The sequence below is a fragment of the Oenanthe melanoleuca genome, chromosome 1A (assembly GCF_029582105.1).
Source record: "Oenanthe melanoleuca isolate GR-GAL-2019-014 chromosome 1A, OMel1.0, whole genome shotgun sequence".
Classification (NCBI taxonomy): domain Eukaryota; kingdom Metazoa; phylum Chordata; class Aves; order Passeriformes; family Muscicapidae; genus Oenanthe; species Oenanthe melanoleuca.
In genome coordinates this window covers 45,875,015-46,019,193 of record NC_079334.1, presented here as the reverse complement: position 1 = coordinate 46,019,193, position 144,179 = coordinate 45,875,015, and the positions used below count along the sequence as shown (strand labels likewise).

Sequence of the window (144,179 nt, the reverse complement as noted above, 5' to 3'; positions counted from 1 at the left end):
CTCAAGAGATAGGACAGAACACAGGCATTGATTCTATACTGCTTGCTGCTACAACTGCAATGGCCAACTTTCTACAAAACCGTTTCTTGCAAATGATGATTCCATATGTAAATACGGACGTGCAATAATCATCTTCAAAACCATAGTTCAATAAAATCACTTATGGAGAGTCTCTTTACCCAAGTGATGCCCCCTGATTTGCAATTGACCCTGTACTCTGTTGGAGGGCTGCACCTCACCTGCTGCTCACAAAAAACTCCTTTTCCCAGCATGCTGCTGCACTTCACTGCTGTATTTTTCAAGTGTTTTATATTGTTCTGATGGAATTAACAGAGGGACTGGCTTGAGATCTTCAGGTGAAATGTGTGATAGAAATGCAAATAAACTACTAGCTTACTATTTGATGCAGAGACAGCTATATAGCCCTACTTAGACATTACATTTACTTTCCATGCCTATCAGTATGCACTCAGAGATTGATAGATGATGGTTTCATAATTCTTAAATACTTTTTTGATATCCTAAACCTATAGAGCCTTCAGACATTTTCTTCAGGATATCTGGAGTACTTTGCTACTTAAAATAAAAAGAGCTTCAATTGGCAGGGTTTTAAATCCAAACATTTAAGGCATTGATTTTACTTAGTTTTTCTAAAGTAACTCCTTTAGGAAATTGAGTGCTACATTGCTAATTTTAACTTTATTCATTTTAAAGTGCTCCAGGATACTAGCACAAAGGGCACTGTAAAAATTGCATTGTGCTGTATTAGGTTTGAATAGGATGAGTTAAAGAACTGTTTGAGACTTTGAATTTCCAGAATGTAGTTATTACAATGCTTATAATACTAAAGGCTTCTTATGTGTGCGTTTTATATTTGGGTTTTTTTTAATAATCATTACTTCTAAGAAATATAAACTATACATAGTCTGTAACTAACACTTTATTATATTTTTTCCTACTGCAATAGATCTGTGCAAGAGGATTTTATAGAACAGTTATTCACACCTACATAAATGCAATTTAAAATGTAAATGTTCATTATTAAATTACAATGGAAATTCACTTTTTAAAATGCAATTAATTTTTACAATATTTCTAGTCTTGATTAACCTGCAACAGGATTTTTCTTGTGCAATACAATAAATATGCTCACCTTGTATAAATATGAATACAGCATGCAAAAATCTATCTGAATATCATGTAGTAAGTGGTTGTGTATTCTGAATAAACAGTGCAAAATTAAGCCATTTGTAATGTATTTTGAATTTTTGAACATTTTTCCAAAAGAAATTTGGAGGTTTATGACTTACAGTAGCTCAGTTAAATATACAATAAAAATGCAACAAAGATTGTACTCTTTTTGTTTGGTTATTATATAAGTTTAACCTGAACTCTTTCATTGATTTCAGTAAAAACTGGTTCAGAATACTTTAACTTTTAGAAGAATAATGTAATTTCACAGGTGTATCTTTCCCATAATAATTCACTAATAAAAGAGATTACAGTGTGAAAATGTAAATGATGATGATAAAAAGAGATTCTCTTTTTTCCCAGCTATTCATCCCAATATCAAGTATAATCTAGCATTCCCTGGAAGAGACAAATATCTAACACAAGAAAGCATAGAATTATTCTAAAGGAAATGAGCAAAATTTGAAAAATACTATGAGCAGAGAGAGGAAAATGAAAAAAATATCCAAACAGATAAAAATTGGCTTTGGAAGAATAAATAGAACATTCCTTAATGTTCTGTTTCACTGCTCTTTCAAGACCAGTGGAAAATATTGCTCACAGATACAGAATTTTTTTTTTCCTTCTTCTCAACACTGGATAATTTGTGAAGGAATAACTTAGTGTAGAAAAAACAAGGAAGATGAACTTAAGCAATGTTTTAATAGATATACCACCAAACTTCAGCAGGTCATTGGGGAGACAGATCGATGGAATGGATGTTATCACTAACATCAAAAAGAATAGATCTATCACAGAAAAAACACCCCAAACTATTTAAAAATTTAAAGCATTATCTATGGAATTTTTATTCAAAGGCTTTTTTGAACAATTGTGTTTGCTTGCACAATTCTTTGACAATAGAAAGTTCCCACAAACCCTATTCTCATGGTCAAATTACTATATGAAATTTTTAAATTTCATGTGTAATTAGATTTGATACATACTTCAGTTCTGTTTAAAAATATATATGCATTAGTAATTATAAGTTAAAGAAAAAGAACAATATTGCTGCCATCCAACAGAAAAAAAACCAAAACCAAAACCAATGTCAGAAAATGATACACATTTTTGCTTTTATGTTCTCTATATTAAAATGTTTATCACAATAAATCATGTTATACTCAGTGTATCTTGTGTTATCTGCCTGACTCACATCCAGAAGAGACTAAAATCCACATTTACTTTCTCACTGGTGTCCATATCTCTTGGAGCATGTCTTTTGTGTACTTCCAGTGTGTCTTTCATTCTGATGCTGCAGATCTGCCTTTTTCCTTCCTCCCTGGGGCCAATGGAAGTTGTGAGTTCATCACTACCCATCACTACTGTAAAATAATATGATTAATCTAAAATAACCTAACGTAATAAGCTATTTATTTTTCCAGTGGTGAAATCTGCAGTGGGTTAGAGAAGAAAACTGTTTCACACTTATTTTAAAAGCTGTATAATGGCTGCTATCTTATTTAGAAAATGGAATCTTACATACAGGTGGGAAATGTTGTTCATCCCCATGGAGAAAAAATTTCATTAAAATATTCTAGTTGTCCAATGAAAAGTCAAGACTTTGTCTATAAAGTAGACAATAAAGTTATTTTTAAAATGTTTTGCTTTTTCCATCAAATGAGTTTTAAGTAAGCATATTCAGTTTTATTTCTATCAGTTGATTTGATTGAATAATATATTTAAACAAAACAATCAATGTTTAAAATAAAATTATTTTTGTTGGCTGAATTCAGCCTTTTTTCATGTCATAATCGGGCCTAAAGTTTCATTCATTGTGGTTGTTTTGGATAACTCAAACCATTTTTCCCTTTGGGACTGAGAAAAAAAGGTAGAATACTGGAACAAAGTCACTGAAATGTATTTGCAGTCAGAATTAGTCAGAAAATTTATCTCATGGAAAATATCAAATAGGAAAGAAAATATAAGAAGTGGAAATATTTTCATATGGAAATCCTGCCATATTGTCTGCCAAGATTTGTCCCCCAAGTCTCCTTTGCCAGAGGAGTGTTGCATGACCAAGACATTATACATACAGCAGTAGCCTTTCTTAGTAATCTGACTGAAGAAAATCCCCAGAAGATGTAATGTAGCTCAGCAATCCAGCTATCCATTTATTAGCAGAGAGACAGGGAAGATGACCTACCACCCTTCTAATCTCTGCACTAAAAGCACTAGAATAGCAGCCTTCCAGCCTCCTGACACGTGGGTCTTATACTCTTTTTTAATACAACAGCCAGATGTCTTCCATGAAAAAAGAAATGGGTTTAGGTCACAAACCCAGCTGGCCATTGGAAAAAAGAAAAACAAATAGTGAAATATAACTTCTCACACTCCTTTGACCCAAGACTCTCTTCACAGTTAGTGGGAGCAGCAGTCACCTCTGAGCCACAGTTCCTCCAAAACAGGTCAGATAAATTTTACCTAAAATGCCTCTTTCTCTCCATGGGCTCCCAAAATTGTTGGGGTGACTCATTCAGATATAGATCTACAACACTAGCTGAGATTAGTCCTTAGGTCTTCAGTCTTCAGTCACATACTGTTCTAGTGGAAGGAGAGAAAAGAAAGGGAAAAAAGGCTTCACTTGAATTAGGAAATTACTTTTACTAGTTCTTCTAAGCTCTTTTGTCCAGGATTTGATGCTATTTCACAGATCTCTTTCAGAAGTCTTTTACACCATTTCCTGAAGTGTGGTGAAGCAGAAATTTTCAGTTCCAAACCTCTGTACTTCCAAATAGTTCCCACAAAATTTCAGCAATCAAAGCTTCACTAATATTTTGTAAAAGGAAGCAAAACATCTTTGTTCTGAATAGCGTTATTGGTTCAGCCTCCATATTCAGCTCAGTGAAGTAAACAATAAAATTATGAAGGTACATTTTGATATATTTCTGCAATTCTCATTAATTTAACTGTATTGATATTTTTGAATTAATGCTTTCAAGAAATACTAGTTTTGTGGTCTGTATTCACATCTCAAGTGTAACATTTTAAATTTATATGGACTTCTTTGAAGTCAGTGGACTCATTCCAGTATAAGTGACAACAAAGTCTGCTCTGTGGCCAAGACTTTCTCCCAGGACTCCATCTGTAATTGTACTTTATGGCATATTACACTGGAGGATAAAAATTTGCTGCAAAAATACAGTTTTGAACTTTGATTTTTTTTACTTCAACTGCTAGCTTAATGAAAGAATTTAAGCATGTTTTGCCAGCAAAGTATATTTAAAAAGAGATTAATTAATCAAGAATAAAGAGCATAATGAGTACATTTATTTTAAATCCTTTCAACACCCCTAAACAGCTATTCTTACACTTATAATATTAAAATAGAAAACAACTATGATTATCTGGAGAGATCACTCAACTCATCCTCTAGGCCAAAAGAGAGGCCAGCATTTAGGATGCTAACCAGGATATAAAACATAGCTTTCTTTTTGCCTATCACAGCATGAGGGTATCGAGAAAGTGATATTTCCAATATTGTTCAGGAGTACAGGAGCCTAGATATATAAAGGTAAACGAAATACTAGTTCCCTCAATGTTTCTATAGTCTAGTTCCAGTTGGCAATTGTCTACATCTCTGCATAAGGCCTGACCTAATGTCCATTGAAACTGATGTGGATTACTTTACCATTAAATTTCATGAACTTAGGAGAAAGCCCCTATTCAGGCCCCTACATGGAAAAATTACAAGCACAACTGCAAACATGCAATGTTTCAAACAAATTTGACTATTTCAAACTTTTTTCTGGAAGTTTGATCCACAAACACAAATCACATTGTTAGAAGAAAATCTCTCCTGCTAAATTGAAGCATCATTTTTAAAATCAGAATATATTAATAAAATCACTAATGAAGAGCATTTTATACTCTTTTCACATATTTTTGCTGCAGATCATGCACCTGAATAACTTGGAGTTTCTTCAAGCAGCTCTAATAACAGCTCTTAACAAAGCAACAAAGACACACATGAAAAATTTAGATATCTAGAGAGAACCTTTAAAAAACACTAAAGCTCTGTTTTACTTCTTGTTTCTTGAACAGCAACCTTTTACCATTCTGAGTATTTGCTGTACAATGGAGATGTTAATAGTTACCCTCAGACTGTACCTTATCTTTTAATGTAAACCTCTTAGGCAGTGCATTCACGTTTCATGTCCTTTCACAGTGCAGCTCACTTAGAGACAAAAGCAAGAGGAATTTGTTTCAGTTGAACTATTCCTTTTTAAGAGACACTTTCCACCTCCCTTGCAGAAACTGCCAAAAGGAAAATCAAGGATTGATATTAACTTTTTTTTTTTCCTCAAGATCTGAAAAACCTATAAGGTCATGGGGATTTTTTTAAAACTTATTTGTTATTGACTAGAGTGTCATTAAAGAATTTGCTAGTTGATGGGCTGTCAGCTATGAGACAATCCTACACCTCTAATCTTCTAATTGTAGCCTTTTAAGATGCTATCATCAAATCTTAAATTTGTCCAGTTGGAAACTCTTTCCAAGTTTTACACTTTTCCAACCAGTGCTAATGAATTTGTTTTGCTACAAGAACAACAAAAGACTAATTATGTTGACCATATATTAGTCTCAGGCTGGGCATTCTTGACAAAGTGCTGGACTTCTATTTGCTTACATATTCAAATCTAATGTTATTATTGAGGCATATGAATAGGAAGTGTTCTGTTCAGATATTTTAAATATCTTACTAAAAATTACAATAGTAAATTTTTATAAGCTTTTCTACTTTCATATGTATGTTGATTATAGATAATAAAATTGAAGTCTCATCCAATCACAATTTAACCAACTAAGAAATGTACACTTTTGCTTTTTATGTTACACAGAACATAACAGAAAAATATGTATTACCTAAAGAATGTAAAAATTATTATGACCTTGTAATAAAAAATATCATTCTAAGCAGAGGTGTACCCAGTCACTAATTCAAAAGTTATTATGAGGGAACTTATTTCACCAAAAATTCATGATGAACCTTTTTTCTATCACTTTCCTTTGCAGAAATGCTGGAAATCATATCCATCTTTCTACTGTATTTGCAGACCCTGCACAAAATCTCCACACTGAGGGACTGCTGGTGTTCATGGAGCCTGAAGTTCAACAATTTTTCTTGTCTCTAAATGGAGAAGTGAAGTAAAGGTTATCTCCAACATACATCTTAGCACTAGGTAAGCACAGAGTAGAAAAACCTCTGTATCAACACCCAGAATGGTGCTACAGCTGTTTTCATCCTATATTCTCTAAGGCTCCAACAGAGTGACCTGTCTCCAGCCCCTTTTGATAACAAGATCTGGTTTCCTGGCTAAAAACTGCAACAAGGTCATAGCTCACGAAAGGACTCTAGTATTTCTTGTATTAAAACATGCCACATAAATGTACAAAAGTTTTAAAATTACTAAGCAACAGGAGGAGCAGAAACAGAATATACTGTAAGTAAGTAATACAGTATGTTTCAATAATTTCTTTTAAGATTTGCAACCAGATCATGCAAGATGTATTTAATCAGTGTAAATATTATCATTTGGTATTTTCTATATATCTTCTGAACCGGGGTGCTGGTTTTTTCTCCATCAGAGGTCTGTACTGAGCACTACTGTCAACATTCCCACCATGAAAAATATGACCAAAACTGGTTCATAATATCTGAGACATACACATGGGACACGGCTGCTTTTGGGAGACTTTATCTTAATACTGGCATTGGACATAAGCCTTGATTTAAGTTCCCAGGCAATGGATCTATTAAAGCTATATTACTAAGGTTCACACTGCCCCTGAAAGCTTTATTAAATGATTATTTCATAGCATGGAGGGAAATGTATTGAAAATTAATATGCAGCATCAGCCAGTCATGGCTCATAGCTGAGATATCCTCTTTGTATCCAAAAGTAGAAATTTCCAAATAAGACTCTAATTAGCTTTACTTTTCTAATCTACTTTTCTAATCTTTTTTAGGGCTACAGTGAGTGTGAGAAATGGCCTTTTCTAGACCTGATTCCATTTCTCTTCTGCCTTTGGAGCCCAATTTAATGTTGCCCTCTGGGAGTGCCCCTCTGCTTCTGCAGAGGATAGAAGGAGCCCAGCTGCCTCACTTTAACAGCTGAAAGGAAACAACATGGACCCCAACTTATATAAAATTAGCAAGATTTGATGTATTCATCCAACCCATGGGATTCTGACAGACTCAAAGAAGCATCTTGAATATTTACAGAATTCAGTGCATTAGGCCATTCTTTTTGTAGAAAACATCCTGAGACAACTAATGCCAAGTTAAATCATGCCCACATGTACTTCTTCAAAAGGATTTTTCAGAAACAGCTAATTAGCTAAACTTCTACACTGTTGCCACACTCAGAATATATGTAATTTCCTCTATAAAAACACAATTGCATGTTTTATGAAAGTGATTTTTAATGAATAGTTAAGACCGCTAAATAATTTAAAAATACAATTTAAACCTAACAAAGTTTGTCATTTTACATTATTAAACTGCTAAGAAATATATTAATTTGAACCACGCAGTTCTGAAGTTATGAACAGTTAAGGCAATGGGCAGGTTCTCTTGTTGACTTCAATTAATTTGGAAGGTGAGTGTCAGGAAAAGCCCAGGCAGGCAGGCAGCCCCTGCCCTGCGAGCACCAGGTGGCAGCCCAGTGATGACTGACAGGTCTTCCTCTTCTGTTCCCAGGCCAAAACCTTTCCTTGCTGCAGTACTTGTCTGCCAAACCCTGTTCTGAGAGTCTCCCGTGCTTTCCCACATGCTAAATAACATACATTCACCCTGGGATCCAAGGACAGAGAATAATGTTTTTCATAAACTTGCCCACGCTGCCTTACTGATGATGAAACGACAGGGAATTACTTAAAGTGTATTTCCACAAACCAAGTTCTGAATTTTGCTGGTCAGACAGACCACACTAGTACACCCCAAAATTTAAACAACCTATGTACAGGAAATGTGAGGCATATAAATTTTTTATCTACTAGAGCATGATGTTTGTCACAGCATGTGCAGCGAAGATAATTTCAAATCTCTCTTACTCAAAATAAAAAAAATGTAAAAAATAAAATCTTTACAAAATTAACACTGAAAAATGATGCAAAGTTTGGATTACATAAACAGATAGCTGTAATTGCTAAGAATGAAACTATAATAATAATTTAAGTCATTTCAATATTTGTTGAGTTGGTCATCCTCCTAAAATGCTGCAAAAACTGTCTTATGAGGACATAAACTTTGAGATAAACACAAAGAAACCTTTACCACAGCTGTGAAATGGATCTCTCTGCACATTTCACTGCCATATTTCACCTATCTGTTTTCAGGGACCTACTGTTTTTACTAGTTTAATTACAGTTTATCATTTGATATCAACAAACTCAAATACTATTCAATGACATTCAAATAGATTTTTTTAAAAAAACCTGAAATATCTGTACAAAAAAAAAGAAATTAAAATCATATATTCTAGAAAATATCATTAGTGATGACCAAAGAATAGGAATCTGACAAACTGCACTAGCTAACATCAATGAGCCACAGGTAAAACAGAGTAATCCTGCCCTTCTCAAGTATTTTTTTACTCTTCTATCCTGAAGTGCTACAATTTCTGAGTAATAATAGCATGGTTTTATTCCACAGAGCCAGTTCTTTTGAGCATTCTGAGCAGGATCTGCTGACTTCAGTAAGGAAGAAAAAGGAAGTTTTAATGCTTTTTAATGCAGCTAGACCTGCAAAACCATCACAGCTGAGAAAGATGGATTCTCTTCCTTCCTGCTCATCTTCAATAGAATTCTTTAAAATGATGATGAAAAATGCCTAGCTGACATAGGTCATTAAATGTGGAAGTTCCCAGGCATGAACTGGGCAAACGAGGCAGGAATCTGTGCCTGCAAACAGGCTTGCAGGACAGGGGCCTCATAAATGGCTTGGAAGCAACACATATTTTCTCTGAATCAAACATGCACAGAAAACCAGCTCATATTCCCAAAGCCACTGAAGGGTAATTGCAGGACTTTTCCAATCAGAATCCCACGGGCTCTGAAGCAGCTGAGGTAACCACATATCAAGTCTTTTAAGTACAGCTCTAGCCCAGGCTTGATGTCCAGGCTGTTCCCCACCATCTCCAAACCATCCTGCTCCCATACAATCCAGAATGCTGCTCCTCTTAGTACCAAAGGCAGAGAACTGCTGGCAGAATGCTTTTCCCAAAGGTATGTTGATATGGGAACTGACTTTTTCTGTCAATCTGTCCCAGTCCTGAGCTCCTAGTCATCAATATGTGACAAAGTCTGCTTTTCTCTTGGGTCATCCTCAGCATAAATCTGAGCTTCATTTAGAGGGATTGATTTTTGTTACAAACTATTTTCTCTTATAGTTGCCTTCAAGTTCTATCCATAGTACAAATTGAGACAATGACTCTGTTAACACTAACGTGGCAAGTAGTGCATAATCTAGGCATCTACTGAGACTTCTTCATCAATCAGAAACAAACATTTTTCTAACCACACATGAAACACTTGATTTGCTGTGTCTTTTATAATATGAACTATTTGCCTGTCAACTAAAAAAGCTTTAATTGATTTTCAGATTTCAAGCACCATTACAAAGAGCTATTTTTATTTTACTGCACTGATTCCTACTTTATTGTTTCCTTTTATGTTAGTCTGTTGAGGTTTACTTATATGAGGTATTTTCTTCTTAACCATATTATATTGAAATGCCAACTAGTACTAGGGAGCTTTCCATAGTTCTTTTGAAATTTAGAAATAGCGTGGCTCTTACATGATACTTTCATAATGTTGCCAATCTTCTGATAAATTGTTCACATCAGATATTTAGCCCCAATGCCTAATGCTTGAGAATCTACACTGATTCTCTTCACGTTTTGCCTCTGCATTTCAAGATTTATGAATATTAAGTTGTGCTTGCCCCAAAGCAAAAGTATACTCACTAAGATATTTGCTGAGATCAGGAGTCTCTCTGCCCCATTTTTAAAACAAAGGCATTAATAAAGAAGCACTATAAAATGTATGACACTGGAAAAATAAGGAAAATTCAGTATTTTTAATAAACTGAGAAAAAATCTTCTAGTTCAAAGCCCCCTATCTGAGCTACCCTAAATAATGCAAAAGAGTAACAATTTATGGCACTTGCACGGAATTATTTCTGCCAAGTGTAAATATACCCTCATTTCTCAAACTATTATTATTATTTTCAAAAACAATGGTCACCTAGGGTAAGAAATATAATTATCTGTATTTTTAACCCTTAGAAACACATGGGCAGATACTATATACAGCATCTATGTAGGTCAATTAGACCCAGTGGCAATGGTTGCATCATTACCCAGCACACACATCATTACTTTGTGTACCAAGCACAAAAGTTATGGACATATTCAGAGGGTGCATGCATACATATTCCAATATGCACATCTTTCACAAGGACTAACACAACTTCAGGATTTAAATGCATACATAAACATTTGAACTTTAAAAGATTCCTGAAATATCTTTTTTTTTATTATATTTCCTAAATTCTATTCCAAATGCTCTCAGCTGCCTTTGAGATTTGATCTATTTTTACGTGTGCATGAAAATAAGGAACTTATTTAAAGCAAGCTGAAGTTGGTCCATGTTAAAATGAAAAAAAAAATCACAGAAGAAATATGAATGAAGAGGTTTACAGGGCTACAAACAGGTGGAATAAACGTGCTGTGGTGAAAACATCCTATTGAGATAAATGCTGAAGCAAACTAATGGAGGCTTGGTTTCTAAACTGTGACTACACAATACTACTTCTGCCCCTCTGTTTGTAATTACATTGCTTTCAGTTTTATATATTAAACAGTTCCCCAGCTGCTCTTTAGAAAATAATAAATTGGTTAATTCTAAGAGCAACCACATATGGTTAGGATAATTCAAGAGAGACAACTGAGTAAAGCAATTCATCTCTTTTTCTTTTTTTTCTTACACAATCTTTTTATTCAACTGAAAATAGAGCTCATTGTGTTTATTACAGCAGATATTCTTACTGAAGTCAACAACATATGGGTATTCACAGCAGGTTCTTTATAAGTCATTATTGAAATATCTTATTGCAATTATTTTTCAGCAATTTCCTCCCATTGTTATTCTACATATTACAATATATCAAGCACAAAACAAGAAGTGTGTATCTGTCAGTATAGCTTCTATTGGATTATAAATGAAGATGAATATAAGTTGCATTGTCAATTAAGAAACTCAAAAAAACAAGGCACCCCTTGAATGCTCACTCTGCGCCAGGGCCATCACCTCCCCACCAGCATCAGGGCTGAAACTCGACCACTTCAGGATAATTCTCTCACTCAGCATACCAGCAGAAAGAAGAAATTTCCCTGGCTTCAAGAAGTAGTGTTAGAGAATTTTTTTTCCCTTTACTGGCAATTGCTATGTAGGACATTATATGGATTCCCAGATAGCATTAATGGTTCTGTTTTCTGCATGCCTCAGGCCACAGGGCTGTGATTACTTTTAATCAGTTTCAAGACTCCCCACCCTCAGCTGTGCTTTGGTTATCTTCAGACTGGATCAGTACTTTGTAGCCTACCTACCATAACACTTGGAAGTTTCCCTGAGGCTTTCAGGCTATGCAGAATGCAGCCAAAATGAAAGTTTAGGTCCCTTTCCTTCCCCTTCCTCTCCCTACAGGAACTTTTCTGGCTGTTCCCAGTTTCCCATCACTAGTCCCAAGTACTACATAACAAGCAGAATTCCCACCTTTTATTTCCTCTAAGGTTTTATGCAATACCATAAAACAAAACCAAAACCAAACTGAACAAAAGCAAAAACAGAAGGAAAATAAAAATATAATAGGTAAAATAAAATTTGCCTGGAAGCTTATTTATATCACTCTTAAATTCCTTCTTATTACATGTGCAAATACACATAAATTCACTTCACACATATTCCTCATAAAAAATCGTCACAAAATCATCACTCTGTGTTGTAGGAAATACACTTTACAAGTCAACAACATCCAAAACCCAGTCTAATGAGTGTAATGGGGAGACAGTGTGTGGTACTTGCCCATAAACACACTGAAAGAGATTCTGTCACCCACACACACACTTGTTCCTCACTCATCAGCCTTCTTCATTTCAGTTAAACTTATAAATTAAGAGTAATTGACTTCTACCAATATAACAAGCATGCTTCCTGTTTCATATGATCCCTAAGAGAACAGTCCCTGCACAGGGATGCCAAAACTTGACACAAGTGCTTAAAGAGGGTGAATATTATTGAAAACAGTAAAGTAATTTTATCATATGCTATCTATCAGCAGTGTAACAAACATTAATTTTTCTATCATTGTAGTAAAATCATGTCAGTGTAGGGGGTGGGGAAAAAACGGGAAGATGTAGTGACAGTCCTCTGTGAATATCCAATTCTTATTATACAGAAAAAGCAGGGAAGGGTGGAGGAAATTTATCATAAAAATCACCAGTAAATAATATATTAATTATCGAAAGGGGCTCAGCCAAGCACTCCAACAATTTATATAGGACATCATACAAAATAGTGCAGCCATTCAGAAAACCGAGGCAGATGAGATTAGGTCTGTGCAGATTGTGTCACTGACATGCAGCTTTCTAGACAGCCAAGTGAACATGCTACTAGACAAGCAAGAGAACATATTACACAAGGACCTACACAAACTACAAAACGATCAAAGACTGCTTCAATATCATAATGTAAAATTGTAATGGGAATGCAGACAGGATGATAAAAAGAAGCAAATCTCTTTGAAATGTGAATCAAGAGGAAAAAAAAATGACAGGCTCATAACATTTTCAGATGAGGGTTTAAGACTAAGGCACTTTCTACAAGAGCAACACAGAAAGTGAACACTAACACATGCAGCTGCTAAAACAACAAGATTAGCATATTTTTTACAAGCTGTATAACTCCACTTTTAGAGAACTCTGCTAATTTCAGAAAGGGAGATTGCCCAGGACAGGGAAATTGAAGGTCTAGTTAAATGGAAAGCAGTGCTGCTAAATAAAGTCGAGTGTTTTTCAACCTTCAGTACTTAAACTATTATCTCCTATAAAATAACCAGACTGGCCTTCACTGATTTCCTAGCAGTAATTCCAAAATGAAATGCAGCAAAAAAGCATTCTCTTTAGGTCCTTTTGTGATGACAGCTATAAACTCAAATTTAGCCAGAAGGAAGTTTGCATTTGCAAAACCATGGGCTGCAGTACTACCAGTATTTAAAGGCTGCCACTTGTAGCTCTGACTGTGAGAAACCTAATGCAAGACTAAGACTCCAGCTACAGGAAACCATGTGTTTTTATTTACTGTTGACTACAACACTTCACTTTACTCATTGTTGAAATATGGGTTGCCAGAAGAACAGGTTTGTCCTTCAACTGGAAAAGTACCCAAGTTCCAGTTAACTTCACTCTGAAAGACTGGCTGACTGGCCGTGTTGTGATGAAAAGAATAAGGGCTGAAGGTCTGTACAAAGACAAGAGACTGTCATAAACAGCCATGAAAAAGACAGGCTTAAACTTAGTAAAATAAAGTTGAAAGAACAAAAAATAAATAAAGACAATTGAGATAAAAGGCACAGCAAAGTCACACTGGAAAAAGCAAACCCTGAATCACTGTTGTACCATCTATGGGAAAACATGCTTTTCAAATTATGGGGAAAGTTGCACTTGGCTGCCCCAAGTACAAGGGTTGTGATTGTCTGGTTTCAAAATAGCACAAATATTTTTGTTAAAATCACCAGTAAAATAAAGGGAGAATTTTGACAATTTGACAGTTTTTGATGGATTCTTAATTTTGCTACCTCTTATAGTTATTCCATAACATAAATCTCCATCTTGAGGCATAACAAAATACCAGGCAGCAGGATAAAAACGCTTTTCAAAGTACAGTCAATTTGGTCCTACCAAATTGAGACAGTCTAATATACAAGCACAACACTATAGAAAAAGAAACAGCAAAAAAAAAAAAAAAAGTTGCAGGTTCAGATTAAAGTTCTAAAAATTTCATGATAATTAAGAAACACTTGTTATTAACCAGAAAACAAAGCAATCAATTTATAATCAAGCTTATAGGGACAGACCTGCAAACAGATGTAGGAGCATAAGCTGCTTCTGCAAGGTCTTTTGTGGCCTCAAGCACAGATTCAAATACTTCAGGATGAGCATAGGTTACTTTTCAAGATGAAATATTGTGATAAGCTCTTTGAATATCTCTTTCTTTCATTGCTAGTGAACACTGGCTCAAGCCCAAAGTAGCTACAACAAGAAATCAAAGCAACACAAAAAATAAATATTAGCAAGCTTGCATACCAGGGAAGCTGAAAAGGGAGGAAGATAAGCAGCAGTGGATTTTCTCTCAGTGCCAGCTGGTAGGATGCATGCTCAAGCCCCCTGAGGAGGCAGGTTGTCTGGCCCACAGGAGCTCCAGTACCCACAGCTGCGATTTGAGGCAGGGAGCAAACTCTAAAAAACTTAAATCAAGAGGACAAATTCAATGATTCATAGTATCAATGACTGAAAAATAAATTAAACAGTCCACAACTGGATACTTATTTAAAAATTTAATTTTTTTGGTTTTTTTTCCCAGCGAGAAGAGCAATTTACTCCTGCTATGTATTGCTTTCTACTAAGGGTGGTGGTTTGGCAGTGTGTGCAGGGAGGGGGAGGAAAGAAAAGGTGTTCCAGGTTTTAAAATACATGTTTATGAACAAACATGTGGCTTTGATTTTCAAGCCTTTTTGTTTATTCATTCTGACCTTATGCAATCCTGAGCAAAGTAATGTCCACACAACTAGGAGAATGCTGCATTTAGAAGGGGGGCAAGTTTTGTTGCCTTGACAGGTCAAGGTGGAGGGCTTTTTGGATGCTTGTGGGACCTTCACTTTTCTTCATTTTGAGCTTAAAAGAAAGGTAAATGTTAATAATTCTTCCTTTCTTTTGAATCCTTAGGAATGTTTTACTGCAGTATAGCTACTATTGTGAATGATTCCTTTACATAGCTCCACAAGCAACCCCCATACAAGGAACAGAAGAGCAAGTTAAGAAAATGATAAGAGAACTGCCTAGGGAAGACAGCACTGCACTGTACATTACAAAGATCAGAGGCAGCCCAGAAGCAGAATTAGAAAAAAACCCTCTCTTCACAACTTTCATCACAATGCAGAAATTCTCAGAAATCTCAAATACCATCATTGTCATTTCTGAAATCAAGAAAGCTGGAGGAAAAAAAAATGCAGGAGGGACCTGATAAAAGTGCAAGTTAACGAGTCACTTTTGTGGAAGGTTTTACTGAGACATTTGACCTTAAATGACAGATATTGTAGATTTTTAAGTCAAGTCAAAAGACTATCTGTCCGTGAATCCAAACCACTTTCATATCTGGTGAAGAAAGATACTACAAATGAAAGTTTCCTTTGCTTCTTTGGAAGGAGTTCACTGAAACAACAAAACAAGCAAAAATGCTTTCAGCCCAAGTAAACAAACAGAAATTATGTAAGGAAGAGTTCTGAGGAGAAGATTCTTCCTAATATGTTGATCATGGCAGGGTAGTACACATTAGGTGAAAGAACTAAAGAATCTGTTCCAAATATAGAATGTGACAGGAAACAACCCTGAAGTTTGCACATACACAGCAATATTAATCCCATTTCATTTGATATCCCTTCTCATTGACTGGCAGCCTCAGTTCATAGAAGTACTTACAGAACATATTTTTGGGATGTATTTACATATAATATCTATGTCTATGACTGTTAGGGAGAACACCAAGAATAGAAAGCAAATGACTGTTTTTTATAAATAGAAATAAAATTTCAGAAAAATCATGTTAGTGCTTTTAATAACTAACTGTAAGAAAACTGGAACAAATAAGAAATTTTCACAACAACAGACAGAAATTAGAAATATTCATGATCATTTAGTGGACTAAATGACTTGGAAGTCCTTTCAGAAAAGCTGAGACACAGAGATCCATGCTGAGCTTTATCCTACTCTACATGAATTATAGATCAATAAACTAAGATACACAGAGGCTTATTATTTTGTAATATTTACAACACTTCTCTGAGAAGCATGCTGTGAATTTATCATGTTCAAGAGGCATCTGGATCTGGCACTGGGTGCTGATGCTCAGTGGTTTAGGGGTGGATGGTTAGACTGGACGATCCTAGAGGCCTCTTCCAGCCTTGATGATTCTATGGGTTTGTGCAGTTTGCTTCTCAGCACAAGAAGAAAGAAGAGGCCCCAGCTAGTGCAAACATTGCTAATGAAATTAAGATAAGTCTTTGTGCTGATGCTTGGTGTATCGCTACAATTTGTGTAGTATCTTGCATTATCTTTTAAACATCAGCTACTGTAATAAGCAGTTCACAGAATCACAGACTTTTTAGATTGAAAAAGACTTTGAGATCATCAGATCCATCCTATGACTCAACACCACATTAACTAGACCATGGCACTGAGTGCCATAGCCAATCTTTCCCTGAACACCTCTAGGGATGGTGGGCAGCTCATTCCAATGCTCAGTCACCATTTCTGTGGAGGCTTTCTTCCCAACATCCAATCTAAAACTTCCCTGGCACAGTGTAAGACCAAGCCCTCTTGTCTTATCACTTGTTTGGCAGAAAAGGCCAATCCCCACACGGAAACAACCTTCTTTCGTATGACAATCTTTGTTTTCCTGAATTTTTCTTTAAAATTATTTTTGCTACAGCTTTTTAAGGAAGCATTAATCTCTGTGTTCCAATGACTGAAAATTAAAGTTCTGTTCTCAGGCATCCAGCTATTTGTCTGTCACCCCAAATCTGGATAGTTGTAGATCATACAGTAAAAGATTAGTGATCTCTGTTAAAGATATTCTAATATAGAGTAGTTCATAAGCATTAATACATATGGATTTGTTTTTCTACATCAAATAATCTGACATAATTCTAATTGTGATATTCTGATATTTTGTTTATTTGATGAAGGAAAAATAACCCCAAACCAAACATGAATTACTGTGTGTCTAAGTTGGGAATTAGAAGTTCTACAGGAAGGATGATGTAGTCTACATCTATGCCAGCTGGGAAGCACACATTAGCATAAATTTTTCTCTTTCCTGGATGGCTAGATTTGCAATGCTACTACCAACCAGAGAAGTCCAACTTGCACATGCTTACATGCAATATTCCCTTGGTGCAGTCTCCACTAATCTTCTAAGTGTTGTATGTGATTCCTTCTGTGTGCAAAAGCTACAGGGCAAACAGCAATCAATGTGTAATTTGACTTGATGCCCTTTGAGTTTCCCAGTACTCTGAAACAGGCAAAATCACTTAGAGCAGATGATTCAATTTGTCAGGCAGCACTGTGGGTAATGTGCATCGGCCTTAATTCAGCTGTTGCAGAAGAGGGTGTCTTGTCAGCCCGTCAGCATATTGGGCTGGTAATTCACAGGAGCAAGGCAGAGTAGGATGTGAACCATGAGCAATCCAAGCAAGAATATTTAGTTAGAGAGGAACTCATGTGCATGAGCAAATATTAACATTTATAGTCACATAGCAATACATTTTTATAGACATAAATACAGTGATTGTAGCTGTTGAAAGGAAAGTTCACAGACAGGTGCTTTCCCATATATCTCACCAAAACTCATTGAAGGAACAAAGAAATCTCCCTTTGGCTGTTTTTGAACATGTTCTCCAGTTTTTCAGGCCATCACCTCTCAGGAGGTTTTTGTTTTTGTTTCACATTGGTTATAGATATTTTTGCTCTCGAAATGTTTGGCTCCATCTGCCCCAGAACTCTGAAGCACAATTCTGAGAAGGGAAAGGTAAAAGGGAAATGCAGGTTCCTCCATTTAATATGGGTTTCAGTGGTGAAGTTTTTTTCCATATATATCAGCAAAGACAGAAGGATCCCTTGCTACACTTCTGCCAGACCTTTATACACAGCGTTTGAAATCCTGTAACAACAGAAAATGGTAACAGAGCAAACAATGCCTGTCTGTTTTTAAGTATATTAATCTCAAGAAATAATAATTCAAACTAATTGTATCTACATATGAACAATCAGTTCTGCTGCCTAGGGTTTAAAAGCCCATTAAAGAAGACTATGTAATGATATGATACCCTTGATTCCAGGATTTTGGTGAAGGTTATAGTAATTTTCATACAGGCAGGCAGACAGTAGGCTTATGCAGATGCAGATTTATAATTCCCTTTCATAAATAATGATTTTATAAAATATAAAAATATGGTGTTTGAGAATATCCCAGGATCATATCTTAGCTTCTATTAGAAATATGCTAGAATATCTTTGCCCTCTATTGAAAATACAAAAAGATCTAATCTGAAAAAAAAGTGAGATAACCTACAATTATTTAAATCACATAAGACACTGAAGAATCTTTTATCAAAGATGCAGAAGTACTTACCTTTCCTAAAAGACTATTTCTTTAAATGTCAGGATCCTAGAGAATTACCATTAAACCTCCAGAGAGCACATACTTTTCCTTATTGCCTCTTCTATTGTTTATCTGAGCTCAAATTTGGCCCAAATCATTCAGAAACAAGATTTCAACAACAATATTAACCCAAGCAGGGCTGGGTAGAGTGTTTCATACATGATTAGTAAAAAATCAAGCATCTGAAATACAATCACCACAGAGCATATCACAAACAAGTGTGACCTTCCCATTTTAATTTTAACAGAAGGCCTCAAAAATCCTTTACAGTTTTGTGCACATTGCCTGCCCTTTTTGCAGCAGTGTCCTGGCTGGGATGCTGATAACCTACGCAGGGCACCTACAGTCAACACGGCTTTGCCTTTCTCTACCCTGATTAAGTAAGTAATGCTCGCTTCCCAGGAATCCCCCACGGACCTGCAGCATTCCTGTGTGCCCAGCCATAACAGCAGTAATGACTGGGTTCTGAGAGAATTTGAAAACCTTCCTCAACACACTTATTTCTTTTTTTCAACCTCTATTCAAAGCCATACTTCGGCATTGCTATGTAATTTTTGACAGGGTTACAGTAAATTCTTCATGCTAAACTGAAATGTTTCTGGCAGATGTCTACTCTGCAGCAATCAAGCTATGTGTACAGTAAAATGTGGCAACCACAAAAATACTTCTAGTTGTAAAAATTACACATATAATACTTTATTAATGCTAACTTGGAGCATAATTATGCAGTATATTTGTTAATTGGGAAATATTTATTTCAAAAGCTTGCTTTGCATATAACATAGCTTGTTGTATGGATAATTTTTTTTTAAATTTAGTCTTGAGTCAAAAAGTATTATTGGTAAAAAGGGAATAAACAAGAAAATATGTTAATAACAACAGAGTTTCTTTTTCAATCATTCAGTCTTTTATTTCTTGACAAATTATTTTTTCAGGCATTTCTAGTTTTCTTCCTCAAGACTTCCTTGGAACAATGGATTTAGAAAGCTGTTTGTGGGGGGGGGGGGGGAGAGGGAGAACATTGAATCATTAAAGGGGAATACCACAACTTTTCCAAAAGTAAACATTACAAAACAGGAGACAAATAAGTAGGATTTATTTTGAAAGTAATTTAAACTATTCATATATATGAGAGTCAAGTTTAAACCATGCAAAAGAGATAGTTCCATGACTAGACACACTAATTTCCAAACTAATTGTGTGATTTCAGTTGCTCAACTTGATTTCCAGGCATTTAAAAAAAAATGTGAACTTCCACTGCAGCTTTTTCTGCTATTAAACATTTTTAGTAAGTCTCCCTTCTTTCAGGATTCCCTGACAGCTTACAGGAGCTGACCAAATTCTGTCAGTGTCCTCTCACTGGGGTAAGAATAAGATCAGTTTCCTTTGATTTTCTTTGGTTTTTTAAAATTGCTCTCACTTTTCATTTCATTTAAACAGGACCACAAGGCTTAAAACTCCTTAGAAGAGAATAAGAAAATGGATAAACATACATGCAAGTATATGCATCACAGTGGATTATTAAACCCTTTTCTCTCTGGAAAACAGGAAAAGGGTAAAATTCGTTTGGTCATTGGGGAAATCCCCATGTCACATAGTACAGTTTTACAAACTACTAATGATTTCCATAGGGGTCAATTTTCATTTTATCATTTGACTCCCTTAAGAATAACACGGGACCAAGGAAGCCTAAGGGAAATAAATAAATAAATAAACCTAATGGTACAGTTTGCAAACTAAATTTCTCCTGGAGTAGGGGAATGCAAAATTACAGCTGAATCAATGTAACACAGCATTTTATTAACCTCTCACTAAGGAGCAGGGAAGTGAAATATGCAGTAAAGTCTCCACACACGTCTGACCTCTCCACCTGCTCTATAATTTCCTGCATTGCAAGGTGTGGAAGGATAGTGTACAAAGAACAGTCAGTACCCACTTCCTTTTCTCAGCCCAGAGGAACTGGGCCTTCTAGCTCTGTATTTTTGCTTTTTTAACGTTTCAGAATAGATTTGTAATGATTATGATGAGCCTACTGGCAGCTCACAACACATGAATCCCATTGGTCCCTTGTTTAATACACTGGAATGCATTTTGTCTTGTGAGTTTTCCATGAACTTCTATATCATATATGAACTTCCACTCTTTATTTCACTATGAGTGAACTATTTATCTTAACACTCCTGCTTATCTTCCTTTCACAGCCCATTTTATTAACTTTTTTATATTAAGCAAATTCACTTTTTATCTATGATGTTTGTTTTACAGGTAATTCATCCAATTTAAGGTATTTTCTTAGGGACTTCAATTTCATTTTGCCCTTGAAATTAACATCTAATGTGTTTTACATTTTTGAAATAGAAATTAATCTTTATTTGAATTATTAGTCCAGAACTATAACCTACATTCACCATATTTGAATGCTGGTATGGAAATCGTCTGTGACCACATATTATCCTGGACAACTACTGTGATGGAGGACATACATATTTGTGTTGTGGAGATCATGCAGTGGTAAAAAAAGTATTTTTTTTACTTTAATGTTTGACAAAAGTAAGAATTCTACAAACCCCATTCACACAGGGTAATCTATTCCTGCCACTAGACAAGTTCATGAGGTAGTACTGTGTCACTTCATCTGACTTCTCTAAGATGAAAGGAAATAAAATTCTGTCCAGTTCAGCATTTCTTGACTACATTTTTTCTCTGTATATGCTATATACATATATATATATATATATATATATATATATTCATATACACACAGTCTTTTAATGGTACACTTATGAGATGATGAGAAAAGCACCAGTTCTGGACCAAGACTATCAGGAGGTGAGTAAACAAATTCTTGATTTGATGGTTTATTCAACTCATTACTATCTTCACAACTACATTAGGGTAAGAAATTGGACATCCATTTTTGTTTGGCTTTAGAGTTCTTTCTGTATCTCTCTGACAGAATAGGAAAAGCTTCAAAGCACTGGAATTTTATCTGTGAAGATACCAGTACAGCGTGATGGTCACAGCTTCTGTCTTCTGCTGGATAAACTTGAGTAGAATAAGCTCTGAAATTCTCTCTTTTAAAAGTGATTTTATCTCTAAGTAATTTCTGATGTTCTGTTTTGAACTCTTTTGCAAAACATGAAGGGCTGAAAGTGTGTTCTGAAACTGATTTCCTTAGCAAACTCACTCTTCCTTGCTTCCAGTCACTGCACTACCCATGGAAATTTTGAAAGGTCATCATGAAAGGCTGCAGGATTTCAGCCGAAACTCATTGTTCAGTACCTTCATCATCATCTTCAAGTACTTTCAAAGTGTTTGAAATTATTTTTTTTTATATTAAGTAAATTCTGAAAATGTCCTTTCCTTTTTATAGCATGGAAAAACATTTTCTGAGAAGAGATCCATCCTACCAGGTTCAGATTGCTCTAAATAAGAACCTTGCAATGATCTGTATATAATTTACTGTTCCATCACTCCTCAGTAGCTTTTTTTTTTCCTTCATTAATATGTATTAAGCATCAAAGAAGCAATGAGACCCAACAGAACTGGACAGGAAGTTTCAGTGAAAACAACAGAAGATGCTGGACAAAGTGCCCAAAAGAATGGCAATAAGCTGAAAGCTGAGATGGAGTGAAAATACAGAAGTAACAAATGTAGATAAGCTTTAATGACATGGTCGATTCATTTTCTCAGTTTGTTTGCTAATACAACACTTGCAGGTCTCCATCCTGGAAATTTTTAAAAGTGTTCTGCAAATCCCATGAAAATATTTCAAGGGATTATGTAGATTATCATAATGCTGATTCTTTGGACTGTTTCTTTTGCAGGAGTTTAAGTGCAAGTGAAATGCTGTCAATTTTCATGCCACAGAAATCCATGCACATTATAGACATGAATGTATCTCTTACCTTAATACACAATCCAACATCTGTGTTTCTTATTAGCAGAAAAAAATTCTTTCATGAGTTGTTCCCTCAGTCTTATCATAGTTTAAAATGAGAAGCACAGCTCATAGAGTTTATAATGCCTGAAATGAATGTTGCACTGAAAAGAACATGTTGGGACTAGATTTCTTTAGATTAGGCAAGAGAAACTGGGCAGGAGTACACAAACTATATTAAAGGTTAATATATGAAAGGTTATGACAAGAGAATGGTGACTGTTCTACACATCCACGGGGAATAGAACATGGATATATCAGTTTTATTTGCAGAAATGAAAATAAGATTAAATGGGATGTAAGGAAAAAAGCTTTCTGTCTGTTAAGACTCTACTGTAGCACAAGTGAGAACTATCTCTAGTGTTCAAACTCCCTTCATCAGAGGTTTCCAAGAACATGTTTTCAGACACTGTTACAGCTAAGACTGCTGAACTGGAAGTTTCTAGAAGTTTCATCCAATCATGTAATTCTGTGTTTCCACAACACTTGTATGTACATTTTAGGATTAATATCTTTCAGTATTAGTCTTACTTATACAAGTGATAATGCAAAGTAATGTCCAGAAAAGTTGGAAGTTATTATTACTCAGCAACACAATAAATTTTCGTCCCTTCCAAACAATACATAAGGTAGGAGTTCAGTATGAAATAACCTTTTTTCATTTACATGTACAATAAAAATATTATGGTTCAGCTTTCAGACATTATAGAAATTACTATCAGCTTTAAAAGCATGTGATACAAGTAAAAATACTATTTTAACACCAAAAAAACTATTTTCACCACAGATTTTGTAACAAGACTTGCATATGCAATACATGGAACAATTTAAAAATCATTTTGATGCATTATGAATCACCTGTAAAAGAATAAGTAAGTGAGGACATTCTCAATTTCGGTAAATATTTATAGAGCCAAACAATATGAAGTATATGTAACAATCAAATTTCTAGTGAAAATGTGTGCAAGAAGGTTTATTTTGAAAGGAAAATTCCTACTCCCAGTGTCATACCCAATTAAATTCTCCAGGTAATGACCCCATTTGCATAGAGAGCTGAACCCACAAGTGGGAATTTTAATGGGCACAGCACCTGAGTACATTAATTGAGAGTGACACTACTTGAACTAGTTTTGTGCTTACCCCACTGAAAATTCTACTCATATTATTTTTAATGTCAAGCTACAAGTCAAATTTCAAGATGATGGATTTGTTCTTTTTTAAGCATTGAATTTGAATAAAAGGCGGCTTTAATTCTGTTATGCATTGCATAGCTTTAACTAATACGTAGTTCTGATTCTCACCATTGCTTCATTTTTTCAGTGATTGGAATTTAATTTTACTCATTAATTGGCAAATAATTAGATAGAAAATAATGCCTTCTGCAGCTAAATTACTTCTGAATTGCTGTTTAATGTACTTTAACCAGAATATGTGCTACAGTTAAGCTGACATAATAGTTTACTAAAATGTAATTGTGTAAATATGTCTAATTACTCTTTCTGAAGAAACAAGAGTGAATATAAAATTTCAGTCATGGATACCTTAATTTTCTTAAACTTAACCCCGTGAAAGCTTGGTAGTTACAAAATAGATTACTGAGGCAGAGACAGCAATTGTCAAGAGTAGTGGGATCCTTGTAACACATTTCCTTTTATCCTTCACACACTACTTCTAATGACCTTGAAGTTATTGTGGATTCTAAACCACTGCTGTTAGTCTACATTAAATATGTAATCAAGGTGTCTCCTCCTCACATGAAGAAACAGACAAATGCTGTTGCATTTCCTAGGCAGGAAAGAAATACCGCATGTTCAATATAATATATTTATTCTTCCCAGCTTGTTTTTAATTAGTCCTCAGTAACTGAAGGTAGCTCAGAATCAAAAAACTAGCAAATATGTGTGTATATATAATTATATATATGCTACTCTAAAATGTGCTAATTTGAAACTTACATGCTAGTCTTACTCTTGTAAGAAGAACTATTTGGAAGATTGTCAGTTTGCAAAATTTTGCAGAATCCATCTTGATAGAACTTCTGGTGCTTTATTTGAACAAGAAAGACATAATCAATACATTTTCATTTTCAAATATTTCAACACTATTGCGCTTCAGTTATTTAGGTTCTAAGTCCAAAGTTCCAAAGACATCACTTTTACAAGTCTCTTTGACTAGAAGCTACATAGAAAAGATGAAGAAACAACTTATAATGCAACATGTATCTTGGTATTGTGCCAGACTTCCATAATGAAGACCCTTTCAATTCGCTTTGAACCAAAATTTAAAGGCAAAACAAAACCAAACATACTACCTTGCAAAAAAACCTAAGGAAACAAAGGTAGGCACTGTGAATCTGGTGTCTAAAAAAGTAGGATTGTAACATGAAACATATTGGAGTACAGCATATTCACAGCGTGGTCACTTTGTGCAACTTGGAGATGAGACAAATTTCTGAATCCTAGATCACTGATTGAAGAGGAATTGTGTAGTGCTTGGGCACCAATTACATACCCTACTGAGATGATATAAAGAGCCTCAATTAGAGTGGAGTATTTTGTCAGTTAAAATAGCATACGCATACCAGAATAAAAATCAGTAAGGCACTATGACATGTATTAAAGGTATTATACAGTCTTTCATCTTACATTCCATTTTTATGAGTACTGAATGGTAATGTACTAACAATTGTTATAATATGTGTACATAAAATAAGAAAACAAGAAAGTAAGCAGTGTTTTATTAAGGGCGCTGAACTGATAGGAGAATTGGAATTGTTCAGCCTGGAAAAAAGAGCTTTTGGGTGGCCTAACTGCAGCCATATAGTTACCTGAAGGGAGCCTAAAAGGAAAATGGAGAGAAACTATTTACAAGGTCATGTCAATGATAGGACGAGGAAGAACAGGCTTTAAAAGAGGTTTAGATCAGATATTGAGAAGCAATTCCCAATGTGACAGTGATGTGGCACTAGAAGAGGTTGTCAGAGAAGTTGTGGATGCCCCACTGCTGGAAGGGTTTAAGGCCAGGTTGGGTGTGATGCCTGGAAAGGCTGGCCTGGAACAGAGACTAGACAAAGCAAAAGGAGCAAAATAGGTATTTATGGAAAGGATACACTTTGGGCTGTGCAAAAGCCCAGCCGGGGCTACACCCAAGTCAAATCCACGACGGATCACAGTCACGAGTTTTTACACTTTTATAAGTTTTGGTTCATCTATTTATTGGGGTCAATTATCCCACCACAGCCACAGGTAATAAAGTTTCAAATCCCTGGCTTGCCCCCTTTCCTTTGCATTTGTTTTTACTCTTTAGGTCACAGGTGTCCTTGATTCTCTAGATAGGAAGGGATTGTTTTGTCTAACTACCCAGTGAACTTACCAACACCTAATATGAAGTTTCAGAGTTACCCTTTAAGCAGCAGAGAATCTAAAAAGTATAAAAGCCAAAACCCAAGGCATCAGATGGGGCTCTGAGCAACCTGATCTAGTTGAAGTTGTCCCTGCCCTTGGAAAGTGGGTTGGAATCATACGATGCTTAAGGTCTCTCCCAACCCAAGCCATTCTATGAACCTATAATTAAAAACCATAAACATTAGGAACATCTAATCAAATTAAACATCTGCCTGTTTTGCAGAATGACAATTCAGAGAATCTTCTCTTTCCAACTATAGTTGAAATAGCCCATCATAGTAAAGATTTCTAAAGGAGAGAAAACCCATCCTTTTATGACATTAACACCAAATCACTGTTAAATAGCATACGCAAGTGTTTAAGGGTAGGCTAAACGTTTTACAAGCAATCAGCTTCATGTTCAAGTGCACTGAGCACACTCAACAAGTACATCTTGGAAGTGAGTGCAGTGCATTATTTTTACAGAAATTCTTTCAATGTTAAAATTGAGTTAAGGTCTCCCTGCTCTGTTTGGAAGGGCTAAGGGCTGGCAAAAGGTTTGGAAGGTAAGGAACAAACAAGAATAATGTATGTAGGATTCTAGAGCTACCGCTGTCATCATCAACACAAATGTGGAATTTTCCAGTACATGGTGTATGCACGCACAGACTAAGACAAGACACTTGGGAGATATTTCTCTAATGTTTAACTTAAGTTTGGGGCCAAGACTAAGATTTCAGATGCACCATTCATTCTATGATCTGTTGCCTCTCAGAAAGTTAGAAGACAAGAGGGAATAAAAGCTTTATCATGGAGATACATCAATACAACTGGCACTGCTCTCCAAGAACACACATCAAATATTGCAACCATAAGGATAATATGAAAAAAAGGCCTAAGTGTGTGATGAGCTCAGAAAAGTTTCTCATTTAGAATATTATAAAATCAGTTGATTCATCTAAGTCAACACATAGTCAACACTAAGTTCTCAACTAAGAACTAAGACTGAAAGAGAGCCACTATTCAATCCAAAAGCTCCTGAATGTTGCTGATCATTCTTCACAGGAACCATTTTTTTCTAGAAATCTTATGTATTATGTATACTGGCTAAACCAACTAAAATAGGTGTCAAATGATGCTGTTATATGCTATAAATGATGCTAAATTATATCTATGTGTTTATCAGTTCTTTTACTGAAGCAATTATGTTGGTGCACAGTCTCAATACAAGGCTTCATGACACAGAAACACAATTTCTGACAGTTTTATCATCTTTCCTCTGTAATGGCCAGAGAAGCAATTTGTTTTACCCTCTACAGGGATATAGATGTAGAAAAATTAGGGCAAAAGACTGCAGACATGCCGTTTCTGCAGTTTTAAAGTAGTATAAGGATGTTCACAACTACCTTAAGCCAACATGAAAAAAAAATCATAAGTACTAAGAGCTGATTACCCTCTTGGTTCAGCTTGTTTTTAGTAAATGGAAAACTTGCTGTGGATGTATTAAAATAACTCTCATTTTCATAAACTTTAATCATTACTGGAATTTCATCTAATTAATTCAATTTCATCAAGGAATGAATTTTCGCTCTTAATGACAAACTTTTTTACTGCTGGAGGTTCATGCAGGCACATCTAGTGCCTGAGTTGGCTGAAATTCACCTGTAAGATTTCACCCTCTGTGCAAGTCACCCAAAGGCTAACACATTTAGGAATGGTTAAAGCAGAAGAAAAAAAAAAAAAAAAGAAAGAAAAGAGATGACATTATTCTTCAAAGGAGTAACAAGGCAAGACTAAAAGGTGATATCCAAAAGTTTCAAAATAAAGATCTTTATTTCAAAATAGTGTTTGCAAGTAGCACATCCAATTGATATAAAATACAAACAGCATGTTTTTCAAATGGGCCAGTTTGCAGAACTATAAACTGAAACACTGTACAAGTTCACAAGAACTATTATAAAATAGACAATTAAGTTCTAAGGTTTTCATTTTATTTAAATTCTATTTTCACATTTGACTTCTAATTTTGCTCTTTTTTTATTATACAAGGTGCTTATAAGATTATAGAGTAAAAATTACAAAACACAATTTAAGGATATAAATATAGAAAGGAATTCCTTAAACTACATGCTAATATTCTCTGCTACAAAGATATATTTTTCAAAAGTGCTAATATCTCTATGACAAACAGTAGCAGATTACATGTAAATGTCAAACAAAATACACAATTTTTTATTTTTTCAATTGTAATACTTTGATACTTATAATCATTATGAGGTTAATAACACTATTTTCATTCCTAGTATCTCAAAAATAAAGTGGGAAAAGACATATCTGTGTGTGTATGTCCATGTATGTGAGAAAAAGTATATACACATATGCATGAACAAAGTTCTTATAATTATTGTTTTCATAATTTCAGTAAATCAAAAACCCACTAAGTTCCAGTAAGTAGAAACAAGGGTTTGTGCAGGGCAAATCCTATAGATAACTTTTACAGAAAAGAACTTCCTAGATTGGTAATTTCTAATTTTTTTTAAACCATATCAACAGGTGGTAAAAGTAATTTTTAGTAAGATCTAGCATTCACTAAAAGCATGATACACAAATGTGCATTTTCCAAGCACAGAACTGGAAGTGCTCCAGCAGAGCATGGATATTGGGGCAGGACAAGAGACTGGAAGTCCCCTTCCCTGACAAGAAGCAGCCATAATTCACCTCTCTGTGACCAGAAGGACATGAGGAAAGACAGCTCATGGTGCTGTCTAGCCCCAGAGAACATGTTCCCACAACCATGGTGTCAACCACAGACCTGCAATGGACAAAGTACTGTCTAGAGTTTTTCCAAGGTGCATTGAGTCCCAATGCTCACTGTGATGCCCCCAATTTCCCCAGAGGCATTATGCCTTACAAAGACAAAATGCCTCCAGGCAATGCCACTCAACCAAGGCACCTCTTCCCCCTTCCCAATGTGGTTCAGCCTTTTAGGAGTCATAATTGAGCCCCATGAGCCTGATTCTGAGCACTGGGAATTTATCAGTTTAACTATATTATTCCTTATTAGCCTGCCTATTACCATAATATTTTTGTGCTCTTTAACTGGAATTTAACCAATAGAAAATTCTGACATGAATGGAAATGCGATTAATTTATGCAATAAAGATCAGAATCTGGCGCAATATATGGGGGAAAAAAAACAAAATAAGAATAATACTTGTAGCAACTATCAAAAACAGATTAGGAAACCCTCTGAGGGTGATTCTGCATTGCATCAGAATACACCACAGTGTTGCATATGCTGAGGCAAAACGTAACCCTTCCCAGCTCCCTAGTAAAGTTAAGGATTTGGCTTCAGTGATAACTTGCAGTAGTAGGCACTACTAGTCAGTGTTCACAAGAAGAAGCTTTGGTTAATGTCAGACCATTTGTCGACTTAGTTCACACTCCTGTGATCTTCAACTTGTCACATTTGTATAAATTGAATTCACTATAGTAGAAATAGACATTTATGGCCAATTCTCTCATCACACATGCTATTGGCTATTGAAGATTCTCTACAAATCTACACTCTACAAATGGAATATCTGGAGTGTAAACAGGAAGGTTTGTGAGATCAAGATGTGTGGGTGGTTTACACAGGAAAGTTTGTGAGCTACAGATATGGAGGGGACAAATTACCGGATGGTAAAGAAAATGGATATTTTGATTCCCTAAATCTGAGAATGCCATAAACCTCTTTATGTGTTCCACAATCACGATTACAAAAGAGAGATATTTCTTGGAATGTCTTAAAGGCATAATAGAGAATATACATTTAGGTCCAACAGTTTCTAACTGTATTTTTTAAACATTTTAAATACCAATCCTTTTATTTTTAAAGCATATATTTTTTAAATTATCTTTTTTTACACAATTATTTAAAAATAAAATTTAGAATATATCAGACAATAAACATTTTTTTCACTTGTTTTTTTAAATTTAATGGCAGGATTCCTCGATCAAGTCAGTTCTAATTTTTTTTCATACCCTGTTTAAATTCTGCTACTCTCAGTAGATCTTTCTTACACTGTAAAGAAATAAATACTAAGTTATGTGACACTGGTCCCAAAGCCATAAACACTGACCAGGCCACTTAATGTACTGGTTTAGATTCTTGAATTAACTTCTAATAATTTTCCTCTTATAGCCAATTTTTGAAGTATTGTTAGTCTATTAGTTTGTTACTCTAAGGATATATTTAATGTCTACACAGATTTCCAAAGCCTCTTTATAAGATGAAGCATTTCAAATAATAATAGTACTGAACTAAAATGATAAGGTCTCTATTCTGTCTTGATTGATGACAAATAAATCCTGGTACTCTTCTAGTCCAGGGCAAAACTTATATTTGACTTAAGATTGTCAGATAAGCTCAGCAATGGAAAGCACCAGGAATTGCTCTCTAATCAATGAGATATTCAAAACAAAAGACATATTGCCAACATGACCACTGTAGCAAAACCAACGGTAGAATTCTGATGCTGGCTTTTGAATTAAGTTTAAAACAGTAGAGCAAAGTTGCTTTCAACCCAAAGAGAGAGAAATACAGATATTTTTATTTTCGGAATGCCTGTAAAGGCATGGAGGCATTTGAGTGTTTAAACATTAAAGTAGGTAAAGGCAAATACTTAAGGCTTTGCCTTGCAGTCTGCTCTCTGACCAAAACCTATCACTCAATTCAAATGGCAATTTTGCCTTCATATGGCCTGCAGTATCAGGCCTATAATCCACTTTCAATAAACTCTTCCATTTGCAAAGCCAAAAGGAAGCTGGAATGTAGCTTTGGTTTCACATACAAAACTATACAATTTGTGTTAGAATACAGATTTAAGGACTGCTATTTAAAAAAATATTTCTATAAAGGGATTAACAGTGCAAGTGTAAAAATCTTACCTTGTCTTTCTTCAAATAGATTTAAAGAAAAGCTCTCCAGTTTTATAGAGAATAAAATAGAAAGGGTTAAATATTTCAGGATGGGAAGCAGATCCCACAGCACTCCATGCAGATCTCCAAGCAGTCTGCGGATTCACAGCACGCGTCCATTATGCCACAGTCCATGTCGCACGGGCAGTTACAGTCATCGCCCACCTCGTCCCCGCAGCAGCAGCAGCAGGCGTCCGACGGGCAGATGCCACAGGAGGCTTGTCCCAGCACAATGTTACAGAGCGTGAGGAATTCACAGAACAAGCAGGCCAGGATACAGTGAACACAGCAATCTTCAAATGGAATAGTTCAGTAGCGCCACGAACAAACAAAACAGAAAAAAAAAAAAAAGGAGAAAAGAGAAAATCGTTAATATGCCATTCTAAATCCAGATACATCACAATGTCTAACAAGTAACTGAATGAAAATGGTTTGAAGTAGACATAATCTACTACAAAAAAAAAGAGCTTCCCTTCTTCATGGTCACTTCTGCAGCTCAACTCATCTCCAACTCCGTGCAAGTTTTCTGTCACCACTTCACTTCATACAAATCCCAAGGACTAAACTGTTCAGAGGTGCTTAAATCAATCTCCTTAGTCATTTATTATGTAAAATAATCATATCTATTATCTTCAGTTATACTTTCTTACACAAACTGATTAAAAAAAAAAAAACAAACAACTAATGAAACTATATAAAATTATTTCCAGCCCTTCCCAGTTCATCTTGCCCTTCTGAAACGGTTTTGTTTGCTTGATATATGTGAAGAAAAGTAAGAGTTCCCTAAACATTGTTGCTTTCTTTATCATTTTTTGCACACATTAAAACCAGCTTAACAGCATGTTATATACATTTCTTACTTTCAACAATATGTAAAATATTCAGTCAAAATACAGTTTTATCTATTGTTTTCAACACAAATCGACTGTCAATTCTTTTAATGTACTGCTTCAATCTTCAAGAGTTCTTAACTACATCTGAACAAAAATATCCAGCTTTTAGAAGTCCTACTAAATTATATAGATAATTAAGGTGTCCCACAAACTGCCTGCAAAAAATATGGCACCTGAAAAGTAAATATATGGAATAGCTTCAAATAATAATACATCCATGAGACATGACAGGAAAAGAAGGATTGGAACTAAACATGCACCAGTGAAAAGGAAACTGCAGGAATGAGAGATATACTCAATGTTACATAATATGTATAAATTCATACATATAAACATATTTAATTTGTAAGAAGCACTGAATAGTCACTCAGAAACAAAACAAAAACTTAAAAAAACAAAATGCGTTCAGGATGGAGAAATACTTTTCTTTCCTGGTCTCAGCTTTTTTTTCTTTTTACTGCCTGCAATCTTTGAACTCTTTAGCCACAGACAGGTGAACATCGGGGAAAATATCCTGCAGAACTTCACCCTGTCTCTTGCCCCTACAGTCTATCACAAGTATCCTCTATGAGAACATGTTAGGAACAACAGGATATTGAGCTGTATGGATGACTGGTCTGAGCACCTACAGACATTATGTTTTATAGACATCATGTTCTTACAGTTCACAGGCTGAAGACTGCTGTCATAGGGGAAAATGTGCAATTACTTGCAACAGTAATACTACCCTAAGGCCTTCTAACCAAATTTATAAATGAAAAAAATGGTGCAGTAGCCATGACAAGTATGTTGATTGATTCCAAATACCTCTAACATTGCCAAAACTCTGACTGCATGATAGTGCAGCAATGACTTAGACAAGCAGGCATGAACACTTATAGCAATGCAGCAACAGAGACTCAGACCAGCCAAATCTGACCCAAGAGGCAAAGGAACTACTTGAACCCTTAGCCCACTCCTACTTATTACACTACTCAGATGCAAACTTAACTTGGACATTTCTCTGTTGCAATGTGGCCACAGCCATAATGTACCACTGAACCATTATGCCCAAAAGGAAAAAATGGAAATTTCAGAAAAAGTAAGAAGAGGGGGAAAAACCCAAAACCCTAATCTTAAAATATCCCTACTACTGTGCAGGAAGAAAAGCAGAGAAAACTACAGGTGCATTTAATGTGCTTTAAAGAAAATTGTTTCTTGTAGTAAAAGGCTTCTATTCCCAAAGACACAATGTCACCAAATAAATGACCTTCATAGAAAACACAGAAGATATGTGAAAAAAAGCTGCAGAGTATCAGTTCACTGAAGAGGACCAAAGCCAGACTGATAGCGATTAATTAGCTGGTTGTCATGGAGATGGTGTTAAATATGCTCAGGTAAAATCTCCTTTCAGATTTTCTTTTAATATGAAGGAAAAAGATAAAGAAGTCAGGAGGTCTATCTAAGAAACCTTCATATTTGAGGAACTAAGATTTTAGTATATTGCATTTTTAAAGGACAGCATGAAGAAGCTAATACAACAAATGTTGTCCTGCTTTTTTTCTTTTTTTTTAGTACACCATAATGAAACTTTGTGTGTATGTATATTGTAAATAAGATGTACAAAAAATCTTGCCTGCTTCATGCAGGGATATGTAAAATTGCAAGGAAAGAAATACACATTCACAGACACTATAATAAATTTCTATAGATGGGCAAGGAACAGAGTTCATAGGTTAAAAAACAGAGACTGTATTCAGAAAGCATTTTCTGGACCCATAAAAGAACTTTTCCCTCCTAATCTAAGCAACTCACCAAATAAAGACTTACAAGAAGAGGCCGTGTTGATTCAAATAAAGGTATTTCACAGGTAAAACCTATGAGAAATGGTCCAAGGCACAGTAAGAAATTTTGGCCATTGGTATTATTACAGAAACTCTGTAGAAGGTCTTTTTTCCATCTCTTCTTCACTGACTGAAACACTAAAAGGATTTATTTACCTACTCTTTATTTTTATTTCCTTCTCCCCAGCTGGCAAGTCTAATATTTGATTAAAAAAACCTTTATATAGCAATTTTACTTAACCTCCACAAACAATTAACAGAAAGTAGAGATACCCTTTAGTGCTCTCCTCATTCTTGCAATGACTCATTTGTACAACGAACATAAACTTTGATCCACATTTCAAGGACAAACCTGAAATAATCATGCTTTTATGTTCTTCATGTTATTGACTTTTAATAGCTATCCAGGTAGCAATTATTTAACACATGACAAAGCATGCTGTTACCTAGTCCTATATAACTTGCTGAATTCAGAATCATGACTCTAAAGGGCTGTAATACAGTTGGATAAAATGGGTGAAAGAATAAATTCTTACATGTATGGCTTCTTATCTACAGATGCAATTATAGGAAAAGATACAGTTACATGGTATTTTTGTAGTAATAACAAAGCTACATGCCACACAAAACTCATCCTTCTCTAGTATCTACATTCCTACAGCAACCTACCAGTTCCACAGAAAACATTATACAGCTAAAACCGACTGCTGTTATGATCAGTGGAGTGCAGCCATGAAGATGCTATACAAAGCTTGCCTCAAAAGAGATGACCACAGGTTTTTCATTACCATGTTGGAGACCACTGCAATATATTTCATTGTTTGCAAGGCACTCTGGTAATTTTTTCCTCCTTATAAGACCGAGGAGATTATTTTAAGTTACACATTATTCTAAATTTCAAAACTTTTTACTACTTTAAGAATAAAGACTATATCGAACTTCCACTCTTTAACCTTACTCCATCAAAATCAGATTTTTTTTCCAGGTGATTGAGGAGTAGAGCGCTTTAATCCAACTAGAAGGAAACATATTTTATGTATTCGTAAACTTGGTGATTTCAATGTCTGACAAGGTGTTTTCTGGAAACTTTTCTAATAAGGAAATTATACAGTAATACCAGTTATGACACTGGTGCCAGCTTAAAATTATCTATTTCTTTAAGCTCTTTTTTGTTTGTTTGAGAATTAGAGGGTCTCATTCTTCTTCGATAGTAATACAATCAAGAAGTAGGGGCACATCTTTATTGTGGACAGAACTCCATTGGCCTTGACATCCGTGTGCTGTTGATAGTAAGTTAACTCTGAAGTTTCTTGAGGCTTAAGTTTTCCTTAAACCAATTTCCCTCTCTGTGGGAGTATTTAAGTTTCGTCACAAATCAGGTAAATCATCAAAAAATATAAACTTTTTCTTAGGACTTCTACACTACACCACACCACTCTCAAATTTCCACTGTTTTTCAATTCTTTTATAACACTTTTCTTTAATTGAGAAATGCTGCACTAGAGACTGTCACTATATAGAAGTGAGGATGTGGGGTGTGAGCACTGTCTAGAGGCATACTTAAAAAAAATAAAAATCCAGACCAGTACATCTTAGTTCTTTTACCAAATGCTTCTGATTTCATCAAAACACTCTATCATATTTGTAGACTAGATCCAAGCTTGCATAAGCTATGCTAAATGACACAAATTACAAGGCTTGATCTGTAGGCAGTGCTTATACATTTTATTAGACCAACTCGTGTTTGGGAGAAAAAGGTGAGCTTTCAGATAATCAAGCTTCTCTTCAATTATTCTTTCATTTTGTCTGGGATGAAAGTTAGACCTGAAGTTAAAAGGGTCATCCCATCCGACATTTTTTAAAGCCAATGTAAGTGAAGGTATTTCCTTAACCCTTTGGCACATCCCCAAAAGGAACAGATTTGCTAGGGAGCTTCATCAAAACTGTTAAACCATGCCAAGGCAAATAGAACCCCACCAACACGTTCAAGTTTTTGCTGCTTTATATCATACACACACACACACCCACCCAACCATGTGCTGATTCCACGGGTGGATACAGTACATGTAACTGGGTTTTAAATGTTACCAGACACAATATCCAGACAAGAAATGGGCCTAAGATCCCTTCAAACTATTTACACACTGTTATAAAAGCCCAGAAGGCTCCAATTCTAACCTACCCCAGTTATAACAGTTACACTCATTTAAGGAAAAGAAACCATATCAACAATAAAACTATTTTAATGTTTGTCCATGTCTTTAAACATCTGCAGGTGCACACCACTTTTTTACTTCTAACTCTTCTGCATACAGATATTACCATGGTACCCATTTTCTTTCAAATACTGAAATATACATTTATTTTGTTTCAATTTCCCTTGCATCATCTCCTCTTAATTTTTATGAAAAGATGCAGCTCTACTTAAAAAACAGATTTTTAAGAGAACTATCAACCATCAAAACCATACAGGAAATGCAAAAGGTGAACTGAAAAATGCAGAGAGAAATGCATGTGCAGGCTGCTGTGTGCTGCTTTTGTAAGGTTTGACACCAACCTGTCACAAACTGACTCAAAAAGCTTTCATACCAAGCAGACAGGTCACATATGATAAAAGTTCTTCATGTCTACAGTGGTAAATAAGCTCACTTACAGGATGGTGACCTTGGTAAGCTTCTTACTAACTATATTCACCAAGTTCAGACAACTCAAAACAAATCTCCAGGCACTCTGCTGTCTCACGGAGAGAATCAAAAAGGGCAAACCCACAATCAAAGTGACAGCTGAGGTCTTCAGCAGGGTTTGCTGCGGCCCCCGCAGAGCCCTGAACAGAAGCCCCAGCAGGTGCTACAGGCGTCCCGCAGTCTGTCAGGGGCTGGCAGGAACACACAGCACCAGTGGCTGAGAGCCACAGCCAGAGCAGCACAGCAGCCAGACACCTCCCAGCACAAGGCTCCTAAAGGGCTGCACGGGCCAGGAGCAGAATTCCCGAGCAGCAGCAGCAGCACACACCAGCACACCTCCCACCGCTCCTGCATCGGGGCTCACAGGCAGCCTCTGCACCCACCGCCTTCCTCTTGAGAAAAATCACCTCACCCAGGAAGGCGCTCACAGGAAAATAAGAAAAGGCAGAAAGAATCAACTGACATGTCGTACAGAGCATGGTTATTTCTAGATAAAAGTGACATTTATTTAGACGGGGAAAGCACAGTTACAAAGTCTAGTGTACGTGTTATTTCACCATTTAAAGTAAAAAAACTATTATCTCTATTGAACAAGAAAATTAAAATGTTGCCTGAACAGGCAAATCACACTGAATACATGGAAACTTTCATCAAAGCTTATATGCTAAGCTCTCAATACAGATATAAACTCAGGAGTAAAATGATCCATTTCAAACACACAGACATACTAAGAAATCTGCTAATTTCCAATACCTAAGACTTCTGTAGAATATGAAGCCTCCATTGCCACTGCTCACCACTGCAAATACTGAGACAAGTTCAGTGCTAGCTAGACTAGGTCCTTATAAAAGAGATGCTTTTGGAAGACCCTTTTTCTGTACAGGCCCTGTTTTCCACCAAGTCTTGACAAAAAACATGTAAATTACCATTCAAGAGTTCTGTGCAAAAAAAAACCCAATATAAACCATACTGAAAATACATCACTCTTCAAAATGCATTATTGAAAATACACATTTGACCATATGATCATATTATTTGCCCACTGCCTGATTGACAACTGTGTTCTGGTATAACCTTGTCTAACAACACCTGTTTATCAATTCATGCTCAGACAAAAATCCACCTTGAACTAATTTCTAAAACATACCAAGTAAAATTTCAGCTGAAGTAGAGAGATTGCAGCATACTAACAAGTAGCTGCCTAAATAATACTTAATGCTATGGGATGGATTTCAGAAATGTATATATGTTCCAAAAAAAAAAAGCCAGGTTGAGAGATGGCCAACAGATATTTCTAGAGTGTTAGGCTACTGACGTAGACTTAATGAATTTTGGTAAATAATACCAATCACATGAACTGAATGGTATATAAAAGAAAACTTACTGCTGCTCTGGTGTCCCTCAAGAGGAAAAAAACCTAACACAATCCTATTTCAAATCATGCACACTAAAGGAAAGTTTCCCGGAAATAATTTTTTCCGATATAAAGTTATATAAACCAAAGTAAAACACTCCTACTTCAAATAGAATCTGCTAGGATGCTACGACAACTACTCATTACTTTCCATGTATATGTACCTAGTGGCTCTTAAGACCTTGGCTTAAGACAAAGGCTATTTGTTGGACTTGCTTTGTCTTCAGTTAAGCCATCAGTATCACTTGGGATATACTAATAAATTAATGTAGTCAGCAGCATGAGTTAAACAGTGTCCACCATGCTTTGATTCAAAATCTAGAACAGATGAAGCTGCATTATACTGAAAAGAAGGGGGAGGGGGAAAGGGATGTCTCATTCAAATGCACCCTGAAATGCTGAATTTTAAGCACTGGATTTAAAAAGAAACACCCACACTTTGGATGAAATAATTCATTGCGTCTCTAAGCTCAGCCCCACAAGAAGCACAGTCTAGAAAGCTGAGGAAGGTTCAGGCTTTGCTTCTGGGAAAGCATGAATAGTAACTTGAATGTGGTGGCAAGTTTGCACTGATTGTCTTTCCCCAGAGTCTCACCCCATGCTGCAGGCCTTCCTTATCTAGCTCACTGCTGCATCTAGCCTTATTACACTTCCTAAAGACCTCTCCTGAAAGAAACTCATTGCAAAGAAGATGCCTTCTAGTGCCTTTCTGATTTAGAGAGCCTGGGAAGGAAGGAATAGAGTATCCACTGTCCATACAGGAGGCAGGCTCATGATCTGTTCAGCATAGTTTAACAATCTGCTGTTTCCAAATGAATACAGCAATTGTCTATGCTCAAAGCCTTTTGAGTGAAGTACCACATTAAACTCAAATTATCGAGTCACTAGAGTTGTGGGAACTTCCCTGCCAAACACAGTAACTTCCGAGATCACAACAACTTGACCAAAAGTGAGCGCTTCATGTCAAGAATGAATTAAAAGACTGCCTTCCTTTTTACTCATTTACAATTGCTTTTTCATGTTTCCAAGGTGTTTTTCTCCACTGCTCATAACTAACAGGTGCAAAATAGCAAAAATTCTCTTTGCTAGTGGCCTACCAACCAGAATTTTGGAAGAGCTCTGACACCTCTGGCATCAATAATTCAAAATATTATTAAAATTCCTTTGAGCTAATTTTTTTTTATTCCAAATATTCACTGAAACCTATCCAGTCCCTTTGAAAAATCTTTAGAACTGAAAGTGTTTAAAAACTCCTTTTCAGGAGTGACACTCCAACTATTTCATAATTCCTTTGGTTTTTTGCAGTGTAAGTTATGGAGCTGAGTAAGATTTCTTCAGGGACAATACAGATTAATAATAGATGTGGAGGAAAAGCAGAACTGGTGAGTGCACTCACGCCCTCCTAAGTTTCACTGGATGTGCAAGTGTTCCTAACCAGCATATTCTGGAATGCTGACATGACCACATATACTACAGACTTATTTTAAAAAGGAGTCTTTAAGGCTTTTATACTACTGCTACCAAAATGTCTGTTACATTTTGAAGCATTTCCTACACAAATTCAGCTCCCAAAGCTCACAAGATGCAACCCAGAGTATACGTGGAGTTTCCAGCTGGAACAATTAATAAAAGAGTTCTTAACTGGTGGGGTGATTTTTGAGGGGTGGCAGACTGGGAGGTTTCACAGCTTGTGTTACGACTGCCTAGTACTGTGGAGACCAACAGGAGCAGTACCAATTTTCACAGGAAGACGTGCTAAAGTAATATTGAACTTCACTTAGCTTTCTAGTATACACACTGAAATCTGCAGTATATGAGGCAGCATGCTACATTTCAAATAAGAATGTGTTCCAGTGCAGGAGGGGAGGCAAGCCTGTCATGTTTCTTGATTCTATCCTGCTTCAAGCTCTTCTAGGCTTTCTGTTCTGTCAACAGATACAATATTCTAGAGCAAAGTATCAGACCTGGGCAAACTGCATTACAACCAAGTGTGGTGCTCCAGAAATATTCACATCTTGTCTTTTAAGAAGAATCAAAAAGAATGCAGCTTTTGGGAGGAATTAAGAAAAAAATGAAAAATATTTTCTCTTTCCTATAGTTTGAACTCAGATTGAGAGCCAGAATTTTCTCTTCTCTTCCTTCTGAGGACATAATCTATTCATTTTCTCTGGCCACTTTCTTTCAGTTAATTCAGTCTCCTGACTGACAACAGACCAAAACTCTCAAGGAGGAAGACAAGGCAGATGAAGCAAAAATACAGGGTGTGTATTTTCAAATTTAAAATACAAACAAGGCTAGCAATTAGATTATAAAATCCAAAGTATTACCTAAGGAATAGCAAAATTAAAGTGAATAGAAATATCTGAAAGTGTAAAAGCTTACGTTATTTCTTTCTAATAAACTTTCTGGATGCTATAAACTAAGCAGGTGAGTTAATTCAGGTGATTTATTACTCACAGAAAAAAATAAATACAGTTTGTCTTTTTCTGCATAAGACCATTTTAAAAACTGCCTAGAAGTTATATTATTACACTATATGTATATGTGCCTGAATACAAACACACACCTTCAAGTAAATTCAAACCCAGCAACTCTTCAGCAGTAAACCACTGGCTTATGAGGTTAACATGGTACAAGTTAAAGCAAAGCCAAGTAGTTAAGCAATGTCACAAATAATTTTCAATACCTTTGTATCTTGTCCATCTTCCTGTAAGCTGTGTCAATAGCCTCTACAGAAATGTCATTGAATCAGAAGAGGCAACTGCTCGTAAATATGCCTCTTTGTACAAAAATATTCATTATACAAAGAAGAATAGCTGCAGAATTTAGGTTCAAATTAAATTGTGCATACAGTTTTGAAAGAATGGCTACGTCATCATCAGTCACAGAATAATCTTCTGGCTTAGTATAATTAGATGCATTTATCAAGCATGTATATGCACATATATACATATATCCCTGATTTAAACACAATTACAAGTTCTTTAAACAAGTAACTGGGCTAATTATATCAGGTTTTTGTAATGTGGTCTTCTAGAAGTAGTCATAAGGGGTTAACATGACTTGTAGTAATAACACAATTATTTTTAGCTTTTTTTCCCCTTACATAGTGAGCTCTTCTTTGTTTTAATTTAGATATTTCCAGTTACTGTTACCAGACTTTCTGACTGCGCATCTTCTAAAAAATTGGGATGATAGAACAAATAAAGTATATATTGATACTTCCAGAAAGGCAACAGCTTGATAAGAATACTACTTATAGTCTATAGTTCTGTCATGTAGCCCCATAGGGTACCTTACTGAAAAGCTGAAGAAGCTGTCAGAAGGCTTGCACATGTGTGCTAGCAGATGTGTTTACACAAATATAAAACATGTCTGTCAGAGAACTGTAAAGCAAAATAAATTTCAAAACCAGAATATCACTTTTAAAAACAAATATTCCCTTATGGGCATATTCCAATACCAGGCATACTTTAATCATTGCATGATAAAAACCTGTTCTTCGCTTGGATTGAGTAACAGAAAACTTAGAGCTGTAGACATTTGCAGAATGGGAGAAGCTACTCAGAGCACACATCCAAGTTCTCACATTCAAAAGGAGAACATTACAATGCCAGATGTACAGTGCTGACTATATTTAACTTTAGCAATTTGGTGACGTGTGAAATTGAGTGTGAGAATAGGACTATCCTGTATTTCTGTGCTTTGAAAGAATGCAAGTTCTACAATGTGACAACACTATTTAATTATCTATATTCTAATCAGACATGCCTTTAATGATAATGATACTTCTTCTGTATATAAAATTATTGTATGATGGCAGTTTCAGGCAACTAGCACAACTGTGTTAAGATATTAAAATCAGACATTAGAATTTAAAGCTAAATCTGAAGATACCATTAATTTTCTCCTCAATCACTCAGTAATTTGAGATAATTATATTCAGTTATTAAACAGAAAAAACAACTCCCAACAACTGTTTTTATAATTTTAGAAGAAAAATAGAAACGTTTTCCATAATTAATTGTATTGGGGAATGAATAGGGCAGGCACTGCCTCTGAAACAACACCTTGGTTTTTTCTTCAGAGGCCTGAAATTTGTTTCAGTCACATGAACAGATCTAAGATTCTGAAGATATAGGCTATTCAAAGTGCACTAAGGAGAACCATATAAGGATATTTCATGTAACAGAATAGGGAATACAGGAAGTATGAAGTGGTGATTTTGGAAAGAAACGTTAGAGGACTAAAAGTGCGACAGAAAAGTAACAGAAGATTCTTGAAGGTACACATATACATAAACAATAAATACTATAAACATATTATAGTATAAATAAACAATAGCAAGGGGGACCAGCCCATGGAAGAGTCTGACTGAAGCTGTTCCTGATGTTCCTACACAGATTCACTGATTTTGACTGAAGTAGTTGAAGCCAAAAGGAGTTACTCCACTGACATCAGTAGGCTTCATTCAGGCTGCTACATGTGGTGGCTCTCATCCCTCATCCTTTCATCTAGGCTGAGAATCCTCCCCATTTCACTGAACACTACTGTCTCCCATCTTTCTAAGAATCTGTGTCTGTCCCCTCCCTCTAGAGGCGTTTTTGTAACCAGTCACATCTGTGCCTGCCTCAGACCAATGAAATTTCTAGCATCTCTACACTCTTCTTTTTAAGAGCAGCAGCAAAGTCCATTGAGTGCATTAGTGCTAATGGGAAGGCAGTGGAATGAGAAGCACAGGAACTCTGGAAACATGAGTGTAAATTCAAGCAGAGTGAGCACAGAGACACAGCTAAAACATCAGAGAAATTATTTACTTTTGCTTATTTAAGCTATGCAGAAGTATGAAGGTTTTTTGTGCACATTATCTACATCCCAAATATAGCATAAGGCACACTGAACACTGGAGCACAGGTCATTGTTTTATTATCTAGTGTTCAGACCTCACAGCTAGTCAGGATATTGGCTAACAGAACATTTCAAAATCAAAGTCTACCCTCACAGAGCCTGCCATTACTGGATTTAAATATTTACTATGCTTTGAACTAGTAGCACTTTAATGTTTTTTCTTCTGGTGCATGTGTGAAAATGTTGACAGGAGTTTCTCTCAGTTCAGGATACTAAGTACAGAGACTAAAACATTATCAGATCATGTTGACCAAACATTTGAAAGCAAGAACTCTTCCATTCCTTCCCTTTCCTTCAAATACTTAATATTTTCCTTTGGGAAAGAAGCTTGTCTTTTATCTTAATAACTTCTATTTGCTTCTGGAGCATGAGTCAAATTCTTCAATTATTTTCAGTTGATTGTATAATTTTTACTGAGGTTTGGTTTGACTTTATTCAGTTTGGTTTTTTTAAAAAGAATATCAGCTTACCTTCTGGTGAAGTACCTTGCTTTTGAGAAAACACAGAGCTTATTTTACTCTTCTTGCTGCTATTGCTGTTGACAGACAAGGTGGACTGAATTTTTCTGTGCATTTTTTCTGAAACGGGAGACGAAAGCTTTCTGTTGTCTGCAGGCATATGCTTGACCCCATTGTGAATTCCACTTCCATTACTCAGACCCACATGGCCGTTTTGGATTCTGCCACTTTCTTCCTCACTCCTTTCCAGTGCTGAAGTATTTGGCTGAGGCAAACGTTGAGGTTGTGCTTAAAGTACAAGAAAGAAAGGGTTAATTTAAATTATAAATTGGTAACCGAACACTTTAGGCTAGACTGGGAATGCAACTTTCCTTCCTGTTATTAATCTAAAAACAGAGCGATAAGCTAACATTCCTGAATCGACAATAAAGCAAATAGCATCTCTAGATTAAAAATAATTATTAGGTATTCCAAAAGCACCTCACGTCTGCATGAGGCCTAGATTCCCCATTTGGAAGTGCAAGGAAAGGCTTGCATGGATGGCTCTGTAAAGTACACAGAGAGAATAATGCAAGCAATTTGAAGAAAGGGAAAAAACAAAGACTGGGAACAAATACAGCAAAACTGAGATAAAGTTGTACTGAGGCAATCAACTGAATAATGTGTGAAATACATCCCAATGAAAAAAAAATATGGGAGTAAAATACAGAGCACAGCGATGGGCTAGGATGCAGGCTGGCCAAGCTGCTGCCTTCAGAAAACCAGCGGAGTGCCACGGAAGGGGCTCCCTGACACCCAGCGTCACACAGCAGCGCATTGCAGGAGACAAACATCGGGGAACGCACAGGTCTGAGCTCAAACTCGAGATTGATGGAAAGGACAAAACCAAGCACAGCCCGCCGTGGAGAGGAAACCAAACTGGGATTCAAACACCACAGAGCGGCGGCAACACAAATCCCACCCAACGCGTTCTCCAAATCACAACCACAGCACAGAAACGGCTGCAAGGAAAAAGAAAGCAAAAGAAAGAAAAAGAAAGAAAAAGAAAGAAAAAGAAAAAAAAAGAAAAAAAAAAAGAAAAAAGGAAGAAAAAGAACGAAAGAATGAGAAAGAAAATAAAAGAGTGAAAGAATGAGAAAAAAAAAAGAAAGAAAAGACAAAAAGAAAGAAGAAACGAGAAAGAAAGAAAAAGACTGAAAGAACGAGGGAAAGAGAAAGACCAAAAAGGAGGAGTGCAAAATGAACGAGGGAACGAGAAAGAGAAAAAAGAACGAGTGCAAAAAGAACGAGGGAACGAGAAAGACCAAAAAGAACGAGTGCAAAATGAACGAGGGAACGAGAAAGAGAAAAAAGAACGAGTGCAAAATGAACGAGGGAACGAGAAAGAGAAAAAAGAACGAGTGCAAAAAGAACGAGTGAACGAGAAAGACCAAAAAGGAGGAGTGCAAAATGAACGAGGGAACGAGAAAGAGAAAAAAGAACGAGTGCAAAATGAACGAGGGAACGAGAAAGACCAAAAAGGAGGAGTGCAAAAAGAACGAGGGAACGAGAAAAAGAAAAAAGGATGAGTGCAAAATGAACGAGGGAACGAGAAAGGCCAAAAAGGACGAGTGCAAAATGAACGAGGGAACGAGAAAGGCCAAAAAGGACGAGTGCAAAAGGAACGAGGGAACGAGAAAGAGAAAAAAGAACGAGTGCAAAAAGAACGAGGGAACGAGAAAGACCAAAAAGAACGAGTGCAAAATGAACGAGGGAACGACGAGTGCAAAATGAACGAGGGAACGAGAAAGAGAAAAAAGAACGAGTGCAAAATGAACGAGGGAACAAGGAAGGCCAAAAAGGACGAGTGCAAAATGAACGAGGGAAAGAGAAAGGGAAAAAAGAACGAGTGCAAAAAGAACGAGGGAACGAGAAAGAGAAAAAAGAACGAGTGCAAAATGAACGAGGGAACGAGAAAGACCAAAAAGGAGGAGTGCAAAATGAACGAGGGAACGAGAAAGAGAAAAAAGAACGAGTGCAAAATGAACGAGGGAACGAGGAAGGCCAAAAAGAACGAGTGCAAAAAGAACGAGGGAACGAGAAAGGACGAGTGCAAAATGAACGAGGGAACGAGAAAGAGAAAAAAGAACGAGTGCAAAATGAACGAGGGAACGAGGAAGGCCAAAAAGGAGGAGTGCAAAATGAACGAGGGAACGAGAAAGGGAAAAAAGAACAAGTGCAAAAAGAACGAGGGAACGAGAAAGAGAAAAAAGAACGAGTGCAAAATGAACGAGGGAACGAGAAAGAGAAAAAAGAACGAGTGCAAAATGAACGAGGGAACGAGGAAGGCCAAAAAGGACGAGTGCAAAATGAACGAGGGAACGAGAAAGACCAAAAAGGAGGAGTGCAAAAGGAACGAGGGAACGAGAAAGAGAAAAAAGGAGGAGTGCAAAATGAACGAGGGAACGAGAAAGGCCAAAAAGGACGAGTGCAAAAGGAACGAGGGAACGAGAAAGAGAAAAAAGAACGAGTGCAAAAAGAACGAGGGAACGAGAAAGACCAAAAAGGAGGAGTGCAAAAGAGAACGAGGGAACGAGAAAGAGAAAAAAGAACGAGTGCAAAAAGAACGAGGGAACGAGAAAGACCAAAAAGGAGGAGTGCAAAAGGAACGAGGGAACGAGAAAGAGAAAAAAGAACGAGTGAAAAAAGAACGAGGGAACGAGAAAGACCAAAAAGAACGAGTGCAAAATGAACGAGGGAACGAGAAAGACCAAAAAGGAGGAGTGCAAAATGAACGAGGGAACGAGAAAGAGAAAAAAGGAGGAGTGCAAAATGAACGAGGGAACGAGGAAGGCCAAAAAGAACGAGTGCAAAATGAACGAGGGAACGAGAAAGGGAAAAAAGAACGAGTGCAAAAAGAACGAGGGAACGAGAAAGACCAAAAAGGAGGAGTGCAAAATGAACGAGGGAACGAGAAAGGGAAAAAAGAACGAGTGCAAAATGAACGAGGGAACGAGAAAAAGAAAAAAGAACGAGTGCAAAAAGAACGAGGGAACGAGGAAGGCCAAATAGGACGAGTGCAAAATGAACGAGGGAACGAGAAAGAGAAAAAAGGAGGAGTGCAAAAAGAACGAGGGAACGAGGAAGGCCAAAAAGAACGAGTGCAAAAAGAACGAGGGAACGAGAAAGACCAAAAAGAACGAGTGCAAAAAGAACGAGGGAACGAGGAAGGCCAAAAAGAACGAGTGCAAAAAGAACGAGGGAACGAGAAAGACCAAAAAGAACGAGTGCAAAATGAACGAGGGAACGAGAAAGACCAAAAAGGAGGAGTGCAAAATGAACGAGGGAACGAGAAAGAGAAAAAAGGAGGAGTGCAAAATGAACGAGGGAACGAGGAAGGCCAAAAAGGACGAGTGCAAAAAGAACGAGGGAACGAGGAAGAGAAAAAAGAAGGAGTGCAAAAAGAACGAGGGAACGAGAAAGAGAAAAAAGGACGAGTGCAAAATGAACGAGGGAACGAGAAAGAGAAAAAAGAACGAGTGCAAAATGAACGAGGGAACGAGGAAGGCCAAAAAGGACGAGTGCAAAATGAACGAGGGAACGAGAAAGACCAAAAAGGACGAGTGCAAAAAGAACGAGGGAACGAGAAAGAGAAAAAAGGACGAGTGCAAAATGAACGAGGGAACGAGAAAGGCCAAAAAGGAGGAGTGCAAAAGGAACGAGGGAACGAGAAAGAGAAAAAAGAACGAGTGCAAAAAGAACGAGGGAACGAGAAAGACCAAAAAGAACGAGTGCAAAATGAACGAGGGAACGAGAAAGAGAAAAAAGGACGAGTGCAAAAAGAACGAGGGAACGAGAAAGACCAAAAAGAACGAGTGCAAAATGAACGAGGGAACGAGAAAGACCAAAAAGGAGGAGTGCAAAATGAACGAGGGAACGAGGAAGGCCAAAAAGGACGAGTGCAAAATGAACGAGGGAACGAGAAAGACCAAAAAGGAGGAGTGCAAAATGAACGAGGGAACGAGAAAGGCCAAAAAGGAGGAGTGCAAAATGAACGAGGGAACGAGAAAGGCCAAAAAGGAGGAGTGCAAAAGGAACGAGGGAACGAGAAAGAGAAAAAAGAACGAGTGCAAAAAGAACGAGGGAACGAGAAAGACCAAAAAGAACGAGTGCAAAATGAACGAGGGAACGAGAAAGAGAAAAAAGGACGAGTGCAAAAAGAACGAGGGAACGAGAAAGACCAAAAAGAACGAGTGCAAAATGAACGAGGGAACGAGAAAGGCCAAAAAGGAGGAGTGCAAAATGAACGAGGGAACGAGAAAGAGAAAAAAGAACGAGTGCAAAAAGAACGAGGGAACGAGAAAGACCAAAAAGAACGAGTGCAAAATGAACGAGGGAACGAGAAAGAGAAAAAAGAACGAGTGCAAAATGAACGAGGGAACGAGAAAGACCAAAAAGGAGGAGTGCAAAATGAACGAGGGAACGAGGAAGGCCAAAAAGGACGAGTGCAAAATGAACGAGGGAACGAGAAAGACCAAAAAGGAGGAGTGCAAAATGAACGAGGGAACGAGAAAGGCCAAAAAGGAGGAGTGCAAAAGAACGAGGGAACGAGAAAGGCCAAAAAGGAGGAGTGCAAAAGGAACGAGGGAACGAGAAAGAGAAAAAAGAACGAGTGCAAAAAGAACGAGGGAACGAGAAAGACCAAAAAGGACGAGTGCAAAATGAACGAGGGAACGAGAAAGACCAAAAAGGAGGAGTGCAAAATGAACGAGGGAACGAGAAAGGCCAAAAAGGAGGAGTGCAAAATGAACGAGGGAACGAGAAAGGCCAAAAAGGAGGAGTGCAAAAGGAACGAGGGAACGAGAAAGAAAGGAAAAGAACGAGTGAAAGAACGAGGGAACGAGAAAGACCAAAAAGGACGAGTGCAAAATGAACGAGGGAACGAGAAAGACCAAAAAGGAGGAGTGCAAAATGAACGAGGGAACGAGAAAGGCCAAAAAGGAGGAGTGCAAAATGAACGAGGGAACGAGAAAGGCCAAAAAGGAGGAGTGCAAAAGGAACGAGGGAACGAGAAAGAGAAAAAAGAACGAGTGCAAAAAGAACGAGGGAACGAGAAAGACCAAAAAGAACGAGTGCAAAATGAACGAGGGAACGAGAAAGAGAAAAAAGGACGAGTGCAAAAAGAACGAGGGAACGAGAAAGACCAAAAAGAACGAGTGCAAAATGAACGAGGGAACGAGAAAGACCAAAAAGGAGGAGTGCAAAATGAACGAGGGAACGAGGAAGGCCAAAAAGAGACGAGTGCAAAATGAACGAGGGAACGAGAAAGACCAAAAAGGAGGAGTGCAAAAAGAACGAGGGAACGAGAAAGAGAAAAAAGGAGGAGTGCAAAATGAACGAGGGAACGAGGAAGGCCAAAAAGAACGAGTGCGAAATGAACGAGGGAACGAGAAAGAGAAAAAAGAACGAGTGCAAAAAGAACGAGGGAACGAGAAAGAGAAAAAAGAACGAGTGCAAAAAGAACGAGGGAACGAGAAAGACCAAAAAGGAGGAGTGCAGAAAGAACGAGGGAACGAGAAAGACCAAAAAGAACGAGTGCAAAATGAACGAGGGAACGAGAAAGAGAAAAAAGAACGAGTGAAAAAAGAACGAGGGAACGAGGAAGGCCAAAAAGAACGAGTGCAAAATGAACGAGGGAACGAGAAAGACCAAAAAGAACGAGTGCAAAATGAACGAGGGAACGAGAAAAGAAAAAAGAACGAGTGCAAAATGAACGAGGGAACGAGAAAGACCAAAAAGAACGAGTGCAAAATGAACGAGGGAACGAGAAAGAGAAAAAAGGAGGAGTGCAGAAAGAACGAGGGAACGAGGAAGGCCAAAAAGAACGAGTGCAAAATGAACGAGGGAACGAGAAAGGGAAAAAAGAACGAGTGCAGAAAGAACGAGGGAACGAGAAAGAGAAAAAAGAACGAGTGCAAAAAGAACGAGGGAACGAGAAAGACCAAAAAGAACGAGTGCAAAATGAACGAGGGAACGAGAAAGAGAAAAAGGAGGAGTGCAAAAAGAACGAGGGAACGAGGAAGGCCAAAAAGAACGAGTGCAAAATGAACGAGGGAAACAAGGGAACGAGAAAGGGAAAAAAGAACGAGTGCAAAATGAACGAGGGAACGAGAAAGAGAAAAAAGAACGAGTGCAAAAAGAACGAGGGAACGAGGAAGGCCAAAAAGAACGAGTGCAAAATGAACGAGGGAACGAGAAAGACCAAAAAGAACGAGTGCAAAATGAACGAGGGAACGAGAAAGAGAAAAAAGGAGGAGTGCAGAAAGAACGAGGGAACGAGGAAGGCCAAAAAGAACGAGTGCAAAATGAACGAGGGAACGAGAAAGAGAAAAAAGAACGAGTGCAAAATGAACGAGGGAACGAGAAAGACCAAAAAGAACGAGTGCAAAAAGAACGAGGGAACGAGGAAGGCCAAAAAGAACGAGTGCAAAATGAACGAGGGAACGAGAAAGAGAAAAAAGAACGAGTGCAAAATGAACGAGGGAACGAGGAAGGCCAAAAAGGAGGAGTGCAAAATGAACGAGGGAACGAGAAAGAGAAAAAAGGAGGAGTGCAAAATGAACGAGGGAACGAGGAAGGCCAAAAAGGAGGAGTGCAAAAAGAACGAGGGAACGAGGAAGGCCAAAAAGAACGAGTGCAAAATGAACGAGGGAACGAGAAAGAGAAAAAAGAACGAGTGCAAAATGAACGAGGGAACGAGAAAGGCCAAAAAGGAGGAGTGAAAAAAGAACGAGGGAACGAGAAAGACCAAAAAGGAGGAGTGCAAAATGAACGAGGGAACGAGAAAGAGAAAAAAGAACGAGTGCAAAATGAACGAGGGAACGAGAAAGGCCAAAAAGGAGGAGTGCAAAATGAACGAGGGAACGAGAAAGAGAAAAAAGGAGGAGTGCAAAATGAACGAGGGAACGAGGAAGGCCAAAAAGAACGAGTGCAAAATGAACGAGGGAACGAGAAAGAGAAAAAAAGGACGAGTGCAAAAAGAACGAGGGAACGAGAAAGAGAAAAAAGGAGGAGTGCAAAATGAACGAGGGAACGAGGAAGGCCAAAAAGAACGAGTGCAAAATGAACGAGGGAACGAGAAAGGGAAAAAAGAACGAGTGCAAAAAGAACGAGGGAACGAGAAAGACCAAAAAGAACGAGTGCAAAAAGAACGAGGGAACGAGAAAGGGAAAAAAGAACGAGTGCAAAATGAACGAGGGAACGAGAAAGAGAAAAAAGAACGAGTGCAAAATGAACGAGGGAACGAGAAAGGCCAAAAAGGACGAGTGCAAAATGAACGAGGGAACGAGAAAGACCAAAAAGAACGAGTGCAAAATGAACGAGGGAACGAGAAAGAGAAAAAAGAACGAGTGCAAAAAGAACGAGGGAACGAGAAAGGCCAAAAAGAACGAGTGCAAAAAGAACGAGGGAACGAGAAAGAGAAAAAAGAACGAGTGCAAAATGAACGAGGGAACGAGAAAGAGAAAAAAGGAGGAGTGCAGAAAGAACGAGGGAACGAGGAAGGCCAAAAAGAACGAGTGCAAAATGAACGAGGGAACGAGAAAGGGAAAAAAGAACGAGTGCAGAAAGAACGAGGGAACGAGAAAGACCAAAAAGAACGAGTGCAAAATGAACGAGGGAACGAGAAAGAGAAAAAAGGAGGAGTGCAGAAAGAACGAGGGAACGAGGAAGGCCAAAAAGAACGAGTGCAAAATGAACGAGGGAACGAGAAAGGGAAAAAAGAACGAGTGCAAAATGAACGAGGGAACGAGAAAGACCAAAAAGGAGGAGTGCAAAAAGAACGAGGGAACGAGAAAGACCAAAAAGGAGGAGTGCAAAAAGAACGAGGGAACGAGAAAGGGAAAAAAGAACGAGTGCAAAATGAACGAGGGAACGAGAAAGACCAAAAAGGAGGAGTGCAAAAAGAACGAGGGAACGAGGAAGGCCAAAAAGAACGAGTGCAAAATGAACGAGGGAACGAGAAAGACCAAAAAGGAGGAGTGCAAAATGAACGAGGGAACGAGGAAGGCCAAAAAGAACGAGTGCAAGAAGAACGAGGGAACGAGAAAGACCAAAAAGAACGAGAGCAAAATGAACGAGGGAACGAGAAAGGGAAAAAAGAACGAGTGCAAAATGAACGAGGGAACGAGAAAGACCAAAAATGAGGAGTGCAAAAAGAACGAGGGAACGAGGAAGGCCAAAAAGAACGAGTGCAAAATGAACGAGGGAACGAGAAAGAGAAAAAAGAACGAGTGCAAAATGAACGAGGGAACGAGAAAGACCAAAAAGAACGAGTGCAAAATGAACGAGGGAACGAGAAAGAGAAAAAAGAACGAGTGCAAAATGAACGAGGGAACGAGAAAGGCCAAAAAGGACGAGTGCAAAATGAACGAGGGAACGAGAAAGAGAAAAAAGGAGGAGTGCAGAAAGAACGAGGGAACGAGAAAGAGAAAAAAGAACGAGTGCAAAAAGAACGAGGGAACGAGAAAGACCAAAAAGAACGAGTGCAAAATAGAACGAGGGAACGAGAAAGAGAAAAAAGGAGGAGTGCAGAAAGAACGAGGGAACGAGGAAGGCCAAAAAGAACGAGTGCAAAATGAACGAGGGAACGAGAAAGGGAAAAAAGAACGAGTGCAGAAAGAACGAGGGAACGAGAAAGAGAAAAAAGACGAGTGCAAAAAGAACGAGGGAACGAGAAAGACCAAAAAGAACGAGTGCAAAATGAACGAGGGAACGAGAAAGAGAAAAAAGGAGGAGTGCAGAAAGAACGAGGGAACGAGGAAGGCCAAAAAGAACGAGTGCAAAATGAACGAGGGAACGAGAAAGGGAAAAAAGAACGAGTGCAAAATGAACGAGGGAACGAGAAAGAGAAAAAAGAACGAGTGAAAAAAGAACGAGGGAACGAGAAAGACCAAAAAGGAGGAGTGCAAAAAGAACGAGGGAATGAGAAAGACCAAAAAGGAGGAGTGCAAAATGAAACGAGGGAACGAGAAAGAGAAAAAAGAACGAGTGCAAAATGAACGAGGGAACGAGAAAGAGAAAAAGGATGAGTGCAAAATGAACGAGGGAACGAGAAAGGCCAAAAAGGACGAGTGCAAAATGAACGAGGGAACGAGAAAGACAAAAAAGAACGAGTGCAAAAAGAACGAGGGAATGAGAAAGACCAAAAAGGAGGAGTGCAAAATGAGGGGGGGAACGAGAAAGACCAAAAAGGAGGAGTGCAAAATGAACGAGGGAACGAGAAAGACCAAAAAGGAGGAGTGCAGAAAGAACGAGGGAACGAGGAAGGCCAAAAAGGACGAGTGCAAAATGAACGAGGGAACGAGAAAGGGAAAAAAGGATGAGTGCAAAAAGAACGAGGGAACGAGGAGGGAACGAGAAAGACCAAAAAGGACGAGTGCAAAATGAACGAGGGAACGAGAAAGACCAAAAAGGATGAGTGCAAAAAGAACGAGGGAACGAGAAAGGGAAAAAAGAACGAGTGCAAAATGAACGAGGTAACGAGGGACAAGCTGCAGTTCATTCTCTTTTCTGATGGTTCATATCCATTTTCTGATGATTTCACAGTATCAAGGTAAAAAATACATATAGATAATTATAGGTAGCTTGTTCTAAAAGAAACAAATCCATGAATCACTTCAGGTACAAGTGGACAAATTTTCCAACAAATAATACCAGGACAAACAGACCAGCATGGTCTCTAAAAGGACTCAGTTCTAAGTTTGCCTAACAAACCCTCAATGCTTTCCTTTTATCCATACACTAACATCATTCTCAAATTGCTTTGTCCGCTATAATAAACTTTTCCAGATTAAACATCACGTAAATCTTAACCTTTATGTTCTGGTCATGCTCACAGGCAACAAAGGATTCTTTCTCACAATAGTTTAAATATGAACTGGTTCATGCCATTCTTGCCACTTGATATTTTAGTCACTGCCACTAATGTTTTCAGAAGGTAGCCTTGACTGACCATGTTTATCTAGGCCAGAGTAACTCTGCCTAAACCTACTTGACCAAAGCGATAATGTTCTCTTGCTGGAATGAAAGGGAGGGCTGGGAGAAACATGCGTGTCTTAGATTCCCCAGATATGTTACAGGGAATACAAAGACCATTCCTTTCCATCACCACTAGTAACTGCTCAGAAACCTCCAAGCCAATAAAACAGGAGCACACTACCTGAGACCTGAGGAACTAACTGCAGCCCAAAGGCTTTTTTATTGATAATGCCAAAACTGCTTCCCTTTCAATTTTGCATTAGTGTTTGTAAAATCTATGAACAGAAGCATAAGCAAGGAACTTTCTTCACTTTAGATTTCAGTTTGTGGTATTGATGCCTCGAGAGGCGACCTAGAACAGAGGTTAGACAGTGTTAAAGAAATAAAGTAGGTATTTATTAAAAGGCCTTCAAAGGATCCACCTTGGGCAGTACAAGAGCCTGGACAGGGGTACACCCAAGATGGACCCAAGATGGATGCAAGATGGACAACCAGTCACGAGTTTTCACACTTTTGTAAGTTTTGGTCCACTTAAAAATTCGGGTTAATTTTGGGCCTGAAGCTGTCCTTGGTTCTCAGGCTGGAAAAGGATTGTTTTGTCTAACTAAATTGTGAGGAGAACTTGCTAACATTTTATATGAAGTTTAGAGTTATATACTGATGCAGTACAGAATCTGGAAATTATGAAAGCTAAAACTTAAGGCATCACTATACATTTGGTTAACATATCCAAGCTCTCATAAAGGTCGCAAAACAAATTTTAGGGAATTTTCTCCTATTTGAATAAGAATTATTAAAAGTATACTACCAAGAATCTTCATGTAGATTTTCTTTCCATGTATATGCAAAATCAATTTTGTTAAAAAACATATGTTATTCCTTCCCTTCTAAATATAGTCAATGTTGACCTAATTACAGTCAAAAATTTTACAAATATCAGAAATTAAAATTTATACTCTAAAATTTAGTGTTTATGTCCACCCCATAGTTTTATCTTCATTATCCCAATTAAATGCAAATTTTGTAATTAAGGAGCAGTGTTTTTCATGTTTCATGTAATGTTTCCTCACACTGCATTGCCTATGATTCCTTGCTGTGGAGTAGTTGTACCAATGAATCAGAATTGCTGGGGACAGTTAACCTTCCTCAATAAACACAAGCAATAGACTTTTCTAAAAATTCTCTGCATCTGGACATCAGTTTATAAAATTGACATCTATGACCTTTTCTAAGCCAGTTAAATTGGTGGTGGCAATTTAAATTGTTTGTATATTTTTTGGGCTTTGCTACAATATAGTAACTTGCAAAATATCCAAAATTAAATCTAAAATTAGGTGTGTTTCTGTCAAACTGTGGGTAAATGGAAAGTCCTGGAAATCTAAATAGCTAAAGGTTTTTGCTTTTATTATTATTTTTACTAAGGGTTCAGGGACTTTGTGAATTTTAATTTTTCTTAAGTGATCCTGTTCCCAAAGTACTCTTACTTGAGTCTTTTAACATTAACATAGAACTTTTTAGCTGACTGGCTTTACAGTATTCACGTGTGATACGTAGGTCAACTCAAAATGGAATAAAACCCCAAATGGATTAGTTATCTCAATTTAAATTTATTTTAACTTTATTGATAATTTTGCACTAGGGAGACTTGAATCTTATGGTTAAAACACACTTGAAACCAATTAGGAACCATATGACCGCATTCTAGCATAAAGAACAAAAGCAATTGACAGTTCTGTGATTAAACCACAACCATTCAGTTTAGAACAGAAATGTTTTTACCTTATTTTTTAAAGGTTGTGTATATCTTAAAAAAAAAAAAAAAAAAAAAAAAAAAAAAAAAAAAAAAAGGTGTAATATGGAGAACGACACAATGCTTCTTAAAACACAGTGATACCCAGGGACTCTCACTCTCTCTTTAATGATCCACTGCTCTCATTCAGCTGTCTTTCTTTTTTCAAATCTTTACATATGTGACAGCTCTCAAAAGTAGACCATAGACCATCTGGCATTTTCCGAGGTGTAACTTGTGCAAATTCAGCTCTACTGGGAACACAATGCTATCTTCTGCCTGCGTTATAAAAGATACAATAGAATGTAGAACTTATGAGTTGTTTTGAATTATTCATTTTTTGCCTGTATATTCAAGAAATTTTACAAACTCTGCATTTTGTACTACATAATCACATGCGTTAAAGGTACAAAGAAACTTTTTGACACCTCTTTTCTACAGAAAGATGGCATTTTGTTTGATATGTGAACATTCAGCGCCTGTTATATCATTCTAAACAGGCCGTGTGCTGCTACAAAAGATCCCATTTTACACTCTATGTATGAGCAAAAATGTTATTCTTGATATTCACTAACTAATGCAATACACATCAAAATTTCAAATGTGTATTGGAGGAACATTCAGCATCGCCAAATCAGCATGGTACTGGTCACTTACTATATGTCAAAGATTTAAGAAAAAAAATCATTCCTCAGACAACATAGAAAAATTGTCATTTCAAATATCTACAATGAGTAGTTTGAAAATGTCCTAAGAAATACCATGCTTTTCAGGTTAATATGTTTTTAATCTTTAGCAAAACCAGTAGATTTAAGTCAATATTTTATACAGTGCTAACACTAGTGGATTTTCAATAAGAATGATAAATATTAGATTAATGATTCAATAGACTGAATCTTTTTTGATAGAAAACTAGCAGATAATATAGGTAGTAATAACTGCACATGAACCTGCTGCCTGTGGAAAAGCAATAAAAAGGCAATATATTGCTATAGCATATAATCTATTAGTGTGTTTCACACTTCCTCATCATTGGTTTCCTTGCAAAGTGGGCCTTAATACAGTAACTTCTGCTGTTATTTAACTGACTTTACACAATAATTTAATTGTAACATTACTATCTGGTGAATTAAAATAGAAAACATTTATTATAGTTTTTGATGGTTTTGAAGTAACTATGCACGTTCTCTTTCAGACTGTAAAACCCTTAGCACATTTTAAATGAATATACACATATATATATGCACTCTGACCACACACTGTCTTTACACTTTGCAGAGTCCCAGCTGTTCTAAAAAGAAAAATACTGATGCATGCACTTAACAGAAAAATGTATGTCAACAGAGGGAAACTCTCAGCCAAAAGAGGATGGTCTAAGCTACCATTAGGGATTTTAGACAAAACACAAAAACAAACATACACTTAATGCAGACTCCTCTGAGTCAAAGTGAATAAAAGAAAATATCAGGAGGGAGAGAAGAATTGAGACAGTTAATTAGCAGCCTAATCACATCAAAAGCAATTCCAAGGCAGCTGATACTGACACCCATGGAGTTTGCTAGTCTGGCCAATGAAAGTGATGGGAAAAATACTTTCCAGTTTACACTCAGAGTTATCTGACGACACACCCAGAGATGTAAGAACAGTTTTTTTCTTTATGTATGACACAATAGTTTATGATGACAAATCAGGCCACAATAACTGTATTTTTGGATGTGGGAAGAATAAAATGCACAACTCCTGTTTGTAAAAACTGTAATGGTATTTTCAAATACTGAGAAAATACAACATATTGTTTCACTTGACGATATTATTAAAACTTCTCTTCCCAAAACAGTTGCAACTACAGTAAGATGAACTTTTCTGGAAATACAGAGATCCTGATTGTGTCCACTAACACTGAAAGTCAAGATCAACACAGTAATTTGAGCTGGAAGAACTGTTTGATCTCAGTGGACACTGTGCCTACTCCCGCTGCATGGACCACATGGAACAGACCACATGCAAGAGAGGTAAGAATATAGAGAGGTAAGAATCAGGCCTCTGATTTTTATCAGGGCTTCATCCTAGCACTGATTTAAGCTTAAGGGGGAAAATAAAGCAGATGACAGTTAAGATTTGCACAGTAAGACCAGGAGCTGCCCAAATTCCAGAGTAAAATTAAGGTGATTCTAAATTATTTCTGGAGAAAACATAAATTCTTTAGATATAAAAGACATTTCCCACTGACTAACAAAAAATCTTAACTTTTCAAAAAATATTGTATATTGTATGTGTTATGCACTCAATAAGCATAACATTTTAATGAAACTTGGAGAACTCAAGTATCTCAATTCTTCTCCATCCCCACTTTCTAACTAAATCCTGACTAGTCTCTAATATGATCTTCAAACTGCATCAATAGTTTTCTCTGTCTAGCTATCCAGAATATTAGCATTCAGATTACAAGATGTACCTCTGAGTCAACCTGTGAAGTGGCTTTTGTCAGCAATTATTTTTGAATATTTTCTGGGACATAAATAGCATATACTGCAGCTACCATATCACAGAAAGCATACATTAACTAAATAACAAGGTACCATCAAGGCACTATCTATCTTTTAAAATCATTTTTTTACACTGAATATTTTATACCATGCTGACTTTACAAAGAAAACAAAGTATCAACTAACAGCATCAACCACTTTTTAGAATTCCTTCTTGTAAGACATGAGGACATCTTCAAAATGAATACAATATATTATTATAAAACAGGGTGTCCTTTGTAATGAAAATACTGCAGTAAAATTGCTGGTACAGGTTTTGCAGGACCCACACTGAGAACACTTTGTTAGAATACGTCTGAGAGCACATCCAGGGAACACCTGGTATAACAGAAACAAGGCTAGCAGGGGACAAAGGGAAAATACATTTTATCTTGTCAGCTTTCACTTGGTGGAGGGTGGGAAAGAATGGCAAACGTGTGCATGTGTGTTTACGGGCTGAGAAGCAACACAAGGGCACAAGACAGTGCCAAAAGTGCTCTTATATCTGTGCACAGACACCTGCAGTGCCTTCCCTCGGAAGCGCTGCAGGACTTTACACACTGTTTGAAGGCTTGCAGGAATTGTATAAAGATGTCTTTGACATACCCAGAGAGATGCAGTTACCACAGGGAAGCAAGAAAAGGGCTGGTAACCAGGGTTTACAAAGTTGATAAGCATTCCAACTGAAAATATGGAGTGAATTTCTCTGTTTACAAATCCTACATCCTTCCTGATGTGATTTTGCAAAAAGAACAAATGCCCACCAATTTTCTTTAATGACTGCAACAGCAAATTTTAAATCTTTGGCAAACTAAGTAAATGCCCTAACATTTTAAGTTACCTATCTTGTAACAATTATCTCAGAATCAAAATACCCGTTGGCTTCTAATTACCATTAGATTCTCAGAAATTTATTTTTCTTTATCTAAAACCCATCTTGCCATCATTAGCCATGTTTTTTCTGAGACTGCAAATATGCAAATATTGTCATCTATGATAAACTTTGCAGATGATCTGGGAATTCTTGGTAGATCACAATATAATTAGAAATAAAGATAATTCACATAACACAGTGATTGCTAAATTACACCTACATAAAGTTGAATATAGTTCTTACTGTAGTATAGTTTGTCAATTCTTGAGAATAAACAACAGGAACTCACCACAAATTACCAGGAGCCAAACACTAACCAGGGCATTATAGGTAACATGCTCATACACCTGGGGAATAAATCCCTACATAATGTTCCATTCAAAAGTGGGAAATTTTACTGCAAACCTTCTACTTCCAACCTTTCTGTATCCATTTTTCTTCTCACACGTTCTGCTAGGACTGGAAAAGAATTGTACTGTATTTGCTCTTGTTTCATAGCATTGCAGCTATGTACTCCAGTGGTAACAGTTGCACAGACACGTGGAATGGCAGGTTTACTCGTGGTCTCCATTCCAACACTCCTAGGGCATATTTATGGAGCTTAATAGACTCATTAGTTACTACTGCAGCTAGTTTGTTCGGTTGTTTGTTGTTGCTGCAAGTTTGTGGGTTGGATTTTGGTTTGTTTATTTCTTAATTTTGCTTTTTTTTAATTTTAATTTTTTAAGACTTTTTCTTATTTAAGATGAGATGGTTAGTTATTTTGTCCTGCTTTATCTACAGAGGTAATTTATTAGAGGCATTTTCATCTGCTTGGGTTTTTTTTTTTTGTTTTTTTGTTTTTTTGTTTTGTTTTTGGTTGTTGTTACATCTTCCTTGATAATGCACAGTGGCTTGTTAAACACTGGATCTGAGAAGTGAATAACCAATGCACTAAGAATCAGAGAACTAGCTTTTTGCTAATTCTCAAAGTAACGAAACCTATTTCTTCAACACAAATAATCAGCAATTTCCTAAATGTGAAGACAGGCCCTGAAATTATAAAGGGCACAAGGAGTGCAATACAATCCATGTCACTGAGGATCAGAATGCTTTGCTTCTCCAATTTTAAAAGGAAGTTTATGAACCACTAAATGCAATGTGAGCTGCTGGCATGACATTACAGCAGTTATGCTATTCCCACCTGCTACAACATATAGTAGTATCACCGCATAAAGACACACTGGCGTCCCATGGAATTTGACACATTAAGTCTCAAATATTAGAAACAGTTTTGAAGCCTCTCACCACTGTGTTACTTGTTCCCAAATACAGTAAAGAACATCAAAGAGAAGCTACAAACAACAGGATATCTCTTGCTGGGTATTGCCTCATAAGCGGCACAGCAGGATGCACCAGACAGGAGAGATAACCTCAATGTCATTAACAGCCGTAACCTAAGCAAGTGAACAAACAGGTCCTCTTGCCTCCAGCACCTCCTGCTCCCTTCCTCAAAACCCCAGCAGCCACTGGCAAACTAGACTCTGTTTCACCACAGGAAGGAATGTGGGATGGTGAGACAACAGCTAGTCAGCCAAGCCCATTCTGCATTCACCTCTGAGTGAGAAGATATTCTGAGGTCAGATTTATTTTCCACTGACCATATATACTGAGTGTCCAGATGTCAAGATTACAGTGGTCAGCTAAACTCATACAAAAAAAATGCATATAAACTGTCTGTACTTTGTTTTTAAAAGAACTTGAAAGGAAATGCTTGGAATGAGCAATTCCCTTAATGTTCACTGCTCCCTTGATTTCTAGTCCTCAACTCGTGTAAATGACAGAATTTCAGAAGATTCTAGAAAGTGTTACACCTCAAGTGTGATCACCTGCTCTCAGTGCACTACCTTTTGTAATCTTTATAATTTTAATATCCAATGCTACTGTTAACAACACCAAGTAATTGCAAAAATCAAAAATAGGAGTGAAAACATAGCAACAGCAATAAAGAAAGGATCACATAAAAAGGTGGCAGGAACACACAGAACATGAGTACAAATACAGTAATATATAAATTGACAACTGAGTTTTTTATTCCATTGCTGCACTTATTTTCTCTCTGCTATTCTTTCTTGCAACCTACAGCTGATGCTAAGTTGGGCATTGGCTGATACAAAGTACCAGAAAACCAAAAAATGAAAGAAAGAAAGAAAGAAATAAAGAAAAGAAGCACAGCTGCAAGAAAAATATAACAGGGAAGCAAATTGACAGTAACTACAAATAACAGGCCAAAACTTGGGGTTTTACACTATTAAAACAATAGCAGGGCAAAAACATCAGAAGAAAAAAGAGCAGATTGGAACCACCCAGAATAAGGCAGCACTGGAGGGGAAGGAGACAGAGAAAAAATACATAGTGAGCTAAGCTACTTCACTTCTGTGAGGGCAGAAAAGAGTATGGAAGAAGAAACAAAAAACAAAAAAAATCACAATTAAAATCCCAATACATCTGAAGTATTTGCTACAGATTTTACAAGTAAAAAAAATAATTAAATGATAAATCATTGGTTGATAAGCAGTGAAATATGACAAAGATAAACTCTTCATACTGTATACAGTGATGAGGTGCTGAAGCAATAGCTCCCCTTCTGCTCAAGGTCAGAGAAGATCCTGGAGCCCAGGCCAAAAATCAGCCACATTCAGCAATAGCAGCATAATGGAAAATGGAAATTCTGTGTTCAGAAAGCAGGATGAGAACTTGGGGTCTACAACAGAAACTCTTCATGACCCATCTCTTCATAATTGCAGACTTCATAGTTAAGACAGCAATTGCCAGTAGGAGAAAAAAGATGTGGAAACATGGTAGAGAGAGCAGCAAAGGTCCACCTAATCCTGAAAAAAGCCAGTGTGAGGAGAAAGAGAAGCAGCATCTACCTGCACAGACAACACCCTGAGACGATTTAGTCTCATTTATGGATGCTCTTCAGCTGCAAGAATTCCCTCGTGGCAAGCAGGGTCTAGCAGATAGGTCCAGGATATCCCTCACCAATCCACCTGGCTCCTACACCCATGGGCTGGATGAGTGGGGCTTCCCCACCCCAAAGCACTCCAGGGACCCCAGGTCACCAAAGGATTTTGAATTGCACACAGAAAGCCCAGGCAGAGCTACCACCACCAGTGCTGCCTCATGGCTGCTGTATGCCACTAATGCACCAGCTTGGTACCAGGATGACCCAGAAATGAGACCTCTTCTCCCAGTTTTGAACTAACTCCTTGGTGTACCTTGAGGTGATAAGGCACCATCTAACCCAAAATATTTTTCTGCAAGCTGTACAAGTAAGATTCTTGAGACTATACTTTGAAAAATCCTCTTATCAGAGCCCTTGAAAAACATAAATTCTCTTTTTTTCTTCCCTAGATTCAAAGCCACAAGCAACCATGGACTAAAAGGCTGAACCTCTGTATCAGAGCTCAGTCTTTTCCCTCCCCCACTCAACCCCACAAGCAGTTTGACTCAACAACAGCTGTTTTATGTGCTAAGGGAAAAGGCAATGGAGTCTTTCTGAATATAAACCTTTTTCAACTGAGTTTCAACTTTTAAGCTTTGTGTGTTAAATTCAAAACTGAATGCACTCGGCATGCAATCACTGTCACCAATACTAAGGAAAAAAAGGTAAACATTTTTTTATTTAACTGCTTATTTATCTCATTCTAACAATATGATCTAGCAAGACCTCTTTCTGACTTGGCTGGAAAAACCCACACTTCCTGGCCAAGTTTTCATAATGACTTCGATTACAGGAATTCAATATAGTAATAAAAATAAAAGCTACATGAGCTTTTGCCAGTGGCTCACAGGTCCATCCCTTAGAGAAGAGCAAAAGTCAGCCTGCTGACCGTGCCCAGTGAACACCAAACTTCCTGTAAAAACGATGCACTTGGTTTCCTGAAAGGAAGCAAAACATAAGCTGCTCAAACAATACACAAGAAAGCTCTGATATCTGAGCCACACAGTTACAAATCTGTCCTGTTAGAAAAATACAGTGTCACATCAGTGACCAACAGCAACAAGCACAAAAATTCAGTGGGAAACTGAATTTGAGAATTCTCAATTTGAGAATAACTCAATGGGAAAGCACCAGATTAGCTAAAGAAATAGATAAATTGTTTCAATGGGATGAAATTACCTGTAAATCTTTTTCTTTCATTCCACAACTGAGCTAAAATTCTGATTCTCCAATCTGTTCATGAAACAAGACATAATTCCCTATGAAACTGTTACACCCAAACAATATTAACAGTAAAATGCTAGTTTTTAATCTCTAACATGCAGACAGGGATTATTCTCATTCCAGCACGTTTAAAAGCATTCCACATTACCTATGGAATTATTTTCTTTCTCTATTAAAAACAGTTCTTTCAACTTACAAAACTATGCAATTTGACCCACAGAAATTTATTTGATTCATCTTTTGTTTAAAAATATTTTTAAGTAGCATTTAAATTTGAATTAGTTCCATGCTTGGAATAAGTGATTCTTGCAACACAGTTGGGGTTTTTTAAACATTTTGTTTTGTCTCATTTAGAAGACATACTTCTCTTTATTCACAGAAAAAAAAATAAAATCCTTCTGCACCCTAATCACAATTACCACTTTTTTAATGGAGTGCAGATATAGCAGTGAAATCTGTGCTGTGTATCACTCACAATACTGAAAAAGGTCCATTTATACATTTTAAAAACATTTTGTTACAAGTTTTTACAATAAGCTGAAGGATTTCAAGAAAAGAAATAGCATTTTAAGTGAAAGTATTATAATTCAGCTACTATTTTTTTACTCATGATGGAATATTTCTCTACTACCTTTTATTTAATTAGCATTATGATAATTTATCCAAAGTTCCCTGTTTCTGTACAGCACAGCACAGAGAAGCCAAACTACTCAAAAATCAAAAATATTTTATTTTTAAATACATCCTTTTTACTCGCTTTCCCAATTTTCAGTCTTTAACTTTCTGCTTTTGTCAGCAGCTAAAAACTAAGACCAGGTTAATTTTTTTTTAAATGAAAATTTAAATCTCACATAATCACGTGGCTCTAGAAGCTGAGTTTCACAGTATGTTGTAAAATTTAACAGCTGGGGGTTTTGCCTGAATTGCACAGTATCTTTACAATGTTTAATTCAGTTAGTTCTCCCATAGTCAGGTCACTCATGATACCAAGAAGGTGCATTGCTACTTAAAAACCAGCTTAAATGCTGATGTTAACACATAGATGTTGAAACAGGTTTTTGTACTGAAGCATTTTAAAATAGTTCCAGTCAGCCTCTAAGCACAACCTTACTGTCATTACTTAGAGGTTTGTCATTGTAGTTGAGAAGGAGCAGGGAAACAAAGGACTGTTCAAGTTAGCAAACAGGCAAACAAGAAAAATGGGAAAAAGGAGCACTAGAGAAAATTATGAAACCAGAAAAGAGAAAAATGACTTGGCATCAGAATCATTATAGGGACAGGTCAGTCCTTTCTTTATCCTTTTACTTTATAAGGCAAATATGGGAAAGAGGATAGAGAAAAATTTATTTAAAAATGGGAAGAAACCTTCAGCATCCTTCCAGCTCTGACTCTCCCATATCACTGATACACAACCTTCATTTTCTTCCACAATTATCCTAAATTCTAAAGAGTTTGGTTTTTTTTAATCAATACTTTGTTGTGCCATTCCATTATAGCCATCATGAAATGCATTTCTATCTCTAAATTTTGTAAGTAAAGTGTATTATTCTATCAAAACCTTTCCTGTGCTATCAAACAAGTGTTCTCTCCTTTTCCATAAGGACTCGGTTAAAAAAAAATCAGCAAAATATTAATAAAGAGCTGATCTTCTTGCCCTATTCCAGCTATCAGTGCAGAATCCCTGGTGTGGATCCTGATTTGATAATGAACAAAAGCTTTTTCCAGGTTATTTTCTCTTCTTCAAGGAGGGAGCATAGCACAGCAAATGGGATCTCACTTCTTCTGAAAATGCTAAAGTAGCAGATGTTCTGTAATAACACAAACAGTCAAGACCAAATAGTGATTTACTTAAAACTGACCCTGTCAACTAAATTGTAAGAAAATTAGATTCCTCAGGCATAGCACTATGGTACAAAAGGGAATCAGAAAAAAGTGGACAGAGCAGTATAACAAGTAACAGTCAAAGGAGTGGAACAAGAAGTGGAATGGATAAAAAACAGATCACTTTTACCAGAATTTCTCCTTTAAAAAGTGTTGTGAGTTGTTTTTCTCCCTTCCATATTTCCAAAGTTAAACACTGTCTTGTTTGCTGTAAATACAAAACTCACACCACTTGCGAGTTTCCAGGATTTGATCCAGCACAGAACAGTTTACAGAAGGGCTCTACAGAAGACTCTCAAGAAGCAAGAGGATCTTTGCAGCTACTTCAGCTGCCTTAATGTACACTTTTATGATTAGCATACAGTCCCACTGAATGATCTATTACTGTATAAAAATATTTACCAATACTGATTTTACACCATAAATATGATAGCGACTCATCACTAAAACATCATCACACAGTAAAAAAGAAAATATATATTGAGTTGGGAAATACTTCACAGAGTCACAATTACAAAGTGAGCTGTGAAATACTAAATGAGATGGTATAATTTGATAAAATCATCTATAAGAAAACTACATGTACACTATCCACTGTTAGCTCTGTATCACATCTCACCACCCAAATATTTTTCTGCATCAGCTCTGTGAAAAACTGAGACAAGTTTCTCCAGGCAGGTTAATCCCAAATCTTCCCACTAAAACTTAGTTTCTTTCATTTTGAAATTCAAGCAAAAAGAGCATTGTTCACTGATCTCCTATATTTCTGAATTGTACCTAAAAGATGTTCCATTCTGGCTTGACACTGTTCTTATAGCCAGTTCTGGTGAGTATCATAATCTTTCATTGCTTTTTTGTCAAAATGTGAATTTTATTTCAGCTTGCAACTTATGGAATACAGTCAAAATATGCACCTGTCCTATTGAAGAAAGTAGATTGGGAAAGGTAGATACCTTCTAACTGGCTGAGGCTGTGTTTTCAAAGATGTATTTGAAGACAGATTTTGCCCATGATCTGCCAAAGAATGGGCAAATAGTTTATGTTGTCTCTCACTAGCAAAACACTTGCCCTGATGGTCAAATCTGACTCATAGGCCATTTTTTTATAGGTTTGCCTAACAGTCTGACTTGTCCCAAAAACAAACTTCTTAACATTTTTTGCAAACATTATACAACCTTAAGTCTGAGTTATAAATCAATAAAACTCACTTAAACTTGAGGAACTTTTGGAACAGGAAGTAGTCTCTTAGCTAAAATTCTGCTGTAATTAACATTAGCACTGCTAAATTTTCTCCAAACAAGTGTCATAATATTTATAGTTCAAAGAGAAAACATGATAATTGAGATACTGCATAGAATTTGAGGGAAGAAAGTTTAGAAGTTAAATTTAAGCCTCTAAAATTCATGGGTCCAGACAAACTCAGAATTGGAAAAGTACTTGTATTAGGATGTATGAGTTTGCATTTCATAATCACAAACTTCAAGAGCAGTCTCCACATAAAACTGTTTCTCACATACCAGAATGCTACAGTTCATTCAAAAAGAGTTAAGGCCCAAGTAGCAAATAATTAATCATTCTCTTAAATCAAGCCTCAATATATCTGGAGGCCTACTTTGTCAGGAAAATGATTTTTAAATATTGGTATTAAAATAGCCTGAGTGACCACAGCTGTTTGACATTTTAATGTTTTTCAAAAGACTCCTCCGGGTTTGGATTATAAAGAATTTTTTAGGGGAAAACAGAAAACCACACCACAATGAGACACCAATAGGTCATAGGCTCCTGTTTTTCCTTGTGTTTTATAAAAATACCTTCAGGGAAAGGAACCCACAGGTACCTTTGCTCTATAGATATCATATTGTCAGAATGCATAAGAAGTAAGCAGTATTCACAACTCTCTTTCCTCTATGTAGCTGTATAAAGAAGAAAAATGTTTAACTATGACTGCTTAGCTAAGGCTTATCCTGTGACCATGAGTCCCTCCTCCTCTTTCACTTTTTTATCAGTACATATGAAATTCAAAAATATTTTAAATTATTTTGATTCTTAAATTTTGAAAAATTAATTTAATTATTTTGATGTAAACACAAAATACAGTACCACCTTTGAGCTGTATAAACCTACCCCATGCTTTTCAGGTCCATGTGAGCAAATACAAAATTAAATCTAAAATGAAAAAAAAAGATATTTTGCCATGTTTTAAGTTCATGACATTTTTGCCAGCAGACAGGTTGTTAGAAGTATGTCTTAGATAATGACACCTTCTTACACTTTGTAATTTAGTGTTTTCTTTGCTAAATATGGCTAACTAAATACTGTTAGTACTGAAAACAGAAGACTAAAACCACACTGACTCATTGCTTTGGTAGTATAATATTTCACATAGAATGCAGACAAGAGTTTTATTATTCTTTCTTTTTAGGGAACCACTACAAGCATGTTCTACTTTTTTCCCTATATGAGGAACTAATCTGAAAAAGAATATAACTATTCTTTCCCATATATGCATAATACCATGATTAATTCTGAGACAGTACCAATACAAGACAGGAAAATACTCTGAAATTAAGATACAATTTACTTATCAGCCCAAACACAGCAAGCACAGTAATCTTCATGTTACTTGAATTTCACCTTTGTCTGGTACTGATGATTACTGCCATCCAAACTTTCTCAGCCTCAGACCATGAATTCAGATAACATTTTGAGAGTTAGAAGTAAAATAAAAGGAACTAAAAGGCTCCAAGTAATTCTGGCTATTAGTGATATGCAGAATACATACATCTATCTTTTGGCCATCTGGAACAGTTTAAAGTTCTCACAGAAGTTTGACTACTGTTCTGTAAATGTATCAACAACAGCAAGAAGCTTATTTCTTGAGGTGGAGTGACAACAGAGTATACAAATTCCTCATCTCAGTCCATCATTAGCAGCATTTCCTTACAGCATTCAATTTAGAGTTGAAGGGAAGAGGATATACAGAAAACATATGCACCTTGCAGCAGCTTGGTTTACAAGGGACTACTAACTTCAGCAACACTCGGGTCATTTCACAGTGACTTCTGTAAATACAGAATCATACATGATCAATTAGGTTGGAAAAGATTTCTGAGATCATTGAGTCCAACTTACGACAGAACACCACCATGTCAACTACAGCATGGTAGAAAGTGCCATGTCCAATCTTTCCTTAAATATCTCCAGGGATGCTAACTTCATTACATCCCTGGGTAGTCCATTCCAACATCTGATCATCCTTTCTGTGAAGAAATTCTTCCTGATGACCAACCTAAACCTCCCCTGGCACAGCTTGAGACTGTGTTCTCTTGTCCTGGGAGAAGAGACCAACCCCCACCTGGCCACAACCTCCTTTCAGCAGTTGCAGAGAGTGATAAGTCTCCCCTGAGCCTCCTTTTCTCCAGGCTAACACCAAAGACAGAGTCAGACTCTGAAGACTGAAACTACAGTGGTACAGCTATCTGTGAAAATCCCTCTCTACCCAGCAGAAGGCAAAATGAAAATCAAAGGGAAAGGCTTTGATTGTGCAACTCACCAGGCCCCTCAATAGGCCTGAGAAGTTTTTCGAAGACTTTTGGAGGAGCTGTAGTAAGGGAGCTGCCAGGTCAGGGGAGAAACAGAACCAACACAGGCTAGTTCTCTGCTGGGGAGAGGATTAGAAAATCTCTGGGAGAGCAGTTCTCAGGGAGGACCTGTACTCCTCTATTACATCTACTAGCCAGATTTGTCAAAGATTAATCTTTTTTTAAAGAAGGTTCCAAATATCAAATACTGTGCTGCTGTATAAATATTGAACTGATTAAGTTTTGTTCATTCATAGGTTAACAGATTTTTATACCTGGGTCTATTTGGAACATTGTGCATAAATCACTACTTTAAGTAATAGAATACACCTTTCAAACCCAGTAATATATTTTGAATAATTTCCATTAATCTATTCTGCACAATTTCTGTAGTCACACACTGTTATGCTGCAAGAAGACTGTATTTGTCATACTTTCTAGCTTTGAAAAGAACCATTTAAGTTAACTCAAGCACTTTGCACTATTTTATAGACAGAATAAACAAGATCATCTGAAATCACAGTAATTGTAAGATGACTGTGCATCATAGAACAGCCAAGAAAAGATATCTGGATTAATACCAAATAAAACAAAGACTTCTAACAGCAGATTATTTACTTCTTATTGGAAAAAAAAAAAACAAAAAACAAACACAAATACAAACAGCATAACGTAAACTACAGAAATCTCTCACTTAGCCAGACAAAGAAAGGAATCTCCAAACCATAAAATTAGATAAATAATCATGTAAAGTGAAAATGCTAACATAAAATACAGAAAACAAAAAGATAAAAACATCTAGGTTTTTATTCCAGAAGAATATAATAAATAAAATAGTGGCCATAAGACCACGTAAAATTGTTTGATCCCCACAGAGCTGAAAGAAGCATTTCTTTCTCTGAAGAACCACTTTTATCAGGAGGGTGTTCCATGGAGGAGAAAGAGACAATTGAAGCTAGAAAATGATGGATAGCAATGACCTTTCTATCTGTAAAACATGGGCATATTTTAGGTATTTAATCTTCAGAATTGGATTATTATTAATCAATTATTCATGACAATTTGAATCTATGGTAGATGTTTTTTGTTTTCTTAAATATCACATAGCTAAGGTTCTGCTTAGGAACTGGAAAGGAGATTAAATCCTCACAAGCAAATAGTGTTCAAGACTGGCATTTTATTCCCTCCTAAACATTCCCTTCCTTGCATAGCAACACACATTGAAGATAACCTAGTGCCCTCTACAAAAATCCTGCCTAAATATTCTAAAATCCATCTTTATAGCTTTTTTTTTTTCCAAGAGAAAAAAAAAAATCCCATACCTCTTCCAGAGAACAAAGCAGAGCATTGTGATAACACTGAGCAGCAAAAACTGCTATGGCTTCATTCCTATAGCCACAGGTTACCCTGCTGCACGTTTAACATGCACACCTGCTCACTTGCCAACAGTGAGTGATAACAGAAGCACAACCACTCCATTACGGGCCACCAGACCATACAATGAAAATAAGCAGAAGGTGTTTGCAGATATTTAAAATGCGCTGCCAAAAAAGATAGCAGATGGAGTTATTCTACAGCTCTTTTGAAAAGCAGAACCTCTACAGTAAGAAATAAAATAAAAAATACGTATGTTTCTTAGAAGGGAAGGGAACAGGTCTCAACATTTTCTTGAAAAATAACTGTACTGAAAAATATATGTCTTCCCAGCTGGAGGAACCACTGCAGAAGGTGGTTCTCTCCTTTACTCAGGTTCTAAAATTGAAGGATATGGATCGCTGTTGTCACCTTGTGATGTTAATTTAACACACATAAAGCCACCAAGGATTTGGCAGTTTTTCCTGTTCTCAAATACTCTGTTAAAAATGTACACCTTATTCCTAGTCTAACTGAACTTCCTGATATTCTATTTGGTTCTCTTTGTCTTGCTATAGTTGAAGAACTGTCTTACCAAATTTCTGTTTGTTGTGGCATGCTTCCTAGGGACTAGGCAAAGCCCCTCTTTTATTCCCTTTGTTAACACCAAACAGATTGAATTCCAGGAGGTTTTCCACAATATGGCATGTTTTCAACTACTCCAGTCATTCCTGAGATATTTGTGGTTCTCCCCTGACTCTTCTCCAACTGAACAGTCTTCCAGTAATGGTTATGCAAGTGTATTAACAATTATACAGAAAGGTAATACAACTCCTTCCCTTCTTACAGCCCTTCATTGTTTATATGTCAGTATACAGTAATTTTCTGATTCTCAAAATCCCTTCAAAAACAATAAATTCCTTGGTTGAGGCTTCCCGTAAGATTAACCATTTACCCAGGGTATTATGAACCTTTTAGTTAATGAGAAGGGATGCTCCAAAGGAGGTGGGGAAAAGGCTAATCTGGAGGAAATCTCTGGAGGCTAAAAAAGGGAGCTTGAAAAAAGGACTGAAAGGGCAAAGCAAGGTGAACATAAAACATCTTACTGTGGAAAACGGGGGCAGTGTTTTAGTTTATTGATGTTGCCTGGTAAACTGAGTTCACAAGTGCAAATGAGAAATCATACATAATGAAGTCATTACAAGGGCTCTAACACTGGACTTCGTTGTTAGTGTGCCAGCAAAACTGACTGATTAATCTAATTCCATATAACAGCAGGATAAAACAGCTGCAAACAAGGAAAACTGGAAATTAAATGCTGGAAACATTTATAAAGTAAAAGCTAATGCTAAGACAAATGGAGTATGTATCAGCTGTGGGGATGGAAAACAATCTGTATGGGAAAAAAAGAAATTGAATCATTAGGATAGTGCTGAACAGTTGTGAAGTATGCACTAAAACAATTTTTAGGAAGTTTTAAAATATACTGTAATAATCCAAACACTTTATTTCTAACCTCAAACTTCTTTCAATATCCAACAGTCTGTAAATTTTAGTTTGGTGGGGTAGTAGATCTGGTTGAATTAAGACCATTCTGAGCTACAATACTTTTTTTTTTGCATGAAATATCTAAGTAATGTTTGTGACAAGAAAGCTTATGCTTGCTGCACTTGTTCTAGTTTTCAAAGTTGGCTACTAGATATATTGAGTTGCAAAATTTCTGCAAACCACAAAATGTATAACTGAGCATTTGTGAAAAGTCAAGCACTGTTCCTCAATTTTTAAAGGGAGAACAAACTTCCCTACTCATAAGGCCCCCTCTCCCCCCAAAAAAAACCAAAAGAAACTGCTTTGATTTCATAATTTTTGTTTCTTCCGTCTAGAAGTCTTTAAACTAAAGGTTATCTGAAGCAAGGAGAGGTTTGCATCATAGTATCTAATCAAATATGACTCATAATGAAGCCTCTACTGCACACTCATTAAGACTAAGTATTTTAGAAACTTACAGCTTTCACCTAAACTTGCTTTTCACAAAGTAAGAGGTAAAGCTACTCGTGACTCCAGGATGAGGACCAGGCACACTGGAACATTACCTTTTATCTCTACATTTTATGCTATCTTTCCCCTTTTCCCTGTTTCTTTTTTTTTTTTTTTTTTAATTCAGCAGCAACTAACCCTCCCAACACAGAGCTATAACTACATATAATCATCAAGTCACTTTACCAGGAGTTTCCACTATTGCTGCAATTTCTACTATATGTTGAAAAAAATTTACCATTTCCTCACACTCCCCAGTGCAGCCACTGCAGTGTGTCTTGGTGGTGAACAGATTAGAGGATGCACAGAATCACCCTGCAGTGCTTGGTCCTTTCCAGAGTTTAGGCATGCTGCTAATTGCATGAAATAAATCTGCTTTCTCATGGGTTTGGGAATAAGGAAACTTCTAGGAAGAGGGAATGAGAAGGAGACTATTCCAAAAGCAGAAGATGCCATACACACATTTCTATATCCTCAACATAAGCACAAAACAATTGCTTGTCCAGAGACAGTTAGTTTTAAAATATTAATCTTTTGGGACTAAGTAAACTCTCAAGCTGTGCAGAACAATTCTCCCTGTTTGTAGCCCTTTAAGAATTATTTTAAATCATCAGATAAATATCTAACATGTTAAATTCAAGTTTCCTGTAAAGGATCTATGTAATTGTCCAATACATTAGAGGTCTAAGTACTTACAGGGATTAATTATTTAGAAAAAAAAAAAGGATTAATTAAGATTTGAAAAGAATTTCAAATGCTAATACAAAGTTATGGAGAAGATGAATGCATAGATAAGACTAAAAAACAACTAAACAAATAACAAAATAAACAAAAAAACTACCTAAAAAAAATTTTTTTTCAGCCAAAAATCCCCAGTTTTGACAACAGCAGGTTCAGAAATATGAATTTAGCCACTGTCAACAGTACAGTGTTTATTGTAAAGGGAGACTAATGCTGAAACGTGTGATCAGACAATCTCAAGAGAGCTGGAGCACCATTCTGCATTTAGTCCATCTTCTTTCTGAATAAACCCAATAATTAGAGAACAGTTCCTCATGCTGCCCCTCCCTTGAGCAACTAACATTCAAGCATTCATAGAATTTTACAGCATTACAGAGTATTACCTCTGGCAGTTGACAGAAACATTTTTGCCTTAAGAGAGAGCATATGATCTTCATTCCAAGACAGGAAAATAGGAATAATCTTGCATATCTTTTTATGTTTTAAAGCATTCAGGACATACACTAGGAATGTGGGCCTGTAAAATATTTAAAAACTCCACAGTTCCACAGCATAGGTCTAAAACCTTACCTTACAGCATTCTTCTAGTTTTGAAAATAACTGCTTTAGCACTTAAAAAACTCCTAAAAAACTGAGTCCTGACCAGGACTCAGTGCACCTGGAAGCAACTGCTCACAACATAGTTTACTCTGCCACTTATATATACATGTGTAACCTGGGAAATTGAGGGAGGTGACACCTAGCACAGCTCCATACATGCAGTACCAACTATTGTACTATTGATGACAAGAGAAGAATGTAACACTAAGGCTTTAAAAGCTTAGATGCTAAAGAGGTCTATACCATACTGCACCACTAGAATCACACCTTCCTTTATATTTGTTGCTTATGCATGCTGACAGGAGTCAATCTGGGAAATAAATTCAGTAGATGTGCATTACAGTTGCAAGACAATTGCATTTGACACACATTTAGCAGAGTCAACAGGCAGTATCCTGTTACACTGTGAAAGCAAGCCTCCATGGCAGCAATTTGTTCTGGAAATACTTACTTCTGATGAGGTCACCATCAGTGCCATTTCCCCAGATGGACTGCTCTTGTATCTCTGCTTGTATACTTTGATTACTGGAAGGCTGGTTTATGTCTTTATCTCCTGCCACAGGAGTCTCTTGGTCAGTTTTTCCTAAGTCAAAAGAAATTTCAAGATATTATTTTTTATAGTATCTTTTCTCTCTATGAGGAAAAAAAAAATTTGAAAATTAAAAGCAAGACGGCACAAAAAATAACTTGTCTTAGCATCTCCTTTCATTTCCTTAGAATTAACTTCCAATAAAGTTGATTTGCCATTTATTTTCTGGCCTAGAACACTATAATTTCTCATTAAGAAAGATTTTTAGTCATATTGTGTGCAATTGTGCAAAATAATAGCAGTTTCTGTAACAAAATATATTGGGGGGGTGGGAGGTGCTTTCTTATCTAGTTACCTTCCACAAAATTTTCATATAAAAATTTGAATAGCTTTGTCACACAAAAAAAAACATTATTCTTTACCCACATATGTGGCTCTAGCATATAGAACCATAGTAACTTCACATAATTTTGTTCTCTGTTTTTTATAATTAAACACATAATCAAAGACAAATACAGTTGAAAATTCAAAAGTGACTAATATAAAAATTCGAAAAAAAAAAAAAAAAGTTTTAAAAAGCCACTGCTAATTAAAAGTCAACATTTAGCCAACAATGAAAAGTATTTTTTCTCTCTAGGTATACATAAGATGCAGGGAAAATTCCATATTAAGGTTATTTGAGGGATTCTTTAGCTTAATTCACAGTGTAACAGATGTTGTTTGGATGATGTTGCATGTTATCACAAGCAGACCAGAATTCCCTCAAACCAAGGTAAGAGACAGTTTTCACATTCATTGTCATTGTTTTAAAAATCAAATCCACACACACAAATATTTCTGTTCTTGCTTGCTACAGATTTTTCCTACTGGCATTCAAGGAAACATTTTCAAATCTGGATTTACTTTGTTCATTATTCACAGCAAGAGATAACCAGTCCATATCACTTAGTCAAGGGATCTGTAAAACACGAAATATTTTCAGTCTCATGTATTTTTTTTGAGTATACCTAAAACATTTCATATTTACAGTAAATCTAGATGAGCAACTGCTGAAAAGTCTGTTAGCTCTATTTATTTGATTCAAACAAGAACACATTTGTAAATCCCACATTACAGTTTCATACACTGTAAAGCAATTATTTCAGTCCTGAGACACAGAAAACTCACTTTTTGCTACTGTGACTTAGTAAAGGTTAGTTTCTTCCTGTAACCCACAGCACTTTGATTTTAAATCCTAACTTTCTGCCTTTGTTATCCACCCTATTAAACTGAGGCACTGGACATCACTCAAAATAAAATACATGCCATTTTGTGTGTATAGTAGCACATGCCTTCAAGCACTGCTGCTCCCCTTCTATCAGTTTCCACCTCTGAAATGTCTGACCTATCTACCTCCATGGTACTTTGCTCCCAGTCCTTCCTCCCACCAAAAACTCATCAGTATGTCCAAAAGTTCATCCTGACAGGAACTGTTTCACTAGCATTGGTGTAGTTATTGAAATGAATGGGAATATATTGACTTTAATGAGTTTTGGTCCTTGCCCTGATGACTTAATCTTACTTAGATACTCACCCTATTAACATTAAAAAAAAAACAAACAAAAAACCACAACAAAAAAACAAAAACAGCAACAACAACCAAAAAACCCCCAAACAATCAAGAAAACACCCCACCAAACCAAACCAAACCAAACCAAAAACAACACCACAGAGTTTTTCAACCCCTTTGACAGACATCAGATACCAATTATTTCTGCCTGGTATCTATCAAAAACAAAGTGACTGTACTGAAGAATGATGATTTAGCCTGTGCAGTTAAGTATTGGGTGCAAATGTGTTTCAAAAGTGCTTGAAAAGTGTTCTGGAATAGACTGAATTAAAATAAGTAGTGTCCTGACAGAGCTAGTGTAAAAGCACTCTGCTTTCCACAAACACTAAGCATAAATGAGCTATTTTAGGAGATTTTGCTCTTAAATTACTTTACTACAACAATGACACCAAAATTACAACATGTACCCAGCAGTGCTAGTACCGTATACTGTTACAATACTGTATACAATTGTCATGTATAGGATATGACTTTGCAGAACCCTGTTATTTCATGTAGTAAACAATGAATGGCGATAAGGAAACAATAACGTTAATATTATGGGGCCCTCAGTGTTGTAGATTATATTTTTATCTAAGAAATCTGAAGGAGTGCAGAATCCAATCAGTCACCATTATTCATTTGAATCTATTTTTCATCCCTCCGCTTGTTTTCAGGCCAGTATTTTTTTTCTCTTTTTTCTGCTCACTATGTCCACATACTATGGCTGTATGTATATTTTCCAAGTGCACTTTTATTATTCTAGCTGGATACAGTAAATGTCCAGTCAAGACCATGTAAATAATACTAGCAGTTAACAAGAAAAAAGAAGCACTATTAAAAAGATTAAAAGAAACAATATTGCAATTGAAGACCTAACAGTTTTGATAGGAAGTTCAGAACAATTAAATTAATTCTCTCTTTTTTGATCTATTGAATTCACATGAAGACTTCCCCATAAATGTGCGTGTCAGAAAACTACATCAGTAAACATGTGTTTGGAATCTTATTTTGCACTTCAGAATTGCTCACTGGAGCAGCTCATCCTGACAGATGCTGGAGTGTGCCCCGGGCAGCAGCTAAGGACCATGCAGCCTCTCCTCCCTTCCCCAGCCCCCAGCAGGATGAGAGGAGAAAACAAAAAGACCCAAGGTGTGTCAGGTTGCAATACAGGATGCAGCCAGAAATGTGTATTCTGTCCCCATCTGCTGAAGCCGGGTGGGGCAGTGACTCCTTATCTCCATGGCACACATTATCTGCTAATGGGCCATCTTTAAAACCAGGTGAGGCAATCATCTTTATCTTTTCCACAACCCATCCTCCCTCCAGGAAGATATCATCTGTCGCTGGGCCATTAAGTCCCAGTACATTACTGATAAAATTACATCATCCCACCGGGAGATGCTCCAGCCAGGGGGAGGAGCCAAGCCTTTCCTACCTAGATAAAAAAACAGAGATTTTGAACAGCAAGTTACCATCTTTCCACTGGATTCCAGAGGAAAACTGAACCTTTTCCACATCATCCCTAGACCTCCAGAAGAAAACTGCACCTTCTACAGGAGCATTGCTTCAGCTGAACCACATCTGCCACTGCAGGAGGATGCAGCCTCCATTTAATGGGACTGCTACCAACACCCTGACTGACAGGGTATCAGGTTGTATTCTGACTCTATCAAGGTTGAGATTGTTCTTTGTAATACTGTATTTCCATTTTAATTTTCCTAGTAAAGAACTGTTATTCCTAATTCCCATATTTTTGCCCGAAAGCCCCTTAATTTCAAAATTATAATAATAATCATTTAGAGGAAGGGGGTTTACATTTTCCATTTCAAAGAAAAGCTTCTGCCTTTATTAGCAGACACCATCCTTCAAACCAAGACACAAGGGAAGAATCATGTGGATCAAGATACAGTTTAATAAGTGAAGAAATGAGGAAGGAAAAGTAAAACAGGAGATGCAAAGGCAATCACTCACCATCTCCCACAAGCAGACCGATGGCCAAGCTAGTCTCTAAGCAATGGCTACTCCCCTAAAACCTCCTCCCCTGTCTTTATAGCTGAGCAAGATATTCCATGGTATGAAATAGCCCTATTGTCAACCTGAGCCAGCTGCCTGGACTGTGTCCCCTCCCAATCCCATGCCTACCCACAGTCTGGAGAGAAAGTGGGAAAAGAGAAAACCTTGACTGATGCTGTGCAAGTGCTGCTCAGCAATAGCCAACCCAGAGTTGTGCTAGCAAACTTGCTGGAGTCATGATCCCAAACACAGCACCACAGGGGTTGCTATGAAGAAAATTAACCCCATCACACCCAGACTTAATTCAATGGGGCTTTAGAAATAGTAGACCTTATGACCTCTTTATTTGAGCATTTTTTACATAAAGTGCTTATGGTGCATCAGACTACTGAAAACAGAGACACGCTGGTTTCTTGATTCAGTTGTTTTTTCTTGAATATGTATCATCTCTCAGTTTTCATACAAAGGAATTTATTGATTATTTCCTTATAACAAACAGTTGATAATGGGATAATATTTTCTTTTTTTTTAGTATTATAGGTGCTACTACAGCATACCAATTACAACCAGTCACACATGAAGATACCCTCAAGAACGTTCCTGTCTTTTGTTGATGCCATTACTTCAATGTTAGGTACCTAAGAATTATCACAACAGAAATTTATTAAGAATCAAAACAAAGACCTTACTCTGACAGAAATACTAATGACTGGATCTGGCCAAAGAAAAGTATAACTTTTTTTCCATTGCATCTTCAAGTAAATTTGTAACACTTTTCTGTTTCAATCAAGCTTACCCTTAAGAATTCTTTCTGTAAGACTTCCTTAGTATTTTAGCTTCTGCTTCCTTTAGCACACCCTTCCACTCTCATGTGGCTAACCTCCAATGCTGACAGCCAAGAAAAAAAAGAGATGCTCTTCTTAACAGTTCAAATAATGGAAAGAAAAGACTCATTATGTTCTGAGTCTGGCAGTGCTAAAGTATAAATCCAATTTCTCTTCAAAACCACAATAAGTTACTCTAGGTCACGTCACAAAAGCAACACAGACTTCTTACCTACCACAGTTCAGCCCCAAACCAGCAACTTGTGTGGCTCTGTACTTCCCCTAAACTAACAGCAGTGCCAGGGCTCAAAAGCTTCTAGTCAAAAAGCCCCAGGGAGTGACACCCACACAGAATACCCTGTGATTTATTCTGAAGGTAAGCATAGGCAGAAAGTCTACTTGTCCAGAAATTAATGCAAGTTTAAGATTTAAATAGTAAGAGATATGACATGCTTGCAAAGTATAGAATTGAGATGGCCAAAATCATATCTAAGATACAGACAACTGGTAAGCCACTTAGTGAAAAAAAATTAATATTTTAATCACATCTCAAAATTACTGCTTCATCAAATAAGTGAATAAAGTGAATTTCTGCTTTTTCTCTATGGAATTACTTCAGTATATATAAATCATCTTTACAGTACATAATTCATTTTACCATAATTTTGGTATATTTATTTTTAAATTACATAGCAATACATATATTCCATAGAACAGAAACTTGTTTTCACCTTTGAGACCATTGTAATATTGATTGCTAACTTTTGTTGTAGTTTGGAGGATATGCCTCCAGTTACACATGCTTCTTTGCAACATGACAAATATATTCTGCAAGACTCAACCAACTGAATAATGTCAGCAGTCTTGATTAGCAACAAGGCTACTATTACAACAGCCCTATCAAAAGGCAAACTTAACAAATAGTCAGTGCTGCCAAGAAAGATATATGTATATTAGGCAAAACAGGTATGCAAGGCAATCTCCCTGGATTCCTTCCAATTCTGCCTCCTATGCCTTTGGGAAGTGGCTGGAACATACGTCATACTAATTCCTGAAAAATTCTTAGACCATCCCAGTGAATAATCTCTCTTTTCAGAGCTACATTTGTGCATCTTGCTCTATAATGCAGAGCATATTAAGTGGGGATGAAATTAATACACAAAACTGATAGAAAATACAAAAAGATAGGTAATTTATGTGTATTTGCAAGACACATCTCAAAGAGCTCAAGTCTTTGACAAATAACCAACTTTTCTTCTCCAAGTGCTTTTATACATTCACACACTAGCTGCCCCCCAAGAGGCCCACCACAACTTGTTCAGAAATGGGTCTCTGTGTGCTCATACACGTGCAATCCTGTATCATGAAGAATGTACCATTCACAAAACAAAAATGGAAACAAGTGCCCACAGTAAGTGGATTCCATGTCCTCAAGAGTTTGATTGGCAGCTGATTTCTGTTCATTAGATGACACATAATCTCATCTACTGACTCAGCTATCGCTTCCAAGAATGTGAATCATTAGAGCTCATCACCAGCAAAATGACAAACTGGACTTGAGAAATGGGTTTAGAATTTGCCTATAAAAGTTAGGAGTTTGTATATACAATGAATTTAAGTAATTCTGCTGCAACAACCAAAGGCTTTGCTGCTATGGCATATTCATTTTCTGTTCACCAGCAATGAGGTGGACTGCTACAAATAGCATGTAAATAAAAAAAATAAAAAAAACAACTGGAAAAGCTTCTGAAAACCTGAGTGCATCATTCTCATCAGGGAGAGAGAAATAAGCAAAACGGACTGTCACAGTGATCACTAAAAGTGCAGTCACAAACAGTCCAACAGTCCAACAGTTTTATGGCATGGGGACGAAGGAAAGATTTGGAAGCATGGGGCAAAGTTACTTAGGCACCTAAAGCTGACCTAGTTGTTGGGATGATTCATCAGAAGGCCTGAGTTTGCCCTATAACAAGCAGATGCAGATTTAAAAATACATGCACAAAGTTCAAATCATCCCAAATGAAGTTTTGTCTTTCAAGGAAAGAAAAATTACAAAAGAAAATCAATTGCCACAAAACATAAACACCAACACATAAATAGGTCTATGAGGAATAAAAAAATCAAAGAATGTTCCCAAAAGGAAATGTAACAGTCAGTTCTCTGTCTCAAGCCTACAGCTCTTGGGAGGGATTGAAGAGCACGTGGCAAACACCGCATTTCTAACTCTTCCTTTGTTCATTAATAACCTTGCTGGCAAGGAACCACTAAGGATGCTACTTCCTACTGAAAATTCCATTGTTCACAACAGTTACACAAAGAAACCCTGATAAAACCCCACTTCACAATGTAATCATTAACACTTACCATCTTCTTCATGGAATGCCTGAAACTTTTAGGTATTTTATATAACAAATAAATTCAACAGTTTGTGTAACAGAATGTCTATTCCAGCTTTTACCTGAAATAATCTCCTTTCATTAAGGACATCTAATTAATACTGATAATCCACAAATTATGGAGTTGGAAGCCTCCAGTTAGATGTTTGATTGTTTCAAAACTAAAAATAAAATAAAATATTTGCATTCATTTAATGTCAGTGGCTTTCACTTAAATGTCTTGTTGCAACTTTCATGGCTTCAGAAGCATCACAGAAAAATTAGTTTCTCAAAGTTAGAGCAATTTAACTGAGCAATTTTTTGGGAAAATCTTACAAAGAATTTTCCAAGTGCAAGCCATGGAATAACTATGAAAGTACTAGAAGTTTGACAGCCCTGAACAAATTTGAGCCATGATAAATAATAATCAAATAATCAGCAATGTGCAAATATTGCTTATTTGCATTTTTTTTAAGTGCGTAAAAGGTCAAATACATAAGTGAAAACTTTTCACAAATAATGACATTATTTATACAGTCATGCATATGTGTTATTCATCCAAAGAAGTTTCACATGTAACAAAACCAGTTTCATGGAAGTGCTAAGAAATACTTGGCAGCTGTGGCTATATTAGCAACAGCCAATAAAACTGGGCCTGTACAGTGAAAGAGTTAACTTTAAGAATATTCTGTATTATACATGTTCCAGGGGCTTTCTACTTTGAATTAGTTCTCAGATTTAATCTTAAAGATTCAAGGCTTACTAGTGGCTGGAGTACATTAGGCACATTCCTGCAGCTATCACATTATTTTGAGCAAAAGGAATCCCATCCAGGTCACTCCCTAGGATCACTCCACAATGCAAATCAAAGTAGAGGCAAATAGATTTACTTCAAAATTGCATGGTGGATCCAAATAAAAACAGTAGGGTAACACACACACTGCTAAATGTTACTTACTAGGTAAAAAGAAAATAAGTGTTTAAAGCAAAGAGAAATACAACTTCTGAGAGCTCAGAGCTGAATTTAAGAATTACTGTGATATAAAATAAACCTGTGATAAAAGATGGAACAAAAATATTTCAAACTTGATACAAGGTCTTTACAGTTAACTCTATGAAATACAAGTCCATCACACCCATATGAGCATGAATCACTTGACTGGAATGGTATGCACGTGAAACTGGAAGCAGACATATATTTCCATGACAAACTAGAGTCAGACATCTATTTACCAAAGTTTTAGATATTTTAGTCAGTAATATTAAATAAATGCCTCAGTACTGGAACACAGCAATGAAACAAATTAATACAGATTCTCTCAACTCTTGTCAGATAGCAAGAGGGAATAAAATTATAGAGGAAACATTTGGTAAGTTTGAGCAATCTGAGTACACCAGTTAACCGTTAAAATAAAAATATATTACTCATAACACAGAGGCATTGCTAGTAAAGTGGAATAATTATTGTGATAGCAATCACTGTTGCCTCAAGAATGTCCAAACATTAAGTCTTTTGTCACCCAATCTCATCTAGACATCAGATTCCTTTCGTCCTCCTCATCATGAAAATATTTAAGCACTGAAAACATGAAGATTAGAATCACATTCTTGAAGAGGAGTACTTTGTACATTTTCTGAATGGAAGTATTACTTGCTGCATATGGTTTCTTGAGATACTAAATCAGAACTGCACCTCCGTCCAGCAACAGAGATATGATTTGCACCAGAAAACAGTCACTTCTAGAATCTGACCCTTGATATTTCTACTAGATTTCTCCATCCTTTCCACCTCATTAAAATAAAAAATTCTGGTGGATTTCCATCATCTAGATTATAGTGAAATTATCAGTCTCAATTTTGCAATAAGTTGTTAATTATTATAATTATTGTTTTCATTTTCTTCTTAATTGAGAAAGCTAAATATTATTCTTTCGTTATTCTAGGTTACAGTTAGTTACCAAAAAGCAAACATAAAAGCATGCCAAATAATTTATAGATGACAGTCCTACATTTTTTTAAAACGTGGCCTGATTCTCTAAATGTAGTTCCATGTTCACTGAATTTCTGTCATGTATTCCATGGTTTATTCAAATGCAGAGGATTTTTAAAAAAAAGTCTATCCATAGTCCAGACAATAATCATACCATAACCTCTAACATATGAAACATTTTCCTTAAAGCAGAGAGTCCAGTGGTCATTAATTACCAAATTCCTTCCTCAAGGACATTATCTTTGGTACCTACCAGTTGAGAAATACCTGACCACAACCAAATTGAAGTGGTCTAAGCAGAGACATGACACTATTCACTGACTACATCATACAAGTAGATGTAATCATAATTTGGTTCCAAGATCCTTGAGCTACAAAGAAAGAAGACATCACTAGAATCTTGAACAAGGGTGCACAAGAAGACCTACACTTTTGGATGCATGTGGCAGAAATTAACATGTTTGCAGAAATTAGAGTGACACAGATAATGGTTTAAAGACCGAAGTTGAATTTTGACATTGCCACAAAAGAAGATGCCATGACTTCATTTGCTCTCTCTCAAAGCACACTAATTGTGAACGGGTGACATCCAGATTCTCACTAATATTTATGCATTTATTAAAAAATGAACTAACAAGGAAGAACAGCAACAGGAGATATGTTGAGAGAGCATATTGATTAAAGTAACACAGAAAAATTCTTTTAAATTGTGAAAGCCAGAGCATACCACATCTGTAGGCCAAACTCTGCCTCAACCCAGTTTTCATCATGTTCACAACTGATAAATATCCCTGTATACTGCCTAAACTTTATTAAGTTTGTCTGATCTTTACTAATGGTGTGGGATAGCTATTTTTGAATATTCAAAATTCAACTGAAGTCACTTTTCCTTTCATGGAAAAATACAATTAATTTTCAGCATCTGAATGTATATAATAGCAATCAAAAGGAACAATTTGTATATCTAGATTTCTTGATGATACCTCTCAGAACTACAGAAAAGCTTGTTCCCAGGATATAAGGTATCTATATCAGTGAAACATATACAAAGCACATTAAAGTATGCTGTTACAGATGAGAAATTCCTTCTCATTATAATGCACTTAATACTTTATTATACATACAAGATAAGTCATCTTTTCCTGATAAAGGGATCTTTAATTCTAGGTCAACCTAGATTTCAAGTATCTCACTGTAAATATATGAAGTCATTTATAGGTCAATAATATGAATTTCAATCAAAGCTTTTAAAATTATCACCAAATTCTAGAGAAGTCAGTGTAATTTTGGATGCCCTGGGGGTAGAACAGAAGGATAGGGGATGTTGAAAGTCCCAGACATACTATCTTAGTTTTTCAGCCCTGGAATATCTGAATTACCTTACCCTGTAACCACACACCACAAAGCTGACAACAGAAATGCTGGAATATAGACTGGAAATGTTATGAACTCACCTTTTCCTCTTTCCACCCCCACTTCCCCAACAAACTTAGACTAGAAAAAAGCAACAAATATCCACATTAAAAATCTGTATTATCCTTAAATCTAAGTTCATTAGAATAAAAGTTATGTATTTGAATGCTGAATTCTGCTTTAAGTGAACTGTACATAAGCTTCAAAATTGAGCATGTGCCTTGATAGGTGTGGTGAGTGAATAAAACCATAATGATAATGCTTGTTTGTACCTTACTGATCCCTAAGAAAGCTGTGAGGTCTAATTGTGTCATTTGGATTTTCTGCATATTACTTGTCAGGGACAGATCAGTATTTGTTTCCTTACATTTAATTTTTTTAAAAAGAGCATGTATTTACAATCATACATAGGACTTTCACTTCATAGTGAAAATGCAGTTTGAAGTGGTACTGTGAGAATGAGACCACTTTCCATGCTAGTTATTTCACTGACTTACAACTTCAGTAACTTTGATGTATGACCTACATGCAGAATTTAACCTGTCTGGCCAGTTGACCACAAGACAGATAAAAACAACACACTGAAAATAAACATATATCACAGGTATTGATGGCAAAATTGTGAAAATTGTGGTTCCAGCAGTTCAGTTCCTCATGCTTGATCCTCTGCATTTAATCTTTTTTATTATTATTTTTTACTGTTTAGAAGTTATGAGTCATTCTCCAGAGGAAAAAAAAAAAAAAAAACTAACACAGAAAAAAAAGCACAAAAAAATTATCCAGCAGTAAGATAAGTATAAACCAGCTTACTCTGCCTCCCTGCCAAAACATTTTTTACTTAGCTTCGGATACATTCTGGTTTCTGAAACAAGTCTTCAGCTTTGATTACACATAGCTATTGATTCTCCCAGTTACAGAAACAAGACTGCTTTTTTAATCCACAGTTGCACAACTGTATTACCAGGCTCTGCTCCAGTTAACCAGTTATGAATAAAGTTACAGTTCTTGAACAAGATTATTTGTCTGTTTTCCAGAGACTTTTTAAACTCCTGTCAGAATTCTGGAAAATCATAGCTGTAAATGAATAAACAAAGAAAAGTCTCATCTTCACAGACCAGGACTTAACAGGCAAACACACTTCCCAATTTTGGGGATAACCTAAAATATACTTTGTCAAACTTCCCTACATGAAGGTGATCAGGGTATCAGTGTATTTTGTTGAAAAGCAAATATGACATAAATAATTTATCTTTAAGATGAATGTACTTTTAATCAACCTTTTGAACAGCTGATATGAAACAAGTTATATTCTCAGAAACTGATTTTAGCTGCAGCATCACAGAGTAATCTAAGAAAAAGACAGGAAAGTGACCTCCAATCTGAACAACGCTCCTGCTATTGGATCAACCTTCCGTCATTTATTTCAGACCTGGAAGAACAGCTTTACAGGAAAAAATTTCTAAACAGAAACACAAAGCTGAGAAAATCAAAAGTGAATTTCAAAAGGAGCAACATCTGCCTGAGAATGACTGCAGTTTTTCAAGTACTGAAAATCAGGGCTGAGAGCAGCATATTGTTTTCCTTCCTTTTTATATTTTTGTTCATTTTTTCATGGGAATTTTGGGTTTAAACAATAAAGTGGTGAAGCGAAAGTGCTACAGTGATACAACCCAGAGGGGAGGGGCAAAAAAAGAGGGGTTAAAACTCACAATTCAAATCAGTAACTGTATCGTTCAAATATAACGCGCAACAATTACAGAGAAACTTTAAAGCAACTTACCTCGAGGGAGAGAGATCAAAGAGCTGTTTTCAGTCGGAGCTTGCTCTGGCCCTCCAGGCCCCGGAGGAAGAGGTTCTCTCACTTGGGACATCTGCCAGCTCTCTCGCCGAGAAACAGAGAGCCTGCACCCCTCTCCGACAAAACTAACACGCGACCCTGAAGGAACAAGCAAATGAAAGCACTCGTTAATGTATTTTACGCAGAAAACTCACGGCTCGGAGCGAGGCACTGAGGAGGGACAGTCGGGAAGCGGCGGCAACTTCGCGGCGCGGCGGCGGGCGCGCCCCCCGCCCCCTGCAGCGAGCGCCCGCGGGGCCGGGGGCGGGAGCGGCCCGGAGCGGGGCCCCGAGGGGAGCCCGGGGGGCCCGTGTGCCGCGGCGGGGCCGGCCGGCAGCGCCTACCTCCGCATTTCCTCCCGCTCCGCCCGGCCCTGCCCCGCGCCCCGGCCGCGGAGCCTCCGCGCCGCTCCGCGCCCGTCCCGGCAGCCGCCTCCTGCCGCGCCGCCCGCCCGGCCCCGGGCCTGCCCCCGGCAGCGCGCACCGCCCGGCGCTCGCACCCGCTGTCCCGCCGCCGCAGTCACTGCTGCTCCATCATTTCCGGACAATGAAACACCCGCTCCGGCTGGCGGCTGCGGCTCGGGGCGGCGGTTCTGCAGCTCCCGCCAGCCGCGGGCCGCGCCGGGCCGGGCTGGGCTGGGCTGCGCGGCACGGCCGGGCCTCCAGCCATGGAAATCCCCCCAGGAGACCGTAACCCGTCCGGCAGAAGTGGGCAAGAAGGGAAAATAAGCCCAGGAGAATGTGAAAGGGAGCCTTTCCAGCCCGGGCAGGGTTTGCGGCTGCAGCGCTGGCAGCGGTGCGGGGCACGCTGCGTGGAGCATCGCTGGTTCCCGCACCGCTGTTCCAGCACCTCTGCCTCCCGCACCGGTGGTTCCCGCACCGCTGCCCCCGCACCGCTGCCCCCGCACCGCTGCCCCCCGCACCCCTGCCTCCCGCAGCGCTGTTCCAGCACCGCTGCCCCCGCACCACTGGTTCCCACACCGCTGCCCCCGCACCGCTGCCCCCGCACCGCTGGTTCCCGCACCGCTGCCCCCGCACCGCTACCCCCCGCACCGCTGCCCCCGCACCGCTGCCCCCCGCACCGCTGCCTCCCGCATCGCTGTTCCAGCACCGCTGCCCCCGCACCGCTGCCCCCGCACCGCTGCCCCCGCACCGCTGCCCCTGCACCGCTGCTCCCGCGCTGTTACGGAGCGCCCGCCACCAGTTGCACCTCGGAGCTGCACGTGGAGCGCCAGGCCCCTGCCCCTGCCCCCCGGCCGTGCCCCTATCTTCCGGCCGTGCCCCTATCTCCCGGCAGTGCCCTTTGCCCCCCGGCCGTGCCCTTTGCCACCGGCGGTGCCCCTGCTCTCCGGCCGTGCCAGCTCCGTCGGGCCCTGCTGGCGCGGCAGACCTTCCTGCCTCTGCCCCTGCCCCTGCTCCTGCCCGTGACTGGTAACAGGCAGAGAGATCCATTAAAAGGACTTCACAGAGGGCACACAGAAATACTCAAAGATCAAGCAGTTTTCAAAAGTAGAACCCTAAAGTGCAAACTACTTCCTTTGCTACCATCTGCAAAGTAGTGTTTCCTGGACTTTCCCCATATAGGAAATAACATTTCTTTCCCATGGCACAGCCTGATGTGATCATCAGTCTCACGCTCTTGGGGTACTGCAATTATTGCTCATGCATGTGCTGGTGTCCATAAAGCTACATGCTTTGCCTTGCTTATGGGATCTCAGTATGTCACCTTTCTCAACTGAAGTGTCTCCAGGGTTAAAATGTATTTCCCCTAAAATATACAAGCAGATTTTTTTTTATTTTATTTTTTTATTATAGTCTAGTAAATACGCCAGCTTTACTGCTGTTTCTCATTACAGTGAGATATTTAGATATATATTTTTGGGAAGCAAAAGAAATACACACGTTATAGACTATCAGCATCCTAACATGACAGACTATATCTGATAGATACTTATTTTGATATCACATATTCCAAGCAATATGCTCAGTTATTGAAAGTTAACTTTCTTAAAGTTTAGCCTTTCCCTGACATGCTTGCAAAACAACCAGGATAAAGTGTAAATACCTGACTAGGAGCCAGTTCTATGTGCACTCCACACCCTTCAGAGCTAATTCTTGTTTAAGAAGTCATCCGTAATTTTGCACTACTGTACAGCTTTATTTTTGTCATTGCTGGTGCAAAAGAGAAGTGTGATGAAAGGTGCATATGCTTTCCTGTGAAAAATATTATAATTTTAAAGTATTTCAGTAATCTAAGGTGTTCTTTGGTGCAGCATAGTCTTTCTGTAAACATTTATATGGAAAATGGGGGCAGGGGAAGATGTTTTATATAGGAAAAAAGCTGTTTAAAAAAAATCAATTTGGGGCAAACAAAGCTATTATTTTATTATGTAATAATAATATTAGTCTCAATACTTTTCGTCTATGCAAACCTTGCATAACTTTCCACAGTCCTCTCCTTGCTGTCCTGGGGGCAGAGTGATCAACACACAAGGTAGAATGACTTACCTCAAACTCCCAAGTGAGTCAGTAGTAGAAGAAAGGTTATGACTCACTCTCAACATACAAGCTTGTGTTTTTCTCTCTGAAACTGGAAACACAGCAAAGAGCTGTGGGAGGAGCAATAATTTAGCCAACCACACCTTGCTTCCAAAATATTCCATTGGATGATACATGCCTATGAAGAGCTGATACCACCCAGGGTTGGTATTTTGGTGGGTTTTTTTAACCTTATCTATGAAAACCACATGGTAAACTCCCATGACGTCCAGTTTATCTTCTTTAAAAAGGTGATAGGATGAGCTCACCCTGCCGAGGTTCAGTTGAAGAGTTTAAAGCAGCTAAGTGAATTTACAGGATCTTCAGCAGACAATTGATGCAGTTGGAGGCAGTCCTAAGTAAAATCAGATAAGAAAAGCTAAGAGAATTCAATACACAAAAAGCACAATTCAATGAAATAGTACGTTAAAATATTGTGCAATGCACAGCACATTGCATACCAAAAGCTGTGATTGTAAAAAGATGGGTCCAGATGTGGTCCCTGTTAATGAGATACCACAGATAGGCAAAGCTCATTGGCATAATCACTTCCTGACAGTACAACATACTTCTAGCAAATACTCAGCAAATCTAAAATATTTGTGGTATTACTTTCCTGTAAAATACGTATCATTCTAAAATATTATTGACAATTCTCAGGAAGTGGGCAGTTCAGATATTAACACCAGCAGCCTTTCAAGTACACTACAAAATTGAGATATACTGTATCTTACTGTGGCAACCAAGTTACTGGCTGTTGCACATAATCTTCCATTATGGTCTTCCATTCCTTAAAGCCATAAAATTCAGGTCTTGTCGGCAATTAATGGCAGATCTTGGGATTGATGTGAAGAGAAATTCAAAAGCCTTGTAAATAGAAAATAAAGACAGTTTGTAGGCAAGTTAAAATTTCATGAAAGGAAAAATAAAAAAAAAATAAACAAAAAAAATCCTGACCAAAACAAACTAACAAAAAAAAAAAAAAAAAACAAAAAAAAAAACAAAAACAAAAACAAAAACAAAAACAACAAAAAAAAAACACAGCAAAAAAACCCCACAAAACCATACCCTGCCAAAAAGACCCACACACTACCATCACCATGAAAAACCCATCCAATTTTCTTTCTCTATGAAAAGACATTCTTCAAAACACACTTCTATTAAAAGGGCACAAAATGTAGAATATACTTCTGTCTCTTCAGGACAAAATTATTTATCACGACCTCCTGGGTTCCTACCCAAGCCATACAAAAGATATTACCTGCAGTCAAAATAAACTTGTCACTGAACAAAATAAAATGTTTTAGAAAGATGCATGTTGTTTATTTAAAGTAAACCCACAACATTCCAAAATTAAAGCTGGTGAGGTTGTTTACTCACATTATTAAAAATTCGAGCTGTATTTCAAGCTTGAATTTTCCAAGGCAAACTTTTAGTATTTGTGGGATTTTGGATTTCAAATAGTTTGTGTTGGAGGAAGTTGTGGATAGTAGAGATGCCCAGCACAGAAATGCTGTAGGAAAATTGTGCATGATTCTTCAAATAAAAGATGTGGTCAATAGCTATTACTTAAGGATCAATGAAGGTCTAGGTACTTCCCCCATCCTAACACTATCCTTTCCTTCCCACCCTACTCTTTAACTGATGCTGATTTCCTTCTGTCAGGAGGATCAGAGGAAGCTAATAGTTATGAATAATGGACAATAATGTTATTGAATCTTTTTGTGATCGATTGCATGTACGTCAGTACCTGTGAGTTCTGCTATGCCTGAGAACATAATTTTCAACTTTGTAATGTGTAATTTTAACATGTGTATTATTCTAAACTTCACCAGTCTTTTCAGTATTAAGATCATGACAGGACCTCTGTCCTAAATATTTTATAGTGTTGCAATGCTGAAAAGAAAAGACAGTTAAAGTTAAAAGGGCTAAATAAAAAACTTGGAATTAAAACCAAATTATATTGTGAAATAACATAACTACAAGTGAAGCTTATAAATTTATTCTAAAATATTTTTAACAATATTAAAAGCAGAAATACCCACAAGATATACATAAAAGGACAGTAAAAGAGATTTTGAAGATCACTATTCTGGTTGGTTTGGAGTATTTTTGTTTCCTGGTGTTCATGACCTAGCTTCTATATTACCTTTCTGCAAAGAATCCTGTAAAAAGCCATGTAAATTGTCAGGTGCCAGGGCAAGGCTGGTTGCAGCTGTGTTGTAAATGAGGATTTGTACTTTGTAAAGCATAAAGTGCTGTGGGGTTGATGGTGCCTTAGACACCAGCTGGTCCTAGCAGGGCAACCAACCCCTTTTAGGCCAAGGAAATCCACCTCCAAAGAGCACTACAGAAACAAATAAACAGTTGAATGTCTAAAATGAAATTAGAGACTTGCACATTTAACTACTGGCTCGAGGTATTTTCCCCATTTTGTTTTTCTGTTTAGGTATAAGAAATATAGTAGTATAAGAAATAGTGTCTGTAAGATATTGTCTAACACAGGTGGTAAAGATTTCATTAAAATTGATAAATTATTAAGTAAAACAAAGAATGTTCTCTGAGATTATTTTTTTCTGATGTAACTCTAATGAAGTTCAAGGAATTGAATGAAAATGAACTCAGCTCAACAAGCTTTGTCCTGCTTAGGGTGAAGCAAATCACATGGCCTGGCTTATGGTAGTTTCATCTATTCCTTAGCAAGCTCAAGCAAGTAGCTCACTAAACAGGTAATAGATCTCATGAAAAATAACAGGTCATATATTGAGGCATGGAAAATGACGTTTCATCACAACAAAGTGTCAACTAGTGATTCATTACATTCCTACAAATAAGTCAAGAAGTGTTCAGTATACAGTATAGCTGTGCTGGATTGCAACAGTTAATTTGCATATATTCCTTCAGTTATTCAGCTTTTCACTATACAGTTAATATTACACCTTCATCAATAAAAAACTTATTTAGAACATCAAAAGAAACTTAAAATTCAGCAAAAATTAATTTTTCAAACTCTGTACTTATTTTTAAGGAATTGAAGATTATTTGGAACTTGCAGTGATGTTAATGATCATCTCAGGAAAGGCAAGTGATGGACAACAGCATCTTTTGAGTTAACCAGGCAGGAATTTTAAAGGAATATTGATTAAGAAGTGTAGCTAGCTTAACACAGAATATTGTAATATGAGTTATATATAGACTTGGTGAATTTATAAAGGCTTAATGAATTTTCCTGCCACAGTTAGTCCTAATAATCCTAGACACTGTATTTTAGGATCTCCACATTATAGCATACAAAAAAAAATTTTTTTGAACTAAATATTTCTGATGCTTTTCAGGTTAACAAGGCTCCTTAAGCTTTTGCACCCTGAGAAATATCTGGATCTGGCATTATTCTACATTAGTATTTCATGCACATTCCTTAGAATTGTGAGTATTCATGAAATTTACATTACCTTTTCTCAGCAGTATCAAATTAATTGCCAATATCAAATGATGTTTTAAAAAATACCTTATCTAGAATTCTACAAAACCAAAAATATTTCCATGTGAAAAGACTATCTAATCAATCTGTTCCCAAAAATTTTAAATCCGAAAATACCAAACCAAATATGTTTTATAAATAGAATAAATAATGCAGTGGAACAGAAGACTATATATTGTATTGCTGTGTGAGGTCGTGGTAACACACCCTGAGATCTATAAAAATTTAGTTAATTCTGTACATCTTTAACGTGAGTTCATAATGCAGAGAACAGATGCTCCTTTTGACCTGCAAGAGAGTATACTGCGAATGAGTATTAAAAATATTGTGCATTCTATTTTATATTCTCATAGTATAGAATACTCATACTTACATATTGTGTATTATTGCTCATACATATTCAGAGCATATATTGTAACAGTTCCTTTGGAATCACTAACATGTAAGCTGTGAATGTGTATTAGCAGCCAAATGCATTTGCATATTATGAGTCCATAATACTGAATGCACAACCATATGCTATGAAGGACCATGAGATTATACATTTATCCTCATTTGTGAAGGTGGATGCCTAGAACTCATGAATGGAAAAAGATATGTTATAAAGTATTTAATCCTAATCAATATTTATTAAAGGAGACAAAGTAACAGCAGCACAAACCTGCAGTACTTTACTAAAAAAAGCCAGCAAGCTGGACTCCTTATCATGCAATAATTAATGAAGTTTTATGATTTATTTTAACCCTGAAGTCAGTTTTTTAAAACTCTAATTATATTAATGTACTGAAAGAAATACAGTTGTCACTTAGTTTCATTAAGCATGACAGGTAACAGTTTCAAAGACAAATGCTGAAACTTGTGAAAATTGCAAGTTCAGGTTGAAGTGACAATATGGCATCAATGGGATGGAATTGTGCTTCTCCCTGCATTAATCAATACTAAAATTCATTTTTTAATATGTGAAGGATGTTTCATTTCATTAATTTATGACTAGATTCTTTCTACTTATGTCTTTCTGTCTTTGGATTTCTTTAATTTTAAAATTTTCTGTCTATTTATAAATCCACAGCAAATCTCATAAAATATTACTGTTGGGAAAGAATCTTTTCTGCATACCATGTGCAGTTTGTGATATTGATCATATAACTAAGCCAATTAAAGGAAACATAGCTCTGTTACAACTGGGGAAGTACTATTGTCATCTGTGCTATACTCTGTGCAAAACCAGAAGATTTACTTTTGTTCAGTTTATGATATCTCACTCATCTTTGCAAACCACAGTCTACACCTGCAATCCCCTAGCATAACCTAGATTTTTAATTTCCAGTTGTGAATACATAAACTACTGAACCAAGTCAGCATTATATTTAGCTTAGCAGAGCCTGTATCATAAGTCACAGATCTGATGCTCTTGAGCTGTAGCTGAGAGGATCCTGCCATAAATTTTTTTCATTTCAGCTTTATGGTTCAAAACACAAACACACACATGCTCTGTGCTGCTGTCCATAGATGGGGTTTGTTTATGCTGCACTTTGTGATGGCCCACATAGCGGAATTTTAATACTTTGGGATAAGTGAGCTGTTAAAAACTTAAATTTCCAATGCAATTAATGAGCAGTGGTAAGGTGTGAGTACAGTAGACTTTTATGGACAGCTATCAGAAAGAATGCCTACAGAACCTGAGCAGAATAGAATAAACAAATATTTGGACTGTTTTCTCTAAGTGTGGATAAATAATGTAGAGGTGATAATTGATACGTAAATTTAAATTTAAGGAATGGCAAGAATGAAACCATTTAATCATTCTCTTACAAAATACTATAAAGACAATACATGAAGAGTCTCTAGAGCAGATTGTTAGCTCTGTGTTGGCCTTTCCAAGTGAAAATAGTTAGTACCAAGTATCAGGCAGTACTGAAACCCACCCCTGTCAACAGGTCTAAGCTTGCTAGGGGCAAGATATAATGTAAACATTTTCATGTTCAGTGTAAATGACTATGAACCTGTTGGTAGCTTTCTCTGCTAACAGCACATACTTCTGCTTTCTGCAGGCTGTGTAAGTTGTAGGTTATGGACTTGCAACTTATATTGCTCTTTACACCTCCTGTACATCTGGCTCATTATTCTCAGAACCTGCCAAAATTCACATGTAAGTGGGCATTGTCTCTTAAACTTATTGATCCAGTTTGATAAAGAGACAATGTTCATAGTGGAGAAGTATATGGGGCAATTTATGGCTTTTGAGATTAAATGCTGAAATGGAGCCAAAGCATTTGATAATCACCAGAGCTATTTAGTGTTGGAATATTCCAGCCACATGACTGTTTTCCCATCGGCCAGTAAAAGAAGCACGTTTAACAAAAAACATTAAAAAGGCAGATTTTTCTGCATAAATGAAAGTTTGAAAGCAGTTGAGGGCCCCAGCTCATCTCCCATGAAGGCACAGGTAAAGTTTGTATACAATTCAGAAGGAGTGTGTTCCTCTCCCTAAGAGCAATGCTAAGGACAAGTAATTTCCTGAGGGAGTTACCTGCATAGAAACTGAGGACTGAGGTGTGAAAGTATGTGATTTGAGTTAGCATTTATGATTCATTTTCATATTGCCACTGTAAGAGGGTAACAATTATCATCTGGCACACTGGCCTGTTAGCACATGTTGGAAACAAGTCAGTGCAGCAGCAAATCTCCAATCTCATGGGAACAAGCCTCTTTCATTTATATCCCCAAAAGTATAGATGAAGTAAGGATTGACACGTTAGGAGGAGGCCATTACAAAATTAGAAGGGAGGTTCTGGTGGAAAAATCTCTTAAGAGCTTAGAGAGGAAGTTGAAGTTCAGTTTGGAGGACTTTTTTCTGTTGTTAATGTTGGGAGTTATAAGTACAAGACCAATGCAAGGATATTACTTCATATTTATTTAGACAGTGAATACTCAAATCATTCCCATACAGTAGCCTGCTTTATACAAAACAGCCATGTTTGGTTAATGTGGGGGTTTTTACAAAGAAGGCAATACTGGTACCCAGGTTAAAAGGAGGTAATGTCTTCTGCAGCTGAATTGCTAAACCCAAGAACACTAGTTTGCAGTCTGATTATTTCCAGAACTGGGTAAACTAATCAGATGACATTTCAGATCATTCTCCCTCTTCCTCTAAACTCATATGCATCAATCCAAAGCTATATAAAATTCAATTCTCTTAATTTAATGGAAATGAAGAAGGAAAGTGAAGAAGAGTTGGGTGGGCACGCTTGGAGAATGTCTCTAAGCAGGAAACAGGTAACTTTGCTCCACTGACAAGCTGGCACTTGAGCATTAGTCAGAAAATAAATATAACATTTGTCCTTTACATTGACCATTACAGAAAAAAAGAATAGAATGCCTCATTTACTCCAACAGTTTTCAGCTTTCTGATGTTCTCACTTCATATCCACAAATGATTCACGGAGACAACAGGGAAGAAATCAGAATTGGTGAACATACTTAACAGTGTTTTTTTAAATAGCATCCTGGCAAGAATAAGAATGGACTATGACTGCACAGTAAAATACATGAGTACTTTTATTATAAAAATTTGAAGTCCCAGCTGCATTTCTTTAAAAATAGTTTCTTCTGCCTTTTTTTTTTTTTTTTTTTTTTTTAAACACAGGAAACCTCAACTTTTCTAAAATCTACCGCAAACTTTTGTGGTATCTATAAGCAAAACACTTAATCTTTGCATGTCTCCTTTAATTACCTATGAAATAAGAATGGCAGTATTTCCTTCCCAGGGAAGTTAAATTTGCCTGAGATCCTGGGATTCCAGGTACCAGTTATTTCCAAGCAGTTATAATTTGTTAAGATTCTCAAGGCAAAAAATCAGTGAACACACCTGTAAATAATATTCTCTAGGACCATGTCAGGGTCTCCATTAGGAGGCACCATTACCAGATTTTTAGTCTTGCCTGACTATCAGCGTTCCAGTTTGGCATTCTCACCTGTAGTATTATTGACAGAGAAGGTTTCACCCACTTTGGCTTTCCTCAGGCAGTCAGAAAGGATGTGATGACAAAATCAGAGCTACCACCAAGATAGCAGGGTAGTTATCTCTGAAAGCATACTGGGCCACGGTTTCAGAACAATCCCACAACATGATTTAGAAGTTGATGGGGTTCTTGTTAAAGACATAACAAATCAGCTTGTTCATTCTTGGGATGATAATGCCATTTCAGTGAAGTACAACTGAGTTCCTTTTACATTTTCTGTGTGCAGCAAAAACTCCATAACAATACTGTTGAGCCTTCTGAAATGAATACCTCTTGAAGCAATAAATCAGTTAAAGAAAAAAATGGTTTCTGGGCACCTGGGCTATGTATTTAAGGATTTGAACTTTCCTAATGCCTAAAATCTGGGGAAAAAGTTCAGAAAGGACACCCAATTAGAAGGATATTGACTCATCCTGACAAAGAGGTGGGGGGAGGGAGGAAGGGAGGAAGGAGGGAAGAGATCAAGGCTCACAACAAAAGGCCTATTCATTTATAACAGCTTGGCTGTGGAACCATTCCAGCATGCTTAAAAATACTTTATCCATTAGTTGGGAGCTCTTTTCTAAATGACAACTTGCTGCCCACATCTGACCACAACCAGCTCCCTTTTCACACGGAGCGTAGCAAGGTTCACGCTGTCAAAAGCAGCTTGCCACCTCTTCTGGACGTTGCAAGGAGGTGAGGCAGAGTAAAGCAAAGGTGCCCTGGGAGGAACAAAAATCCCTGACCTCCAGCATATGGCGAGGGGAAGGACAATGCCGTTCAGTTCCTCCCAGACTATTTTTAAAAAGAGAACAAGCAAATACAGCATTTCACTAGAGTTCTTGCACAAAAAACAGGAAGAGCATTTTAGGTCAATCAAGTTATTAAAAATAAGATAATTTATTTCTCAGTATATGAGCTCAGCAACAGTCCTTTGCAATTTTATATGAGGCACTTTATGCTAAGCTCTGATCACACACCTGAATACAATCATCAAACATATTTCACCAATGTTCCTACCTATTAGCCAAGAGATACACATTTTTAATTACAAATACTAAATACTTGTTGAACAGCAGGATGTTTTAAATTGAATTATTCTCTCCTAGGAACATTTCCTTCTCAGTTATAAAGCAGTATAGCTGGAACTATTAATATTTTATGCTGGGGACTGTGGATACAACTTCATATAAAAGCTTTTCTTTATCTGAAATGTGACTGTTGCTGTAAAATTGGCACTCCTATCTTTTCACAGTATTTTGTTGCATATGATTTCAGAGCGTAGTTTGAGGAAAATGAATGTCTGGTTTAATGTGTGTTTATTTCTCTTGACACATATGATGTGTCCTTATGTTAGTTTGCATTGAGACTCTGGAGAAGATTCTGGGAGAATTCTGTGCAGTTGATCTTCTCATCAAAGTATCAGCTTTTCTAAACGTGTCATTCAGCTACAGCAAAAGTACTATATATTACAATATATGCTATCTGATTCACCTTCTTACAAGGATCATCTTTGAAACCTTCTCTCATGTGGGTATTCTTAATAACACCAGCTTTATGTAAATGCAAAAGAGTACATCTGTATCTACAGTATCTGTTTTAAGTAAAAATATGGAGGAAAAATACTTATGTTCTTATAACAAAGTATTCAATAATTCATATGTGGGCTTTAGATTTTAGATATAGAACAACAAGGTTTGTGAGAATGCCTTCTTTTCTTTGTTTAGTTGATTACTTTCAAGCTAGCAGGCATAAGCAGTGGTTAAATCTGGCATTGTAAAGAAATATTCATGTGTCCACTTAGTTACTCCTGAATGTGATTATAGTGTAAAGAACTAAGTGAGTGTACAATAGCTGTCTTTTTAGTTTTCTAAGACAAGATAGTTCTTAGCCTAGGTTTGCAGGTACCTTGAAATATTTATGAGCAATACAGTATGGATTCTAAAATATATTTCTTTTAATGAATACTGGCATGTTGTAAAGCAGCTTTGCAGAAGGCCTAAGAAAAATAGCAGGGCAAGATCAAACATTTGTTTACATCTCACTTCCAACAAAGTATTTTACTTTGGTTGGCCTTTAAGTGGATGTAAAATTACATAATGCAGTAAACCACAAGCCAGATAGAAAAGAGAAACCACAGGTCACACTGTCCAAAATGAAGAAATGAAGTCTGGTTGTAGTTTTATCATAAGAAGTGCTATCTATGTTTTATGTGCAGTGCTGGGCTTGTAAATGTTTCTAATTTAATGGGGCAATGTATCCAGACATTAATAGCTCATTACATTTTCTAGACTACATCAAAGAGCAAGATGACCTCTATGCAATAGCAGGAATGAAAAGACTGCCTGAATTCTGAGCCCTGATTCAAGACCTCCTCTCTTCTGATGGGTTGGCTGGTTGGGCTTTTTATTTAAAAGCAACATTTATGTACTGCATAGGAATGCTCTGAGGATTAATTCATTTACATGCCATGTGAAATAGTAAATGTTCTAGGAAACATTTCAACTGTGGAAGTCAGGGTGCTGCTGGCAAGCTGTGCGTGAGAAACTACTTGGTGGTGTCTGCTGACTTTAAGGTCCTTGCTCTGTCACTGCTGAGAAAACACATCAGGGCAGAAGGAAGGGCTCTCAGGGAAGCCTTCTCTTTCTGATTCACAGTGGGAAATGCCCTGTGGCCCCTCAGCCAGAGGGCACTTGTGCAGAATGCTTCCATGTCTTTATGGCAGATGAGGTGTTGAGCCTTGCACAAAGTTCTCATTCCCACCTGGGCTTCTCTGTCAAAAGCACTTTTAGCTGAGGTTGGATCTTAATGGGTATGCAGAGATGTTAACCAGACAAATTGGACCCTGAAGCAAAACAGAGGGTGATCATCCTGTCTGTATAGGCATAGCTCATATATCATGTCCTACTTTGTTATTGAATTCTAATTTGTGGGACTAATGGACTCCTTAAAACAAAGAAACACTTCGGAAAAACCCGACTCATCAAATATAAGCAGTCTTAAGCCAGATCTTAGTACCAAAAGAAACTGATTATTAGTAGCAATATTACAGCAAATACCTCAAAACCAAAACAAATATTCTTTTGTCTACAATAACAATGTCCTGTTCTTTATCCATAGCATGAAACTTGAGGTGCATTTGCATATCTTAATAAATTAAATAAACTTTTCTAGAAATAAAACTTTACCAAATACATAATGAAGCAGAATAAGCACTTATTAATCCTATTTATAGGAATATGTAAGGAAATAAAATATATAAAATAAGGAGAGAACGTAATAGACCACTCATCCTGTATCAGGATGAAAGCACCTCATTACCTTTTCTCTAATATTAGCCTGGAGGAGATGCCTCTGCAAAAACAATTATGTTTCATAGAATCATAGAATGTTTAGAGGTTGGAATGGACCTTAAAGATCATGTATTCCCAACCTTCACTGCTATGCACAGGACACCTCCCACTGGCCCAGGTTACTCAAGGCTTTATCCAACCTGGCTTTGAACACTGCCAGGGCTGGGGCACACACTGCCCTCCCTGGGCAGCCTCTTCCAGTGTCTCACCACCAACACAGCAAAGAATTTCTTCCTAATATCTAAACTAAATTAAAGGACTGGGGAACTACCAACCATATGAATTTCAACAAGGAAAAGTGACAGATTCTGCACCTGGGATAGGGCAACCCTGGATGTAGGTACAGTCTGGGGAATGAGATGCTGGAAAGCAGTGCTGTGGAAAGGGTCCTGGTCTATGGCCAGTTGAATGTGAGCCAGCAGTGCCCTGGCAGCCAGAAGGGCCAGCCCTGTCCTGGGTGCATCAGGCACAGCATCACAGCCAGGCAAGGGAGGGGATTGTCCTGCTCTGCTCTGCACTGCTGCAGCCTCACATTGAGTGTTTTGTGTACTTTGGGGCACCACAGTATAAGCAAGATGTAAAGCTATGAGAGAATGTCAAAGGGCAATGAAGATGGTGAAGGGCCTTGAGGGGAAGCTGTGTGAGGAGTGGCTGAGGTCACTTGGTCTGTTCAGCCTGGAGGAGATTGAGGAGAGACCTCATTGCAGTGCAACTTCCTCATGAGGGGAAGAGGAAGGACAGACACTCATCTCTGTAGTAACCAGTGGCAGAACCTCAGGAAATGGTCTGAAGTTTTGTCAGTGGAGATTTAGGCTGAGTATTAGAAAAAGTTTCTCCACACAGAGGGCGTTTGGGCACTTACCCAAGGAAATGGTCACAGCACCAAGCCTGATGGAGTTCAGGATATATTTGGGCAATACTCTTAGGCACTTGGTGTGGCTCTAGGGCTCTTGTGCTGGGCTGAGAGTTGGACTCAAAAATCCTTCTGTGTATCTTCCAGCTCTGTTTACTTTGTGATTCTTTTATTTGCTCATCATTCCTTGTTCTATCACTAAAGTTCCTGATCAAGTCTAGCACACATTTACAGTTCTCTGCTAGTACCGTCCCTCAATTGAGAAAGTGGACTGTATAAACTTATTTTTTCTCCAACTTTCAGCAATTATCCATCTATATCATTTCCCTGCTACTCGTGGCAACATATCTGCTTTACAGGGGCATTCTAAAAAGGGCATATATGTAAATTCTATTTCTTGGGTGGCAAAGCAGTTTTTTTTTTAAAAAAAGGTTGCACACTGTAGTAAAGAATCTGGTATCATCATACCTAAATTACTCTAAAATTCTTGATTTCAGAAATTCTAAATTATCTTTTATTTTTAACTTTGCAATTTTGTTCCATTAACTCTTTTGTTGGAACAGGCACTTTAATGTTAGAACCTGTTTTTTAAGGGCTTCAGACATGGTATCAAGTTTCTTCACAGTTAACACAGATACTAAAACTAGTGTCATCTGTACTTTCCCTATATTTTTTCACTATATTTTTTATTCTGATTATCTAATGTCTCTACAAACTCTTATTTATTTCTTGCGAGCTTCTTGTTCTTTATATGTGTAAAAAAATTATTTCTATATGTTTTGCAAGTTTGTCTTTAATTCATATTATTTCCAGTTTATTCCTTTTCAGAAGTTTCTTCATTCTCTAATTCACTTTTTTCAAGATTAATGGTTTTTTTTGCTTTGTTTTTCTATCAGTGATTTTGAAATAAGGTACATTATGGACACTGTCATTCTAAGATTTCTGTGTTGATTGCAAAACAAGACTGAACAGTTAAAGCCTGTTATTTCTACTTGCAATAACATTTATATTAACACCTTGTATTTTAATATAAAGGGAGACTGAATGAATTCCTGATATATCTAGTAAAGAGCATGCTCATAGTAAGGCAGTAGTGGGAGATCATGGGATAAGGCTATTAGGATAGCATACTGGAATTTAAAATTGTTCTTGGCCATGTCAAAGATAGAGAGTGGCAGTAGCCAAAAACTAGTATGACTCAGTGCAAGTGACCTTCACATCAGCTCCAGCCAGTGGCAGTGGGACAATGTCCCATGCATGTTGCTGAGCTGAGGACCATTGTCAGCATCAATTTTCAACTCTCTGGCCCAGGGATGAACAGATGATTGCTCCCAGAGCAACCACTTGGACATTGCCTCACATGACAACACATTCAGTGCTTTCCCAGAGCTCTCCCTGGTTTTGACACCTTCCCCTGATCTGTATTGTCTTGCCACAGGATCCTGGGGCAGTCAGGTCACTGTGGTGATGAAGAGCAGTGAGAGGCAGAGGCCCTGTACAGAGCTGCTTGCTGACATGGTGGGTTGCACACAGTAGAGAAGAGATAGAAAGAACAGCATCTTAGGGCTGCAGCTGTTGTATTGGGCCTTTCATAAGCACAGCCAACCAGCAGTCCAGATGTCAAGATGATCCTCCAGTCCAGAAGAATCTGTAAGCAGCCTCTCACCTCCACAGATTACACTGTGTGAAAAAGCCCAAAATATTAAACCAAATACATCAGGCAACCCTGACTATAAAGAGGAAATTTGGATTACACTGACAAAACTCATGTTACATGGGTCAGAGATGGCCATTGACTTTTATTCAAAAGGTTAAATAAAACTAAGGGGTGCTACAGTACAGTTAGTACCTGACAGAGTGCTAAATTTCACTCACCCTATAGGTAAGCCAGAATTTGGACACAGACTGATGCAATAACATTCAATGTTCACTGCTACAGTGTCACTGTATTTAGGAGGACTGACAAAGAGAAGTTTACAATTTAGCCAGTCATGGAGCTTGTTCAACATTTGGCTTACAATTAGAAGAATCCCAGCCAGATCTGCAACGTGGGCTCTCTGTGACTCATCCTTGTGGCTGTTATCTGCATCACTTGCAGTCTCAATCAGCTGTTAATGCTTCTCCTGTAAGGTTATAAAATAATTGCAAATAGCTCAGATTAGGAGGTGTAAATGTCACTTAAAGCTCATTTCTGTTTCGTGTTCTATGCAGCATTCTCTGTAGGCAGCAGATGAGGATCTACAGAAAAACAGGATCCTAGAAACAAACAATAATAACAAGACCTAATCAGAGTATAACAATCTTTTGAATTGCACTTATGTTAGAAGGTAATCACTGATATTCACACGAAGCTGAATAAGTAGCATTTCATATGGACTTCATAGTTACAGAAAGAAAATAAAGGATTTTATTTCCTTAAGAGCATCAGGAACAAAACATGAAGAAAATACAGCTCTGAAGTTTTAGCATTGGCTTTCAGGAGAGCTGTATTTTCTCAGTTATGGCATAAGATCCGGTGCATGCTTAAGCAAATTTTGTGTCAGTTCTTCACAGACACTGTGCTTGAAGACATTTTCCAGTTGCAATATTGCAGCAATGGGTTGTCCACTGGGTGAACAGTATAGAGACAAGCCTATGTGAAAACAGGCATCTCAGTATCTTAGCTGGTGGAAACTTCTGTTAGGGAGTTATAAGCACCACCTTGATTAGATGCCACAGGAGGGATTGCCAGGATAGGTTTCATGACAAAGGGTCCTGAGAGACACCACCAACATAAGGAGCTGGCACCCTGTGTCTCTTGTTCCAGTGGCAGCAAGGTTTGCTGTCCATAGGAGAGCTGCTGTTGCCACTGCCTCCATATGTGTGTGTGCATTGGGAGGGCTTTCAACACAGATGTGCAGTTAGATACCTACATCTGGGGGTATTGCACTACACCTCACCTCTTCTGTTTTTAAAATACAGTAATAATGCCCACGTCACCAGTGAGTGCAAAAATAAACTTCCAGTTTATGTGAGGTACTTGAAGAAAGGATGTTGTTTAGTAAGAATTACTTTTTTATTTATTCATCAAGAATGAATGATGTCATTCACTATTAAGATTTCTTCACAAAATTGAGATGCCTGAATAAATTTAGACAATAGCAGAAAATACAACACTAGTTTCAGATATAGAAGACCAGGATTTTTCACAAAATAAATAGAGAAAGAAAATAAGATTTCAAACCTCTGCTTTATTTTTATATACACACACTAAAACAACATATATATACATTACACAGATGCATGGGCATAATGCACATGTCCTAGCCACTTGAAAACTTTTTATCTGCTTAAAAAAAATGTGTCTGCAGCATGATACTGAATGTATACATTTTTTACAGGTTTATTTCTTTTTTTGATTAAGATAAAAAATTGTGCTTTGGGGTCTAAAATGTAGCAATTAAATATCTGAAAGGAAGAAAAGTATCCAGTATATTATTTATACATTTATCATGCTCCATCACATAATCTTTGCATTCATAAATATGGTAATCAAGGACTGTGGATTTTAAAATCAACCTTATAGCAAAATGTGTAGTATTTTAGTGGTTCATGATAACAACCATAGTGTGATATGAAATTCTTTATATACACAAATATGATCTTTAAAATGGCCTCTATCAGCTTAAAAATGGACAATATCATGAAACTTGTTAAAACCAAGGTGAACCGTGGCACCATATCCAAATGCAGAAAAAGACAATCACATTTTTCGACATTTCTACTGCTGATGGCATTGAAATGTCAGCAAAGCTCAAAGCAAAAGTACACAATAAATTTGATATTACACCACATGTTTGATTAAGCCCAAGGGTGAAATTGTAACCTGCAATTTTATTCTGAGTCAGTAGATTTCTGACACATTTTGATTTTTAACAAAGGGAAGCTCAGTCTTAAGGCTTCACAGAATTCAGCAGGACTGTCATTGTTTTATTCAGAGTCTGCTAGAAATAGGTCTTTACAAGCCCAATGGACACAAGTGCATTAATAAAATTTATTATTGTAAAAACTGTTTCCGCTGAATTGTCTCAAATAGCAAGGCTATGACTATACTCAAAATGCAAGCTATTAATTAATGGCACATGTGTGGAGAAGCAGCAACAGTAGTTTCTGATGAAAATTAGACTATTTTCTATTTCAGATTTTTTAATACTTTAAAAATAATTTTATACATGTCCCTGAAGTAGTTCACATTTAAAATATAGGAGTGTTGATGAATTATCAAGGAATTTCTGACCATACTTGTTTATTTTTAAAAATTCATTTATTCTCATTAATATATAGGATAATTCCAATAACATTTAAAAATCCCAGCTCTGCCTCACAAGGAAGACATGGAGAAATTGTATCAGTTATTGTGACAGGTCTTGAAGAAGAAACACGTGACCACAGATAAAAGAAATACAAATGCTGAAATCCACTCTGGTTTATGACCATGGAGCATGGTAATTAACTCACACATATTCAAACACTTTTTAAGAAATACCCTATTCAAGAGCCACGTGTTGTTTTTGTTGTTTCCTAATTTTTATCACACTGCTGGATGGCTCAGAAGTGATGCTGTCAAAGCGACAGTCAAGGACCGAAGTAATTGGAACTGCTGGGTGAAAAGACAAGCTCCATACAGGAATTTCCTGCCACTCCAGTGACTGTGACAGAAAAGCTCTGAAAGTGCCAGTAGAGATTTAGAATGATGAATAGCTGCTACGGTTAGTGAGAAATCTTGGAAGTTCAGTTTTGTTTTATTTGCTGAAATATTACCAAAGAAGGCTTGAAGCCTGTGACTTGTAAAATGTGACTCCAGAATGACCTCTGACAGTTGGGGCCCCTGTGGATGTTATGCTTCTATTTATCTGTGAGTATTGTCAGGTCCTTTGTCTCATTTCTCAAAATAAAAGCACAACCTTTGTTCCGATGTTTGTCATTATTTATACACTACAAGGTCACTTCCTTTATTTTGAGACCTCCTAATTTTCCTGACATTATTTTTTCAGGCTGTTTTTTCCACCATTCGTGATAATTATCCTTATATGCCATTCTCCAGTCTTCAGAGATAAATTTACAAGGCTGTATCCACCTAATGGACTTCAAAGTAAATTGTTGCAATGTTGAGCCTAATTACACTGCTGCTGTGTGGAATCTGTAACCCTGTGACAGGCATGTGGGCTTCAACTGTCTGGAAGCTCCTGAAGAAACGGGCTTGTGAGAATAATATCCACTGAAAGCAGGAAAATGACACAAAGTAGGAAATTCATAAGAGTGTCTATCCGCGGTACCAAGCAAGGAAACCACCTGTCTCCTGGCTGAACACTGATTGCCTCCTTTCCCTGCTGAGGTTCTCAGATGTGAACTCCCTTCAGGTTCAAGTGTTTAACACAGGTTAATGCCCATGACCACAGCAGAGAGCCAGCAGTAGTAAGTTAGCAAGTGTAAATAATGCAGTAAACCCAGCTAGAGAACTGAGCTGCACAAAACCCACACTCAAATCCTACATCTGAGGTAGGAACCCTTCAGTCTCTCAGGTCTTTGGAGAGCATTCCCCAAGATAGAATTAGAGCAACTGAGAATTAAAACAACCTCTTTGTAGATCTTTTTCATGCAAGGAATTACATGGTAAGTATAATTCAAGTTTATCAACATGTAAGAATCAAAAAGATGAATTTGTTAAATCTGATGTTTAACTGTTGTTTGGTTGTGATATACAGAAATGTATGTCAACATTTTATACACAGCACCTGGAATGTATGCAAAAGCAGTAGAGCAATAACTTTGAGGAGCTACCCAAAATATTAATCATCTGCCAGTTGTTGGGAGGGAACAGGCCTTGGCATGATTTCACCCAAGTGGATCCAATTGCAGAAACAGGGCCTGAAGACCTACCTGAAGAGCATCTTCCAGAAGAATTAAAGCTTAAAACTGGTGAAAAATGCATTGGTACTGAAAAAATGTCTGCTAGGCACCCTTAAGACATAAAACCCTTACACAGAATAAGTGCTAAAACAATTTTGTTTTGTATATGATTTTTCAAAAATGCTACAAAGCATCACATGAAGCAGAAAAAATGAAAGCAATAATCTCCAAAGTCTAACACTGCATCATTTTTCTTCCTGGCATAAGTAAAAAATGCAAGCTAAAAAAAAATAACTTCTTCCTGAATGAAACCCTTTAACAGAGACCAGATCTAAATTAATTTCTTCTCTTCTAAAGTCCCTTCAAAAAAACCCCGAAAACAACTAATTTGAGGAACTGGGAAAGAAGGAGTACAGCAAACCTAATACAAAAAGGCAAAAAGAAAGAAATATATTACATGGGAAATGGAAAATAATTGGTATAGGTGAACATATTCTGTATATTCTGTAACTTTTTTCTGGGTGATTACTGTAGATGAACGCTTCCAAAGGGAAAAGCTGTCTCCAAAGTTATAAATGCAAACATTCACAGTTGGTAAAGTTAATTGTCATATATGTAGGCTCTCTCTCTTTCCTTCAATTGTAAAATAGAGAATCCTGCAAAAATATAAATTTTTCCCAAAGTCATAGTGAAATGAATTTCAGCCCTCTAAAATAATTTTCATCTTTTTTTTTTTTTTTTGTCTTTTGCTGTCCACATATCATTCCTTTTCCTACACAAACTCTCTTTTCCATTCCTATTTCTAAGTATTTGCCTCTATTCCTGTTTCATTGTAATGGTAAACTTCTAAAGGATTACAGTAGGTCTCTAAAATTATTTACCATATCTATCAGGAACAGAAGAATTGTGAAATTGTTATCAATTTTTATTTACTTGTTAATTAGGAAAATAAATCCTTTCTAAATTTAGAACACAATATCTATTGAGAAGATGTAGTTGAAGAGTCAGCATAGCATTATAGCATTATGGCAGTTCTCAACTACTTACCTTGCTGAAACACCAGAAAAAGAGAACAGTTATCATTTCAGTACAAGACTGATGCTACTCTTCAAGCTACCCATCATGTTCAGAAAGTAACCTCCCACTTTTACCCTTGAGACCCATGTCCTCCCTCTCACCCATGTTCCCAAACTACTTTCTCCTGAGTGTGCTGAAATCATACAGAGAAATCCCTTGCCAACCTTAGAAGAGTTACTGATACGAGGATGAAATTTTGAGCTAAGTTGATATTTTCATTGGCACATATGTGCATATTGTGATATATCTCTCTGCTTTTGCCAAGTCTGACAGATTGTTTAGAGACAAAAAAAAAAAAAGGCCACAGTCACCTTAATCTTTCTTTGTGCTCTCAGCATTCTGGAGCTGGGCTTTTTTGTGAGAAAGAGTCACAAAATATTGTGGTACTCTTAAAAAGGTAAAGTGTTCCTTGTCCAGTGGAAGAACAATAGACAGTTTTCCATTACATTCATATAATGTCAGTAAGTTATTAAAAATGCTCTAAGGCATGCATGTCCCAGGAGAAGTGCCAATTGAAGGGAATATCATTTATATTGTGCCTATTTAAAATATGTTCAAAGAACATTAAAGTTGAATAGCCAGTGTTGCAGACAGGATTACCTATTAGAGAATGACAGATGAAAGTTTATCTACCCGAATTTTATATCTATCTGTATCATAGCATATAATATGCTGAGTTGAAGGCGACCCATCAGGATAATCAAGTCCACCTCCTGGCCCTGTGCAGTACACCCCAAAAGTCACACCATGTGCCTGAGAGTATTGTCCCAATGCTTTTTGAACTCTGTCAGGCTTGGTGCTGTGACCATTGCCCTGGGGAGCACATTCTAGTGACTAAACACCTTCTGTGTGAAATACTTTTTTCCTGATATCCAGCCTAAAGCTCCCTTGACACAACTTCAGGCCCTTCCCTCAGGTCTTGTCCCCTGGTCCTGTCACCACAGAGCAGAGATCAGTGCCTGCCCCTTCTCTTCCCCCCATGAGGAAGCTGTAACTGCAGTGAGGTCTCCCCTCAATCTCCTCCAGGCTGAACAGACCAAGTGACCTCAACCACTCCTCACACAGCTTCCCCTCAAGGCCCTTCACCATCCATGTGGCCGTGCTTTGGATGCTCCCTAACAGTTTTATATCTTATACTGTGGCACCCAGAGCTGCCCCCAGCACTGGAGGTGAGGCTGCCCCAGCTCAGAGCAGAGCAGGACAATCCCCTCCCTTGCCCAGCTCTGCCTGATGGCACCCAGGACAGGGCACTGCTGGCTCAAACTCAACTTGTCATAGACCAGGAACCCCAGGTCTCTTTCTGTAGCACTGCATTCCAGGTTCTTTTTCCCCATTCTGTCTGTACATCCAGGGTTGCCCTATCCCAGGTGCAAAATCCAGGACTTTCCCTTGTTCAACTTTGTATCATATGGTCAGTGATTTTCTATCTTTCTATTTGGTCAAGATCTCTCTCCAGGACCTCTCTGCTTTGAGGGAATCGACAGCTCCTCCCAATTTAGCTTTGTTCCTTTAGTGTCATTGACTCCAAATAATCATACATTATTTTCTGCATCACATAATATCATTTGAACCTAATATGGAGCTTTTAAATCACCAAAAAGCCATACTAGCCCTTAAACAGGTATAAATCCTCCTTGCCTGTTGCCAGGCAAGCTATGGAACAAGAATGAAAAGCAGGTAGGTTCTTATCCATTCACCAGGAAGAGGTTGGTCTGCTGTCCATAGCCTCTATTAGCTAATAAAGCCAATGACATGGAACTGGAACATTCATTCTGAAGTGTGTTGTGCTTGCATGCAAGTCATGGCTCTTTAATATTAGAAATAAGTATTTTACTCTTTTTGCTAGATCTCAATTAGATGAATACTAGCTGTCTCAGATTCCTGCAGTTTTAGAAAAGCAAAAAGTTTATTTCAGGTTTATCTCATCCACATCTTAGTGATTTTACCTAGAGGATGATCAAATGTGACAGGGATATCATTGGTAGGATCAGCATATGAAAACTGTGGGCTCAATGCCACGTACTCAAATGTGCTTACTCCTGACATTTCATGTCCTCTGATTGCCAGGACTCTAGACCTTTCAAAAACCTTATCCTAGCTTTAAAAGAAAACCAGAGCTTTCAGGTTCTTTAATTGCTTTTCAATTCACAAAAAATCATTCTGTTTGTTTGATTTTTCCCACCTCCTCAAAGAAGGGGAAATTCACACCCCCTACTAGTCTCCCATTGAACTGGAATAGTCTGAGAGACAGAAACTTCAGTAGACGATATACCTGAACTTTACAGAGATTACTAAATAATTTTATGATTTTTTCACCAAATCATCCATGTGCTGAGACACAGCTGTCATTGATTGGGTGATTTTAATAAATTTATATCATCAAATATCATTAGCACTTAGTAACTTGATATGTGAGAAGCTGGTGACCACAGCTACACCAGTGATATTTCTGAAAGCAGGTAGTCTTAGCAGATGCCATAGATCTTTATGTTGATGTATAGATCACACAGCTGGAAACAGAGAAAAGCCTTTAAAAATGTTGTACTATACTTTTTCTCTAGCTAAAGTGAAGGGAAATTAAATATTCATACAATGTGAAGCTTCCTAAGCTGGAAATACGGTTTCTCTTGCCAAAGGAAGCAAGCACCGTCTATGAATATTTTGCTTGCCAGAAATATGGAATGAGCATTAGCTGACTTCTTAAATTCTCCCTTTTATTTGATTTCTTACCAGACTGAAGTGAAATGTGAACTGTAGCTTTAAGGCCTCTCCCAGGCTTAATACGCTCCAGGTGTACTGGAAGCAGTTAATTGCTTCTGAAGGGGACTTAGAGAATATTGTTCCAAGAGCCTGTTATTTCTGAAAAGACACTAAGATCAGGGTTTGCTGCCTCAGTGAGTTCCTATGGTGAAAGTTATTCATGTACAGGAGCTATCTGGCTTGAAAGAGAGAGCTTTTATGGAGAACCTCTTTGTGGAAGGATGAATGCACTGAAGATTCTCTACAGAAGGCTATTTGAATTAGATGCATCTTAAACAGTGTATGTTGAACTAAACCCCCCCTGAATTTTATGGAAATGGGCCCAAAGTGGGAAGCCAAGCTCATGATCCAGGCTTCCTGCTTATAGAGAGGGCTAAATTTGGGGTTTACATAAGGCTCCTCTCTAAGACCATTAGCAGTGAACCCTAGATGGCTCTTTTCAAAAGTGGACTAAAATCTCTTGATGTAACTAACATGCCTTTGAGAGAAATAAAACCTTCCACAAGAGTATTTCTGTAGCAACATCATATTCTGGCAGTTTCTCATTTTCTAACACTGTACAACTAAAAATGCATTTGTATTATTTATGGTAATTAATTATAATGAGAATTATGTGGAAAAAAAACCCTTCAGGATCAATTCCCTTCTGTCTAGCTTTCACATTGCTTCATCCTTATAACTAGCAACATATTGCAGCCAACAGGTATCACAGTTACTTAGGTAAGCTCTTGCAATTTCACAACTATGTTAAAAGTAGGAAGGAGTTAATATTAAAAAAAAAAGAAGTCAACCACTTTGGCAAGAGCTTCTCTCCAAGGGCACGGATTATTTAGTTAATTACATTGAATTATGAAACACATATCATGTTGGTTTGTAAAGAAGAGCTAACTTGAGATTGAGACACTGTGCTACAACAGTTAAGGTGGAGGCTAAGTGCATCTTTTTTAATTTGCCACTGTGGCCCTGGATAAATCCTCACATTGTTCAGTCTAGTCTTTATTCTTGGAAGAAACATATCTGTTGGGATTGAAATTTTCAAAAATTTTAATCTGTATGGGAAATTTTAGAACAGATCTTTTAGGCTTGGCAAAATTACAAATAAAGAAAATGGGTACTTATTTTGGGAATCATGAATCAGTTTTAATGATTGATGAGATCTCTCTATTTGAGTGTAAACGGATTGTACACAAATAGCTTTTTTTAAAATAATCATCTTTGTCTAGTTTTTTACATCACTCATACTTATCTTTATTCTGCTGACTTTACTTGTCTGCACTCATCTTCTTACTTATAATTTCAAGATCTCTAACACTTTCAGAAGACATGAAAATGTCATTTTCACATCTGGCATGACTCGAGTACTATAGTACTTGTGTCATTTTCTTCTTATTTAAACTTCCTAAAGAACTTTTCCAGGGAGGAGATGAAAATTTTCAATGAGGCACTAAGTCCATATTTAGCTACACTTCAGTGCAATTTCTTCACACTTCTTTTCATAATATAATATAATATAATATAATATAATATAATATAATATAATATAATAATATAGCCTTTCTACACCTTTCCTTTGCACAACTTTTGACACTACTTGAATTTCCATCAAGTTAGAATTCTGTTCATAATTCCAAGAAAGTATATGCAATTTCTTGTTTTTTCTGGCTCTCTGTCTCTGGGATTATTCATTGTTTGCAGGTGATTGGTGGCTGAGATATTTCTAAGTTCAAGCTTCTCATAAGCATGATTAGACTGCTGTTAAATATTTTTTAATGTGCATAAATTGCTGGCTATAAACCCCAACCATTTGGCATTGCTGTGTCCTGGTGGTTTGTAGGACTGTAAAACAATACATTCAACCCATTTTACTCCTAGAACTGTAATAACCCAACAGAAACCCAGGATTTTTTTGAAAGACAAGTAACATTTCAGTGCTACTGACTATTATTTTTAATTTATTATTGTCATGCAGTATATAGTTGCAACTTGGAAGGCTTCAGTATCAAGATTTCAGACACACTCTGGTATCAGTAGTTTAATAAGACACAGCCTAGTCTCAAATGATATCAAAGTCAAGAATCTGGAACACTTTGGATTTCCAGGAAATTCCTAAAATACTTTTCTTTGTTTATTTAGGTTTACACTTAGTAAAATGTGAATAGTTTCAAGAAGCAGGCAGAGTGTGCTTGGCAAGGAGTGTGGAACACCACAGCAAAGAAGCCTTGACACTGTACATGTAATCCCTGAGAGCACTAAACATGGGGAGAAGGCCTACAACCCCCTTATTCCCTTTCCCCCTAATAAATTAACTTCTAAAAAAATTAACTTGAATGTTGCAGCTAACATATGCATCTTCTTTTTTTTTTTTTTTTTTTTTTTTTTTATCTTTAAAAATAAAGAAAAATTCTTTAGGCTTTCTTTAGGGAAGTCATTTAATGTTGATACACCTAAAAAGAAAAAGGAAAAATATCCTACCAGTTTTCTATCATACCTTAAAGTGCTTTTCCATATCATCATTTGCCTATCTCAGAACCTAACTAAGATCTGTTTTTTCTGTGTTACTTGTAAACTGGTCTGTTTGGACTATTTCAGACTGAGTCAACAAGTCAGTTTGAAGAACTGCTTTGGGGAGCACCAAGTACCAGTCTCTGCTCATATGAACAAACCTTACACATCCTTCCAACTGCACTTTTGGCAATGCATCTCACTGACATAATATCCTCACAAGCAACTTGTTTTCAAACTGTTTAGGGTTGCTTAACCAAAAATTTTAAATTCTACCCAAAACCAAATAACAACCATAAACCAACTGACCTGATTTATTAAACAATTTGATTTAAAGTGTATTTTCCAGAGTGACTCTGAAATGCTTCATAGATGAAATAATGAAAGTTTGGGTTTTGGTAACACCTGAAACAAAACAAGAGATGTTGTCATTTCAGAAACTCAGCAACACAGACAACCATCCTGGCACTTTTAATTTAAATGACAAGTATTATGTCCTTTCAGGAGTCCTTATACCTTCACATTATGACAGTAGGTTGAAGTCTGAGGACGCGGCAGCTCTGTCCTCGTCATAATATCTCTAAAATTATGCCATCTCAAATTAGTCATGAAGCCATGAATGTGCCACCCAGGAGAATTATTTTTTTTAGATAGTCATCTTGTTCTACTAAGATATTTTAAGCCCTCCAGCAAATTATTCAAAAATCTCACTGCTTTTCCATTCTGCCTAGGCTGTATTTAAATGCAAGTAACTGAACTGAGGCAAAACAGTGTGCCTGGTGGAGTCAGGCTACGGATTCTAGCAACAGCACTGACCAGATGTGTTACAGGAGTTTTATAATATAATGTTTGAAACCTGCTCTGTCAGTGCTGGAATCCTGCTGAACAGCATCTGCCTCAATCATGAAGCTTTTTTCTTCATGTCCTGTAGTGGTAAGAAAATGGACACTGTCTGTGATGCTAATTCTATCCCACACATAATAAACTCTGCCTGTTTGCAGAGTTGGATGGGGTAATGGCCTTTGCATAGCACAAGAGGCAGGCTCAGAAACTGTTTTACAGTGGTAAAATTTGTAATATTCACATTTCCATCCATGGCAGTGACTACTAACACTTTGGGACTCCCTGTGGGTTACCAGGGCAAGTGACTAAGAATGAAAATCTTTGGAGTGAGGTGGTTCATAGGCATTTCTTAGCATTTGCTAAGGGTCATCCTATTATCTTTCCATTCCAGGAAGCACAAAATAAAAATAAAGGCTATGTAATACCCATGGAAATTGAAGAGTTATGCTTTCAAACAAACAATGGAAACCTATTTTCTGTAATAGAAACCATACACTAAAATCCGATGTGTAAAGGCTGACTCACTGCTGAGCATTTTTTCCTGTTTATTGATATAAAAGGTACACTGAGACTATATAACTTCTCTGTTCCAAATGTGGCTGTTGTCCAGTGTACAGTACTGAGTACTAATTGTCTATTCTAATACCAGTTCTGTAGTTATCCAATTAGGTAGAGCTGGGAAACACACATCACACATTCACATCCACATCTGTATGTGACAGACAGAACTTCTGATAGTCAGTGAAGCACAGGGAAAGTGGCTGATTAAATTCTTCCATCTGAATTTGTAGGCTGAAAATCTGATCTCAAGTTTTTCCACTCTTTCTAAAATCTGACAGTTCAACATCCACCTCCCCAACTTCAACTGATTCTTAATGTGATTTAGAATGACATGAGGCTGTATTTTTACTGGATGAAATGTGCACTGTAGTTTGTTCTAAATGTTAAGGAAGGAAGATTAGTTAGATTTCTATATTCATAACCACTAAAACAAGGCAAAAAATCAGTGATTTCTACCTGTTTAGACACAGGTAAAATATGTGAGGATTTTTTCCTATTAAAAGTTCTACAATCAATGTTTCTTTTAACAAAAATTAATAAGCATAATAAATACACATCAGCTTTCATATGTATTTTTATTAGATTGAGCAACCCTATTTTCTAATTGTTTTTGTTGAGGAAGACTGAGGAATCCTTTAAGAAGATTAATACATGCAATGTGCTTTTAAATGATAAAAAACCCCGCAACATTTGAAACATTTTAGAGTAGAAAGCACTTAATAAAATCTATTAGAAGTAGTGAGAAAATATTCAAAAAGTCAATTTGTAAAGCATTTACTTATATTTCCTATGTGCAAATCATTTTGTATGGACTACAAGGATCAGAGAATGAAGTGTCAGCAAATAACTTCTGAAATACAAGATACCCTTGTAGTTAAATATTTCATTTCTGCATGAGTGGTCGTGAACATCTATGGATTTACCAGCCTTTTGTAGCCTATATAGCAGGATAATATGAGAATACCTTCTACAAGTGAAATTGAATTTTAAGATATTCAGATAAAGTGGGTCAGAATAGTATGGAATTATCAACAAACTTAAAACACTTCATGTCAATTTTTATTACATTCAGTAGAACAGAGCTCTCAAAAATGATATAATCTAACCTTTTCAATAATAAAAAAAGAATACTCCTTCTTTAAAAATCTGATCTCACAAGTATTTTTCTTTAGGGAAATACAGCTCATCTCAGAAATATCCCTCTCTTCCTTTCACTGTCATTTATCATTGAATTCAACTGAATCTCTTTCACTGAGACTTTATAATTTCATCTTTAATACCCCCCACTAATCTCCCTCATGGTGGCCTTCAGCCAACAAATGTTCTTTACATTACAATACCCTCATTTATTCAATTCCCAAGAAACAGATCTGTGAAAGGGTTAACCATTTGATTGTCAAAAGCTTTGGGTTCTGCTGAGCTACTAAATTTCATGTGCACTTATTACCCAGGTTAGGTTCAAGCCATTGCTGGGCTGGCACAGCGTTTGCCTAACAGGGATAGACCCCTGTAGGGAAAACTAGACAATTAGATGATACTCTGCACACCTAGCATTTATTCAGCCTAAGCCATACTGGTATAAACTCAAAAGTAAACCAGCTTTCCTTGATTACTCACTGGGAGTGCAGTTCCATGAGAAAGGGTTGCAACTAAATCTAAATTAGAGGAATGAAATTAGTTTACTAGCTCACAGCTCCTGCTGCCCCTCCGTGCAATATCAGGATGACATTCTATTTTTTTTCTAAAAGGGGGTGGGAAGAAATAATTTCCATCCTAAATGGGTAATATTAAAAGACTAGTTTTTCACCATTTAATCAAAAGGAAATTACCTACCAAACAAGCAGATGAAATATCACAGGGTCTGAAGTGACAACAGCAATGTATTTGTCTACTGTTCAGCTTTCCCATTTTCAGTATGCTTATCTAAAAATTATTAGGTGAAAACTAGTTTCTCTACCAAGTGACCTGCATTTCATATGAATAATTAAGCATTCTTTGGAATAGGTACATGAGTATAAGTTTACTAGGTCCCAGGAGAATGTCCTTGCTTCCTATCCCTTTAACCTTTCTATTAGTCCACGTTTAGTTATTTAATGCAATATTAAATAGCCTTAACAGGAAATATTGAAAAAAAACTGCCTTCTTTTCAAAATGACTGATGGTAAAAACATTAGCCACACTAGATGTGGAAGATTTGGCTTCAGATTCCTGTTTCAAATTACACCATTTGCAGCATCTTAAGGAGGTCTTGCCCTGTATATTGAGGCTCATGCCAAGTCAGTGTTTCTTTCCAGGTATTTTCTGTTACAGTGCCTGATCCTGTAAGGTCTGAGAACAGTTATGAAGTTTGAACCTGTGTCTTGGACTCAAGATGGAGAATTTTATTGGTGTTTAGATAGGTGCTAAATTTCTGGACTCAGGAGCATCAACACCCCAGCCTGCTCACCAGATGAAACAGGTACTTGCACAGCTAACAAACAGCTACCTGAGCCAAGAATCCACAGTGCTAAATATTTCTGCATGAAGTAGGCTCTAGTAGGCAGGTGCCTCTCTCCCCGTATTTCTCTCACCTAGAGCAGATCTTCATAATTGGCCACCCACAGCCAAACAGAAAAAAAAGGTGTTAACTTTTATCTTCCTGAAGAAATAGTATGATAAATAAGGGATTCCTAAACCCCTTTGCAAAGTCTATTAACTGAGTTTCTGATGATCTGATCACTTTGAAATAATAAAAGAAAAATAAACATCCTGTGGTTTATTTGCCAGTCTGTATCATGGTGTTTTGAAAACCTGAGTGCACTGTTCAATTTTACTTGAAGGGAAGAAATTACCTAATCACTTTTAAACACAAGTTCAGCCATTATGACATCTGTGAGAACGTGGGCGTATCCCACTCACCCCTTCAGTGAAAATGAAGCAGAGAAAATGGAAGTAAAGGCTACAACTTCCTTTCTCATACTAAAACACACTTGTTGCATTCTAAGCATAAAGAAAACTGCTACTTTTGATAATAAATGGCATGTAAAGGTTGGTTGATTGCATGGAAGAGGGACTAACAGCTTTTCCAATTTTAGAAATGATCCTATTCAAGACAAAGAAGGGGTTCTTACACTTTTTGATTAAGATTTTTGATTAAGCTCTTTTTTATTAAGACAGAGGAATTGTTTAAGATATAAGAGACAATCCACCATGTTCAGATTTGAAGAGAGCATCTAACTGCCATAGCACAAAAACAAAAGAAAGTTATTAGAATAGTTTTATTTTTTGAAATATCCCTTACTCATTAAATGTACACTCATAAAAAACACAGCATAATAATAATTTGTACTTAGGCCAAAATGGGTACGAATTATTATCTTTATAATATAGATGGTGAGTTAATTAAGACAGGGAAGAGGAAAATTACCTACTTAAGATCATACAGAAAGACAGTGAAAGTGGTAGAAAGAAGCACCAGATGTCCTGTATCTGAAATCTCTGTTATAACTATTACATAGTAATTTCCAGGCTGGCAAGCAGTAGTGTCTTCTAGCTTGCTTCATGCCAGTACATATTAAAAAGCTGAACCCAAAGCCAACAGCAAAACATTGCTCACAGCATATTGCTTGTTTACTATTGGGCTGCCAAATGAAGCCCATTAGAGACCACTGACAAAGTGCCTAAATCTGCTTTGCATGTCCTTTGCATGGAGCCAGTTATTGACCAGTCTGCAAGCCTGTCTGTTGACTTGCTAGAGAAAAATAAAAGGCATGCAACTGCTAGCAGTGTTCCAGAAGAGGAGGTGGCCACTGCTGTGGCCAGAAAGCACCAGCAGTCACATGCACAAGCACATGGGGGATGGCAGCACCCCCAGCTTCAGCTTCAGCACCCACCCCAGCAGCCCCCAAGCTCTAACAGACAACATTGGCATAGGACAAGCAAGTTGTTCAGAGAACTTTTCAAATAGCTGTGAGATAAATTGAAGCAAACCTGTTTGACTGCTGCACACTTAAATACTATTTCATGCCAACCTGATTCCTTCCCTGTGTTGCACTGCCACTGCATTAAGATAGCTAAACATAAATTATAGGCTTTTCTTTACAGCTGTTTTTTCAAACTTGATTGTGGCTGTCACCACAGAAATATTAAGCAATAGTCATTGCAAGAGGACATAGCTAAAAAGATGTAAAGGTGTTTCTCTATGGTCATTGAACATTCTCAGTATGTAAAATGAAGTACCACATCACATGATAGTAACTTTGTTTTGTAGATTGCTATTTCTCATAGAAATTATGGGTAGTGGAAGTTTTAATGTTCTTTAAGTCACATGAAGGTATATTTATTTAGGTTTTGTTATTTAATATGAATGTGAATTATAAGTTTTGAGGTTCTGTTTTTTCTTACTAGAGTATCTGACCAGAAACATTTTGAAGGAAAAACAATAACCTTAGCAAGACTACTGTATGTCTGGCTTTCTCTAGCCTTGATGATTTTCCTACTATAAATTTTGCTTGGGACAGATTCATCCAGTTTCCTCCAGCATTCCCAAGACCTGGTAGCATGAGAAAAGTTGAGAGGTTTTGGAGAGTACTAATAGCCTGATGCTGTCACATCCACATTCAGAGGAGAATAAATCACACATATTGCAGGTAAGATAACCTGATTATAGATCTGTATTCCTAAGTGGAAAAAAAACTCCCCTGAAATCTTATGGCTAAGTGTACAAATAATACCACAATTGCAGTTCTGAAAATCAGATCTTCTGGGGTTTTTTCCCCTCATATGAGAAACATAACCCTTGTTAGCCTCTGGGAGTTTGCCCACATTACTTTGCCAATTTTCCTTTAAATCTGGAGACAGACTCATTTGGCCCCTAAGTTTATTCACAGAATCACAGAATATTCTGAGTTGGAAGGGACCCACAAGGATCATCAAGTCCAACTCTGAATGGCCCATAACCATCAAACCCACAACCTTGGCATTATTAGCACCATGCTCTAACTGAGATAATCTCCAGTATCTGACACTGTAGATACAGGTGGTCACCAGCCAAAGAGCAGTAATAGGCTGCCCATATGATATGAAAGGAAGAAACTAATAAGAAACTAAGAAGAAATATTCGTATAGTCATGCAATGATTCTTTCTTTTAAGATAAATGAAATGTAAATAATTCTTAGTTTCTGAGATTCCTTTTTCCTTTGTCAATAGATGTTTTACATGAGATGAAAGGCAGTGAAAATAAAGCACCCTGAGAGAAACATATTTGTCCCTCATACTGGTCCTGCCCACCAAATATTAACAGAATATTAGCAAGTAATTGAAATTATGTAAGTGAAAGTGGAATAAGCTTGACACTAAAGGAAGTTTTTTCTCCTCTTTTACATGGTAAACTATACATTTACCTATATATACTATTACAGTTACTTGAGAAGTGTCTTTTATAAATTCCTGATGTTTTGATAAGTGAATATTACATATGAAGTCAACTCTCTTCATACATTTTAAACTGTCTATATTTGGAGTCCATTCTGTTCTCATGTATGAGGAACTATTTAAAAATGCCTATAGCACAGAAACTGTCACTGAAAAGACACCATCAGGTGGAGGATGAATTCTGTCAATGCTTCCAAAACCAATCAGTCATTAGGTTTAATATTAGAGTGTACACATATACTACTAGAGTGGTGTGGGGAGGGAAAGATGGAAAATGTGGACTTTTTCACTGAATTTCTACCTGCATTACTTACAAAGACAGAAAATTATGTGTGAAAAGGACTGAAAACATGACAGAAGTGCACAAAAATATCATGGTGTGAAAGTCCAAGTTTTAGTTACCTATTTGTGTATCTAATTCTATCTCTCTCTCTGTCTCCCTCTCTGTATAGATATAGATAGATATAGAGATAGATATAGATGTAGATAGAGACATAGATATAGATATAGATTAGATATGATATAGATATAGATTATATAGATGGATATAGATATAGATATAGATATAGATATATTAGATATAGATAGATATATATTCCACACTTTTGTATATTAAAATATGTGTCTTGAAGATTTACTTTCAGACACTTGAACTGTGCAATAAAATAATGCAGTAGACATAAAAATATTCAAAATGGGACCAGAGCAAGTGTTTCTTGAGAAGTAAAACAATTCATTAACTGCTGGAGATAGATAAAGAATTTGGCAGGTCAGACACAGAGAAACTGTTTACAAGATCTCCAAGGAACAGTCTGTGCCTGTCAGAAGCACTAAATCCACATTTTGTAAGGTTAGATACCTTTGACATTCAAATAAATAAATGTTCCTATATCCTTTTCAAATGAGTCCCAGGTTGACCCAATTTGTACAGAAATGTTTACACTTCCTTTACCTACTAGCTAATTAATCTAAACTTATTTTTACTGCACTGAAATGAAAACTAATTTATCATTTCCCTATTTACAGTACAGGACTATTTACAGCCAAATATGTACCACACAAAAATATAACAAAGGCTTAATCCACTCAAAACTTTTGCACTAGAAGCAACCTGTAGGCATAGTCCCTGTCATGACATTTTTAGCTTGCTTTCAACAAACAAAATCAGCTTTTTAAACTACCACATAACACAGGAGAGTTAACAAAATTTTTCCCAGCTGTGTAAAGGAGCTGAATTGAGAGCAGCAGTCCTGTCCTTTGGTGTCCATAGGTGGTGGCTCTCACTGCCACAGGGAGCAGCCTTGGCCACAGCTTTGTGATAATGCATTCACTGTGGTGCATTGAAGTACAAATGGCACCACTTTCAGAACCTTTTCAACCATCTGCAGGACTCACTGGCAATTCCAGGCTCAGTGAGACCCCAGGACCACTGTGTGTTCAGGGCCTGTCTTCTAGGAAGAGGTAGCACTACCTCACTAATTTGAGACATTGTCTGTCATGGCCCCATTTGTCTGAAGCATATTATTAAAGTCATCAACATGAGTAACAGAGTTTTAGATAAAAGGTAGAAAAAAGATTAGGCTAAGTGCCTGGGTGTCTGGGGCATTGCAGCATTATGGTTTTATGACATCTGACAAAATGGCTGTAGCCATTTTCTTGATCTACTCAGACATAAAATAGTAAATAGCTGACAGTAGCAACATAGGGAGCATGATAAAGCATTCAGGGCCTGGCATTAAGATTTCACAACATATGCTATGCTTCTAATTCTTCCTTTAGAAGTTAGCAAGAAGATCTTGCTGCCCCCCTCAATCTTCAGATGGAGCCAGGTTCAACAGGGCAAGAGGAACGTGAACTCAGAGCAGCTCTGTCTGAGAACAGCCCTACTGCTGCCCTGAGCCATAACAAGGCAGGATGGAGCTGGGGACCACACCAGCATGCAGTGAGATCAGGGTGCAGTCAGCAGTGCTGGCATTGCCCCATGGTGGAGCTGCTTTGTGCTCCAACATCCTGCCTGAGAACGCCCTGCACTGCTCATGCAGAGCAGCCTCATTCCCCTGCTCCCAAAAACTGTGCAGAAAGGCAAGGGTTAAGTAGGAGGCACAGCTCTGGACACAGCTTCAAATGTGAGGCTTTTTGCTCAGTGCCAGGCTGCCTCTGTGTTTGTAAAAACCCATAAACTTCCTAGTCAGATAGGCAGGAAAATACAGTGTGTACATGTGTAAACACAGATGAGGTAGCTTTGGTATTCAGAGTGCCTTAATTCAGGGGAGCCCTTGCTTGCAGTCATTTCTAGTGACAAAAGCCACCCCGATAACTTAATTTGCTCACCACTTAGTAAATAGATATTACAGTCACTAAAAGATGTTCAAATGCTGGAAACTGGAAAGTAGTTTAAAACATTTTTATAAATACAGTGACTGATTCCATGATTTATTCATGAGGTTATAAGGTACTGTTGGGTTTAGCAATCACTCCGTAAATAGGGCAATAAAAGCACAGACCAACACCTTTCACTTACCCTAGTAAGTAACTTCATGGTCAGATTTATATGGTATACTGAGCAGAAAGCCATTTTATATCAGATAATGAAAATATTTAGAAAACCTCTAGAGCAGTGAGGACTATAGAACTCCTAAAACTATAATTGTTTTAAACCATTATTAGTAATGAAAATATTGCAAAATTATGGAAGTTTCCTCATAAGTAGTGTCTTACACCAAAAAAAACCTCAGGCTGCTAAGAAAAGCCATTTTAAATTGCATGAAAAAGATGGGACACTTTTTCAGCTATCTTTCTCTACTAATTAACAATAACTACATGTATTACAGTATCCCTGTTGTCATAAATATTGCTTTATAAGCAAAGCAGCTATCATTTGCAATACAGAATACTTTATACAATTTAAAATCAGAAAAAATCCCTTAGAATAAGTTTTAAAAAATAGGATTGTGTAAGGGTCACCAAATGCAACCACATATTCACTGCAATACCTTTTAACATCTCAACTTAAAAAAAAATTAAAGGCAAACGATAAAGTTCATTGTTTTAAAAAGAATAAATTATTTGAGTTCACTTAAAAGTTTGGTGTGTTCTAAGCTGATATATTTATTCAATATATTGGGAAAAGATCTTTTCTCTGAGATGAAATCTGGGTCAAAGTTTTTCCTCCCCTATGTGCAAGAAGTAACAGCAGACATGAGAGGTGTGATTCTGATTTTGAGATGTTTGTGTAAACTCTGCTTGATCAATAGCTGAGGCATCTCCAAGAAAAATCTGGGGAGCTTTGAGTGACAGTAAAAGTTCCATTGGCTAATATAATCCCAAAAAATTGATTTAAATAATTTGCATTCACTACACATTAGAAACCTATAAAAACAGATTTTATCCTGTGAAAGTACAACAGAAACTCCAGATCCCAAAAAAACATTAAAAAATCCCAAAGGAAGTCAGAAAAGTGTATTAACATGACCAAAATGCTCTCAACTGAAAACATTGTTCTGAATTTCTGTACTCCAGTCTATTGAAAATATATATTCAGCATGTCTGCTAAACCTTTCTTAACAGATTCAGCTCAACAACTATATGTAATATTCATGTCACATAATGGAAGCTGTCCAACATTATTAAAAACAAATACACTTTGTAATAATTTATTCTACCAGTGCATTAGATCACATAGCTTGTTTTTCATGTGGTATTTCTGTATATTTTTTGAAATGTTATAATAAAATTAAATTACTTTTAAAGGATGAGTACATGGCATTAAAATTATTGGTAGATTCACCAGAAGATATGTTAATGACTGCAAATCCCATGTAGGTCGTGTGGTTCATTTAAGGCCAGGCAATCAGAGAGTTAGGTCTGGTAATTCCCACCTGGTAAGTCATACCAGCCCTCATAAGTTTTGGCTTCCCAAGGATCACTGAATTGGCTTTTAAATACAGGATGGAAATATTTAGTCTGCATCTACTTACTTTATTTGGCGGGAATGAAAGTAGTGATCCCATCTGCATTTAAAGCAATTATAGGAGCATGATACCAGCACCAGCTCTCTCACACCATGTATGCCTGGGGAACAAGAGGCTTCCCCTGAGAGCTCTGGCTAGGTGGAGCCAGCTGGGTTTCTAATTGCAACTAGACAGGGTAGTTTAGTGGGTGTAAAATACTCTTTGTGACCCATTCCAGTGGGATTCATGTGCTAAGGGATAATCTTAACAAAAGGACAAAGTGGATTTAAGTTGATGGTTCTCAAGCTATCACCAAGCCTTGTTCTTGGTCATCTTGGGCAGCAAATTCTCATTAATAAACTCTGCAACTTTTTTTTTTCCTTTTAAAATGCAGCACTTCAATATCTGTGCCTGTTAGAATGGCTCCTTCTATGTTAAGTTTGTGCTCAGCAACTGCCTTCCAATTGTTTCTTCCAGCAATTAGAAGAAATTTTTCACACACCAGACACCCTCCTAATTCTCAGACAAATCATTAGCAAAGTGAGCTGTTTTACAACAGGTAAAAAACTAAGGAGGTTACACATGATTAGCCTAAAACCACAAAGGCAGCCTCTGTCAGAGCAGAATAGAGAGCTGAGTTAAATAAAATAATTATAGGTCCTGCTACCTGACTGCCTTCAGTCATCTTTATGCCAGGATGGGAGAAAGTTACTGTTTACATATTTATATCCTGTATAATATTATGCCAAAAGTAGTTCAGTCAGTTTTTAGGGGCCTGTTTGGAAAATTTTCCACTGTTGTTGGCCACTTTAGCACTTCCTGTTTTTATGGATGATTTGTTTCTGGAAGTGTCGATGCTGCAAAAAATACACAAATCCATCAAAATAAACCAAAACCAACTGAAACTTTGCTTTTCATGCAAAACCAAAGCACAGTCTCATTACTTTGGAGAAAAAGCTTTAATTCTGTGAAACTTCAAGAATTGTTTTCAAATTTTTCAGTGCCTCACCATTTCCTGTGTTTCTTAGCTACAAAGTTTGGCTCTGAACTCACTGGATTAAAGGAAAGATAAGGTTATTATGGACAGTGAAAAAACTCACTGCTCTGCATCATCTTTTTCCACCAGTCAAAAATATGACTACAATTAATTTATTTACAGCAAATTATTCTGTGCAAGGATTTTACAAAGTAAAATGTATCTGTACTCTCTATAGCAACAGTATGCTTAATTTCACATAAAGTAATCTACTCCTGTATTATATGTATTATCCTGTATGTCAAAGCTGTGTGTTTTAAAAATAGCTGGGTTTTATACCTGAAATAGAATTAGAAGAGTCAAAGATTTCTTTTCTTGTCTGATAACCTCTCTGATGTTACAATGTCCTCAGTGAACTCACACCTCAGAGTCAAAGTGTTCTGCCAGGTTTTTTCTGAGGAAACTAACAAAAATCATCATTATTTTGGCTACTTACTAACCTTTCAACTGTTGCCCTAACTACATGTTCACTAGCATCTTTCTCATAAAATTTCTGTAAAAATCACAGAAATGCTGAAAAAATTATTTTTACACTGCAGTGGAACAGCTAAGCTTGTGCCTCGTTTTTGATTAATTTCATGCCTGACTCAGTCAGAGATTAGGCCCTGACACAGGTTATAATTAAATATTGAAATCATGAAGTGCAAGAATGTTTAATTTTTAAAATATGAGTTTTAATTTACCTCATACAGAGAATAGCTCTGGTCACCTGCAGAGATGCATTACACACTACATTGCCTAATGTAGGATGCCTGAATAAGGCTGAGCATACAGTTAAAGTAAACTAATGCAATTTACTGAACAGCAGTCAAATATTTATCCAGTTGATGAAGCAGACTTTATGTGAAACTCAGACAATAATTAAAGAGAAGCCTTGCTTAAAACATGCTTATTCCAGTTTCCACAAATATGTTATACCAAAGCAGCATCTTCCTTTTCTCAAATATTGATGTTCTCCTAACACATTATACAGTGAGCTTATCCTTGGCATTCTCTTGACTATTTAATGAATACATTTCCTGGCATTTGCCTTATCTTTGTTATGTTGTTCTTTGGAGAGCTAAAACTATTAGTTAGCCCTTGACAGAAAAACATCAGAGTAAGCTAGTAAAAGGTCTTATGGTATCAAAGTTATTAACATGGTATTTGATTAAACCATAGAAAGATGGGGAATAGATACAACAGAATATGTCCCCTGTACTTAGGCTTTCACAGCCTTGAATATCTTTTCATAGAACTTTCACATTTGTTTTTGTCATTTTATCTGAGCAATAGTCTGTTTAGTCACAGGCTGAATACTAATCCAACAATTATTTTGTAGTGCTCTATCCTTCCAAATAGAATTGAATATATTATGTATTTCCACTTATTCAGAACAAATATTTTTGCTTCAAGTTTCAGTTTTCATAGTAAAAGAAATTTAAAACTTTTACATCAACAACAGGAAATATGTGTTGAGGAGAGACTGTCTTACACAATATAGAATCTATTGCCAACTGTTAGAATGCAGACATTTGTAAAATGGTCTCAATTTTCAATTTAACACATTGAAGTTTGTGTACAACCCCATTTACAAGCATTATTAAATCTTCACACTTTAAAGATTTATTAGAATCAGGTAGCCTAAGCAGTTGTTCTTCAGAAATGCCTAATGATGACCGTAATAATGGAGAAGACAGAGCTTGCACTCAATCTGTGTTCCCAAGCTAGATGGAAGCATATTTCCAAAATAATCTAATGACCAGTAGTTAGTGAAAAATAGATGATTATTGGTTGTTAAAAGTCATTAGGAGATCCTCAAATTTTTCAGTAATAGAAAGCTGATGATATGTCTATGTCCATTGCCTTAAAAATAGACTATATCTCAAAATACACCCTGCAAATTGCAGCACACTCAATCCAAACACTATGTTTTTGCACACCTCTGGATAATTCAATATTAAGTGACTGTGTGAGGGTTCTGCTTCCCTGAAGTACCATTTTTGTTTCAACAGCATGTTTTTTACTTGATAAAGTCACACATACAAAGTCTCTCAATTTAGAAGGCCAGTGGTGCATTTTTAAGAAATTAGGGTTAGCCTATTTAGTTCAGAAGAGAGATGAAGGCGAATTCCAACAACCCAAGATACTGCATGAGAAAATCTGTGGAGCAAAAGCCTAACTGGCATAAGCTATGCCAGCTACTTCAGCAGAGCTGTGCCAGTAAACATCAGCTGGGCTTCTGTCCTGTGTTAGAAACTCCATCCAGCCACACTTCATTTTCAGCTGCAGCCTCCAACTCAAATCAGCTGCATCTGTAAGCTGGGAGACTGCCTCACAAACTGGATTATTTCTGCTCTTGAATGTGCAGTATCACCTCTGTCCCTGACATGCTTTGAACCAATATACCACAATTTCAATCTTAAGCACAAGGCTGCTGTTCCTACATGTCCTAAGGTCAGGAAAATTTAGTGGATTTCCACAAGTTCAAGTTCTATAAAGTCAGAAAATTAATACTTATTACCAATAGGACATCACAGCAACCAGATTGAGCTGCAGAAGATCTGGTATTGTATTCTGGCATTCTCTGCAGTATTGAAGCCATTGCTCAAACCATGTAGGAAAATGACAATTCAAAAAGTCTTAACTGCTCTCTACTCATCAATAAACTCACTGGGAGATTAACAGCAAGTATGTTTTTAGGGTAAGGCAAAAATCTGGCTTAAATTGTTTCCTCTCATCTAGTGGGTGAGGTTGTTATCAGTCCATCCTTCTACTTGCCTGTTTCCTGATGATTGAGGCACTGAGAAAAGGCAGCTGGTTTAATTTTAAATCAGACATTAACAAGCTCAGTCCTATTTACCTTTACTGTTCATACCATTCCATAAAGAACCTCCTGTGTTATTCTTGAAAACACAGGATCAACACATACGAAGAACTGAAGCACCAGAAGCACAAACAAGGCCACTAAACCTGTCATAATGTATGTGATTTTGTAGTGATTTTAAAAACTTGCAGTTGGTTGATTTTTAGAGGATCTTCAGATTTGTTACATTATGAGTTCAACTTAGATTGGACCCTCAGATTTCCAGGATTAGTTGGGTGAGTGCCCACTTAGGCAGTAAAGGTATTGATTAAAGTTTAAAATATAGAAGTAAATCAAAAACTATTTTGTCTACAGTATTTTAAAAGTAAACATTTCAATCCTTTTAAATGCTTTTCAGTATGTTCGGGTTTGTGTTCTTCTCCCCCAGAAACTTCAGAGCTAATAAAAGTATTTGACTAATATGTACCACAAAACAGATTAAACCTTGACCTTTTAGCTGGAAGAAAAGCAGAGGCAGATTATAGGACATCTGACATTTTTTGACAATCACTTCAGTTTGTCCCCAAGCATTCTTGAATATCCATAAATGCTGGATCCTGTTCACAGTCAACTCTGTGCTGATTCACATTAAATAATACTACATTGATTTTCTTTTTTCTGTTCAACTATTTTCCTTTGAAATCTCCTTTTAACACAGTAAAACTTTTTCAAGGGCATAGGAGTTTTATGGCCCATTTGTCTTCCAAAGCCACTGAGAACAGTCTAGTCCCTACCTCTCTATCTGTAAACACACATAGGTAATCCCAGGAAATCACACAGTAGCTGATCAATCCACAAAACTTCCAATCTACATTTTTTTGTACTACAACTACAGAGTGTTTCCCATGACCATAAAAACACACTGCTGCTCCCAAAATTACTGACACTGCAAAACATGCAATTTATTGTGGCAGGAAATCTTCAATACATGTAGGTACCTTAGTGAAACTATCCAAAGATTCTCGTCTTTAAAACTTGAATTTTTTGCACTTTTATACCTCCTTTGTATATATATTACCACTACTTTACTTTCCTGCTATTTATACCTATTTCCTCCACAGACTTGAGTGAGTGTATTTTTTGTAAAAGTGTCTTGTGCTCTGCCGACTTTCACATAATTTTAACTATAATCCTAGCAATTTGTTTATCAAGATCTAAGACTGTATGATAGGGAAGCTGTCAACAACAAGATTGATTCTGTGTTGTCAAAAAGAGAAAAAAATAATGCTTGAAGTGTTTAATATTGTGGCCCTTAATTACAAGACTAATTGTACTTAATAGATCCACTCATGGGGGCTGTAGAAGTGGGTTTGAACAGATTATGTATTACCCCCTAGAAAGCTGTACTTGCTTGGCAGACACCCACTAAGAGCAAGGCTGATTCACATGCCATAGCAGATGCCACTAATACAGAGGGCTGTGAGTTTAGCCTGCCAGAAAGAATTCATTTTCACATTTAACCATTCACTGCAGCAAGATACATGGGTACACACTGGCTTGTGACTGTTACAGCCCCATGCTATTTTACAGTGCATAGAACCTGTAATGGAAGAAATCATTCCACAATAAAAATTATTTAAGATGGCCTTACTTAGTCTGTATGCATCATAGGACTTCAAATTATTTTACATGGTGCATAATGACCAGCTATTGATGTTCTCCACTCAGGCTTACCAAGTGAATGGAAAACTTCACCTATGCTCAGAGAAGGTTCATCATGCCATCATGTACAGTGTCTTGCTTTGAAGGCCACTACTAAAGATTAAATAACAGCTAGATACCTCTAGATATGTTATACACACATATACATGTGTCTGTATACATACAAATCCATGCATGCAAGTTCTAGTGGTTGGATCATAGTGTGTATATTTTAACTGCACAGCATAGTGTAAATATTTTAACTGTCACCTCATAATTACAATATACCATTATCTCAATATTACAATGAGTAAAATTTTAAATAAATAAATAAATAAATAAATAAATAAATAAATAAAGCTTTAGAAGGCTTCAGTTTTCCTCAAAAGATTGATTTTTTTTTTTATGAGAAATGTGGTTCCTAAAAAGTGGTTTGCTCATATTAGTCTAATTGGAGGGTACCCTCTTGATAAATCAATTAGTTAGATTGATCTCCCATCTCTATATGTACACATATGTAAAAATAATGCCAAATTCTTGTTTGAACTTGTTAGATGACAATGGCTCACAGAACTATAACCTTACTTATGCAAATCACTAGAGTTCATGGTAGCCTGACATTTGCAGAATTAATGAACTAAATAATTAAGTGACCTGGTAAGTGAATTGGTAAACCAGAACTATTAATCTTTTAATGAATTCTTTACTATCACTTAAATAATAAATTTTTTGCATAATTTTAAAGGATTATGCTAAAGAAACATTAGAATATAAAATCCATTATGTAAAGGAAGGTTGCTTTTATAAATCTGTCATTATGTCTCATTTTATTGAATTCATTGCTATTTGAGATTTAGAAAAGTGGCAATTCCTGCATTGGTGACCAACAGTCCCCAACATTTCAGTGGTAAGATTCTTTTCTTGCTAAGACAAGTCTGGGATCATTTACTGCTTCAGACAAACCACTGCCTAAAGTGAGTAATTAGCATACAACTGTAATTTAAGAAATCCCCTATTTGATGGTGTGCATCACACATTTCAGATTTCCAAAGCACTAGTAAGTTAACCAGGCACAGTAAATGACGTTTCTGAATCAGTTCCTCTTAGAGATATTTTTCCTTTCTACATGTTGTTAGCTTTCACCCTTATACCAGCTTTGCATCACATCTCTTACTTTTTTTTGTTAGAGTATTCTAAACTCAAATAGTTTCTTAAGCTTCAACTTACCAATATTCTTCATATCCTGTCTCAAGTGATATGTATATTTCTCTTTCCTCATCTTCCTCTCTATCAGTGTCCACAATGGAATTAGACTTATCAGAGTGGAAATTGAGAAGTACCAGATGCTTCTGCAGGTACCCTTAATTCCATTAATTGCTATATGGACTTGAAGCACTCTTTCTATTCTATTATGTCTACGTGTATGTATGTATAGATTCAGAGAAAACATATGGTATGATACATGTGCCTTTTTTTTCCCCCTACATAACCAGATTTGTCATAACTGCTAAAGAATTCAGGAAAGTCTTCAACATTTATTCACTTTTTAGCATTAGTCCCTGAAAGCAGATAGGTAAAAGCAGCAGCATGCACCCAAAAATGTTAAAACAACACTTCAAGTAATTTTTTCCAAATTAGTACTTAACACTTAACTTTCAACTTATCTCTTCTGAAAGATGTTACACAGTGTCACTTCTCTTAATGTTACAAAACATTTCAAATTGATATTGCAATATCATAGAGTGAAAAAGTAATAATGAAAATAATGATATTAGTTCCTGAATAAGATCTTTCTTTAGAAAAATTATCTCCGAAAGCATAAAAAAAGCAGAACTACCTGTTGTGAAAACAAATATACCACTTAGTGGCACATGCCAGATACTCAAACAGCTTTCATTGTAAATCATTAAGTGGATCATGTCCACACAGTCCAGTGGCCTTTCTGAACAACATGAAACCACCAGAGATATATGCAAAGACACTAAGTTTGGATCTTAAAAGCATTTCTGGTGATGTTTCCTTTGTGAGTACAAATGAATGCACCAAAGGCTGGACATGGCTGGCATTTACTCCAGCTGGGTTTAGTTTTTTTGAATTGATATACTTAAAGGACAGCAAATAAAATGAGCAAGGCTGCATGAATATGCTATGGCTACAAGTGTGCTTTGGGAACAAAATCCTAAAAATGGAACCCCACATTGACAGAGCTTCACTATTTGAAGTGAGTTCAACATGTTTTAAGGAAACTGATGCAACTTCATCAAGAGAAAATCTAATTCTGCTGACCTATGCTGCACCCACACAGCAGGGCTTTTGCAGTTCATTATGAAGGCACAGCAACTGCAGCACACAGTAACACCCACAAAACTATTTCTGAAACCACAGAGGACTATTTTATCCCACAGAATGCTCTGTCATTAGGTAAAAAAGCCATAAGAAACCAAGAAGCAAAATACAGGCAAGTATGTCATTCTGCAAGTTCAGCCACTAATCATAGCTGATCAAAAATTGTCAACCAGATAAAACAAACACATTTTATAAAACAGAAAAAAAACCAAACCCATATATACTTATATTTTGAGCAAATTTAATTGTGAAGAGGGCTGTATTGACATGGCTGTTTGGTCTACAGGTGTTCATATTTGTGATTCTCTATATATTACATATATTTATATATATATATTCCTCTGAAATGACAAGCATGTGGAAACTTTCTCTGTGTTAAACATCAGAAAAGTTATTCAACTTTTCAAGTTAAATGTCTAGAACAAAATATTTTTCATACAGAAAGGGCTTTGTATTTTGCACATGTTAATGTTATATAAGCACAAACTAGAGGATTCAAGCACTAGAAAAAATTGGAAACCAAAGAGAAGGAGCTAAAGAGTTGTGTGAACCATGCAACTAAGACAGACTGCTTTCAAAAAAATTGTGTTGGCTGACATTTTTTACTTAATTGTATTCAGGCTGCAGTGTAAGCCAAGGCTAGATATCAAATAATCCATATGGGGAGAAAATGGCTCAATGGCCTAATCGTAACAAAAATGTATGTCAAGATATGATCTCCAATAGAATATAAAGACTGCACAGGACAGAGAAACAGAGATGAAGATAGGATTGCTTGGTTTTTAATATGGTGCAAATATCAGTTTTGTAGAAGTTCTTAATTTTTAGAAGAGTTCTTTCCTTCTTTCCCACAACTTAGCTGTTTTTTCTCTGGTGTCTCACAAAATAAGTTTCTGCAACTGCACTAGAGAAATTGCGAGTATCTGTCTTAAGTATTTTGATGAAGGTGGTAAGCATTTGCAGATAATCAATTCAACAGGTTTTATAGTTTTTGGATCTCTCACACGTAATACAAATACAGTGTGAGCAGAGTCTATAGAGAATAAGATGAAAACAAGAACAGAGGACACTAGCATAAGATAGAACAGTGGAAATAAAAACTTGGCAGAGAGATTATCCTTGGAGATTTAAAAAAGGCATAGGTTTATATGAAAAGGTCAGTCTTAAAGGAATGGAACTTAATTTTGACCCAAGAAAGTCAAGTGAGAAACCAAGGGAGAAAGTCACAAAACCTTTGTTTACATCCCATTTAAGCTACAGATGAAACTACCTTTCTCTGAGTGCAAAGAAATTGGGGGATGGAATAGTGGAAATACTGACTAATTTATTTGAAAAGTGATCTAGATGTCATCTAACACAATTTTTATATTATTCAGCTAATGCTGATAATTGCACTTTATTTCTCTAGCAACCCCTGGAGGTGGTTTCAAGCCATAGCAATCACAACAGCCTGCAGCTTACTTGGAAAATAGAGTATCAGGCTGTAAAGGGTAAATATGTAATGGGAAATACAGCAAATATGAGTAAAAGAATTATCAGAGAGACCAAAGCAAGCATAATATGTTAGGAAGACATTGAAATAATCTTTTTGAGCTCGTTATTTTGAGATCACAGATAAAGTGACTCCAAAATGGTATCAGTTTAATGTGCACTGGCAGAACCCAATTGGCAGCTCCTTGGATTGGCCACAGACAGCGTATGAGAGGATTCCCCGGGCTGCTGGTGCCTTCAAACAGAAGCACTTCAGACTGGCAGCATGGGAATTCTCCCTTTGAACAGCTGAATGATATGCAAAAGATGTAAAAACAGATATAAATGCTAATAATTAAAAACTAAATGAATAATACCCAGTGCAGATTTTTTTTTTTAAGAGGGCTGAGAAAGCTTTGGCATTCAGAGGCTGTGCCAGCCAGCTGTAATAATCATCTTAAACACTTCCTGAAAGGAGAAAGACATTATTAACATTATGAAAACGAAGCAAGTACCCAATGGATAAAAGTATGTTTCTATAGTAAAAGCTTCTGTAGAAAATCTTCTGTAGTAAACTGAAATGGTTATGCAGTTGAATCTCACTGCTCTGATTGAGCAAAGCAACATTACATTTATTGGTCTGAAGAGACCCCACTAGAAACAAAAGGCCTTTTATCCAACTCTACCCAGCCCAATAAACTCTGAAATACCATGGATGTGTTTCTTATTTTATGGGCAACAGTGTATTAAGGAATAAGTATTTTTAGCCCTATGATTTTATCAAATGGACAACTTTCAATCTCCTCTGGAACTACCTATGTGAAATTTGGCTTTCCGTTGACAGTGCATTCTCTTCAGATGAAAATCTTTGTTTGATTTAAAATAAAAATACTCCAAATTAAACAGCTGAAATAATTTATCTTGAAAACGGCAAATTAAGCGCACTTTGTATGAGCTCTGAGATAAATTTGATTTATGAGTTTGCTGTACAATTGTGTCAGGGATATCTGCCCTGCAGTTTTTTGGCTCATGCTCCTCGTTCCACATGCTCTTCCACTGTATGTGAGTACCAACAGCTTCTGCAGGCTCCCTGGTCAGTTCCCAGCCACCACACAGCTGTGCTCACTACTAAGAACACTCTGGATAAGTGTTCACTGCCTTGGACATCACTTCCCAAAAATATTTCCAGACTACAGGTTACCACTGACACACTTTTTGATCCTTTTTATTCATACATGTCTGTACCTACATTATATGTCTTCCCCTGATGAAAGCCAAAAGTGCCAGATCAAATGTGAAGGTAGGTAACAATGGTAAAGCCTGGTTGGTGCTTGGAATCTAACTTTCTGTCTCCTTCAAATGCAAAGAGATCCAATTAAACAAGCACAAAGTACAAAATAAATAAACATAACTGGTGGTTGACTTATATTGTCCAGACCGTGATTTATTACAACGGAAACAGAATCAAATAAAAAAATGCCACCATCTTAGTGATTGGAAAGAAAGCTAAAATTCACACTGGGAACTCTAATTGTATATAGATTTTAAGCTGCTTTTTCTCTAAAAGGAGAAACAGGCATGGCCACCAGAAAAAGCCAAAGCCAAGTATGCCTAGAGATACTGAATTTTAGTGAGACTTAAAATATTAATTGACATCCAAACCTACAGATCTAACATAGATCTGTTGGTCTGACAGAGAGATAACATGTACAGCCTTTTTAGACTTATTGGTGAAATAAAATAAAACCAGAACAAAAATGTATTTATCTCCAAAACTTGGGAAGAGCTGTGGGTATGTTTTGGTGTTGATCTTATCCTTGAATAAAACAATCATGTCACATAAGCAGTAAAAAGAAGCACACAATGCCATGTTTTCTTACATTATCTAGGGATTGCTTGCCTGGGAAATCACTAAGAAAATCACACCGTAGCTGATCGATGGCTGCAGCACAAATGTCACAAGACTAATAACTGCTCACTTAAAGCTGAGAACTTTGCACTGTGTCTGAAATACAGCACATTGGTAGAAACCTTGTCTGCAAGGTCCTTCTTCCAGCAGAGAATGGCAGGTCTGGGTACTCAGGGTGTGGAGAGGATGGGGGCAGGAGGGATAAGTCACTTCTCAGCCCCTCTTTCCAAGGGTTAGTTTTCTAGCTCATATTTTACTTTCTGACCTTAATACCACTGAGAAGAGAAAGAATGTGTGCCATTTCCTGGTCTGTGGCCCAAGCTGCAACAAGGACAGAGAACCAATGCCTGTAACACAGGTGAATATTTCTGCCTTATGGCATTTTCTGAGCACTACTACTGCAGCCTCTTGCTGCAGATGTTCAGCCCTCTCTTGTGCAGTTACATGAATAAAACCAAACAACTGGAGTGTTTTCATTTTTGGGGGGCCTATTAAGATGAAATGTTTTAATAAGAGATGGCCAGGAATAAGAAAATTATGGAGAGTAGTAGTGCTGGTAAGCAGTTGTGGTGCAGGGGTTGCCATACCACAGAGAAAATACACAACAGAAGAAAACTGAACTGCTGTATCCTGACATTGATCTCAGAATCATAAACTACCACCCTTCCTTTGAAAAAAAATACTGTATTTTTAGGAAGCCAAAACAAGGAAAAAGAAGAGGGGGTCTGGTGCTGAGGCTGACTCAAGCCCAATAAACATCAAACCAACTCCAGCATTTTTTATTGTTAAACTGATAAAATGCATGAGAACTCACTGAAAAGTACAGCTTCCTAGCAGACCCCATACAGCACTCTACCAGCTGGATACTCTGAGATTTTTCCTTTCTTTTCCAGCAGCAGATGATACATGGATATTTGCACATTCCCTGAAGCATAAGGGAGCCAGATCTCTCCTAGTTTACATTGTCTTCCAAACCCAGTGGAAGTCACAGGGTCAGCCACCATGGGAGACCCAGCAAACTCCCTGCATCTGAGAGCCCTGGGGAAGGACAGGGGGGCTTGCAGGGGCCCTCCAGAGTGGAAGGGGTTGAAGGACAGCCTCTCTTCAGGTGGCCATTTGTCCTCAGGAAAATAAAGAACAGGAGAAGCACATCTGAGGATGTGGCAGCCCTGCAGCCCTCACCTAGAGTGGGAGCACTAGGTTTTCCCTGTTTAATTCTTAGATTTTGAAGTTTCATGAAGATCCAAGTATAAACTAGCTTTTCACAAAACTAATAAAGCACATTCCAGAGGTATCTTATAAATATTTTCAAGACATTTTCCTGCTGCAGGAATTTCCTCGTTTGAGCAGACCAGATTGCTGAGGCCAAACACTGTCCCTTCTGTTCTGCCTTCCCTTGCTCCTTGGAAGTGTGTGCCTTCAGCAGGCACCATCATGCCCAACACTACAATACTCTCAAGGCAGGACATTCATACTTCAGGTTGGCCAGTTTGCAGCTTTCCATTTTTTAGCTGCAGCCCTTAAACCGAAAATTATTATGTGTCCCCTGGAATTTTCCAGGGATTTATGCTACTTAGAGACAACTTCAGCTCTTACTGCAATTCACAACAGCATTTGATAGACTTATGCAAGCCAATTGACTCTGAAGGGTGAGCTAGGATCACAGGGAAGGCAGAGGTATGCGTGCTGGGCTGTAGCTGTGGACATGCATCTTGCAGGGCATCTTTTATCTGCCCAGAAACTGTTGGCAGCACACGAGACTGCAAAGCCAGGAAAAGGCATTGGCATCAACTGTAAATGCATAAGACATAATTCAACTTTTCATGGAAGAAAAAGATTACCTGTATTGCACCCTCAATATTCAAGGCTTCACAAGTGAACTGAGGACTCATTTTCCCAATTAGAAGAGAGCAGCATAGCAATATATCTCCCACTTCCAGGCTGGACTGTCCAATCCAAAATGCTTCCTTGTGTACTTAGGAAAAGTCTATAGCTCCTGTACACTATTGAGGCAGTGCAAAGGGACCCTGATTGAACACTTGCCTTACTGAAGTTTGCTGTAGCTCTAAGATGGCATCAATAGCAACAAATTAGCTTTGTCTTTGCTTATTCAGGACAGCTAGATTCATAATTCTAGAATCTCAGTAGTAGTAGGAGGCCATTATTATTATTGTAGCTTTTTCTTTTATTTTGTGGTCTTGTAAAATCAATTTTATTTTGCATTGTGAATACTTAATATACTTCCACAAATTAAAATCCATAGTCATTTTCCCATGAAGAAACCTAGATCTGACTGCAGAGAGCATGCTCTAGTATATGTAATGATTATAGGAAATTCCATCTATTTTATATGGTCTTTGTTGTTAATGTCCCAGATCTCCAGAGAATTTTCTGAACAGCTTTGGAGGATTGGAAAAGATCTCTAAAGGACCTCCAGTGCCCTAGGAGGCCCAAGGCAGCATTTCCAGCTAGAAGGTGAACAAAGGTCTGTATTAGCCTGTAAGCTAGCCTGTGATGACTAATGGTGGTATTGTGAGATGAAAAAATAGTGTACAAGACAAGGCACAGATAAAACAGATTCTGACTTATCTGGAAGGTCTAAATAATTTAAAAGCACAAAGCATACATAGCTAGCTTGCCAGAATGAGTAAAGCACATCCTGCTGTGAATAGGACCTACATTTTTTCAGTATAATGCTTTGGACTACAAGAAAAGATATTGGGGGGTTCAGAGGAGTGCAAGGATAATAAATGAATACTTGCCCATAGTAGCAAGAAACAGCTGCCATTTTGGAGTACTCAAAAGATGTGGCACAATAGTCATTATTTCTATCACTGTGGTCTCCTGAAACTCTTACCAAGGCTGAAGTCTTACTTACCCAAATGGCATCTCCCACTGTGATTTTCTGTAAACAAGTGCATTGTGAGACAGACAGAGGTATATTCACCACCCTGTGGCACACAGGCATGAGACACACTGTGATCCAGGACATGACAATACAAACTGGGAAGAGCCCTTGGCTCCCTCAAAAGCAGAGAGGCTTACCCTGCAGAGAGACCTCAATAGATCAGAGGGCTGGGCAACCACCAACCATATGAATTTCAACAAGGGAAAGTGCTGGATTCTGCACCTGGGATGGGGCAACCCTGGATGTGTGGACAGAAATGCATGAAAGCAGTGCTGCAGAAAGGGACCTGGGGGTCCTGGTGATGAAAATTTGAACATAAGCCAGCAGTGCCCTGGCAGCCAGGAGGGCCAGCCCTGTCCTGGGGGCATCAGGCACAGCATCACAGCTGGGCAAGGGAGGGATTGTCCTGCTCTGCTCTGAGCTGGGGCAGCCTCACCTCCAGTACTGGGGGCAGCTCTGGGTGCCACAGTATATGACAGATACAAAGGTATTAGAAAGGTGGTGAAGGGCCTTGAGGGAAAGCTATGTGAGGAGTGGTTGAGGTCACTTGGTCTGTTCAGCCTGGACTGAGGGGAGACCTCACTGCAGTTACAGCTTCCTCATGGGGGGAAGAGGAGGGGCAGGCACTGATCTCTTCACTCTTGTGAGTGACAGACAAGGGAATGGCCTGCAGTTGTATCAGGGAGGATTTAGACTGGATATTAAAAAAGGGTATTTCACACAGAAGGTGTTTGGTCACTGGGACAGGCTCCCCAGGGAATGGTCACAGCACCAGTCTGTCAGAGTTCAAGAAACATTTGGACAATTCTCTCAGGCACAGGGAGTGACTCTTGGGGATGCTGCTCTGCAGGGCCAGGAGAAGGACTCGTGATCCTTGTGGGTCCATTCCAGCTCAGCTTACTTCATGATTCTGTGAAGTATCAGGCTACAAATACAAGACTCTCTCTTGTCTTAGTACTTTACTCCATTATCATTCCAAAGCCCTCCATAACCTATAAATTCTGTCATTCCTTCAGTATAAAGAGCAGAGAATATTTTTATGCCTCTCCTGGCCTAGGCCTGTACTTTCCAACTCCTTTGCTCTCTCCCAAGGAAGAACAGCCACTTGTCTCCCTCCTAAACCTCCTTTTTCCCTTCGAATCTGCCAGACACCAAGCTCCTTACTCCACAACTCACTCTTCTGAGCTGCTCATTGATGGGTGGTTCTACCTTTGAAGCTTTCCATGCTGCTGTTTTCCTGCCAGCCCAGCCCAGCCCAGCCCTCACAGAAATTGGCTATCCTGCTCATCAGACACTCTCTGCAAAACATTAGTGAAGTAATTACCCAGGGATGTACACCAGTCTGCCCACTGGTGCTTTACTTACAAGCTCATTTTGATCATTAATGATGCTAAGCACATAAGGGTTTCTAACTAAAAGAATGTACAGAGCAAAGTCACTATATTCTGTCCATGGCCTTCTCCTAAAAACCTCTGTAACAATGATGAATAAAGGAACCTCTTAAACTAAATATGAAATTCTTTTTATTTAAAGTTTCAGCTGTGATATTTTCATGAGTTGCTGTACATAAGTACTTTTACAGAATCATTGCCAAAAGAATGTATTCTTCCCTTTTTTGTTCAGAACTTCCCTAGAAAATTAAAAAATTTTCCTTTTAAAGATTAAATAGGGGATTTATGATTTAGTGCAAATTTCACAAAACTCCTGTAATGTAGTTAAGATATTATTTGTGTTTCCAAAGTGAAGCAGTGCATGAAGTAGCATGAGCTGGTTATTTTTTAATTTTTAAATCCAATTAATTGTTCTAGTTACAGTACCACTAATTTTATCTAGCTGATTAACTAGAGAATAATCCAAATACATTTCAAATTATAAATCTTTCATGATTTGGGAGATTTTATACTAATGTACATTTGACAGTGCTAATTTAAAGCAAATATCAAGCTTGATTAAACATTCCCAAGATAAGAAGGATAAACGATTGAATTATTTTATAGATTTAACTACTATTGATATGATGTTATAAACAGAAATATTTTGATGTTCATCATTAATTTTTAAAAATAATTCTTTGGGAAACAGCCAAGAAGGACTGGAGAAGTAGGTCAGAATGTATGCACAAAACATTTGTATTCTTTACTATATAAACACTAATTTATTTATTGAAATAATACAATGTTAATTATTTATTAAAGAAATTACATTTTTGCTGTGCTTCCCTCTGAAAAAAAAATAATTAAAATGTGGCTAATGCAATGGATTGTTCCACATCTCTGCCTTCCAACTGTTTGTCAAGTGTTTATTGGCAAATCACTATCTGTTAAAACATAATCTTCATCAGAGCATCTCCAGCAAGCAAGTGCATTACAAAGTGTTTTAGTAAGCTTTAGGTACTGTAAAAACAGTCAGCATTCCACATCATATTTTCAGTCCCCATATTCATATGTTGGAGACTGTAGACATGTAGATAGATATGTAGATATGTGTATATTTATACATATATTTTTCTCATATATACATATGAGAAAAACTCTTTAGGCATTAGTTTTCTGTAATTGTTGCTAAGGAAGGTGAATTTCACAATGTCTCTGTCTATTTCCCCAAATCCAGTAGTTTAAAAATGCAGATCCACCAAACAGTATTAAGTAATGTTAGAAAAAGAAAGAAAGGACTCTTTGTGAGCAGTTACTTAACATGCAGAGAAGCTTTTTTCTGTTTTCTGTTTCTTTTTTTTCCAGTTTTTGTATTTTTTTTTAACATGACATAACATAACAGATGCACCAAAATGTCTGAGCACAATCTATCATGCATCCAGAAATTAGCAGACTTCATGCAAACACTCAGGTAAACAGAGGAAGTGGAAGCATGAAAACACTGAATACCAATAAAAAATTGAGTAGATGTTCCCAGCTGGAGAGTGAGCAGAACCCATAGTCAACAGCACAGAAATATGCACCAGCACGTTACTCTCCAAGGCAGTGCTGTAAATGAGACAGTGTCCAGGGATGGCTTGCCTCCACTAATCTCAGCTGGCCTCTCCAGTTAATACATTTGAACAAAAATGTAGATTTTCTGGAATCTATTGCTATGCTTGATTAATTTAGGCAAAGGGGTAGATAACTATTTTTCTCCCATTTTCCATATGACGCATTTAAAATGAGCATATTTTTCAAATGATGTAATTTCATTTTCTTTCATTATTTCTACTGAAAAACAAGCTATATTTTGTCCAGCTAGAGCATTAATAAATATAACATGAAATTGGTTAATGCAACATACATTTCTCTCAATATCACTTAGCTGTATATTACAGTGCAAAACAAAATTAAAGCATTGTAGATTCAGTTTACTTTTGCATTTTCCAATAGTAGAACTGAGTCATACTATTGGGGGGAAGGGGAGCAGGTTGTTTCTGGGTTTTCTTCCTTATTTTGAGAAGCCTGGTTACATGTATGTTGCTAAACTTCACTGAACCACTTTGCAAGCAGCATTAAACCAAAACCTTTTCTGAACTTCAGATAGATAAGACCTACTGCATTTCCCTCGTTTATGAAATCAGTTATCAAAGAAGCAATTAATTTAGTCTGGGAAGACATTCCTTTAGAAAGTCCACAATGAGTTTTATGCATTACCCCTTCTTTCTTATTTTACCTTTCATGACTTCCCCTATATCCTTTTATTATACTGGAATTGGACTAATTGGGCCTCCAGACTAATTTGGCCTCTATAAGCTACTCTGTATCCTCACCATCATCTAAAATATAAGGACTCTGCTTTCTGATCCCTGTCTGGAGCTTGGTCACTCCACTTGACAGCTGCACTCAGATCACTGCCATTGTACCTGCACTTTAATGAACTTTCTTAGCTGATTATTTTTGGGATAGAAATTGTTAGGCCTATGTGATGTAACTGCATTGGTCTTTTTGTCTTAATTTTAGCCTGGATATTCTAATTTACAGTCCTTCCTCACTTCAGTCAGCACTTCTGTCATTACAGAAAGTAATACATTTGATTTAAATTTGATGTCACAGATGAACCATTTTATTCTTGACCTCCTTTTCATTGCGCTGTGGTTGAGTGTCTCCCTCTGTGTTCTCTTTCACATTAATGCATACATCGCTGAGAAAAAAACCAAAAACCCTCAACTTTTTGCTGTTTGTCTAGTTTGCAAGGTCTAATTCAGCTTTACTTTTGGCACTTACCTCTACTTCTCTATTTCCTGTCCTCTCAGACATAGAATACTCCCTATCCCTGTAGGCAAGCTGCTTATTTCTTCTGCTCTTTCAGAGGTGGTTATTTATCCAGTCAGCTCTGGAGCCATTCCCTACAAGATTTTCCCCTTGATTAAGATGTGAGTTCCAGACAGCTTTCACACCTTTGATTTAAAGAAATTTCACGCCTTCTCCACACTAAAATCCCTGAGCTCTTTAATCCAGTTGACCTCATTAACTAGTTTCCTTAATTTTTCAAAGTTTATCTTTTTGAAATTGAGATCCTTTACAAGCTTGGTTGCAGCTGTGCTGGTGGGGGGTGGCAGCTGCATTGCAGAGCAGCTGCTGCACTGACACATTGGTTGGTACCCATGTCTCAACATGTGGTTCTAATGGGAAAGGATGCAGCCCACCTACCCCCAAGCTACTGCTCTTCTGCTTAATTAAGCTGAATAAATTGATGATCATTTGATACTAGGTTATTTTCTACCAGCCCCTTCTTTATGCCCCAATTGCAAAAACCCAAGTTACAGTTAGATTATTTGTTGCCTGGATGGAGGAGGACTCTGGCAGTATTACTGATACATTTTACCCAGCTATTACCTTGGTCATTACTGTAATGTGTTTATTCTTTCAGTTTATCTTCAAATACAGGTTTTACCCTATGCTTTGAAGGACAGTTAAAGCACTTCTGTAGTTGACTATGTACAGTCAGGGAAATTTCTTCCTCACCTCTGACATTCGTTGTCTTATGACTCGTTACTGAGGGATTGTATTAGAAGCCTGTACAAAGAGGGAGTTTTCACCAAAATAGTGTAGTATTTGGAACTGAAAGGTAACTATTACTGTTGACGTGCCATTCTATCTAATACTGAGAAAGTGAATATAACCTCCTCAAGAACTGTTTGCTTACAAGATTCTTAAATCTAGAGATAACACAAATAGGAACTGATGTCATAAAGCTAGAAGATGGGGAAGGCTTATTAGTGTACATTGGTTTTCCTAAGAGTTGATAATGATTCATTCTTACATTTCTACTTTCTAAACTTTCCTACTTTCTCTACTTTCTAAACCTACACGTTACAAGCAAAAGCACCTTTGTTGTTTCTCTTAGGAGGCTACTCCATAACTTAGAAGGTTTCAGCAAGTACAAGATTTTCACTGGCCTTTAGCAATACTTTTCCTTTTCTAACTTAGTCTCAGCCTTCCAACCACGGGCAAAAAAACGATGACTTGAGCCCTCATGGACGTACCTATATAACTGGTAATAACAGAAAGACATCACCTCAAAAACTTCCCTTCCTCTTCACTAGCTTTTAAATGGTTCAGCCACTATGCATTGTGTTTGTTGGATCAGACTTGGGAACTGGGAATGTGCACCATCCATTAACTACCAGGCTCCTCTATGTTAGATACCAGCCCCAAGGGAATAACTAAAACACAGCAGAGCAAACCTAACAGCAAAATGAAATGTGCTTGTGAACTTGCCTGTGAAGATGGGCACACAGTTCAGTGGGTACAGCCCTGTGTTGCAAAGCACAGGGTAGTAGCACGTTGTCTTTTATGTGGGGCAAGAAAACAAGAACATTTATGTGCTGGTGCTGCTCTGATTCTGTGAAGTATAATGAAAGATAAAAGTACACAAGGCAGAGCATGTGTCTCCTAGGCACAGTCATGCTGTGGAGAGAAGTAATTTATCCCTGCTGGGTACATCCATCATAATCCAGAGTCTGGAAATATCTGTTATTAGAGTGCATTCATTCCAGAGCTTACACTGTGTATGCTTGCTATTTAAGTTGATCTGCTGCAATGGTGGTGTCAATTAGTTTCTGGGATCCCTTCCTATGATTTTGCCAGTAATGAGCATGTACACCTGTATAAAGTTAACAAACTATATTGCAATATCGCAAATGCGGGCAAGTGTGAAAGTTACCCCTGTGCTTCATCATAGCTCAGAGTCTGAGCCAAAAGAAAGCAAACTAGAAGAAAAAGGGCTCCTAAGTTGGAGTTAATATTTTCCTCACCTGTAACCCCTAAAAATCCAGAGGCACGCATCACAAAGTTTAGGACAACAGAATTTTGCTAATCTTATGAGAAATCATTAGGAATCTTGGGCAACTGAGCATTTTTACTTGAGAGCTTTGTGGGAAACAAATGTGCTAATATTTAATTCTTATTAATGAGTTATATTTGAAGACAGGAAAATTAATTTTCCTTCTTCTTTTTTCCTTTTTAAAGTATGTCTTAAAAGCTTTTTAACCGTGTCTCAAATAAGTTTAGATCTCAACTTATCCTGAAGTTGAATACTGAAATCCAAAATTTATGGTTTCAGATTTCCTTACTTCAGGAAACCAGTGTGAATTTAAAAACAGTAAATAAATAAATAAATAAATAAAGGAAATGTTATGGTTTTGAAGCAGAAAGAGAAAAAAAAAGTCTCTGTTGTTCACTAAAAGAATAGGTACGAATGAAAATTTCCAATCATCTTTTTTCACAATGAAATGTAGAATTTAAAAGAAGAGTTAAGTGCAAGTACCAATGGGGGAAAGAAACAATGCTTCTCAGAATTCTGAACTTATAGAAGCTAATCAGAGCCTAAGCTTCTCTTTGGCTAGCAGCAAAGAGGAAGGTGGTGCTGACTTGAGACAGGGAAGTGTTGAGAAGGAAAAGGCTGGCTCTTGAGAGTGTCATTCCTTGCACATCTGAATTTGTGGGGCTCAGGGAATGACTGATCTGCAGAACGGGACAGTGTCAGCATTGGGAGCTACCAGCTGGCGATTATTCTCTGAAGAGCGCTGTCCCCTCGTCTGCTCAACAAAACAAATGAATCAACATCATAATTATTCTTTTTTCTTGATTCCTGGGATTCAAAATACAGCCAACCCCTTCAGAACCATTCTGGCCAGTTGTCCAGTGACTCAAATGTCCAAACAGAAAAATCTTTAACACAAATAGAAATATCCTGGGAAATGCTGATTTTTTTCTTTACTGTATAGCTATGCCTTATTGCTGACACTGAGGAGAGAAATATTCATGAAGCTAAGGTTTTGATAACATGATTAAAATTTTTGGTTTGACAGTGTAGGAGTAAGTATAGCCAATAGTTAAATAAGCAACTGAAGCTCGTTTATGCAATATTCTACCACAGCTTTTAACTAATCATTAAGTAAAACAGAGCTAGCACATTGCTGTGAGCAAACTAATCTTTCTAACATG

The 144,179-nt window shown here is 37.1% G+C and overlaps 1 protein-coding gene across 3 annotated transcripts; it reads right to left on the bottom strand.

The window, feature by feature from the left end:
* Positions 1–27,855: 27,855 nt before the first annotated feature.
* On the bottom strand, positions 27,856–87,971 carry MDFIC (MyoD family inhibitor domain containing). Of its 3 annotated transcripts, none has more exons than XM_056515901.1 (5): positions 87,882–87,971; positions 85,318–85,473; positions 73,254–73,385; positions 43,207–43,482; positions 27,856–31,307 (listed from the first exon to the last, which is right to left on the bottom strand). In XM_056515901.1, the coding sequence occupies exons 2-5, from the start codon at positions 85,406–85,408 to the stop codon at positions 31,060–31,062; spliced, it is 747 nt and encodes a 248-aa protein (XP_056371876.1). In that variant the 5' UTR covers positions 85,409–85,473; positions 87,882–87,971; the 3' UTR covers positions 27,856–31,059. The 3 variants fall into 3 exon arrangements, with proteins under 3 accessions (XP_056371876.1, XP_056371888.1, XP_056371882.1); XM_056515913.1 differs by lacking the exon at positions 87,882–87,971 and adding an exon at positions 85,876–85,978 and having other exon boundaries at positions 85,318–85,474; XM_056515907.1 differs by lacking the exon at positions 87,882–87,971 and adding an exon at positions 85,719–85,822.
* Between the last annotated feature and the right edge of the window lie 56,208 nt (positions 87,972–144,179).

Coding starts and splice junctions, on each gene's coding strand:
- MDFIC (XM_056515901.1), bottom strand. CDS start 85,408: ATGTCCCAAGTGAGAGAACCTCTTCCTCCGGGGCCTGGAGGGCCAGAG. Junction 73,386..85,317: donor TTTGATCTCTCTCCCTCGAG/GTAAGTTGCTTT, acceptor CTTTTGACTTAG/GAAAAACTGACCAAGAGACT. Junction 43,483..73,253: donor TGATGGTGACCTCATCAGAA/GTAAGTATTTCC, acceptor TTGTACTTTAAG/CACAACCTCAACGTTTGCCT.